At 35.4% G+C, this 144179-nt stretch overlaps 11 protein-coding genes and 4 pseudogenes across 16 annotated transcripts; 2 read left to right on the forward strand and 13 right to left on the reverse strand.

Annotated features, from left to right (window-relative positions):
• The first annotated feature begins 704 nt into the window (after window positions 1–704).
• TGA9 (bZIP transcription factor family protein) lies at window positions 705–7430 on the forward strand. 3 transcript variants are annotated; one of them, XM_059573871.2, is made up of 13 exons: window positions 705–781; window positions 871–1023; window positions 1196–1287; window positions 1656–1735; window positions 1999–2235; window positions 3144–3188; window positions 3298–3357; window positions 3512–3589; window positions 3732–3780; window positions 4500–4771; window positions 4894–5115; window positions 6809–6951; window positions 7068–7430. In XM_059573871.2, exons 2-13 carry the CDS (start codon window positions 914–916, stop codon window positions 7156–7158), a joined length of 1479 nt encoding a protein of 492 aa, XP_059429854.2. In that variant the 5' UTR covers window positions 705–781; window positions 871–913; the 3' UTR covers window positions 7159–7430. The 3 variants fall into 3 exon arrangements, with proteins under 3 accessions (XP_059429854.2, XP_059429856.2, XP_059429857.2); XM_059573873.2 differs by having other exon boundaries at window positions 1656–1732; XM_059573874.2 differs by lacking the exons at window positions 705–781; window positions 871–1023; window positions 1196–1287 and adding an exon at window positions 1490–1569.
• Window positions 7431–12490: 5060 nt separating this feature from the next.
• On the forward strand, window positions 12491–12609 carry LOC132164818 (5S ribosomal RNA; annotated as a pseudogene).
• Window positions 12610–13171: 562 nt separating this feature from the next.
• Window positions 13172–24189, reverse strand: LOC132163501 (spectrin beta chain, brain). Its single transcript, XM_059573810.2, has 15 exons — window positions 24106–24189; window positions 22764–23125; window positions 21315–21558; window positions 20819–21096; window positions 19710–19877; window positions 18759–19523; window positions 18550–18644; window positions 17958–18020; window positions 17762–17850; window positions 16776–17405; window positions 16471–16539; window positions 16133–16203; window positions 15890–15947; window positions 14321–14585; window positions 13172–14067 (listed from the first exon to the last, which is right to left on the reverse strand). The coding sequence occupies exons 2-15, from the start codon at window positions 23036–23038 to the stop codon at window positions 13331–13333; spliced, it is 3807 nt and encodes a 1268-aa protein (XP_059429793.2). The 5' UTR covers window positions 23039–23125; window positions 24106–24189; the 3' UTR covers window positions 13172–13330.
• A 2771-nt stretch (window positions 24190–26960) lies between these two features.
• Window positions 26961–30522, reverse strand: LOC132163805 (uncharacterized). The gene is made up of 6 exons (XM_059574176.2): window positions 30426–30522; window positions 29388–29711; window positions 28700–28911; window positions 28335–28596; window positions 27782–28149; window positions 26961–27280 (listed from the first exon to the last, which is right to left on the reverse strand). Exons 2-5 carry the CDS (start codon window positions 29637–29639, stop codon window positions 27814–27816), a joined length of 1062 nt encoding a protein of 353 aa, XP_059430159.1. The 5' UTR covers window positions 29640–29711; window positions 30426–30522; the 3' UTR covers window positions 26961–27280; window positions 27782–27813.
• Window positions 30523–33615: 3093 nt separating this feature from the next.
• LOC132164687 (uncharacterized) lies at window positions 33616–36161 on the reverse strand. The gene is made up of 5 exons (XM_059575235.2): window positions 35930–36161; window positions 35577–35830; window positions 34669–34880; window positions 34309–34570; window positions 33616–34131 (listed from the first exon to the last, which is right to left on the reverse strand). The coding sequence occupies exons 1-5, from the start codon at window positions 36159–36161 to the stop codon at window positions 33796–33798; spliced, it is 1296 nt and encodes a 431-aa protein (XP_059431218.2). The 3' UTR covers window positions 33616–33795.
• A 4221-nt stretch (window positions 36162–40382) lies between these two features.
• Window positions 40383–46043, reverse strand: LOC132163437 (TMV resistance protein N). Its single transcript, XM_088519217.1, has 5 exons — window positions 45410–46043; window positions 42845–43934; window positions 42436–42732; window positions 41248–42348; window positions 40383–41135 (listed from the first exon to the last, which is right to left on the reverse strand). The coding sequence occupies exons 1-5, from the start codon at window positions 45916–45918 to the stop codon at window positions 40383–40385; spliced, it is 3750 nt and encodes a 1249-aa protein (XP_088375343.1). The 5' UTR covers window positions 45919–46043.
• A 1573-nt stretch (window positions 46044–47616) lies between these two features.
• LOC148583999 (histidine-containing phosphotransfer protein 3-like) lies at window positions 47617–48785 on the reverse strand. The gene is made up of 3 exons (XM_088519104.1): window positions 48463–48785; window positions 47966–48098; window positions 47617–47844 (listed from the first exon to the last, which is right to left on the reverse strand). Exons 1-3 carry the CDS (start codon window positions 48536–48538, stop codon window positions 47742–47744), a joined length of 312 nt encoding a protein of 103 aa, XP_088375230.1. The 5' UTR covers window positions 48539–48785; the 3' UTR covers window positions 47617–47741.
• Window positions 48786–52471: 3686 nt separating this feature from the next.
• Window positions 52472–57101, reverse strand: LOC132162778 (TMV resistance protein N-like; annotated as a pseudogene).
• Window positions 57102–58229: 1128 nt separating this feature from the next.
• Window positions 58230–60076, reverse strand: LOC132163566 (disease resistance-like protein DSC1). Its single transcript, XM_059573893.2, is given in 4 exon segments — window positions 58230–58556; window positions 58559–58756; window positions 58855–59748; window positions 59822–60076. Coding segments are annotated over 4 exon segments (1674 nt in total).
• A 9378-nt stretch (window positions 60077–69454) lies between these two features.
• Window positions 69455–76546, reverse strand: LOC132162782 (uncharacterized). The gene is made up of 7 exons (XM_088519218.1): window positions 75554–76546; window positions 75109–75438; window positions 73906–75019; window positions 72988–73796; window positions 72149–72547; window positions 71599–71906; window positions 69455–71164 (listed from the first exon to the last, which is right to left on the reverse strand). The coding sequence occupies exons 1-4, from the start codon at window positions 76529–76531 to the stop codon at window positions 73165–73167; spliced, it is 3054 nt and encodes a 1017-aa protein (XP_088375344.1). The 5' UTR covers window positions 76532–76546; the 3' UTR covers window positions 69455–71164; window positions 71599–71906; window positions 72149–72547; window positions 72988–73164.
• Window positions 76547–87226: 10680 nt separating this feature from the next.
• On the reverse strand, window positions 87227–87748 carry LOC148584000 (disease resistance protein RPV1 pseudogene; annotated as a pseudogene).
• Window positions 87749–107440: 19692 nt separating this feature from the next.
• LOC132162781 (uncharacterized) lies at window positions 107441–109268 on the reverse strand. Its single transcript, XM_088519105.1, has 3 exons — window positions 109198–109268; window positions 107803–108070; window positions 107441–107578 (listed from the first exon to the last, which is right to left on the reverse strand). Exons 1-3 carry the CDS (start codon window positions 109266–109268, stop codon window positions 107441–107443), a joined length of 477 nt encoding a protein of 158 aa, XP_088375231.1.
• Window positions 109269–110163: 895 nt separating this feature from the next.
• On the reverse strand, window positions 110164–113745 carry LOC148584001 (uncharacterized). Of its 4 annotated transcripts, none has more exons than XM_088519220.1 (4): window positions 113481–113745; window positions 112304–112398; window positions 112158–112217; window positions 110164–111004 (listed from the first exon to the last, which is right to left on the reverse strand). In XM_088519220.1, the coding sequence occupies exons 1-4, from the start codon at window positions 113548–113550 to the stop codon at window positions 110534–110536; spliced, it is 696 nt and encodes a 231-aa protein (XP_088375346.1). In that variant the 5' UTR covers window positions 113551–113745; the 3' UTR covers window positions 110164–110533. The 4 variants fall into 4 exon arrangements, with proteins under 4 accessions (XP_088375346.1, XP_088375345.1, XP_088375348.1 ...); XM_088519219.1 differs by having other exon boundaries at window positions 110164–111052; XM_088519222.1 differs by lacking the exon at window positions 112158–112217.
• A 295-nt stretch (window positions 113746–114040) lies between these two features.
• Window positions 114041–117095, reverse strand: LOC132162777 (TMV resistance protein N-like). Its single transcript, XM_088519106.1, has 4 exons — window positions 116106–117095; window positions 115675–115995; window positions 114478–115575; window positions 114041–114361 (listed from the first exon to the last, which is right to left on the reverse strand). Exons 1-4 carry the CDS (start codon window positions 117078–117080, stop codon window positions 114041–114043), a joined length of 2715 nt encoding a protein of 904 aa, XP_088375232.1. The 5' UTR covers window positions 117081–117095.
• A 1274-nt stretch (window positions 117096–118369) lies between these two features.
• Window positions 118370–118885, reverse strand: LOC132162774 (disease resistance protein RPV1 pseudogene; annotated as a pseudogene).
• Window positions 118886–144179: the final 25294 nt, after the last annotated feature.

The raw sequence follows: 144179 nt of genomic DNA on the forward strand, positions 1-144179 counted from the left end.
ATAAAAAAAACTCTCCTTATCTCTCTGAAAAAGGCCCTTAATTGTCAAAAGTAAACTCAGCCCCTCTTTGGGGTGTAAAAAGTTAAAGCTTTTACCATCTTTTTGTGAAAGAGAAACTTGTCTTCTCTCCTATTCAATGTTGAATTTATTGGTATTTATTTAGGAATAAGTTTATCTTTTCTCCTGCAAGTACTTGCAGCTCTGAAGAGCCCCATAAAGGAACCAATCACAAAGCACAGGCGGTTAGAAGAGAGAGAGAGTGGAGTAAGAGTCAGTGATTCTAGTGGGTTCCTGCCAAAGACCCCACCCTAACATTTTTTCAGTTAATTTTTTTTTTTTTTTTTTTTTTAATTTTTCTTTTTAATAATTCTGTTTTGTTTTTTGTTTTTTAATTTTGTTTTTAAAAGCCCCACACGCCCAAGAGGGTGTGAGACAGGTCTGCAAGGACAAGATTTTGTGTACCATGGGATGAGTTTCAAAAATCTGATAAATATATACAACTACAGAGGGTTGATAAAGCAGCCTAAACAGACTAATCAGCCAGGTTTCTTCATGGAGAAGGAGAAAAGAAATAGATAGAGACGGCTGGAAAGATCAAAAGGTGCAAAGAGATAAAAATGTATCTGAGAAAAAGACTGGACCCTCTTGAGGCTTACTTAAATATACTTTGACAAGATATCTTTGATCCTTTGCTGCTCTATTCGTCTCTCTCTCTCTGACTCTCACCCTTTTGCTGCCAATAAGAATTACACATAGAAGTACTCCAAAGACAACAACTGAGGTAACAGAAGTGAATTCTTGGAAAATTGTTTTCCAATTCCTCTGCTTTTGTTTTTATGGTTTTTATTTCTTCAACATGTTCCCTTTCAGTTCCTTGTCGGAGAAACAAGAGAATGGTCTGAGGTGGTCTTGCATGGCGAGCCATAGAGTTGGGGAGACTGGTTTATCCGACTCAGGACCTTCGAATCACCATGTCCCTTATTCACTTTTTCATGGAATTAATGCTCCTTCTACAAGTTTCATGTATGTTAGACAATCTTCTTCATTGTTCCATCAAAATCTAAACTATTTGCCAAACGGGTTTCCTTCATTTTCTTTTTTGTTTTGTTTTGTTTTTTTTTTTTTTGAATTTGATTGGGTTTGTTTGCTTCTCTGCTCATGCCTGACACGGGTCATTTAATTGTTTCTATCTTAGCAATCAAGAGGGATCTGCTTTCGATTTTGGAGAGCTAGAAGAGGCAATTGTGCTGCAAGGGGTTAAGATAAGAAATGATGAAGCTAAAGCACGTATGCTTCTCTTTCTCTCTCTATCTATCATGATTTCTCTTTTTGTGACGTATGATAGGCATAACCAACTCCTAAAAGCAGAGAGAGAGAGAGAAAGAGAGGGGGGGGAGGTTTGAATATGTCTACACAAGGCAAATTAAAGTAAGGGGAGTTACCATTTCCAATACTGTAATGATTCTGAGGCAAAGGACTCGAGTGGCGTGAGACTACAAACATAGAAACCTGACCTCCCCAGCATGATTTACTGACTCCATAACTGCAGAAAAGGGAGATTATAATTAGGTTCCTCCACCTTTTGAGACTTTGAAAATCTTGGGAGTCTTTATTGTGGTGATCGTCTGAAGATTTGGCTTTTGTGATTCTTGCAGCTTTATTCACAGGCAGGCCTGCAGCAACTCTGGAAATGTTCCCTTCATGGCCAACGAGATTCCAGACCACCCCAAGAGTAGTAGGATCTAACTTTCTCCATCTTGACCATCTCTTTTCATTTTGGTTCCTGATAAACATGCTTAAAGGTTGAAACACAAAAGGACATCCCAACCATTATTTTCAAATTCTCATTTGCCTAAAGGGTGATTTTGATATTGTTTAGGATATTCTTGGATACCCTTTTGCAAAATGAGTCTTTTGTGGGGACTATGATCATTTTTGGGATGATTCCATGGATACCCATTTGAACATTTTTTGGTGGGTTTTTCCTTCTTACTGCAGGGAAGTTCAAAATCAGGAGGGGAGAGCACTGACTCAGGATCAGCAGTGAACACGCTTTCAAACAAAGCTGATCAGGCCCAGTTGGAACCAGAATCTCCCATCAGTAAAAAGGCATCTTCCTCAGATCATCAGGCTTTTGATCAGAAGCATCTGAAGCTTCAACAGCAACAAATACACCAAGAGATGGCAACGGGACCATCACATAATCAATCATCTGTCAAAGCACCTCAAGAAAAGGTACTAAACTACTGTGTTTAACTGTTAATCTCCCAACTCTCCTTTTCTATATCCCCAAAACTCAGGAAAAAGTTGGTATCTTTATTGTTATCATTACTGTTTTGATCTCTCTCTCTCTCTCTCGGCATATCTTCGTATACAACAGCACAGATCCCAACAACTCTCAGAAAATCAAAGAAGTGCAGAGTTTCCCTGATTCCTGAACGATTTTCTGATGAATGTCTGACATGAAGAGAGAGAGAGAGTACTGTACGCATAAAAAAAGAAAAGAGAGAATCTTCACAGTAGTTACCACTGTTTCTCATTATAATAGTGACCCACTTCACTCAACTCCTATAGCTATAAGCCTATAACTAAAACAAAAGCCTTCTTGTTTTTAGCCTCATACCAGTTTTGGTCTTAGAAACCAAATCCACAAAAAAATACCAAAAACAAATGGCAGATAACGATGTCTTTTGCTACCCTTATTACCTTGATGATTACCTGCCTCAAGGGCAGTGCTCAAATCAGTATCCGAAATCAGAAATGCTTCCAAGAAATCCTGTGAGCTCTCTAATAATTATTTCTTCTTGTTTGAGAATGATCTCTCCTTAGATACAGCTATCTAGTCAATGCTTCAAAATTAGACAAGGAATAAAATAATAGGGGAACCATTTTCTTTCTTTCTTTTTTCCTTTTTTTCTGCTTCCTAGTTTAGTTGCTATATAAACTTAAGAAAAGAAAAGAAAAAAAAAAGAAGAAGAAGCTTTTCTTCTGTTTTAACTCCTAAATTTTAAGCTTAGCTACTACCTTGCATTCATTTCTAGTCTTGCTCCTCCTTTTTAAAATCATATAAAGTAGATTGGCTATTCTCATATTTAGTCAAACTTATTTTTAATTTTCCTTTGATTTTTTCTTGAATATTGCAGAGGAAGGGAGCTGGTTCAACCTCAGAGAAACAACTTGATGCCAAGGTCCTGAAACACACCTTTTTTTCCCCTTTTTAATATTGTTTTTCTTTCCAAAATCTGTACACTTCATGGTGTTGATATTTTGAGCTGAAATACTGAGCATTGCTTTCAGACATTGAGACGTCTAGCTCAAAACAGAGAAGCTGCAAGGAAAAGTCGTCTCAGGAAAAAGGTATGTATGACATTTACTTTGCAGGAATATTATGATTTCCTACTTTCCTTCAACTTTGAGTTTTAAATGTTAGAATCTGATAAAACTTTAAAATTTGTTTTCTCACTTTTGCACTTATCTCTCTCTCTCTCACTCTCTCTCTCTCTCTAAACAGGCTTATGTGCAACAGCTAGAGTCAAGTAGAATAAAGCTTACGCAGCTTGAACAAGACCTTCAAAGAGCTCGTGCACAGGTTAGCTTTTTGACAATTTAGATAAAACTTGTCAATTACTTTTTCTGAAAATACCATATTTAAATTATTGACATATTAATTAATTAATTAATTTTCCTGGGCAATTAAGTAACTTATCTAATTATTTTGGGTTGTCTCTTAGGGGCTATTCTTGGGTGGTTGTGTTGGTGCTGGTTCAAATCTCAGCCCTGGTGAGTTTTTTTTTTTTTTGTTTTTTTTTTTTTGTCTTTTTGGCTTTTTCTCTTTGGTCCTAACGAAATCTGGTGATTTTTTTTTATTTTAATGAAACATCCTTATTCTCATATATATATATATATATATACCAAACGACCAGCATACTTAGAAAAGACGAAAAAAAAAACCTGTAAAATGCAAAAGGAAAATGCCATTTATGTCATGTATATTTTCTGTAAGACACACCACGTGGCGACTAGGGGTTAGGTAAAGGGGTTTGTGGGTAAATGAATTAATACAAAATAAAATCTGACAATAGCAACATAATTAAAAATTTGTTCATTTTAAAATTTGTTGTTTAGTGATTAACGTGGTAAATTAACACGTGAATTGTCATGTCAGTGGTATAAAAGTACTTTTCTAAATTTGACCAAAGTTTCTTTTTCCTAGTTCTTTATTTTGAACAATTTTTGTTGGAAGCTAGGCTAAGGAAATGCTAAAAGGACCAGCTGATATTCAAACATAATCAGTACTTAAATCTCATTAGATTGTTTGGCCTTTTTCAAATATTAAAGTGTTTAACTTTCTGTGAATTATTGATCCATGGTGACAACTTTTCTACTTTTAGCAGCATGCAAGCTCATTAATTATTAAGGCACATTATTCTTAGCCAATTTGTAGGTCCAACTATTCCATATCATATCATATAACAAAATGATAATTATTAATCTTGTAGGAGCTGCAATATTTGACATGGAATACGCAAGATGGCTAGAAGATGACCACCGGCTCATGTCGGAGCTTCGGACGGGGTTGCATGCGCATTTATCGGACGGCGATCTTAGGTTAATCATAGATGGATATGTTTCTCACTACGACGAGATTTTCCAGCTCAAGGTAGTGGCTGCCAAATCTGATGTATTCCACCTCTATACTGGGATGTGGATTACTCCGGCTGAGCGATGCTTCATGTGGATCGGCGGTTTCAGGCCTTCTGAACTCATCAAGGTTTTGATTAATTTTCTTTTGCATTCGATTTTAAAATTTTCTCCGTATTAGACTTTTATTTCAATTAAATATTTAACGTGTCGGGTCTTATACGTTTCTTTCTTGCTTGGGGTGTTAATCAGATGTTAATAGGTCAATTAGACCCACTAACAGAACAGCAAGTGATAGGGATTTACAACCTCCAACACACCTCAACACAGGCTGAGGAGGCTCTCTCGCAGGGCCTGGAACAGCTCCAACAGGCTCTGGTCGACACCATTGCCGGTGTCCCTATCGTCGACGGCATGCAACAGATGGCTGTTGCCTTAAGCAAGCTTGCCAATCTTGAAGGCTTCGTCCGGCAGGTAATCAATAACCCCTTGATTACCTTAATTACATAATTACATAGTTTAAAAACAAAAACCATGGCATTTTCATATTATAAGGGACATTTGCATGCGTCATGCACATCAAATTAACACCTGCACATTATGTTGCATTATCTCAATAATAAGGCATTACAAGAAAACTTTGTATGATCTATATGATATATTGTTTGGCTAAAAGTTTTATAATATATATGCTTATCTATTACAAAGTAATATTTTTTATATCTAAATGACTAACACAAACTACCTATATATGGTTTGACTCAAAATTAAAAAGATTATTCGGTTTCAAAACGTGTCGAAGATATATAGTACCTATAGTAATCTGATAAACACAGATGGTACTTTCTTCCAATATTTTAACGCGTACCGTGTCAAATCATGTGGGCGGCGTGATTTTTGCCCCCTTGCGATCTGAAAAAGGAATCGAAAATCAAGATCGTTTTCACAAGCGAAACCTTCTAATTAGAGACTCATACGTGTCAAGTAGAAAAGGATTACTTGAAAATGATATTTCAATATTGTGAGCATCAAAGTTGGAAATAATTAAAGCTAGTTTAGGTAATTTCTCAAAACTTCAAAGCTTGTTGGTCTGCCAAAATTAAACCTAAACCAGGGAAGTATTCAAATTCTAGGTGGTTTCCAGAGTAATATCCACTTGTCAACACTAAAAAAGTAATAGAATATCTCACCTAACATCCTCTTGCCGACTATGGGACCTAGGGTTACTATTTTTCTTCGACCATTATTAATCCTGTGGTTATCTGTGTGGCACCACAGTGAGGTTAAGATGAGGCCTCGGTAGGTTAGCAAAATGAAGTAGTTAAAATGTTTCCTTCCTAACCTCCTATACTCCATTAATCAAGCTCATTGTACACCTTGTTTTGCGCCGCAATTCAAACTTGACAAGTTTAAGGGCAGGAGTGATCCCCTGCAGGTAACTCTATCATGACCTCACCTTTTATTTGACTATTATATATAGTTAACCTTTTAGCAGCTGTTCTGATATATTTGATGGCTGATCATCCAACCGTCCAACACTATTTATGATCGTGATGATCATGAATATATCAGTTGACTTTGAGTCATGACACGTATTATGTAAGTTTGTGAATCAATCAGGATCAATCGCCACCACTACATGCCTGCCAAGTGTACGGTGGATTGTCTATTTCTATGGGGAATATATATATTGCTTTGCTGCTAAGAAGTCCATCAGGACATTGACTGCTAGGGTTTTTGATGTGGGTTTTTCATCTTCTAAGGTATCTATCAAAAGTTGGTTTGAAAGTGATGCCTGTTGAAATAAAAACCCTAGCTACACCTGTCAACAAAGCTTTAAAAATAATTTTGGGAGTATGTACTAATTAAAATAATTAATTAATTAAAAAAAATTATAGCATTAATCTTCCTTCTTTCAATTCTCTTTGAATAGTCCAAATTCATAGAATAGACAAATTCAAGTTTCAACCTCTTTGAAATGTTTAGTTTATGTCCATATGCTCTTGTCCTAGCTAGGGACATATTTCAACTCTACGTGGTTGTTGTGCTTTGATATATATATATATATATATATATGTCAATGTGTGTGTGATTATCTTTAATTATTTAATTATGCACTTACTAATTGGTTGATTAATTTATTTAATTATGATTTGAAATTAATTAGGCTGATAACTTGAGACAACAAACCCTTCATCAGTTGCGTCGAATATTGACAGTCCGACAGGCAGCACGGTGTTTTCTTGTAATTGGCGAGTATTACGGCCGGCTTCGAGCACTTAGCTCCCTCTGGGCATCAAGACCACGAGAGTAAGATCAAAAACAATTATATTTACTTTATTTTTTCTGGGTGTTTTATTTTATTTTTTTCTTTTTAAGGTCTAATTAATCATATAGCTATATATAATACATATGATGATGTGCAGGAGCATGATGAGTGAAGATAACTCGTGCCAAACAACCACAGAATTGCAAATTGTTCAACAACATTCACAGAATCATTTCTCAAGCTATTGAAAGGAAATCGATTGATCCCACTAGCGAGCTCGAGCCACAAAGCTGGAGGATCCAATGATATCACAAATCCTTATCTTGTTTGCTTTGATGGAGCTAGCTAGCTGTTGGATTTCTTCAAGATACTTTAGAGGAGATAGGACATTTCTTCTTTTATCTTCTTCTTCTTTATATCTTCTGCTTTTTATTATCTTTATGTTATATTAGTATGTTATCTTGTATATATAATTAATTTTATGTGTATGAGAGGAAGCTTCTACTTGCTTAATTAATGAATGAGGAAAAAAAAAATGAAATGAAGTGTGAGTATACACATCCATCCATCCATCTAGTGGCTCTCTTTCCTTTCCTTTTTTTTTTTTTTTCTTCTTCTTCTAAACGACCATCTTTGATCTAATTGGCTCTTGAATGAAGTAAGGGCCAAAACACAAAAGGATGAGAGAGAGAGAGAGAAAGAGAGAGAGAGAGAGAGAGAGAGGGAGGCTTCATTATATGAGGTGGTTGTGAGGGAGAGTATTCTAATAGAAAGAATACAAGCTTAAAAACATTGTCGTTTCTTAATGGGTGATGAACAAAAAAATGTAGTGGGAAAAGAGATAGAAGTTAGGTGGTTGAACTTCATTTATATCAACTGGTTACAAGTGCGATTATTGTAATGCAAAACGACGAGAGAGCGAGAGAGAGAATTCCTTTGATTCTAATTGAATAAACCAACAACTAGCAGGAATGGTGGCCAGAGTTGGACAGGAATTAAAATGCATGCACCAATAATTAAGTGGCCATGTTGTTCTATATATATATATCGATAATATATTGGTTGGGTTTTGTTTTGTATGCATTTATGTATATATAAGATAGGAAAAGAAAAAGAGATTTAAATTAGTCATTGAAATTTTAAAAGCTGTAATCAAGTTTACAAATAGTCTTATAAGTCATAATTATTAAACATTTTTGTCCCTATAGAATCGATATGATAGACAGTATTAATAATCGAGTAATTTCAATTATTGATGTGAATAATTAAGCTAACATGAAACGATTTTCCATAAGCTATATTATTAGAGTATATGAAAGAAATGAATCGCAATGTTTCAAATTATTTAAGAATTTGATTGCAACTTTTCTAAGTTTTATGGATTAAATCAAAATAATTTGTATATCTTTTGAGAAGTAATATATATATATATATATTTAATATTGTCAGTTGTCAGCTACTATACCATGGTTTTTTACACTAATTAATTAATAAAATATTAGAGATGGATATGTATATTGACGCATGATTCACGTTGCTAGCTAGCTATTAGAATGTATTAATTAGAATGCTGTTTGTGTTTGGTGATTAACTTAATTTCACTGAAAAAATCTAATAGTTTTTAGTTTTATTATTATTATTATTATTATTATTATTATTATTGTTAATAAAAATATAGAACAGGTAGCGGGCGGGTAGGAAGTTACTTAGGAAAGTTGGCATCATGTATTTATGATGAGAGAGTGCATGTGCATCAGTGCATGCATACAATGTGAGGAGGCGTTATATATGGTACTGTGTGCTTTTTCTTTCTTTGTTTGTGCATGCTGCATGCGTATGATCTGTGTGAAAGAGATAAAGCTAGTTCAATAGATATATAATTTAATCGAAACCCCCCCAACTGAAGATATATTTAGAAATGGCCCCAATAGTAATTAGGAGTTCTAGAAAGTATGGCTCATAGGTTTTTTTATTTTTTTATTTTTTTTATTTTTTTAAATTAAAAAGTTGTTACGAGTTAAAAGCAAGCATATATATTGTTCGTACAGTTGGCTACACATCAAAATTTCAACTAAAAAAACTTGTAAAAATAAGAAACAGATACGAGTAATTCGCTGAAGTACCAACAGAGAACACCATGATACTTAAATTGGTATTGATATGGTGTTTGAGAAAGAAACTAGGAGGCATAGGATGGTGTATTTTCATGAATGAATTTCCTTAGGAGGGGTGCTCTCATTAATCCTTCCCTTATTAAGCCAAGTCCAAATAGGTAAGACCGTAACTAAAGGCCATATATACTCAATAAATCTTTCTTTTTATATATGGTCTTTTCACCACGTGTCTACCAAGCAGTTGATCGCCGGTTGGGCCATCTACGAGGAAGGGATGATCTAGTCCTGCCAAGAGATAACCCGCCGGGTACGTACAAGTTACAACCCATCTGGGGGCAAATAGATCCTTCCAAAGTTCCAAAAGTAACATGTTTTATTGGGTTTGAATGGGCCTTTGCGAGGTCTTTTAGTAAAAAGTATCACCATGTATGTGGATATATATATATATATATATGTAGCTAAATGGTGAGGTTTCCCATGTCACAACATACCAAAATGATAAAGATCATGACAAAAAGACATGCATCGAGTTAGCCAGCCTTGTGCCATGAGAGCTAGGAAGCTCATACGTATACTCAACCATGGCCTACAGGCTACAGCTAAAAATCAACATCCACGAGTGCGTCATTATAATTCCATTCTATTGTTGTCAACTAGATTGTGAGATCGATCTTTACGAAAAAAAAATAAAATAAAAAAGTTAAGTTCCAACGCAGGATTTTCACCTACTTTCATATATAATATTACTGATCACTGAAAAAGCTTCTACAATTCCTTCTCCAACGGGAGTACCATACAGCAATTTAACTAGCTAGTAAATCACCAACAACTCTTGGCCACACTATATATATATATTATTAATAATAATCAATCGATATATTAGGTCACCGACACACTGCTTTTTATATTCTTCCATTAAGATTTTGTGGCATATCCTATGACTACAACAATGGTACGTCAACTAATATGCTCTCCTGTAGCTGATACCCGACCTTCAATGTCGGATTTCTAACATTTTTATTACAATTTATTTACTCTTTTTCCTTTTTGGCGTCTCTGCTTTTTGGCTCCATTACAAATAAAACTAATTTTAAACAAAGGGGTGGCAAATTCGGTCATCATCAGCATGCTTTCTTAATCCAATTCGATTATAGGGGACAAGATGACCCTATATATATATATATATAGACGTCAATTTTGGATTAGGTCTGGTTTATCAGAAAAGATAATACTTTCGTCATAACTTTCCAGTAAAAATATTATTATACATGCCTTAGATATATATAGATATATGGTGCATTACAAGTCATTCTATTGAAAATGTTTTTATCGCACGAACATGAATTAATAATTACTTATTATAGAAATCATAAAGTGACCGTGAGTTTAGGTGTTGGGTTCTATCGCATGTGTATATTGTTATTAGGGTTTTGGTTTGTGTCTTGTGCCCATGCGCACGAGTAGTGATAATCATAACACTAACGTGAGTGAACAGTTACTCATGCTGGTGTATTATAATATTATTATATTATTAAAAAAAATTTGAACAGTAATATTAAAAAAATAATATTATAAAATACACCAGCGTGAGTGACTGTTCACTCACACTGGTGTTATGATTATCACTACTCTGTGCACACAAGGGGCAAGATGGAATTCTTAGCGATTGATGCATGGTTCCGAGTCGTGCCCTTCAAAATTCCTAGTTGATTAGGGTAGGAAACTCTTAATTCATAACATTAATTATGTTCTCTGAACTAAGAAGGATCAATATCTCAGCTAGATAAATGTTTATCTCTCTGAGAAGGTGCTGTCCACTGTGTATGGACTCAACACCTGTAAATAAGTCTAACTCTCAAGTTGCTCATTTAAAAATGAAATTGCAAAATCTTCCTCAGGGCTCCAAATCATGTTATGAATATCTTCAAATTGCTAGGTATATATGGGCTGATCAATTAGCAGCTGTCGGTAAACCTCTTGAGGATATTGAGGACCTGATTTCCTCTATTATTAGTGGCCTCAATCCTTCCTTAAATACATTAATTACTTCATTTTCTTTTTTCTATTCATGAGAATCCATTGACGTTTGATGATTCTCAAGATGAGTTGTTAAGCCATGAGATGTTGTTGAATCAACACAAGCCATAGCCAACAAAATGAAAATTTCCCCACGAGCAGCTATGACCAAGCCACCAGCACTTGGTGGCTCAAACTAATGCTGCCTATATATAATGAATAACAATGGTTTGCTGATAGTGGTGCCAGCGCTCACATTACCAATGAGCTTGAAAACCTGTCCATAAAACAACCTTTCCAAAGTGATGATACAATGGCAGTTGGCAATGACACAAGATGCAAGCTCTATCCACTAAGGTTTCAAAGTAATTCTCTCCAAGAACGACACCCCAACTTGCATCATGTGCGCATCGACACAAGACGCAAGCATGATAGAAAGTAATTGGAAATCAATTTAAATTAGATTAGCCAAATTTCACATGATCTAAACTAATTCTCAGTGGTCAATTACTATTTCATCAAAGGAAATTATTTCAAAATAATTTGAGTTTTTTCCATTGGTCTGCTACTTAATCTTAGGAAATTATTGAATTAAGTTGTAAATATTCATACTCTCACCTGTATCTTTCTATATATACACTAGAAAACAAATTCATGTATCTCTTTTTGATAAATTGTTTTCAGCAATTGGTATGGGTTTTTTTTTTTTTTTTTTTTTTTTTTTTAAGTAATTTGGTATGGTTGGTTGATATCATAGTTTTATGGTCAGGATCTAGTGGTAAGGTTGACCGTAAATTTACAAATAATTTAATCCTGCTTATGGAAAGTAATATTGCTTTGAAAAGGCTTCAATAATTGATAAATGTGGTATTAAATAATAATTTTTTTGGCATTGACCAACATGATTGCTAAAGACCCACCTGATCTTCTACAAAGAGAAATAGGAAGACGCCAAATCCATTGCTTTAAACTTAATTATTAATTAATTGATCTATATTATCTTCCAAAAGTAATGTGTTCACATTGGTATTAATTAAAGAATTAATAGTCTTATTTTTTTTAGAGTTTGTTTGGCGTTGACTAACATGTTTGCCAAATTGCAAGGGGCAAATGATGAAAGACGACTAAATCCAATGCTTCAATCGATCTATTATTATCTTCCAAAATTAATATTTTCTTTAATGGCTCTTTTAGTATTATACTTTTATGTTCAAAAGAAAACATATATTTTAAAAATATATATAAACAAAATTTAGCCAATTACCTTTTTATCCCGAGGATAGTTAGGTCTATTAGTACGATAATTAGTGAATATAACTTTTAAAGAGAATGTATAGCTTTAGTGACCAAAAATAAAATAGGGCAGAAATGAAGAGTGAGACTAGGTATTAATCTGTATGAATTGTGAAAGAAAAAAAAAAAGAGTAATAATACTTATAAGATTTTAATTGGGTGTGATCATACCAGCACTAATGCACTGGATCTCATCAAAACTCTGCAGTTAAGCGTGCTTGGACGAGAGAAGTACTAGGATTGGTGACCTCCTGAAAAGTCCTTGTGTTGCACCCCTCATTAAATACTTATCAAAAAAAAAAAAAAGATTTCAATTTAAAGAGAGACAAACTTTTTGAAATTACTTTTTATAATTATATAACGTTTAGTGGGTGAATAATATTACAAAGAAAAAATAATTTATGGTCAAATTGACCAACCCTCTCTCTTTCTTTTATAAACAATTACTTCTTTAAACTATATAACAATCATTTTTAACTAATTTTTTTTTTTTATAAAAGGACCTTTATTTAGCTTACACAAAAACTTCAAATGCATTATGTATCTATGCTTTTATGCCTACTTTGTGTGAACAACTGCTATGATTTTCTTGACAAGTCATATGAGCAAATAAAATTTGTTTGGCTTACTCATAGCACATTTCATTAATACATTAGCATGTATTAATGGTTCAATAATCTCAGAAACATGTTCTTTAAACAAACAGGAGGGTATATTTCATCTTATGTTTCAAATGTTTCTGCACAATATCAACTCAAAGGTTCCACAAGGAATGACATAATTGACCCTTTTGGACAAAAGCTGCACATCAAAATCAATCTACAATGGAGAACCTTGGTACTGGAAAGGGGCAATCATATTTCTTCAATGACTTGACAATTCATACAGAAGAAATAACTATAACTATATTTATAATCTTTGATCAATTTGTTTCAGCTAGACTAGTTGGTCTTCAATTAGTCATCTAAATTCATATTTCTGGCAAGATCATCCATCATCAGAACATGTGCAACTCTGTGAGATCATCCATCGGTATTTCGAGACCAATAGAATCATGGTCTTGCAAGCCATCTTCGTCAAAGTTCAACCAAGAACTCAGATCTTGAGGTCCAACAATATCATTGGATACACCTAGTGCTTCCACTGAATCTAATTCAGGTAGTTGCAAATTTGCAAAATGATTAGGTTCCTCAGACTCTTTAGATGATTTCTTAGGAATATTACCGGGTAAGGTTGAACCCGCTTCCCTGCTTATTTTATTGCAGACGGTGGACGCTGGTTGATTAGATCCACGAACTGGTGGACAACCAGGTTCTGGAGCTTCCATAAACCTGCCATGGAAACCACTTCCTGACGTTGATAGATGAATATTCTTTTGCTTGGGCTTTGCTTTTGTTTTGCGCTCACTCCGGAAGCCGTCCAATGACGGACGACTGGCTCCAGAGACAGAATTACTTCTTACATTATCTTTGTTCAGATCTCTCTCTCTATCACTTCTCTTACCCTTTAATCCACCAAGAACAGGGCCGTCAAGAGCTGATGTTGCCCTCGAGCAAGTATTTCCAACAACATCATCAATCAGCATCTCCCTCTTCTTTCCTTTGATGAACACAGAGCTATGCTTGGAAGAAGCTTGTTCAGAAGAGTGAATGACACTTTGGAAAGCATCTGATGAACCTCTGTCAATATTATCGCTAGGAGAATCATATCTCTCAAAAGCACTAGAAACAGCACCTGTGGCAGCAAACAGAAACGCAAAAACTCCTAGTCGTTAAACTGACGCAAATAAACCACAAAATTGCAGAAGCTACAGCTGAAAGATGTTTATCTTAAAAGTGAAAAGTAGCTCAAAAAAATTTAAAAAAAAAAAAGCAAGCCACAATCCCCAAGCCAGAGATTTCTAGAATATAGCCTTACCTAGAATAGAATATGACAAATGGCAATATCGCCATCATAAAAAAGCATGTAAATATTTCACTTGACATACCTGATCCCCTGGCTTCCGCTTGGTGGGAAGCTTCATTGCATGTGTTACTGGCAGTTCCTGAGCCAACACAGTCAACCGATTTTGTGTCATTATTGCATGGAGATACAGAGAAGAGGACATCCTGCAGTGCAGGCTCACTAAAGCAACTAGTGCCAGTATCTTCGAATTTTCGACATCTAGCAAGAGTGCGCTTGACAAAAGCCAATGCAACATGTTTTGAAACCTTACGCACTGCACTTTTTGAAGCACAACTCCTACGGCAAGCCTGGAAAAAAGATCAATTTGACAGAAATTAATGATTTATGATTCATGAAATGACTCTGAATCAGATTACTCATTTGATTAAAACAATCACCTTACTTGCACGTGATTAATTACAGAGACAATTGTACCAAAGAAAGATACTCCACAAGGCTCATAAAGTTGCTCATTATACAGACATGGCGCATACACAATGAACTAACACACTGAATTTAGATACAACCATAAAGTTAAGATCAAAATCTGTAATATCAGCGAGATAGTGGTGAAGAAGTCAGAAAACAAAGCAGCAACGAAAACTAGGAAAATTTTGCTATTAAAGACAAGCAATACTACATTATATTAAACTCCAATGACAAATGTTGACACACAGAATACTCCAAATCCACCTGACATGCAATAAGCAATTAGGCCTTAGACTGAGACTACATTGCCAACCAAGTTACTAGGAATAAATATTTGCATTTATGATACCAACAAGATTGATGAAATGTCAATATATTGGTAGTATGAGTTGAAACCGTCAAGGATATGTTTGGTATAATGGCATCAGAGCATGTAAATTTGAAATTCCAAACACCAACCACATACAAAGCCATGCTCCAAAAAATAAGACAAACCAATGACCTAACGTATCATCACATATATTAAAATGCTGCATCTCTCTATGTGACACTATCGACACACAACTCCAAAAGTTAAGTTCAAAACCATTTCACCAATTTACCATATTACAAATGGTTTGTATTGTTTCTAAATGACACCGGTAAGACTTTTCCACGAACGATTAAAGCTTACTGCACGGCTAAAGAATCACACCAATATCGGGTGATCAAAATAAACTAGAGCAGCAGTGACACTATTCATGCAACCATATTATCTGCTCTACATGCTCATGGGATGAACAATTGTTGCCGCATGTCACATTCACATGAACCTACAAACTGAACATAGAGCCAGCTTTCTATATTCTGATCCTATAATTTGGATTTAGACATTGAGAATAAAAATTAAAGGTGCAAAAATAGAAAAATCAAAAAATGTTTTATGGCTCCACGCCCAATAATGGAACACAATGCCCATGAAGCACCCTTAAAAAGTGAAATTGGAACCCTCATCATTTCAAAAAGACCCTCACTCAGCCATTGCTATTACAATCCAACCATTTGTTCCAATACACACTCACAAGAGAACACATCAAATGTAAAATCGATCTCCGGATCAGGAAGCAATACTAAATTGTCTATATGATAAGGATCCACAAAAATTGAGTCATAGTTGAATGAGTAAAGGGAAAAAACCAATTACCATCCGTTTTTGGTAAGCCATCTCAATAAGTTGGTCCATTGCAACTTCCTCCATAGTCCTGTGAATAAAACAACATTAATTTGAAAGAAGATTTTAAAAGCTTATATAGTCACCAGTCTGACAGAAAAGCAGGAGTAATATCAATTGGTTGGGGAATGGTCTTGGGTTTCTCTTAGTATTGACTGAAAAAAAAATATATATATATTAATATTTGTACAACATCTAAAACATTCTGAATCTTACCGTCCCTCCACATCTCTACCCTTCTGAATAGCTTCGTCAATCTTTCCCAAGTTTTTCTTCTTTATCCCAATCTATGATTCAGTGGAAAGCATTACAAAATATGAGAAAGATGCCAGGAATTTAATAAAAATTGGGGGAAAATAATAATATAATTCAATCAAGATAGAAACAAAATGATTTAGAAAAAAAAAAAAAAAAAAAAACCAACCCTTCAAAAAGTAAAATACTGTGAAAATACACTCTAACTTATACTTAAATACTGGTAATTGTATAGCCCTCATAAGTAGGAAAATTAATGCGTATAGCCCTCAGAAGTAGGAAAATTAATGCAAGACAACCTGTTGGTACAGTCCTTCCTTAAGTTCGATAATATCCTGATTAATCACATCTCCCTCTGCTAGATTGGGCTGCAAACAAGGCAAAAGAAGCACCCACAGAGAAAGCATTAAAAATAAGCAACATCACAATATATAAAATAAAGAGATTAATTACTGCCATGAAAGTCATCAAGAAAATTCTTAATATGTATCAATATTAAGCAACATAACGATACAAAATTCTTAATTACTGCCATAACCATACATGCAGAATTCTTCCATGAAGCTTCTAAAATGGATTCAATATAAGATATGTAGAACCATACCAATGTCTCTGGATATAAGCCAATACTCTGCAGTTCCAATAGAAGCCTGTCATCCAGACACAATAGCTGATATTGGCAGTTAGAGGAAGACAGACTGCCAACATTTAATTCCCTAGGTTGCAGCTGACCAAGATCATTTGAACAAATTTCACTGGCGTGTCCCAGATCAGAATGGGAAAAGTCATCATCTCCCCGCCACTGTTCACTGCTAGTTAAAGAACTGGACATGCTTGGGTTCCTAACTGAGTTAGATGCAACACTCTTATCACAAGAGAGTCTGTCTAACAAGTAATTCTTCTGAGTCTGGTAATCCACTTCCGACTCAACTTCAGATTCCATTCTGTCCCAATCTTTAGGCTCAATATCAATATGGTTACATGAACCACAATGAGAATCATCACTACCATACTGCAGAGACAAATTTTTCCCTTCACCATGGAGGTGAAATTCTTCAATTTCATCTTCTTCTATCAAAGCAGAAAGAACTCGTTGGTACAATGGAGTAACTTTGTCCAACTTTCTCGTGTCAAATCTTCCATGAAAAGAATCGGCCTCAGCTAATTCTTGATTGGAGTGGCTTCTTTGTCTTGTGGCAGAACAATCATTTGCTTCTTTAAGCACACTAACACCCTGTGGGGATGAAAGAAGTTGACAACTCATCAATATTTCTTCAAGAAATTTGGCTCCATACCTAGATATCCATTTTTCCATTATACTTTGGTTGAAATCAGCATAAACTTAATTTTAGTCACTGAAGTGTTAAATAACTATAAGGGATCAGCATGAAATCTTTTCTATATATATATATAAAATAGTACTTTCATACCAATACATTATATACCATGCCAAAGATATGAGACAAAAAACTCTCCTCAAGATCCTCCACAAAACTTAGCTGATATGATATCAAAAGAAGAAGGAAAATTATAATTCTCAGTCCCAAAAGTAATCTATGAAGTCTTAATACCATCCCTGTATCCCAATACCTGTTGCTTCAAGTAGGACAAATCCTCTGAGCTGACAGAAGCAAAAATAGATTCCATTTTATTCCAAAATGGACCAGAACAGGCAAGACCTACAGAAACAAGCCAGTATTTAATGATAAGCACAAATAATACAAAAGTGCCGCCTTTCTGGAGAAGGTCTAAAATTAGAAAAAAGAAATGAAGTCAAGAGCCATACTTCTAGCATTACGAGCAGCATTTGCAGCTACAAATAGTTCTTCACGATCATCATCAGACTCACCTGGAAAATTATAACAATTAAAACTAAAAACTATGTCCAATTGTGATAAATTTTAATCAAGGAGACATGCAAGTAGCCAACATATTTCACACAACTAAATTACTCAAGACACGCATATATATATGCATATAAATATTAAAAATGAAAAATATAGTCAAAACATAACAAAAAAAAAAAAAATCCTATGAAAATATAGAAATACAACCAAAAATAAAAACAAAATAAAATAAAAAGAGCTTTCCTTGAAAGGCATTGAACTATGCAACAGGAATACAAGCACGGAATCTGGTCTTGAACACTCATTACACACTAAGCTTTGAAATGCAATAACTGCAGTAACATTAACATGTGAAAATATGTCAAACTGGGCCAGAAGGGCTAAAATAATGCTGATCTTGCCACCAAACTTTGATATTGTAATGTCTCAAACCAAAAGTTCCAAATATCAGAAAACATTAGCATATGACATATTGAATCAAAAACTTTAAAGCCAAGCAAGATGAAGTTTCATGGTTTAGTTCGATATTACCAGTAAAATTTGAAGAACCATTGTTTATTATCGGCCCAACACGAATCAAAGCCTTGCGGTCTTTCAGCTTTTTTGAAGGTGGACGGCCTGATTTACTGAAATGCAAGAGAATAGTAGTTGAATAAAAAAAAAGAGAGATTTCTCATAAAATCAATAGACAATTCATGGTCCCAATTCATATTGTACAAAAGCAAAAAAGTTGTGTACACCTTCTATTCTTTTCAGAATTAGCCCTCACGCTTTGCAATGGCTTTGTCGTCAATAGATGCTCCAACTTCTCCCCCACTGGAGGAATTACCGGCCTTGTTAAGGATGAACCCCTTCCATTCCTTCCTTGTCGCTGCGCACCATCTCCAATTTCAATACTTGGTATTTTATTCTTCTTCGTCGGTAACACAAAAGCCCCACCTTTATGAGTTGCAGTCAAAGCAACTTCTACACTATCTATCCCTTTCTCTTTCAATTTGTTTTCTCCAGCACCTGATTCTTCACTTTCAGATAACCCAAATGGAGATGAAACACTCTCACGTTCCCTCTTAACTTTTAGGGTATTGTTATCTACACTGCTGGCCAGTAGTGATCCACTGGTCCCCAGAGATGAAGTTTTCACACTCAAATCACTAGTTGCAAAGCCTTGGGACGAAATCTGAGTTTCAGCATGGTTTGAGACCGGAGAAACTAAATTTGATCTCCTTGTGCGTGAGTTTTTATGTGGTCTCTGACCAACCCACTGGGTCATAGGATGTATGGATGAGCCTGTGGACATCATACGCTTTTGGTTATTTGTCACACCTACAACTGGAACTTTATTTAGACCTGTAGTCTGTTCACAACCTTGAAAGGCTCCAGATGAATGGTGAACATTAGGAGATGAATCTAGTCCCATGATGGAACCAGTCCGTGGTGCCCTGGAAACTTTTCCTTTTACTACTGTATTAGGACTGCCTGATGGAATATCCTCCTGAATATTTGCCCTAATAAAATAAAGCCACAAAAAAGTTCAAAACATCATCATAACCACAACAATGAAAAACACGAAATATTAAAAACGTCAAGGCAATCAGCTGCGGAACATAATGGCCTTCAATCACATGTTTTTACTGATTCTGAAACTCCACCGGAGACCATTAGAATGAAAATGTCAAGAAGGAAATGCATACTTATTGTTTCCTTTCGCTAAAAGTCTCTGTTCCAATACAACTGCACGGTCCCTTGGAAGAGGGGCACGTTCCAGTTCATTCCTGACTGCTGTGCAAGCATCTGAAGTAGCAGGCTCAAAAGAACCATCCAACTTGTTGATTCCACTAACTCCAGGGGAAGACTTCAATCTGCGACAAATAAAAAGCCTAAGAACAGAAAAATCTTTCTTCTCACTTTTTATTTTCTTTCTCAGTTGTGGAGAATTACATAGAATAAATTTACTACCCACGTATTAATGTCTGAACCAGTATAACACAAGCAAACAATATAACATTGAGGGAAAGAATAGATTGCAGTGTTAGATTCAGTTTCTGCGCCTTCTCCCCTCCAAAACACACATTTGCAGATGCATGATACTAGGCTCACGCCCAATGATGCAAGCAACATGGTTCAAGAAAAAATTTCTGGCTGTAAGGAACACACACACACATCAAGTGGGTCTAGAATCCAAAACCTCACCCTCCACCACGTCCATACAGGAGAGGAGTAGTCATTTAAGCTAGAGCTCTTTGGTCAAGCTTCAAGAAAAATTGCTAGCTTAAACAAGACTAGTCAAGTAAAAATTGATTAGAACAATGAACTTAAGCTAGTTGGTTAATAGTTGTGCCATATAAGATACATGTCACATTGATTTTTCTTTAATCTGTCACTAGTTATACATTTCTATTAAAATCTTTTCCAAACAAAGAACAAAATGTACAGGTCTCATAAAAAGAAAAATTAGTTGTACCAAAGGTTCTGTCAGCAACAAACTCAACAAGTTTCTCTCACAAGTTACTGTAATATATTCAAATGAAATGAACTAAAACAACCCACAAATAATAACAATAAAGACAAAAGCAACAACATAAATAAAAATTTAGAAAAGAACAAGTCACTTATAAGAAGCAGCTGATGAAAATGAACAGTGAACCTCAGCACATAATTCTAAAAACAAAGACAAATTTTGTCAAAATCAATAGTACCGTCTGTACTAAGACAAGAAAATCTATAACCACTTACCAGTTACATTAGAATGAAGAGATTATTCCAAATCAGGACTTGTATTTATCGATCTACAATACAATACCTGAAACTATGGGCGTCACAAGAACGCAACTTAGAATCCGCATTCAGCTTTGGATGTGTAGCTCGTTTTGTATCCCGCTCACCAGTTACTACTCTATTACCTACAGCTCCAACAGAACGTTTCTTCTTTATCTTTTGATCCAATCCTTCACCACCAGCAAGCAGTCGACGAGTCTTTTCTTCAATCCGAACAGAAACCCCACTAAATGGCTCGAGCAGATCTCCATCCTTTTCTGTGACCATCTGCTGCCTTGAGGTCACAGCAGACCTACTATCTGCCTGGTGGCATTTAGAAAACAGAATGATTAACAAAAAAAAAATAAAAAAATTCAATGATCCCTTCAGAGAACTACCAATTACTTGCAGTGAGAGATTGGACTTAAAAACTACCCCCTCTAAATTTAATGCCACTCCCATTAAAGTAATTTGCAAACAGAGTTGACGGCTGAATATTAGAGAAATAGATGAGAGCTAAATATTAATATTCAAATACAGACCCGCACATCCGCTGCTGATGTACGAACACGCTTATTCAACCCAATACTCTTGGTTCTGTCCTCCAATCTTTGAGTCACAGTGTCATGAGAGTTTCTGTGAATCTGGCTTCCCATCTTTGCTAAGTTTACTCCACCAGATCTCTCACTTGATGAAAGATCACCACGCGGTCGCTTCTTTGAGCTTAAGGCTTCCCTATATTTGTCCAATTTGTGAATGGATTCACGTAACATTTTCGCTCTATCCCTGGCAGCAATCACCGCAGTCTCATTAGTACACCACAACATATACTATAAAATACGCATTTGTACATAAATGATACTCATACATAATTAAAGGGAAAAAAAAAAAAAAATTCCGGTTTAGCACATAAAAATCGGACTAGCGGGAAAATACATAATACATGTTCCTTTTTTTTAAAAAAAAAAGAAACACACACATCAAATATTTAATAATAATGCATTGCAGCTGACAACTATTAGCCTGGTCATCATTATATATGGGTTTCTTGCAAACTTATGGTATCATTACCAGCAATAAATCATTATTATTCAAGATATTTTAATCTCCATCTCTGAATTTCCATACTGTTTTACTTATCAAAAATAAAATAAACTAAACTTATCAAAAATCTATCTTCAATCCAATAGGATTCTGTTGTTTACAATTTGTTATATATAGGAGTTTTTAAGTCCCAAACTTTTTACACAACTCTGCAATGTACCAAGACATATTTCTACTCGCAATTTCTATGTTTCTGTTTCTATACCAATTTTCCAAAGTTTTTTAAAGCATGAACTATTATGTAACCAGGTATATTTGTTATTCCATATTTTATTAACCATGCACAACTTAAAAGGTCCTGTGGGCACTTCATTGAGAAGCATATTACATATAACCAAATTCTTAGATCCCCAACCTATGCTGAACCATACACATTTCCACAACAGGCAGCAATATTTGATTAGAAGAATGTCAAAATGTGCTCAGGGGTCTATGAAGACTTTCTAAAATCAGAACAAATGCAGGTGACCAGAGAACATGTTCACACAAAAGAAAGGACCATTCGAGGTTTTTTTTCTCTTCTTATAGAAATACATTCATATATATTTTTCTATATATTTATATGAATGCCTTAAAAGAAGATATTTCATTGTTTCATGTAATTGTATCCTATTTACAATAAGGTAGAAGACATATTTCATTTATACCATGATGTATAAGAAATTCCATGCATCATGACTCGTGCCATTACCCCCTCTTCCATTTCCAAATAGATACCGTTGATATCCCATCAATTCCTAAGTTGTTACTGCTGCTTCAATCATGAAACATGCTCATTCTGCTTCAATCATGAAGCATAGAATTGTGTTCTTTCTTAATGAAAGACACTCATGTTATTAAAACCATAACATGTGATAGGAACTTGCAATAGAATGAATAAAATATACCTGGCCTTTCTAGAGGCATCTTGTACACTTTCTTTGAAGTGCTTTAGCTCCTCTGTAGCTACTGGAGCTGGAGGTTTAGGGTGGGAAACTCCAAAGGAATGGTCCTCTGATGTACTTCCAAGAGGAACACCCAGAACCCTTCTTAGCTCTCCCGAGCGCGTATATTTCTGACTGCCCAATATAATCGGGTCCAACGGCAAACACTGAGTCAAGGGTGGCATATCTGGTGACGGTGTTGCACTCCCACGGCTAACATGATTCCCCGAATTGAACATTATGCATTTCACACCCTTAGTACGACTTCCAAACCCATACAAATAGACCCTGGACCTTGTCCAAAATCAATTTGAGTCTCTTACTTCCTGCCATAATTCAATGATGCATCTGGATAATGAGCATTGTATTGACTACCCTCCAAAGTGTGTTACTAAAAATGCACAGGTGATGCAGTAACCAACAATAAACACTAGGAGAAGTTCATAATACTAAAGAAGAGTATGGTTCAGTTCAGGCTAACACTCACAACATTCGATGAGAAAATTGTGGGTGGGGGGGAATCTCGGAGCTCGAGAAATCAAAGAAGCCAGCTCAATTGAGCTTTTATTGAACTACTTGACTCGTTTGAGTTAGTTTGAATTTTCATATTCTAGAACAAAATAGCATAAAAGCTTAAAGTCAAACTCCAACCCAATCCCCATCCTGAACTCCTTCATCACACATCTAACTTCAATGCATTAAGCCAGCTCAATTGAGCTTTTATTGAACCACTTGACTCGTTTGAGTTAGTTTGAATTTTCATATTCCAGAACACAATAACATAAAAGCTTAAAGTCAAACTCCAACCCAATCCCCATCCTGAACTCCTTCATCACACATCTAACTTCAATGCATTCCATGAAATGACATAAAACTCACTTAATTATTCGATGAAACACGAAATTTTTTTACAATCAACCAACCATAACTACCTCCAAATCAGCAACAAACAAATCCACCACCAGAACCCTCATCGTATAGCTCTCAATTGTCAAGAAAATAAAGGAAACAAGAAAAACAAAAAAAGAACCAAAAAAAAAAAAAAAAAAAACTTAAATTTTCAATATTACTACAAAATGCTCCACAGCTTGTACAGCCATTTCGATCAATTTTTCTCTTTTTTCTTCCAAAACCTAAAAAAAAAATACAGCCAGGAATTTTCTTTTCCTCAGCTTTCTCGGCAACCAAACAGATTGAAACCCTAGGTGGAGGAGGGGAACAAAATTCGAAGCGGGAAGAGTTTGAATGAAATTAACGTGAAATTAGGTAAAATGCGTGAATTGGAGAGCGAAGAGTTGAAAATTACCTGAGATTCAACGAGGTCAAGCGCAGATCAAACGCGCAAAGTTTCCGACACAAAAAGTAAAAATAAGCGGGAGGGGGACGATATATATACGTCACATGAATATTATGTATTACCGTGTGGAAGTGCTGACTGGCGTCCCAGTGAGGTGAGAGGACAAATGTCTTTGGACAGCCTCGTAAAAAGTGTTAAGCTTATAAACAAATTTTACTGAAAAATTTTACTGATAAATTTTTACAAATTGATATGACACAATATAATTAACTTCACATCAATATATATTAAAAAAAAAAAAAAATTGGAAGAATGCTAAGCTTATAAATAAATTTTATTATTTTTTTATTATTATTTTTTTTTAATGTAAGAAATCTAAAGCATTTTTTCCTTTTCATTTTTTAAATAAATATATGAAAAATATTAACAAACAATTTAAAATATAAAATACTAATAAAATATTCAACTATTTTAAATATTAACAAACTAATCTAAAAATTAAAATACAAAATACTCACAAAATATTTAACTATTTTCACTTTAAGTCACGCTAAAACACTTTTTTCAAACAAAACAAAAAACTTCAAAAAGAATTAACAATAGAAAGTTTTTTTGTTTTTTTATTTTCCTTCTTGAACAAAGTGAAAAATAAAATGTTATTGGATGTGAAGAAAATGCAACTTTATTTGTTATTTTTATTTGTTATTTATTTTTCTTAAAACAATAATATTAACAAACAATACAAATACAAAACACTTATAAATACATCAAAACACTCAAGGAAGATTCTAGGAAAACTTATAGAATTATTCTAAAATTTATATATCTTAAGCCTTATTCCATTAATACTATACCGACAAACTTGCTTATCTTATAGGAAGTAACTTCTCTTTGCCATGTCCAAAAAAAAAAAAAAAAAAAAAAAAAAAACCTTCTTTCTTTGCCATTGTCGTTAGAATAGCTGCCATTTTTTTTTTTTTTTTTAAATGCCTTAGGCTCGGTTTGTTTTCGACCTAAAATGTTTTTCATCAACTGAATATATTTTAAGAAAATCATTATTCAAATATATATATATATATATATATATATATAACTTTAAATTACAAAAATATCCCAACTAGATCCCGCTCATGTCCTAACTGAGTCATCGCGGTATCTTGACTAAGTTCTCACAATGTCCTAATTGGGTCCCGGCGCAGTCCTGGTTATGTCCCCGCCAGGTCCTACTTGAGTCCTAGTCAAGTACTGACAAGGTCTCAACGGGGTCCCATTCAGCTCTCGAAGCGGTCTCGACCCAGTCCCAATAATGTCTCGGTCAGGTCCCGGCTACATCTTAGTTGGATCTGTCGATTTGAGAATGAGATACTCAAACTCAAAAAATAGTTTACGGTTTTAAAAAATGGAAATTATTTTTCGAAAATTAAAGAGGTTTTTTTGGTTAAATCGAAAATATTTTCCATTGACTATAATTTTCGGTAACACCAAACACTAAAAAATATGAAAAATATCTTATGAAAATCTCATTTTATGCCAAAACAAATGGAGCCTTAGTTTGGTTCTTTCTCATACCATACAAACAAATTGATAATCTCTTTGGAAGATCATGAAACAAGTTGGAGCAAATAACATGAACAATTTTTTTAAAGTGTTGGTACTCCTCTGCCTAATTTCGAGCCTGTTGAAGTGGACATGAATGACTATGAGCTAAGAGACTCACAAGTGCCTGATCAAGATGACTCACAAATACCTAAGCAGGCTGCACAACAGCCTCCACAGTAGCCTCAACAACAGCCTGGTAGGGATGAGGGTAGGAGTCTGATGCTAGCATCCATTTGAATGACTTTCACAAAACAGATGAAAATGGGGACATTTATATAGAAAAAATGATGAGATTTTATGGGTTGCTACAACAAAAATGGTTTCAGCCCACAGCTGGTCAATCATCAAAGAAAGGGTGGAGAGAATGTAGAAGATGGTCCTAAAGATTACCCTATGTGGATAGTGGGGAGCTCATGAGCTTAGACAGTGAGTGTGATGATAAAGATACATCTATACCTACTAAAAAGGAGGTATTCAGAGTTTAATGGAATTCATTATATGAAAGAAACCATTAGTTTAAGGTGGGGTTGAAGTTCACTAAAAATATTTATGCTTAGAAATATTGGTACATTTATTATATATTAAGTAAGGTTTAAAGTCTGTTTGGGATTGCGTTGAGAAGTTTAAAAGTGCTTTTAGTACATAAAAAGTTGTGCCAAGTAAAAATAGGTCCATTTGGTAAAAAAAAAAGAAAAAAACATTTAAACACTTTTTGACTTTTTTTCCTATATAAAAAGGCTCAAAACTATATTTTGGAAAAGCTTAAAAATAAAAAAGCTATTTTCAGACTTCTTTTTATAGACAAAAGCTTTATTTTCCAACGCAATCATAAACAAACTCTTAATCATTTACGTGCACTCATGCATGTTCAATAATGCGATTAATTGAGAGATTTTTAATAGCATGTTAAAGGCTTTGTCATGGACGAAAGCATATAATACAGCTTGTTTTACTTATATAATAAATAGATTTCTATATACATTCATTGTGCTTTGTTGCTTTTATTGTTAGGCCTGTGTTTGGTATACAAGATAATTTCAAATCGTTGGCTACCAGAAAAATCTCCTTCATACAATGATCTAAATCTTCATTGTCAATTAGCATACATGCTATATAACTTATTTGGTGAAGCTTCGATTCCACACAGCCATTTTTCTGCCTTGCTGCTTGGTGCCCTCTCTTTGTGTCCAAGCCAAATCCTAGCTAGAAAAATGATGCAGTTGATGCTTGTAAATATCTCAATTGAATTATAATCATTGCTAAGCTATCAATAAAATTTGTATTATCTATTAATAATAATTTTGACAAATTCATGATTCTCTTTAATGTCAATATGTGCAACTCTGACAAATCTAAGAAATGAATACACTATCAGAATCTTTTAGTAGAATAATCGGAGCTAATATTCCTTCTGTTTGCTTTGAAATTGGATAGGTATTATGGTTATGGGAAAATTGTAGGACATGAGCTTTAACAACCAATTTGGAGCCCATCATTTTGCCTTTTTGTACCATATTGGTGCCAGTGCATCATTGTGGTCTTCAATTCCTTGCAATACCATACTGGTTGGTAGCAGCTTCTTCTCCTGCAATCACCAAAGAATTCAGACATCCATAATCTTAATTGACCTGGGTGTTGAAAGTCTGTTTCAATTCAATTGTTCCCCCTAAATGACCCCATACTTCTATTCTAATACTTGCAGAAAGCATAGAGCCTTTGGCCAATATTAAAATTCTTCAACATTTTTTAATTTACAAAGTGCACCAAGTTCTGAAACTTCCTAACTAAGTTCAAATTCAACATCAAAGAAATTCAATCAAGTATGCAAACCTATCTCTCGTTGGTAAATCTAAATTTCTAAAACTCTGGGATCACATCAGTCCTACATATCCGAGGTACTATTACAATTTAGGGACGTCACTTTGGCTCAATAGGTGAAGTAGGTCTTTATGCATAAAATGTACACAAACAAGGATTATACCTTTTAAATTTCCAGTAACAAATGTAATGTACATATTTGCCAATCTCTGAAAATTATGAATTAAAACCAAAACATTAAAAAAAAACAAAAAAACAAATCAATCACCTTTAAGTATTCTTTGTAAAGTGGAGACAACTTTAATACCAATCTCTGGCTGTTCTAGGTCTATATGAAACTGGTTCCTCTCGAAGCAAAAGCGCCCTTAAAATGGCCTCACATACACTAGAGTAATACACAAGCAAATGTCCACCATCTGGAACTTCATGGTATCGAATCCAAGGTAGCTTTCCTGAAACAAATCTTTGAAGCTCAAAGGGCACAACCTTATCCTCATAACCTTGCCATATGTGCACGGAGCTTTCATTTTGAGGGTATGGATTGCTAAGATCCATTGGATCAAAACCCCATTTTCCAAAAGCTAGCATAAAGTCACGGCGGAGAGTATCAAAAACACCTCGTTCTCGTAACTTATCCTGTAGGTTCAAACAAAAACTTTATCACAATCTCCATGAAACACAACTTCTTGGTATGGAATTTGGGCTCTCTGATATATATGTTATATACCTATGCATTGTTTAGCAGAAATTTTGAATAACTTAACTATAAGACCAAGGACCTTTTTCCTTCCAACTTTTGTGCGAATGGACATTTTAATTACCTTGGTGAGCATTGGGAATCCTGATATAGTCTTCAAAATATCTATATCTCGGTCATTGAAGAATAATGGGTTTCTTTCCAGGCCAGAAGTTGAAGGAAGCCATTTTTGAGTTGCCCACCAGTAGACTAGTCCAGGAGCATAATTTGCAAACCAGATTGACCACTGCAGAAGTTTCCTCCTATAGTCTTCCCTAATCAAACTATCAGGTAGAGAAGGCCACCAGTAATTCACAGTTGGGACTACAAAAGCCACACCTGCTAACCTGGAAAATGGTTTTGATGTAAGATGTAACAATAGGGTCTTGACATGACTGAGCATTAAAAAAAACATAAACCACGAAACTAGAAGTGAGGAGAGTGTTTTGCCTGTCTGGTATATATTTGAGACAACTCCATGTGGAGTATGATCCCATTGAGACTCCAATCACATAAAACTGGGATCCTAGCTGTAATTGATCAGCAAGTTCTTGAATATCAAGCGCTTCACCCTTTACCGTGCGCTTTGGGTCCGGATCACTTTCTCCGTATCCCGCTCGATCAAATAGTAGAAAATATATGCCCAATTCATCTATTAGTTCCTGGGAAACTAAAGCAGTGTGAAATTCACCTCATTTGAAATTTTACAGGGCTATATCTTTTAGTATATTGAACGGACATATTATTTCTTCCTTGATTATATCAGGATTCTTGTAAACCAGGCATATATATACATATGAATTATGATGATGTCTCAACAAACCGAAATAAATAAAGGATCTTTAAAAGCATAGATTGTATGAAACCTCTTGATATGCGCATGAGTGTGTGATTAAAATTGCTTTCAGGCCCTTTTACAGTGCTTTTTCCTTTAGATTATTTCGTGACACGAATAGTAACTGGGTTTGGTATATGTTTAGTGAACAATTTCCAGTAGTTTCAAGAGTTTTCTACCAGTATTCATTCAACTGCAGACAGTTAACAATCTAATTTTCTACCTATAAACAATCCAACTGAGAATATTTTCAAGCTTCAGATTCTCATAAAGGAGGTTGGAAAGAGAGATTTATGAATGTACTTGGGGTGCCAGAAAGTTCATCTCTTTGGAGCTTCCGAGGCCATGCACAAGAATGATCTTGTATTTAGCTTTTTCTTTGGGGATACCTCTCTCTCTGTAAGCCAAGTACCTTCCATCTTTGAGCCTGATTCTTAATGAGGTTACAGGAGAATGCTCTGCTGCCCTAGTAGTTTGTGGAGGGGGGAGTTGTGTTGCCTGAAAAACCATTCCCAAGAGACCCATCAGCAAGACCACAGCCGTTTTGGAAACCATTCCTGAAGGAATAAAAGGTAGATCCGGCTGACAGACCCCAGACCCTCTTCCCAAATCAACTTGAATCTCTTCCTGCCATAACAAAATGATGCAACCAGATAATGAGCATTGTATTGACTACCCTCCAAAGTTTGTTACTAAAAATGCACAGGTAATGAAGTAACCAACAATAAACACTAGGACAAATTCAGAATACTAGAGAAGACTACTGTTTAATTCAGGCTACCACTAACAATAGTCAAGAAAGCCAGCACAGTTGACCCATATACAACAACTTGGCTAGGTTGGTTTAGTTGAAATCTCATATTCCAGAAGAAAAATAACATAAAAGCTTAAAAGTCAAACTCCACCCAATCCCCACCTTGAACTCCTTTTCCCTAGGACCCAAACATCAAATTTTAATGCTTTCCATGAATTGACATAAAACCAACTTAATTACTCGAACAAACAGGAAAGTATTTTAAAACCAAACAACCATAACCACTCCAAAAACGGCAACAAGCAAAGCCAACACCCCCACCACCCTCATCATATAATATATCCCTCGATTGTCAAGAAAATAAGACAAACCCAAAAAGAAGAAGTGAATTCTCAGTATCACAACAAACTTTTCCACACCTTATACAGCCATTTTGGCTCAAATTTTCCCGTTTTTCAAAATTTTATTTCAAAATTTGCAACCCTAGGTGGAGGGAAATAAAATTCAAAGCGGGAGGAGTTTCAATGAAATTAAAGAGAAAGTAGATAGAATGCGCTAAGTGGAGAGCGAAGAGTGGAAAAAAGTACCTGGGATTCAAGGGGGTGAAGCGCAGATCAATCGCGCAAAGCTTCGGAGACAAAAGAGTAAAAATGTAAACAAAGCGGGAGGGAGACGATATTTATACGTCACAGGAACATTTATGTTTTACCGTGCGCACGTGCTGCCAGATGTGCACTGACCATTGAGAGAACAAAAACATGTATGTACGTCACAGGTGGTCATGAGAAGACCATGGTATATTCCTTTGGCGGCGATCTCTAGCGACTTCCGACGGTAACTGGGAATGAACTTCGAGAGGGTGCGAGAAGAATAAACTTAAAACTCTGAAAATAATTTACGCTTTTAAAGGTTTGGATTGAAATCAAAATCTCGGTTTTAAAAAGTGTAACATGTAGTACTTGTTGTAAATCTAAATATCAAGTTGGTCCTTACGTCCAAATTCCGTCAATTCTTTTAACGAAGATTCACGTCAACACGCTTAAAAATATTTAGATGAGTTTTTAATATTCCTTAAAAATTAAAAATATAAATTTTATTTTGTAAAAAGCACGTTGGACAAAATGAGAGTGGCCGACCATATCATTTTGGACAAGGTTTGGCTAGCCAAACTACCTTATCAATCACAAAAGAGTGACAATGCCAGAGTGACAATGCCAAATTTCTTTTAATCTTTTTTTTTTTTTTTTCACCTTTTGTAATATATATATATATAGAAGAGAGGAAAAAAGAGAGTCAAAAATTGGTCAGAAAAAAATCCAAATATGTAGTAATATGTGTAGTAAGATGATGAGCCTATGACCCACACTCCACACTGTAAAGATGCTGCTACCCAATATCAAACCACAAATAATTGAGGTTGGACTTTGATATATATAGTAGATTTATTTTCACAGACCCATACTCTTCAAGGACAACTCTTTAAGAATTTAAATTTATCATTCCTCTGAAGCACTTAATTTGGAAACACCTAGGAATCGTAGAATTGACTTGAATTGAATGGACAGAAGATGAGACATGTGCAATGTCCATTTGTTCGAATTTGGCAGCTAGAAATAGAAAAGGAAAGGAAAAAAAAAAATATATATATATATATATATATAGTGAAAAGAAAGTTAAAACTGTAGGAATTTTAACAAAAGATGCAACTGTTGCACGTTTCATTGTATACCTTAAAGAAGAAAGTAACAAAAACCAACAAAAAAAAAAAAAAATCCAATCTCAGATATGGGCATCAATCACCCACATAAAACAGACGGTTTATAAAGATAGTCATAAGTGTTAAGCACTATATTATCTAATTTGTAACGACTGAGAAAAAAACACTAGTTACATTTGTGCTATCACCCTAAAATAACTAATCAATTTGAAGCTTCATTAAAATTCCTTATAAAGCCTCGTTTCACCTAGTAATTAGGCAGTGTGAGACTTAAGGGTTTGTTCGGGATTGCGGTTTCAATACGTGCGATTTTAAAAATTACATTTTTAAAAATTGTGTTTTTGAATTCGCTATTTTTTAAAATCGTAAAGCCATTTGGTAAAACATGTTAAAAATATTTTTTTATCAAATATTTGTTATGTGAAATCATGATTTTGGTTTAAATTCGCGACTTTTTAAATAAACACCCACTAACCTGCTTATAGAATCGCAGATTTTTTTTTTTTTCTATTTTATATTAAGTGCTTTTTAAATCGCAATGCCAAGCGCCTTACGTTTTGTGATATCTTTTAGAAACGCAAATTATTCTTGCAAAATTGCAATTCCAAACACACCCTAACACTCATTACTATCTTTACAAACCTCCCACTATATGTGGGCTGTTTCTCATCTTTCAATATGAGACTGGTGCGTTACATAGTTAGTAAGTGAAACTAGGTTCTATAAGAAATTCTAAGAAAGCTCTAAATTGACAAGTTTTTTTAGGATGATAAAGCAGATATAGCTAGTGCTTTTTCTTTGGATTGTTACATCATCTTAATTTTTTTTTAAAAAAAATTATGTTTATAGATTTTGGTATACTAATGTTATATCAATTACTTGTGACTATTATCATGTGAGATTCAATCAATCACACTTATATGACGGAATTAGGGGGGACTGGATAGCCATGGTCGATGGTCCCTGCCATTTTGAAATTTGAGCTTAAAATATATATGGCTTATTTTTTTGGCCTAAAAATTACCCATATCAAAATTAGTCTTAATCCTTCGTTCATGCTTTCCCTCCTCCCGAGAAATCCTAGTTCCGTTCTGGTTATACGTGTATATATAATTAAATAATAAGATTACATGAGAGATTTTTTAAGACATTTTTAGAGGCTTTGTGTGAAGGATTTATCAAAGGTGACGACGCACAACAAATGATTCAATACATGGCAGAGGAGTTGGAGAGGTTATGGGGCAAACTTTCCCTAAGAGAAGAGGAGAAAATAAGCATCACTGTGGAAGATCAAAGATATTGCAGGCCTAGAAATGAGAGGAGAACAATGTCATCGCAGAAAAAGCAGTAAACAAGGAGGATTTTAGAACCCTAATTGCCAAAAGTCAATACGGAATTCTTGGCTCCTAGCCTATACGATATCCACAAAAACATTTTTTTCCCCTCTTTTTGACTTATGCTAAGCATTGATTTTGAACACTTTTCATTTGTATACTTGGTGGTCTTATATATAGTTAGATGCTTTATCAGTTTGATTTAAGTTCTTAATTAGTGACGTTTACTCCTTTTTCTTTCAATGATTTCAATATCAACTTCAAACGGTGAGAACGTTCTATAAATTTATTATATAGCACTCTGCCTACATTGTATCTCACCAGGTACCTACCAATCAAAGCATTCTGGATGTTAAATCAATCCCAAGAATATGGTCAGACACTTTCACTTGGTTTATATTATAACTAAAATCTCCTTCATACTATGAGTTAAATCTTCTTTGTCAATTGTCATATATGCTATGTAACAGCCGTTCAACTCTTAAATCTTTGAATGACTTCTTTCCACTCACGCATTTTTCTTTATTGCTGCTGGTTTTCCATGATCCATCTGTTTGTGTCCAAGCCAGATCCTAGCTAGAAAAATGATGCAGTTGATGCTTATGTCTCAATTAGGTTGTTGTCAGTGCTATGCTTTCAATAAAATCTGTACGATCTTATAATATAATTTGACCAGATCATGATTCTCTTTAATGTCAATATATATATGCTACTGTGAGTCTCTGACAAATCTAAGAAATGGATATTGACAAATCAAAGAAATGGATACCATGTACAGAAACAGGGACTATACCTTTCAAATTTCCAGTAACAAATGTAATGTACATATGTGTCAATTTCTGAAAAAACAAATTCAATTACCTACACAATCAACAATTTGGATGATCAGAAGAAGCTGTGACAACTTTAAGGTAAAACTTTGGCTGTACTCGGTCTATATGAAACTTGCTCCTCTCCAAGCAAAAGCGCCCTTAAAATGGCCTCGCATACACCATTGTAATACACAATCAAATGTCCACCATCTGGAACTTCATGGTACCGAATCCAGGGTAGTTTTCCTGAAACAAATCTTTGAAGCTGAAAAGGCACAACCTTATCTTCATAACCTTGCCATATGTGCACAGAGCTTTCATTTTGAGGGTATGGATTGCTTAGATCCATTGGATCAAATTCCCATTTTCCAAAAGCCAGCATAAAGTCACGACGGAGAGTATCAAAAACACCTCGTTCTCGTAACTTATCCTGTAGGTTGAAACAGAGCCTTTATTACAATCTCCATGAAACACAATACTTCTTTGTATGGATTTTGAACTCTCTGATATATATGTTATATGCTTAAACATTGTTTAGCAGAAATTTTGAATAGCACCAAAAACCTTTTTCCTTCATGTTTTTTTGCAGATGGAACATTTTAATTACCTGGGTGAGCATTGCAAACCCTGATATAGTCTTCAAAATATCTATATCTCTGTCATTAAAGAATATTGGGTTTCTTTCTAGGGTAGAAGTTGAAGGGAGCCATTTTTGAGTCACCCACCAATATAGCAATCCAGGAGCATAATTTGCAAACCTGATAGACCACTGCACAAGTTTCCACCGATGGTCCTCCCTAATCAAACTATCAGGGAGAGAAGGCCACCGGTAATTCACAACAGGGACTACAAAAGCCACACCTGCTAGCCTGGAAAATGGTTTTGAGGTAAAATGTAAAAATTGGGTCTTGACATGACTGAGCAGGAAAAAAAACAAATGAAACTAGAATTGAAGAGAGTGTTTTGCCTGTCTGGTATGTATTTAAGACAACTCCATGTGGAGTATGATCCCATTGAGACTCCAACAACATAAAACTTGGATCCCAACTGTAATTGATCAGCAAGTTCTTGAATATCATGTGCTTCACTCTTTACTGTGCGCTTTGGGTCCGGATCACTTTCTCCGTATCCAGCTCGATCAAATAGAAGAAAATATATGCCCAACTCATCTATTAGTTCCTGGAAACTAAAGCATTGTGAAATTCACCTCATTTGAAATTTTACAAGACTATATCTTTTGATAGAATAAACTGACACAGTATTGCTTCCTTGACAGGTAAGAGTATATTAGGATTCTTGAAAACCATGCATATATGTATGAATTGTGGTGATGGTTAAACAAACAAAAATAAATAAAGGATCTCTAAAAGCATAGATTGTATGGCACCTCTTGATATGCACACGAGTGTGTGACTGAAATTGCATTCAGGCCCTTTTACAGTGCTTTTCCTTTAGATTCATTCGTGTGAAGAATGGTAACTGGGTATAAGAGATAACCAAACTGATAAAGATAAGATGAAGTTGTAATTTGTATTTACATTTATCTTGTAACTACTAACTATCATCGAATTCGAAGTGTTACAGAAATCTACTATTAATACTTACCGAAAGTTTCCACTATCAATCAAGTGAGGAAATTTCAATAACAGTAAATCTTGGTTTATATATGGCATTAGAGCGATCGAAGGTCCTGAGTTCGAACCTTGTTTTCCATTAATCCACCTTCCATTTCAATTAAATAATTCATTTGACCAATATCAACCATATTTGTATCTAATTTTCTACCTAGAATAACCTAGATGCAACCCAACTGAAAATGTTTTAAAGGGTCAAATTCTCATGAAGAAGGGTTATGAGAGAGATTGAAGTATGTACTTGGGGTGCCAGAAAATTCATCTCTTTGGAGCTTCCAAGGCCGTGCACAAGAATGATCTTGTATTTAGCTTTTTCCTTGGGGACGCCTCTCTCTCTGTAAGCCAGGTACCTTCCATCTTTAAGTCTGATTCTTGATGAGGTGACAGGAGAATGCTCCGCTGCCCCACTAGTTTCTGGAGGGAGGAGCTTCTTTGCCTGATAAACCATTCCCAGAAGACCCATCAGCAACACAACTGCTGCTTTGGAAACCTTCCCTGAAGGAATATAAGGCAGATTTTGCTGATTAACATCTTTCAACTCAATCATCCCAGCAAGAAGAAAATGGTTGTTTTAAATTGTAATTAGCTGCATACCTGACACCTCTTGTGTTTTGAGTTTGAGGGGCCTCCAAATGTTATGGTTAATTCGTCTGATCCCCCTTTCTCTCTCTTTTGACTTGTAGATGGTGGCTGGTTTTTCTAAGGTATCAGCGCAGGGGTTGCATGGATTTTGACTATCTTGAACTCTCAGCCTGTAATGTTTATTACATAAAATTATTTTTCTAACTTTTGTGGAAATCCTGTGAAGGCTCTGAGGAATCGGCATTTTTGTTGGCCTTCTGTTTGCTATTATTGTTGCTCCGGTTTGTAGCTTGGATCCTCCCTTTAAAACCTTCTTCAGCAGAAAAAATATAAATTTAATCCAACCCAATAAATAACCCTCGATCTTCAAGAAAAACAGAAAGCAAAATTGAATTTTCAATGTCACTACTCACTACAAACTTTTCCAGAGTCTAGCCATTTTCCGCTCAAAGTTTCAGAGAGGGAAGAGTTGAAAAGCACCTGAGATTGAAGGAGGTGAAGCGCAGATCAAAGTTTCAGAGACGAGAAATGAAAATGGAAATAAAGAAGGCGGGAGACGACATTATGTTTTAGCGTTGCACGTGCTGTCGATGTGGCGTGTCCCAGTGAGAGAAGAAAAAAAAAACAAATTGTAAATCAAAATTGGAGAGGTTTTCTCAGAGGAATCTTTTAATGGAATATTCCATTTTAATGGAATATTTTAGTTGAAAGTAGTGTGAACATCGGTGGTATCTAAGCATGAAGTAGCATATCCCAATTCTTTTATCACACACTACTCTCACTAGAATATCCAAACCTAACATTCCTTATTACGTTAAAATTTGACATGTACTATGTTTTCTTCTGGGATTAATATTGTATCATGTCATGAGGTTTAACAGTTAAAGATGGTGTGCATTTAGGACCGTAATCGAGTCGGGTATTAAATGCTTAAAGTTAATTTGTTTAATTTTGTTTGAAATACGAGTCAAACTTGAGTGATTACTTCCATTTTTTTTTTATTGTTAATGAGTTGCTTAATTAACTTAATCATTCTTTTGTTTATGTTTTCGTTTCTTTAAATCCATGTTAATCTTAGTTATTTAATTATTGTTAAGATTTTATTATTTTGAGTTAATTGCATAAATTTATTTTTATTTATAAACTTATAAAAATTAACTTCTCTAATTTTGTATATATATATATATATATATCATGAGAAGGACTATTTATTATATATCATATAACCTTACCTAAAATTCTTAAGAATTTGAGATTAATAACATTCACAAGAACACAAATGCCCCATTTTTTTACCGACAAGAACAAATGCTCAATACAAAATTTTAAATTCAAGGAAGGGGGCCCTAGATCCAACTATTACAAACTTAAGAGCACCAGCATTAGAATAGACAACAGAATGAATTTGTCTGTAAAAAAAGAGGAAAGACAAAATAACCATGAGTTAATGAGTGGATAAACCAAACTATGATTAAATAAAGGGTTAAATACTAAATTAGTCCCTAGGGTTTCACAACTTTATTTTTTCCCCCTTGGGTTTTCATTTTTATCACAGGAGGTCCCTGTGGTTTTGATAAGTGACCAAATTAGTCCATCCGTTAGTTGACCGTTAAACTGGACACGTGGACCAATCAGACGTCGACATGTGGCACATATATTAATTTTTTTTTAATTAAAAAAAATGTTTTTTTTTAAAAAAAAAATTAAAAAAAATATATTAAAAAAAAAAAAAAAAAAAAAGAAAAATCGGAAAAAACTGGCCACCCCCTTGGCAATTTGGGGGTGGCTCGGCCACCCCCTTTGGCCATGGGGGTGGCCAGGCCACCCCCATCTGGCCGGATGGGGGTGGCCGAGCCACCCCCTGGGCACCAGGGGGTGGCTCGGCCACCCCCTTGGGCCCCAAGGGGGTGGCCGAAACCACCCCCGGTTCCCACTGGGGGTGGCTCGGCCACCCCCATCCGGCCAGATGGGGGTGGCCTGGCCACCCCCATGGCCAAAGGGGGTGGCCGAGCCACCCCCAAATTGCCAAGGGGGTGGCTCGGCCACCCCCAGTTTTTTCCGATTTTTTTTTTTTTTTTTTTTTTTTAATATATTTTTTTAAAAAAAAAACATTTTTTTTAATTAAAAAAAAATTAAAAAAAAAAATTAATATATGTGCCACATGTCGACGTCTGATTGGTCCACGTGTCCAGTTTAACGGTCAACTAACGGTCAACTAACGGATGGATTAATTTGGTCACTTATCAAAACCACAGGGACCTCCTGTGATAAAAATGAAAACCCAAGGGGGAAAAAATAAAGTTGTGAAACCCTAGGGACTAATTTAGTATTTAACCCTTAAATAAAACCCCTCATAAATATGGTAATATAAAGCCCTTTTCTTCTCTAAGTAATGAATTGTGAAGACAGAAAATAAAACCAGCATCAGCCCTTCACATGTTTGGATCCAACAAAAGCTCTTTTTGACAAACAAGTGAAAGTATCCTATGGTGTCAAGGACTGTTCTCAACATCACCTTGCTAACAACAAACAAATAACCCAAACCTATATGCCTTCTCCTACACTGGCAGTAATTCAAAACTTGGCAATGATTTGATATGGAAAATTGTGTAAACAAGCAAACATGATGAAGATGAAGAATTTGACTTATATATTAAAATTATAAGAGTTACCAGTATGACATGAATGACAGAGTCACAGCAGGTGGGGATTCAAATCATATATAAGTGAATGAATCTACTTGTTGGCAGCAAGGTAGACTCTACAGCAACTCCAATACATCCTCCAGAGTCCATTAGCCCTGCATGTTATAAGCAGTAAAACTTGTACATTGGAGTCTTAAGGTAAAGCACCAATGGAAATAGGAACTCCAGACTATTGTATACCTCAGGTAAGTCTGATGCTAAATGATGTTCTAATGGCAATGTGTGGATGAATGGCATTATCAAATCAGGTTTCAAAATATCTCTTAGTCCCAAGCCTAGCCAACAAAAGCAAAGACAAAAATTAAATCCATATGTTAACAAAAAGTAAAAATACATAACAGTATGAGTACAACCTACTTCACCATGTATCCATATTAAGTTATTCACATATCCTATTTTCTGGTTTTCCAAAAAATTTAATCTAATTACACTACCAGATCAGTGAACAAGAAGCCGACCAATATAAATGATCTGGCCAACAAGGCATACCATAGAAAACCAACATCCTGCAACTACCTTTATAAATCTACTGCCAGTACCAGTTCATACTCTTTCCAATATAAATCACTACTTTAACAATCTAAAACCGTGAATCATATGGCACAAGCAAAAGCATCTGTAATATATATAATAGAGAAGAAAGAAATGCATAAGGGACTATGATGACAAAAATTGCTTCTTCTTTTTTTATCTGTAAGTTAGGCACATACACCCATTGACAATGGTAGAAGATGCAATTTGAGCTACAACACATTGGTATGAACAGACTAGCTTATTAGGTGATTTAGCTCCGATTTAGTTTTTTATTTAACATAATCCAAATTTCTCCATTATTTTTTTTGGAAGTTTTAACATCTGCATAGCAGTAGAGTGAATTGGCATTTTGGCAATCATTTTTTGAATGCAAAAGTCTTAAAGAAGCTTGACAGGGGTTTTTAGCAACAAGATTTCAGGAAGTGGCTTAAGAAACTGAGGAATGGCATCTAAAGACTCACCAAAGAGTGCTGGAATACCGCCAAAGACTTCTTTTATGCTCTATTCGCAATAAGAACACCCAAAAAGCACCATAGAGACATTTTATTAAAAACCAGGTACTAATGCTGAATGTCACACTTTGTAAAAGAAAACTAAGAAAGTAAATGACATGGAAGTTGGAACCAGGTACTAATGCTGAATGTCACACTTTGTAAAAGAAAACGAAGAAAGTAAATGACATGGAAGTTGGAACCAGGGAAGTTTATTGAGCTGGTTCGAGAAATTTGACAATAATAAATAAAATAAACAAAGAAAGAATTAACAGAGAGAAACACGAGGAAAAAAAAAAAGACATCGAAAAATCAGAATATTATCATTGTCTTAAATCTAAGAAAACTTAAAATACTTTGAATTCCTAGAAACTTTGTGAGCAACGAAACAGAAAGAAACGAATGAAGAAAGAGGAAAATAGCAACACAAACCCATATCACCATCAACACCAAAACAAGAAAAAAAATCACCAAATATAAAAAAATAAGCCTAAAATCAAATAGACGAGAGAGAGAGAGAGAGAGAGAGAGAGAGAGAGAATGGGTAAAATTAGAAACGCACCACTAGAACTCTTGTACAGTATCCAAGTTGTAGAGCTGCGGATTGAGGTGCCTCTGTGTTCGCTCGTCATTCGTGCGCTTATCTTCTCCTTTTCTTTGTCAGTTCGCCTCTAATCCTTTGGGATGGAAACGTCAACGTTTTTTGTTTTCCCTTAATGCCCATTAACCTGTTTCCTATGAGGCTAATTTTACACCATGGATTTCTTTCAAAGGAGCCTGAGCATAAACCGACCCAATTGATTCATATGCTACAACATTACATTCAATAGGGACAACATTACATTTAATAGGGCCGTTGACGATGAGAAATGGCCAAAAATGTTTGTACAAAAGAGAAAAATAATTCTCATAACTTTTGAAACCCAAAGCACGTGGAGAAATGGTGTTGAGAAGTTGGAACAACTCGGAAAAATCATGCTCATCATGGCGTACTAAACGCGCCCCACACTCCTTTACCTCAACATTCAGGTTGTCTGTTGTAATTGAAGCCTTAATGGATCCACATCTATTCTCCAAACTTCTCAGTAATAACAAGTCAGCTGGTATATACACCCAAAATCCGTTTCGTTCAACAGAAGGGACTCCAGGGGCACAAAGGACAAAGGGTTTTTTAACATCAATTCCATTGACTTGAAATTGACAAACAAAGTAGGGAAAATTACTATTACTACCATCGAATGCTGTAGAATTCGAATTCCCCTTCCGCTTATCCACCTTTCGTTTTCTGCTCTTTCTTGGACGAGTACTGTGAGGCTCATGAAATTCATAAACAATAAAAAGAGCATACCCCTTCCACTCCATATCTGAGCCCAAATCTGAATGCAATTGAATTGTTCCAAACGAATTAGTGTTTTTATCGTTGAACCACTCTGGGATTCCTGATCCCATCAACGCAGGGCCGCACACTATAGGATAAAAACCTTCCAACTGTAAAATAAAAACCCAAGAGAGAAAAATGTTAAGCTATATATTACAAAACAATATAATAACTTAAGTTAGTGCATGTGTTAAAAAAGGGATCAATATATAAGAGACTCACACGAACTTCACTCCATAAAAGACTTTGTGGATGCAAATGGAAGATCTTGAAGGGTTTTCCATCATAATCAATATAAGCTTGCACAAAAGATCCATCAATGCTCCTTAATTTTTCATTTGAACTCCCCCACATCTCCATTTGCTTATTATAAAACAACTTCAGCGCTGGACAATTTCTTACACTCAATTCTGTTAAATTTAATGGAAGCTTGGGCAATACTTGAAGCCGATGACAATCATCCAACTCAAGTGCATAAAGGCTAGAAAGTTGAGCCAGACTATCTGGTATTCTCGTAAATTTGTTCCCACTCAGACTTAAAGAAGAAAGTGAGGATAGGCAACTAAGATCATTGGAGATCGCTCCATCCAATAGGTTGCAATAACTCAAATATAGACATAGAAGATTCGAAAGTTGCCAAACACTGTATGGTATTCTCGTAAATTTGTTCCCAGACAAATTTAAATTAGAAAGTGAGGATAAGCAATTAAGATCACTAGGAATTGCTCCGTCTGATAGGTTGCAATAACTCAAATCTAGCGTTTCAAGACTGGAAAGTTGCCAAGCACTGTATGGTATTCTTGTAAATTTGTTCCCACTTAGCTTTAAAGAACAAAGTGAGGATAAGCAATTAAGATCACTAGGAATTGCTCCATCTGATAGGTTAAGATAACTCAAATCTAGTTCTCTTAAAGAGCTTAAACATGAGAATGAATTTGGGAGCAAAAGACTTATCATGGGATTTGGTCCACTACCTATCGCAAGTTTCCTTGTAGCACTTCCACCTACATAAAGGCCCTTTAGACATTCTATGCCACTCAACAGGTTCTTTGGGATTTTCTTTAGTCTTGAGCAATGAGATATATCGAGACATACAAGAGACGATAAGCTGATCATCTCGTCAGGAAGTCTCTTAAGACGTTCACAACCTCGTAGATACAAACATTTAAGCCGTTTAAGAAATCCAATGGACGGGTGGACTTTACACAAACTTGTACAAGACTCAAGCTCTAGTTGCTCAAGATTTGGGACTCCACTCAAGTCTGGTGTTTTGATTAAATTTTTAGAGTAGCTCAGGCAAATACATTTCAATTTGTCAAAATTCTGTTATAGAAGACCAATAAATAGTTAGATAAAATGAACAAGATTAAAAGGAAGAAGAAAATACATTTGTAGAAGCCAAAATCTTACCTTCCTTCCATCCCACAATTGTTTGATGCAGCTATTAGGCATTGTGAGCTCAACAAGCTTGTTTGATTGGAAACTGGCCGGCAAGGATTCTAAAGGATATCCCAACCATTCCATAATGCATAACTCATTGCTTAGCATGAAATTCGAAGGATCTCCATGCCATTCCAGCATTGTATAGTATAGAGGGTTAATTTGAAGCATTTTCAATTCTTTCATCTTTGAGAAGGCTTCAACATTTAGTCGCTCTTGTTTATGTACACAAAAATTTAGGGCAATGCCTTTAATTGCATCAGTTCCCTATTAACCAAGAAAAATTAAATTAGTGTGGTGGAAATATTTTACAAATGCTTAAAATAATCAGCATAAAAAATATATTTCTCTATGTTTGTATCTAGAATAATCCACTTACAGTATCATTTTTCAATACGTGAAGGACATCCTCATAATGCCACAATCTACTACGTTCACCAAGCTTCTTAGTAGATTTGCAAGAAACTATTTCTTGACCCATTTTTTGTAACAAATCATGCATCCTCAAACTATCCTCTTTGATGGTTATGAGAGATTTGTCCACAAGAACTTCGATATTGATGTTGGGATGGTAACCAAAACTTTCTAGTTTGTGTATGGTCCCATGTATGTATGCTCCATTGAAGAAACATGCAATATCTAAAAACAATTGTTTCTGCAATTCCTCCAATCCATTAAAACTTATTTCAAGTATATCCAAAATTTCTGCGTTAGGATATTCTTTTAGTAAATCTTTGGCACTTTTCCATGCATCCATTCTTCTACCAAATAAGAAGGAACCAAAAACTTCAAGAGCTATTGGAAGGCCTTGAGCATAATTCACAATATCCATAGACAATTGCACATAATTTTCTTCAGGATGGGATTTCTTGAAGGCTTTCCAACTAAAGAGTTGTAAAGCTTCAGCATCATTCAGCTTCTTAACCTCATAGGTTTTATCAACAAAAATGTTTAGCAAATGTCGATCTCTGCTTGTTATAATGATTCTACTCCCTGGACCAAACCAATCATGGCTCCCTGCTAATGCTTCTAGTTGTTTTACTCCATCCACATTGTCAAGAACAATAAAAACCTTTTTACTTTGTAGACTGCTCGCTATCACTCTGCTTGCCCCATAGTCATTCCGTATATTTATTTCTCTTTCCATGAGAATATCATAAATAAGTTGTTTTTGTAAATAAAGTAAACCATGAGTTCTGGTTTCTTCTCTGATATTAGCAATATAACAACTAGCTTCAAATTGATGAGAAACTCTTTCATAAATGATTTTTGACAGAGTTGTCTTCCCAACTCCACCCATTCCATAAATCCCTAAAAGGCGAACATCATCAAATCCCATACTAAGTAAGGTCATCATTTCCTCCACACGAGATTCTATTCCAACAAAACCCTTGAAAAAATTTGAGAAGTTACGAGTCAATCCATTAAGTATCCTTCTACTAATTTCTTTGACAACTATTGATTCGTGCCTGTAGAAAAGATGGGCCAATATAGCCATGGAGAGTCAACACGCTTAATAATATTGTACAATGTTGAGCTTCATTCAGCAAAGAAATGAAAAAAAAAAATCTTAATTTATGATGTAGCACCACAATTAAGGTTTGATTAGCTTGGTTCCTCGTATGGTCTAATAAAAAGCCTTGTGCTTTTCACTAGACTATAAAAAGTTCAATGGTTAAGTGTGCCTAATTTTATCTTTGATTATTGGTATGCTTCTTGTATTCCCTTTTCCACAGTTTTTATTTTTATTTTTATTTTTTTTTAATTTCAAAATTATATAAAGATATCACAAATAGATCAATTAAATATATGGAAAAACTTCAGTTACCACCCTTGATCTTTCACCACTTTTGCAATATGTGGGAAAACTTCATTCAGTTATTTGATGAGTAAAATTCCCAAAACACTCAAAGATGTTTACAAAATTTACAAAAATACCTTGAATTAAACTAGTTATTTTGGAGATTTTACTTTCTCCGTTAGAATTTAACGATGAATTTGGATAGGAATGTTAGCATTACAAACTTCTAAAAGATTGTTACCCTAAATTGACACTTTTTAAGGGTATGATTACAAATGTTATGAAATATCAAGGTGGTAAGTGAAGTTTTTCCTAAATATGTTTACTAGATAATGCTGATTTTGTTAACCAATGCAATTATGCAGGAAATGTAAATTTGTGAGACAATGATAGAGGCTAAAAAGATTATTCATTGTCCATGGTCATATATGGTTGTGTGGATGATTAATTAGAAACGCCAAATGGCATTTTAATCCAAAATTTATGGATTTTAACTCCCTCCAAATATTGTTTATTAGTAAGATGTAATTTGACCATGTCACCGTTGTTATGTGTTCTTGATTTGTTATGAGTAGTGTTCAATTTTATTTTTTGTTATAAATCTCGTTACTATGTTAATTACTTTAGCTATATATATATATATATATATTCAAATTCTTCATGAGGTCATTGTTGCTTGTGGTACTTTTTCTACGAAATCTTTTTATGATGAAGATGATGATGTCAATATATGATTTAGCTAGACCCAAAAGAAAAAGAAATATATATATATATAAAGGATAAGAAAGATCGATGCTTCTGCCACTAGAAAAATACACACACACACACACATATATATATATATATATATATATATAGGATTGTTGGTGAGGAAAAAAAAAACGAATAGAAATTTCTTTAATTGGAGAAGTTGGCAGAAATTAAATTTTCCCAAAGTGCAAACAAATAGAAATTAAGTTGCTGTCATTCTGTTTGACGAGGAAATTAAATAAAATTTGTCATGTTAATCCATGAGAGACTCCGCAAGTTTTAGTGTAGCAAAATTATGATGGTGACACTAATTTCAAACAAAATTTGATTATTTTGCAGAAATTTTCAACTTATTACTCACACTAAAAGAATTAGAAAAGACGTTAATGTTACCCATCATGTAGATGCCATCCGGAGATATTGCCCACTTCTCTCAAAGCAGCTCTCCACTTTTGCATCATCTGATTGTCAACCTTGGGATCTTTTTCATTCCTACCAAAAGCTTCTGCAAAAGTCCCCGTCTGGTTTCTTACGTCGGAAGGATCCACATGGTAAAAAATGGGCAAAATTCTCCCCGTGCCTCTCATACATTCGAGAATCTTGGAAAGTTCTATGAGACACCATCTAGAGGAAGCATAGTTTGGAGAGATAACAAGGATCGCGTACATGGATTCTTGTATTGCTTTCAAGAGCTCCTTAGAAACATATTTTCCTCGCTCGAGCTTTTCATTGTCTCTAAAAATGAGAATGCCTCTCTGAATCAAAGCAGTATATAAATGATCCGTAAAACTCTTGCGAGTGTCTTTCCCGTAAAAACTGAGGAAAACATCATATCCCCGTGGAGATGTTGAAGAAGAAGACGAAGAGACTATGTGAGTACTCGTCGACGCCATTGAAGACATACAAGCTTGTTTAATGCAATGCCTTCTCTTTTTTTGCAAGTAGTTGATGCCAAAAACGAAAAAAACACACCAACAAACTAAAGCAAAACCAACATTTTTTTAAAAGCAATGATATAATTTGCAGATTTTGAGAATAGGCTGGATCAGTTTCTGTAACAAGCTTCTGGGTATTGTTTATATTGAAAAGCCTTTCCGCGTTAATTGTGAAAAAGCGGTCAACATATCATTAATGCTCACCATTAATGCTCCCTCGCTTGTCCACGAAAGTAGTTGGATTCGGGGTCCACCAATGAAGGCAATTAATTTGGCATACATGAAGTTTCATGAAAATTCGAAGTGCTTTACGTAACTCCAAGGCTGTGTTTGGCAATGAAATGAAAAAATAGATTAGAAAGGTATCATAGTAAATTTGATTGATTAAAAAAAAAAAAAAAAAAAAAAGTAAAAATATTTTGTGTAAAGAAGTGAAAAAAATTTATTTTGTAGTAATTTTTTTATTTAAATAACAGTAAAAAGTGATTAATGTGATGTAAAAAGTAAAAATATTAGAGTTAATTTTAAGAATTTTTTTTTTTAATTTTTGGGTCCAATCCGATCCGGCCCTTTACCAAACACGGCTCAAAAGATCCTCTCAAGGAAGCTTTACCTCACTCCAAATGATGCTCTAAAGGAAACTTTGAAATGGCTGGAGAGAACCGGATAGACCAAATAAGAGGATAAAATGATTTTTAAAAAATTGAAAAGACTATTTTGTCCTCCTATGTTATACTAACTTGTTTCAACTATGATAGTTTCAACTTGGCTACCATGCTTACTCTATAATCAGTATTCATAAATATTTTCGAAGTAGGATCACAAATAGTTTTAGGTGGTTGGGATGGTCGTCAGTCTCATGTTAGGCTCATAGTAGCTACACAATTAAATCATATCATATAAGGAATAGCACAACAAGATAATAAGAAAATGGGAAATTACACTTACTCTACTCAATTTATCCCCATATTTGCAATGAATCTTGGATCTTTCATTTTTGTTAATGTACGTATCGAAAGATTGCAATGTCCCTTCCAAAAAGTATGTGATCTTGATGTTGATATAACACATTAATAAATTATGTCACTTTTCTAGTAACAGATGTGATTAACAATTTTTTACACGATTCATAAAATAACCCAATACAAAATTATCAAACATTCTTTGTGAAAGTTATTGACTTACAGTTGATATCTGCCTACGTACCAAACATTCTTGTAAAAGTATCATTGGCTTTCAGTTGTTTTCTGCCTGCCTACCCAACATTCTTATAAAAGTATTCTCAGTGTCCAACATCCAAAGTACAAACAAACGAATGGGAACGAAATCATTTTAATATTTAATTAATTGGTTCAAAATGATATATGGCTTCATTGTTCTACTTTTGCTAGTGATTTCTGGACGACTGGAGGTTAATTTTTCTTGCTTTGATGGGGTTTTTGCTTTTCAAAGTTGAGAGAACCAATGTCAGCTAAGGAAAAAAAAAAACAAAAAACACCAAGGGGGTGTTTGGCAAAAGTGTTCAGCCAGCCTAGACACTGTAGATTATCGGTATAAGTGCATTTTAATAAAATAATCCTCATAAACCTGATGTACAATTACCCTATTAGCCTTTACTTTTTTTTTCTGACAAATTCTAGCGCTTTGATTTCTCTTCGGGTTCGTTTGGCAACGGTGTTGTGCCTAGACACTGTTCACCTTTTGACTGGTTGCCAATGTTGACCAGCAAACTTTGGATTTTCAACTTCAATATTGGGGGAAATTTGACCATATTGTCCTTCTCTTTCTCTTCACACCTCGACACTCACTTCACTGCCCCCACAGAACTCACTACTGCCCTTGAACTGATGAACATGGGCATCTACCTGTTTGAAATCCACAATTTTCTGTTCTCTACACAAGTGGAAAAGAATTCAATGATAATTTTCTCCTATAAGTGAAGTACTTTCCTTCTCCCAAAACATACAAAATCAACTTTTCTTCAAAATCAACCACATCAATAAGAAACACTCACAGAGCTCTGGCCATGTTGAGGAGCTTCTCAGAATCCTCAAAGAAAATCGACACAACCTCAACCACAAAATTTGGGCTTGTTCTCATCTTGCACTGGTCGTCCAAAAATCCCTTTTCACCACCAACAAAAACCCCTCATTTAGAATTGCTCTAACGCCCAAAAAAATTGAAAGAAAGAAGAAAAGAGATCAGTTTAAATTCCGTTTGCTTCAATGGAAAAAACGGCTAATTTTCCGGGAAAACTTCAAAGCCTCCATGTGTTTTTGATCAAGTTTAAGCCTTTCAATATGGAAAATTCATAGCACGTCTTCAATTATCTTCTGGGCAGTATCTAGTAGTCACTCTATTCCTCCGGGCAAAACTAATCCAATTAAAAAAATACCAAAATCCTAGAAAAAAATAATAATAATAATAATAATCCTAAGAAACAAACAGAGGCTTCACAAAACAAACCCACCTAGAGGTCCACTTCACCCAATCATATTTTGAACAATCTCTAAAAAAAACTGCCCTCTTTACGCAGAAAAGCAGTGTGTTCAAGTAACTGCCTCCGCAACTGGCTCATAACGTCCATTGTCGCTTTCTGCTCCAACTGTGACTTTTATCAGTCGCCAAGAATGACCACAAAACGATGCGTGGCACTGAACCAGACCTCAATCTCACAAAGTCGGAGGGTTTTGGCAAAGGTTGGCTTTGGAGAAGACTCTGTGAGGGAGATAGAGACCGTGCGCTGGAAAAGGAAATAAAAGGGTAAAAATGTAATTTTAAAAATTGAGTTTGATGGATCACGTGTTGGAAGGCACCATTACCGAAATTGCACAGGGTCTAGGTGGGCACATTCCTTCTCCTTCTGTCCACTACTTGTCCAGCACTTCTTGTTGGAGACTAGCTACTACCGGCAAATGTTTGCCTTGGAATATTAGTTTGCGTCAAAAAGTGTACTTTTTTATTTTATTTTATTATAAACTTAAACTTTTAGATAATCAAAACTATTATCAGAAGAGCTGTTCTAATAGTTGACCAGAGGGATAGGGATAGGGATAGGGATAGGGATAGGGGTAAGGGTAGGGGTAGGAGTAGGAGTAAGGGTAGGAGTAGAAGTGGGTAGATTATTCGATTATCAATTACCGACCGCTTACTGAATTTGACCGAGCCGATATTAACCTCAACCGATAGTTATCGGTTGATAATCAATTAAAAATTTTATACCAATAGTCTTATTGGTCGGTAATCGGTTAGTTAAAATTTAGTTATCGAGAACCGATATACTCGATAAGAAACCAATAGTAGGGGTATAAATGTAATTCTTAATTTTTTTATTGAAACCCAAACGACGTCGTTTTAGTTTCAATATATATACCTCACTTTTCCCCTAACCCTAACTCCCTGTTGCCCCCCATCTGCTCTCTCAACTCGACGTCGCCTGTCTCACCCTCAGCTATCTCCTCTCTCACTCTCTTGCACGCCCCTCTCACTCTCTCGCAGGATGACGTGGTGCGACTCCAGTTGCGGGTGGTGCAGCTTTAGAGCTTCGTGGTCGTGGGTTGTCGTGACATCATGAGTCCGTGACGTCTTGAGGTTTACCAATTACAAGTTTGAATTGGTGTTTGGATTGAGTTCTATTTGGGTGGAAAAATATATACAAATTAGATTGAGTTTAAACAAAAATTTGTTGGTTGATTTTTGGGTATTTGAGTTCGGACCGATTGAAGCTTAAAAACCAGATTTAATCAAAATAAAAAGCCCACGAAAACTGGTTTAATCGAACCATTTTAATCGATTACCGATTTAACCAAAATTTTCGAATAAATTTTTATCGGTCGGTAATCAGAAATTGGTAAAATCGGACCGTTATGACCGATAACCATCCCTAGATAGGGGACAGAGCGAGCCAGTGGATATATATATATATATATCCCCTGGCTCAGTTTTAATACATTATTTTAAAAATTGAACCGGTTCAGTTTGACGTCGTCTCTTCCTTCTCTCTAAACGACGGAAACAACATCTCTTCCTCTAAGGCATGCTCTGTCTCTCTCTCTCTCTCTCTTTTCGTTTTTGATCTCTACGGTTTTTATCTCTCTTTTTCCTCTTCTTCCAACGTTTTCCTCGTTTTCTCTCTCTTTTTCTATCTCTCTGTTTTTAGGGTTTTCTATTTCTCTGTTTCAAAATTTAACCAGTTCCAATCCCAGCCTCTTTAGGATTTTCTCCACCGATTTCAATTTCTAATTAATCCCAACTCTCTAGGATTCTCTCCACCGACTTCAATCTCTATATAACTCAACCTGCAAATAGGGTTTTCACCACTCTCCACTGTCTCTTGATATCGGTATCAGGTTTGTTTCTTTGTATCTTTACATTATGTCAACCTTTTGTATCTTCACATTTTCTTTACGTTATTGTGTTCAAAATGGGTTTATATATTAAATTTGTGTTCTATTACTGAGAGTTTATTATTCTTATGCTTGCTTATAACTCCCTCGAGCTCAGCAGAGCACAATTTCTTCTTTTTAGTTCACACCTAAACAACCTCATAACAGTCGTAATAACTGAACCTCTAAGCACTTTGTCAGTACAAAATTGCCCAAATCAGAGTTAGTACTGGTAGCCTTGCTGTACACTGATGTTGTGGTAGGTTCCTCCCGCTCTGCAGCCACTATACTCCTAATTCCCTCACCTAAGTATTCTGATTCTATATTTTCCCAATTCTGTATTCTGTATTAATTAATATATATGATTAAGTATTCTGTATTTTCCTAATTCTGTTTGATTAATACTTATCTGGTTGTCTAAATTCACAACACGTACATATTCTTAAATCACATGTTCATACTTACGGCCAAAAATAATTATTCAACAAAAGAGAAAACTCATCTTAGGACAAGATCAATGAATAGTCCGGGCATATGAGAATGATGTAGGACAAAGGACTTTGTATAACCTAGGATATACCTATTACTCTGTTTTTCTAATGGTTAATGGGAATTGGGATGAGTATTAAATATTCTTGATTCTATATATGGGTTATATAATTTTAGTTTATTTGGAAGCAACCATATATTCCTGATAGTGCTCAGTAGGATCATACTCATCGAGATATGTCGTCAAAAAAAAGTTTCTATAGGTGTTTGATTCCTAGAGGTTTTGAAGGTGGGTTTTTTTTTTTTTTTTTTTTTTTTTTTAACTGAAAGTTGACAGCTTTTGTTGATTGCAATCCTTCTCCGGGTACAATTCTTCTTACTCTTGCTCTGTTTCTCAAGAGGGAACCAAAGGGAAATCGCATGTGATATTTTACTATAAACAATTTTATTAGCTTCGCATGTATGTATTTGACATGTAGGCATTTTGGGCATATTTTATATATTTATACCATTTCTTCAAATCCTTCTAATGGGTTTTTGCCTTTTGATATGTATCGGCCGTCCTAAGCGAACCCATAGTTTTTTGGGTTTAAAGCAAATTTACATTGATCGAGAATGTTCAAGATTTTTTTTAATACACTCCTTTTTTTTTTTTTAATTTTTTTTCTTTTCCATTAATTGGAATTTAAACAGTTGCTATATATATATATATATATTACAAATGTGCTTCTACGTGGATATCAAATATAAAATAATACAATGAAAAAACACCCGCTCATTGCATGGGTTATATGCTAGTAACTTCAATGTTTAAATCAATATGACCGAGAAAAATAGTTAAAAGAGAATAAGTTAGAGTAAAAGAGTGTTATAATATATTACGATATATGACTTTTATAACAAAGGCTCCACCAAATTGCCTTCACTTGAAAGACTAAATTCATGAAGGAAACACGGAAGAAAGCGAAGATAAATGAAGATTGAAATCATTAATAATTAAAAATTCATATTTAAATTTTGTAACAATATCAAAGTTGCCATCTCCAGGGATTTGCGTACAGTTCCTCTTTATTCACTCTTCACTTGAAAGACCGAATTCCTAGTACAAGATTGAGATGTGAAATCTTTGTTATTTATCAAACACCACATACTAATACTGAATTTCACTTTATGTAAAAGAAAACCAAGAAACTTATAAATAACATGCAACCAGCTGGGAAGTTTATTGAGCTGGTTCGAGAAATTTGACAACAATAAATAAAATAAACAAAGCAAGAATTAACAAGAATTTTTTTTTAAAAAAAAATCAACAAAAACAAAAAGACTTTGAATAATCAGAATATTATCATTGTCTTAAATCTAAGAAAAAATACTTTCAATTACTCGAAACTTTGTCAAAGGTGTAGAGTTGCCGAGAGAGGTGCTCCCGTGTTCGCCTCTATCGTTTGGGGGTGAAAAAGAGGAATCCGATAACGTCAACGATCCAATTGAACATAGATTTAACAGAAATACTAGGATCTAATAAAATTCTCACATTTTGCTTATCAAAATCTTAAGTGACAAAGTGTCATTTGTTAAGTTGATGTAAAAGGGCACATGGTCAAAATTGATGGCAAATGACAATTTGCCACCTAAAATTTTGATGTTCAACATGTGAGAGTTTTATTAGATTCTATCCAATCTCTAGATTTGATAGGGCCATCCACGTTGAGAAATAGATAACCAGTGACCAAATCAAAAGAAGATTTCCGATTACTTTTAAAATCCAAACCACGTGGAGAAATGGTGTTCACAACTTGGTAGAACTCTGAATAATCACTCTGATCACGTACTACACGCGCCCCAAACTCCTTTACCTCGACATTCAAGCAGGCTGTTGTAATTGAAGCCTTAAGATTGCTCCATCCACGCACAAAGCTATTTCCCACCTTTCTTCCTAAGAACCAGTTAACTGGTATATACACCCAAAATCCACTTGACCCAATAGAAGGGAATCCAGGGGCACAAAGGGCCAAGGGCTCTGTAACATCAACTTCATTCACTTGAAATTGACAAACAAAGTTGGGTAAATTACTATTACTGCCATCAAATATTGTTGTAGAATTCGAATTCTCCTTCCACTCATCGACCTTGAGTTTTCTTCTCTTTCTTGGATGAGTACTGCGAGGCTCATGAATTTCATAAACAATAAAAAGAGCATACCCCTTCCAAGTCCACCACTTCACTGAGCTAAAATCTGTATGCAATTGAATTCTTCCAAACCAATTACTGCTTTTATCTTTGAACCACTTTGGGATTCCTGATCCCACCAGCGCAGGGCCGCATGCTTCCAAGTCATAAAAAGTTTGGAACTGTAAAATAAAAAAAAAAAAAAAAAAAAAAAATAGTAAGATGTTAAGCTATTCCGAACAATATTATAACTTAATTTAGTGTACGTGTTAAAAAAGAGACTCACACTTTCTTTACTCCATAAAGGACTTCGTGGATGCAGGCGTAGGATCTTGCAGCTGGGTGTTCCATCATAATCAATATAAGCGGCCACAAAAGATCCATCAATGCTCCTTAATTTTTCATTTGAACTCCACATCTCCATTTGCTTATAAAACAACTCCAGCGATGGACAATTTCTTACACTCAAGCTTATTAATCCCAATGGAAGCTTCGGCAATACTTGAAGCCAACTACAATCATCCAACTCAAGTCTAAAAAGGCGAGAAAGTTGAGCCACACAATCTGGTATTCTCGTAAATTTGTTCCCACTTAGCTTTAAAAAACGAAGTAAGGATAAGCAACTAAGGTCACTCGGCATCGCTCCGTCCAATAGGTTGCAATAACTCAAATCTAGCCACTCAAGATTTGAAAGTTGCCAGGCACTGTCTATTATCCTCGTAAATTTGCTCCAAGACAAATTTAAAGAACAAAGTGAGGATAAGCAACTAAAATTAATGGCGATCACCCCATTCCCATTTGATAGATTGCGATAACTCAAATCTAGTGCTCTTAAAGAGCTTAAACCTGAGAAAGAAGCAGGGAGCAAAAGACTTATAATGGGATCTGGTCCACTATCTATTGGAAGTTTCCTTGTAGCACTTCCACCTACCCAAAGGTACTCTAGACATTTCATACTACTAATCATGTTCTTTGGGATTTTCTCTAGTCTTGAGCAATTAGATATATTGAGATTTTTAAGAGACGACAACCTCTTAAATGATAGTGGTAACTTGTTGAGTCTTGAACAGCCAAAAAGATTAAAAACTTCAAGAGATTCCAAGCAGATCTCGTCTGGAAGTCTCTTAAGACGTTTGCAACCTTATAGATGCAACTCTTTAAGTCGTCTTAGAAATCCAATGGATGGGTGAACTTTAGACAAACTTGTACAATATGCAAGCTCTAGTTTCTCAAGATTTGGGAATCCGCTCAAGTCTAGTGTCTCGATTAAGTTTTGAGAGTGACTCAGGCAAATGTGTTTTAATTTGTCAAAAATCTGTTATAGAAGACTAATAAATAGTTAGATAAAATGAACAAGAGTAAAAGGACTCAGAAGAATAAGAATAAATTAAATCTGCATAAGCCAAAATCTTACCTTCCTTTTATCCCACAATTGTTTGATGCAGCTGTAAGGCATTTGGAGCTTAACAAGATTCTTCGGCTGGAAACTGGCTGGCAAGGATTCGAAAGGATATCCCCACCATTTTATAATGCATAACTCGTTGCTTAGGATGAAATTCGAAGGATCTCCATGCCATTCTAGATTAGTGCGTAAATGACCAGCCCCGCTAATCTCAAGCATTTTCAATTTTTTCATCTTTGAGAAGGCTTCAAAATTTAGTTGTTCTAGTTTCTGTAAAGGTAATTTTAGGACAATGCCTTTAACTGCATCAGTTCCCTAGTAACCAAGAAAACTGAAATTAGTGTGGTGAAAGTATTTGACAAATACATAGAAAAATCAGTATCAATCAAAACATACTTCTCTATGTTTGTGTCTAGAATAATCCACTTACAGTATTACTTTTCAATACGTGAAGAACATCCTCAATATGCCACAATCTACTGCGTTCGCCAGGCTCCTCAGTAGACTCACAATGAACAATTTGCTGACCCATTTTTTGTAACAAATTGTGCATCTGCAATCTTTCATTCGAGATGGTTATAAGAGATTTGTCCACAAGAACTTTGATATTGATGTTCGGATAGTAACCAAAACTTTCTAGTTTGTGTATGCTGCTATACATATTTGCTCCATTGAAGAAACATGCAATATCTAAAAACAATTTTTTCTCCAAATCCTCCAATCCATCAAAACTTATTTGAAGTTTATTCAAAATTTCTTCTTTAGGATTTTCTTTTAGTAGATTCCTCGCACTTTTCCATTCATCCATTGTTCTACCAAATAAGAAAGAACCAAAAACTTCAAGCGCTAAAGGGAGGCCTTGAGCGTAACTCACAACATTCATAGACAATTGAACATAATTTTCTTCAGGATGAGGTTTCTTGAAGGCTTTCCAACTAAAGAGCTGTAAAGCTTCAGGATAATTCAAGTTCATAACCTCGTAGGTATTATCCACAAATCTATTAAGCAAATGTTGATCTCTACTTGTTATATTGATTCTACTCCCTTGACCAAACCAATCATGGCTCCCTGCTAATGCTTCTAGTTGTTTTACTCCATCCACATCGTCAAGAATAATAAAAACCTTTTTATTACGTAGTCTATTTATTAGCACTCTACTTGCCTCATACTCATTCCATATATTTATTTCTCTTTCCATCAAGATCTCAGCATTAAGTTGTTTTTGTAAGTAAACTAGACTATGAGTTCTAGTTTCTTCTCTAATATCAGTGATGAAGCAACTAACATCAAATTAATGAGAAACTCTTTCATAAATGGCTTTTGACAGAGTTGTCTTCCCAATTCCACCCATCCCATAAATCCCTAAAAAGCGAACATCATCCAATCCTATACTAAGCAGGTTCATAATTTCCTCCACACGGGATTCTATGCCTACAAAATCCTTGGAAACGATTGAGAAGTTACGACTCAATCCACTAAGTACCCTTCCACTAATTTCTTCTACAACGATTGATTCGAGCCTGTAAGAAAGATAGATCAGCTATAGTCATACAGAGAAAAAATGCTTTATAATATTATATAATGTTTATCTTCATTCAGCAAAGAAATGGAAATTCTTAATTTATGATGTAGCACCATAATTAAAGTTTTATTGGCTTGGATCATCATGGGCTCTAATAAAAAACCATCTTTTTGTCACCTAACTATAAAACTTCAATGGTTTGAGAGTGTGCCTAATTTTACTAGGTTCTTTAATTATTTGTATGCTTCTTGCATTCCCTTTTTCGTAGTCATTTTTTATCTTTTATCCTGACAATTATAAGATAAATATATCACAAATAGACAAATTAAATATATTTACTACATAATGTTGCTTTTTTTAATTGAAGCAATTCTGCATGAAATGTGAATTTGTGAGACAATGATATATAGAGGCTACAAAGATTATTCAATGTCAACCAGTCAGAAATTAAAATTTTCCTAAAGTCCAAACACACTGAAAGTTCTCTCAATATGTTTGAGTATGAAAGTAAATAAAATTTGTCTAGTTAATCCATGGCAGAGCCGGTCAACTTTTAGTGCTATAGCAAATTATGATCGATGTTGATACTAATTTAGCACAAAATTTGATTATTTTGCAGAAATTTTCAACTAATTGTCAATCTTCACATTTAAAGAATTAGAAAAGACTTTAATGTTACGTACCTATCATGTACATGCCATCCGGAGATCTTGCTCACTTCTCTCAAAGCAGCTCTCCACTTTGACATCATCTGAATGTCAACCTTGGGATCTTTTTCATGCCTACCAAAAGCTTCGGCAAAAGCTCCCCTCTGGTTTCCTACGTCAGATGGATCCACATGGTAGAAAATGGGCAAAACTCTCCCAGTGTTTCTCATGCATTTGACCATCTTGGCAAGTTCAATGAGGCACCATCTAGAGGATGCATAGTTTGGAGAGATAATGGCAATTCCGTACTTGGATTCTTGTATTGCTTTTAAGAGCTCTTTAGAAACATATTTTCCTCGCTCGAGCTTTTCATCGTCTCTAAATACGAGAATGCCTCTCTGTTTCAAAGCGGCATGTAGATGGTGGGTAAAACTCTTGCGGGTGTCTTCACCGTAGAAACTGAGGAAAACATCGTATCTCCATGAAGGTGTCGAAGAAGAAGAGGAAGAGGATCTCTGAGTAGTGGTGGACGCCATGGATCGGAGACTTACAAGACTGTTTAATAATGCAATGCTAATTAATTTGCAGAGTTTGAGAATAGGCTTTGGGTATTGATTGTTATATGCAAGGCGTGGAAAAAAAACTGTCAACACGAGGGAACTTGCAATAAAAGTAAGTCGCGTTCACATTGCCGGTCGGCATTGTGGCTTCTTTTCTTTGGTGGGAGCTGCTTTTGCTTCAAGTGGTATTAGTCCACAAATCAAAGTAAAGGTCGTTTTCTTTTTCTGTGTCTTTTTTAATCCCACAAAAGAAGGACTTAAATTAAATGTCGTTTTCTTTGAACTTTCAAAGGTACTTCTTTCCCATGGTGGAAACGCCCAAAGACTGGCTGCGAAAATGGCAGAAGACTTGAAGTCAACGCTTTAAGGTGATGCACATGCACCACCAATTAATTAAGGTAATTTGGCGGATGCGAAGTTTCATGGAAATTAAGAAGGGCTTTTTACTAATTTTATGTGATTGGGATGATCTTCAGTCTCAAGTTTAATGCAAATAATTGGCGGAAAGTAGAAGGAAAGTCAAACGTTCCCTCTCTCTCTCTCTCATGTCCACGAAAGTAGAAGGAAAGGTCGTGGAAAGAAAGTTAGATTCCGCAGTCGGATGATAAACCTTTTTCTTTTTGAGTGAATTTGGGTTCATTGTTTTGTTGGGATCGAGATTATAATTAATTAATTGTCTAGTTTCCTGGAAATTACAAGTGCTTTTAGTGCATTTCTGTTGTTTCTTTCATGGATCTAGGTGTGTGTACATTGTATGTCTCTGCTCTGTTTCTTCGTGTCTGTCAATGTGTGGCCGGGTGGGTTTCAAAATTTTGATTTTCTAGCAAATATTTATGCCACGATTTTTCCAATTTGAGGCCATGTACGTAGTAGGTCCAATCAGTTCGCCCAATCTTATGTGTTTAGCAAATAGTGTGTGGCAGTGTGTCTTTCATGTTCAGTTATGTTCTGAACAGTTATGTTTTGAACAGTTATGTTTTGAACAGTTATGGAAAGGGAATGACAATGATATCAATATATGTTGACAAATATTGTGACAATGAGCCATTCAACCTAAACATTGAGGATTCACTTAATGTTGCCATTGATAATGCAAAATTGTCTTCATATTTTGTTAGTATGTTTAGAGGATTCACTTAATGTTGCAAAATTGAGGCTGCCTGTTGTAATTGAAGCCTCAAGGGATCTCCATCCACCCAAAAGTCTATTCCCCACACTTCTCCGGAAGAACCACCAAGCTGGTATGTACACCCAAAATCCGTTTGGCCCAACGGAAGGGACTTCAGGGGCACGAAGGACTAACGGTTTTCTAATTTCAACTCCATTGACTTGAAAATGACAAACAAAGTTGGGAAAATTAGGATGAGTGCCATCAAATATTGTTGTAGAATTCGAATTCCCATGCTCATCCACCTTTACTTTTCTTCTCTTTCCTGGATGAGTGTGACTGTGTGAGGCTCATGAAATTCATAAACAATAAAAACAGCATACCCCTTCCACTCATCTGACCCCAAATATGTACGCATTTGAATTCTTCCAAACGAATTAGTGCTTTTATCGTTGAACCACTCTGGGATTCCTAATCCCACCAACACAGGGCCGCATGCTACCTCATGATAAAAAACTTCCAACTGTAAAATAAAAACCCAAGAGAGAAATATGTTAAGCTATATATTACAAAACAATATTATAACTTAATTAATTTTTAGTGTGTTAAGAAATGACTCACATTATGTTTTCTCTCACTCCATATAGGATTCCGTGGATGCAGATGGAGGATGGTGAAGGGTTTTCCATCATAACCAATATAAGCTTGTAGAAAAGAGCAATCAATGCTCCTTAACTCTTCATTTGAAGTCCACATGTCCATTTGCTTAAAAAACAACTCCAGCGATGGACAATTTCTTACACTCAACTCTTTTAATCCCAATGGAAGCTTCGGCAATACTTGAAGCCAAAGACAATCATTTAAGTTAAGTTTTCGAAGATGAGGAAGTTGACCGACACTATCTGGTATTCTTGTAAATTTGTTCCCTCTTAGATATAAAAGATAAAGTGAGGATAAGCAACTAAGATCAATGGGGATCGCTCCATCTAATAGGTTGCAATAACTCAAATCTAGATCTCTTAAAGAACTTGAACATGAGAACGAACTAGGTATCAAAAGACTTATAAGGTCCTTTAGACACTTCGTACCACTGAACAAGTTCTTTGGGATTTTCTCTAATCTTGAGCAATTAGATATACCGAGACTTACAAGAGACAACAACCTCTTAAATGATAGTGGTAACTCTGTTATGGCAGTCCCGCCCAAATCAAGATATCGCAAAGATGCCATATTACCCACACTATCTGGAATTTTGTTGAGTCTTGAACAACCAAAAAGATTAAAATAATAAAGTGATTTCAAGCTCATCTTGTTTGGAAGTTTCTTAAGATTTTTGCAACCATGTAGATCCAACCATTTAAGCCGTCTTAGAAATCCAATGGATGGGTGGACCTTGGACATACTTGTACAACCTTCAAGCTCTAGTTTCTCAAGATTTGGGACTCCGCTCAAATCTGGTGTCTCAATCAAGTTTTGAGAATCATGTAGGTCAATGTGTTTCAATTTGTCAAAACTCTGTAAAATGAAGAATAGTAAAAGGAGTAAGAAGAACAAGAATAAATTAAATATGCATAAGCCAAAATCTTACATTCCTTCCAACCCACAGTTGTTTGATGCAGCTATTACGCATTATGAGCTCAACAAGGTTGTCTGATTGGAAATTGGTCGGCAAGGATTCAAAAGGATATCCCAACCATTCCATAACGCATAACTCATTGCTTAGCATGAAATTCAAAGCATCTCCATGCCATTCCAGATTAGTGCATAAATTATCACGAGCATTAGAAAGCCATCGTAAAAAATCATCGTCATTGCTAATCTGAAGCATTTTCAATTTTTTCATCTTTAAGAAGGCTTCAACATATAGTCGCTTTTGTTTCTGTAAAGGCAATTTTTGGACAATGCCGCTAAGCATTAGTTCCCTAGTAACCAAGACAAATGAAATTAGTGTGATGAAAATATTTGACAAATACTTAGAAGAATCAGTATCCAAATATAATTCTCTATGTTAGTTTTAAGACCAATCCACTTACGGTACTATTTTTCAATACATGAATGACATCCTTGTTACACCACAATCTACTGTGTTCACCAGGTTCCTCAGCAGACTCACAACGAACTATTTGTTGACCCATTTTTTGTAACAAATCGTGCATTTGCAATCTTTCATTTGAGATAGTTATAAGAGATTTGTCCACAAGAACTCTGACATTGATGTTCAGATAGTAACCAAAACTTTCTAGTTTGTATATGATGTCATGTATGTATGCTCCATTGAAGAAACATGCAATATCTAAAAACAATTTTTGCTTTTTGGGCCCCATTCAACTATAAATAAATAGACCACTCTAGTTGATTCTAATACCAATTGATAGGTCCCAGTTAGAGTAAATAAGATAAATTGATTCTGATTGGGACCTATCAAAAAAAAAAAAAAAAAATAGAACAAAACAAAAAGGTTGATGACGATCCTTGCAATACTGGACGCACCTTTCACTATAACAGTTACCGCGCCAGTTTTTGCACATCAACCTTGCGGACAAGGTTTCTCTTCAAGGGAGGGTGAATGATAGGGCTCATAGGACTCAACATGCACCTCATCATCATGGTTTAAGACTATTAAGACACTAGAAGATATTGTGCCACAATCCTCTCCTACACTCAAGATCACATCTGTCAAGGAGGACTCAACAAGGAAACATACAGCTGGAAGGAAATATCCAGCTCAAGTTATTGCACCAAAAGCTTCTAAACATCAGACAAGGAAACACACAACTGGAGATTCATGCCAAGAGTCACATACACCTTCATAAGGAAAACATCAAAAGACAAAACGCTCCTGCAATTAACGTGACGCTCCTGTAATAAATTAGATTTTCAATCAGTAGGAATTTCCTTGTAAAAGTCACTCTCGTGGCTTGTATATAATGTACCACATACATTGGTTTCAAATCAACAAAGTGAGAAGATTATCTCCAAGAGAATTGTTTGTCATTATATGGTATCAAAGCCCTTCTAGGACTGACTTCATTTTTTTTTTTCGATCCTCAAAATGTCTTCCTCCACCAATTCCACCAGCGTCACCCTTTCCCTTGCCTCTTTGTTTAACAACCTTCATCATCGTGTCACTGCCCAACTTACTCGTGAAAATTATATCACGTGGCAATGGCAAATGGTCACTTACCTCAAAGCCCAAAATGTCTATGGTTTTGTCGAAGGCACCATCCTTCCACCCACACAAACAATTCCTAACCCCACCCTATCTACGGATTCCCCTGATACAATTGCCAACCCAGAGTTTCTCACTTGGCTCCAACAAGATCAAATGGTCCTAAGTACCATCTTATCCACCCTCACAGAGAGTATTATCTCTCAAGTCATTGATTATTCCACTTCAAGTGAAGTCTGGCATGCTCTTGAATGCATGTACTCTTCCCATTCACGAGCTCGGATCATGCAAGTTCATTATCAACTTGCTACACTCAAGAAAGGAGGCACCTCCATTTCTGAATTTTTTTTCAGAAATTCAAGACTCTTGCTGATACTCTATCTTCTGCTGGCCAGCCACTCAATGATTTTGAGATGGTTTCATTTTTACTTGCTAGTTTGGGCAGTGAGTTTGATTCATTTGTAACCTCTGTTACCACCCATGTGGACCCATGTCCATTGAAGACGTATATGCGCACCTTTTGACTCATGAAATGCGCCTAGAGCATAACTCCAATGCTATTGAATTTGTATTTCCCTCTACAAACATGGCTACAGCACGTCCTTTGACCCATAAAAATAAGGGTGCAAACCGTGTGCCATCCCCACCCTTTCGCCAGCATTCCACTCACAGATCCCATGGCTTCCGTGGGAGAGGCCGTGGTAGAGGGCCATCACACACATCAACTGGTCCCAATTCTCGACCAGTCTGCCAAGTTTGCAATAAACCTGGCCATACTGCCCTCAGTTGTTACCACAGGTTTGATTATTCTTTTAAAAAGGATAACTCACCCAACATGCAGGCTTTTTCTGCAGCATCTTCTCAGAACAACAATGATATCAACTGGTATCCAGACACCGGGGCTACCAACCATGTCACATCGGAGCATGAAAATCTCAACCTTTATTCTGATAGCTACACCGGCATAGATCAACTACATGTAGGCAATGGACAAGGTCTGACTATAAGCAACACTGGTTCTTCCAAATTAATCTATCCTAATGCTTCATTTTTATTGACCAATCTTCTTCATGTCCCATAGATTAAAAAGAACCTTTTGTCAGTTTCTCAGTTCACTCGTGATAATAATGTTTATTTTGAATTTCACCCCTCTTTCTTTTGTGTTAAGGATTCACTCACGAGCAACACTCTGCTTCGCGGACAGAGTAAAGATGGACTCTACACGTTCCCCCCATGGCCTCCTCCACCTCGGTTAGCCTTCTTGGGTGAACGTGCTTCCATGGACCGCTGGCATTGTCGTCTAGGTCATCCTTCCCTCCGTATTGTTAGTCAAGTTGTTCGTGCTCATCACCTTGCAATTCTCAAGAATAAAGTCCCTGGTCTATGTTCTGCATGTCGAATGGGCAAAAGCCACGAGCTACCATTTCATCTTTCTCCATCTGTTTCAAATTATCCCTTGGATTTAATCTTTACCGATGTATGGGGACCTTCCCCTTATTATTTTAATAATGGCAATCGGTATTATGTGTGTTTTATTGATGATTACAGTAAATTTGTGTGGTTATTTCCTATTGCCACTAAATCTGCTATTACTTCTATATTCTTACAGTTCCAAACACATGTGGAAAAATTTTTTGAACGTAAAATCAAAGCCATTCAATCAGACTGGGGTGGTGAATTTCGAGCTCTCAATCCCATTTTATCGTGCCAAAGAATCTCTCATAGGATCTCTTGTCCTCACACTCATCAACAGCAAGGTTCCGTGGAAAGAATCACCGACAACTTGTCGAAACGGGTCTATCCTTACTCACAGCCGCTTCCATGCCACTCAAATTTTGGGATGACGCCTTCCTCACTGCAGCCTTTTTAATTAATCGTCTCCCTTCCTCGGTTACCCACAATAAATCGCCATTTGAATTACTATTCCGCAAGGCTCCTGACTATAATTTCTTAAAGGTTTTTGGGTGTGCATGTTGGCCTCATTTGCGCCCTTACAACCAACACAAACTTGCCTTCCGATCTCAACTTTGTGTTTTTCTCGGGTATAGTTTTCAACGTAAGGGTTACAGGTGTCTCCATGTTCCTTCAGGTCGCATTTATGTGTCCCGTAATGTTATTTTTGATGAAAATTCTTTTCCTTTTCATACTAACTCCGTGATTGCAGCTTCTCCTAAGTCTCATTTTGTGCCTTTACCTAGCAACCTCACAGTACTACCAACTCCACTTGTCACAGATATTCCCTCTCCACAACCCTCTACTCATGCACCTCAAGTTACACTTGGCCCACTACACTCTCCCTGCTCATCAAATTCAGAACCTGTTGTGTCACCTACTGCCCATGTGCCTCCCTACTCATCAAATTCAGAACCTGCTGTGTCACCTACTACCCATGTGTTGCCGGTTCCCCATGTACCTACTATTGTACCTAGTTCCACTACTATACCAGGTGCTACTCACTCCATGCAAACAAGGTCCAAGAATCAAATCCATAAGCCACGTGCATTCACAGATGGTACCATTCCCTATCCCCCACCAAAGGCACTTCTCACCAAAATTGATGTTTCCTATGAGGAACCAACCTCATTCACAATTGCACACAAATCACTACACTTGAGGGAAGCCATGACATCTGAATTTCATGCTCTCCTTCAAAATAGGACATGGACACTTGTTCCCCGAGAGCCCCACATGAACATTGTTGGGTGTAAAAGGATCTATAAAATCAAGTGAAAATCTGATGGCACCATCGATCGCTACAAAGCTCGACTAGTCGCCAAAGGATTTCACCAACAACCTGGGATTGATTATGATGATACTTTCAGTCCAGTAGTTAAACCCACAACCATCCGGACTATCCTTTCTATTGTTGTCTCATCCAATTGGTATATTAAACAATTGGATGTAACAAATGCTTTTCTCCGTGGATTTTTGCAGAAAGATGTATACATGGTTCAACCACAAGGCTTTGTTCATCCCACTCTTCCCGATCACGTTTGTCACCTCAAAAAATCTCTCTATGGTCTTAAACAGGCTCCACGAGCAAGGTTCTCACGCCTTAGCTCTCGCCTACAGGAACTTGGTTTTGTGGGTTCACAGGCAGACACTTTGTTATTTCTTTTTGGTACCGGCGCTACCACTATTTTCATCCTCATCTATGTGGATGATATAATCGTTACCGGTCCAAATGCAGAACTAATAGCCCGTCTTATTGCTAAGCTCCAAGGTGATTTCCCAATCAAGGATCTGGGCACTCTTAATCACTTCTTAGGTGCGGAAGTAACCCCTAATGCACGTGGACTTTTTCTCTCTCATCGAAGGTACATTTTGGACCTCCTCAAGAAATCTAATATGCTATTTGCTAAGACAGTGACATCCCCTATGTCTTCTTCCAAGACCTTGTCTCGCTTTGATGGCGAAGCATTTGACGATCCCTCATTATATCGGAGTATTGTTGGTTCCTTACAATATCCCTCACTCACTCACCCAGACATCTCTTTTGCCGTCAATAAAGTTTGTCAATTTCTCCAACGGCCAACAATCCCAGACTGGACTGCTGTAAAGCGAATATTGAGGTATTTGAAACATACTTTGTTCTATGGGTTACTCATTCGCAAAAACTCAGTCTCGCAATTACATGCTTACTCAGATGCCGATTGGGCTGGCTACCCCGATGATCACCGTTCTACTGGTGGCTATTGCATTTTTCTTGGGAGTAATCTTATATCTTGGAGCTCTCGTAAACAAGCCACTGTCTCACGCTCAAGCACCGAAGCCGAATACCGCTCACTTGCCAATACAACGGCTAAAATCCAGTGGCTCCAGTCCCTTCTCAAAGAACTTGGTATATTCCTATCCGCACCTCCCATCCTATGGTGTGACAATCTTGGCGCAACCTACTTAACAGCCAATCCCATGCTTCACACCCGTACCAAACATATCGAAATAGGTTTTCATTTCGTTCGTGATAAGCCTTGATGGTCTGATTCATTTCTACCAAAGATCAAAAAGCTGATATCTTTACCAAATCTTTGGTCTCTACACGCTTTGATGTTCTCCGTAGCAATCTCAGCATCACTGAAATTCCGCTTCAATTGAGGGGGCATATTAAGACACTAGAAGATATTGTGCCACAATCCTCTCCTACACTCAAGATCACATCTGTCAAGGAGGACTCAACAAGGAAACATACAGCTGGAAGGAAATATCCAGCTCAAGTTATTGAGCCAGAAGCTTCTAAACATCAGACAAGGAAACACACAGCTGGAGATTCATGCCAAGAGTCAAATACACCTTCATAATGAAAACATTAAAAGACAAAACGCTCTAGCAATTAACATGACGCTCCTGTAATAAATTAGATTTTCAATCAGTAGGAATTTCCTTGTAAAAGTCACTTTCGTGGCTTGTATATAATGTACCACATACATTGGTTTCAAATCAACAAAGTGAGAAGATTATCTCCAAGAGAATTGTTTGTCATTATAAAGACATGGGTGGTGGTTCTTAGTTTCAATTGTTAACTTTATCCTTTAATGTCAATATTTTTTAACATGGGGTAGTGGGTAGTTTACTTAGATTGTGGGTAGTTATCTTTAGTTAAGTGGGTAGTTTACTTAGGTTGTGGGTAGTTATCTTTAGTAAAAGTAGTAATCGTTATTGTATTAAGTTTATATATATTTGTGTCATTAAAATATAAAGAGTAGAGAAGAAAGTGTTTGTATTGTTGTATTCCTCTAGCCATAAGTGCAGATTTGTATTGTGGTTACTCCGGCCCTAAGTGGAGATTATCAATTTATCTTATTGACTCTGACTAGGACCTATCAATTGGTATCAGAGCCATCTCATCCAAACCTTCATCCATTCAAACAATCTAACATCTCAACCATGACCCTGTAGGAAGAAATTGATGCGATCTTTGATAGGATAGATCAAAGGCACATTGAATTCCAGCTTCGATTTTCCAAGCCATTCTATTCACTTACTGAAAAATTGCCCAAAATCAGCTGCAGTTCCATAAACCATTGCACTTGCCGCCAGGCAGCCACACACCGCCGCTCCACCCATTCCGCTACACCGTTGGATTTTGCACCGCAACACAATTGTCTTCCCATCCCAGTTCCACATCTTCCCTTGTGGCTCAACAATTGCAAAACGAAGACGATGTGCTCTCTTCATTTGGCTCAGAACAAAAAAAACAAAAACAAAAAACAAAAAACAAAACGAAACAAAAAATAATATAAAAAGGTTGATGACGATCTTTGCGATTCTGGACGCACCTTTCACTATAGCAGTTACCGCGCTAGTTTCTGCACATCAACCTTGCGGACAAGGTTTCTCTTCAAGGGAGGGTGAATGATAGGTCTCATAGGACTCAACATCCACCGCATCATCATGGTTTAAGACATGGGTGGTGGTTCTTAGCTTCAATTGTTAACTTTATCCTTTAATGTCAATATTTGTTAACATGGGGTAGTGGGTAGTTTACTTAGATTGTAGGTAGTTATCTTTAGTTAAATGGGTAGTTTACTTAGGTTGTGAGTAGTTATCTTTAGTAAAAGTAGTAATCGAAGTTTATATATATTTGTATCATTAAAATATGAAGAGTAGAGAAGAAAGTGTTTGTATTGTGGTATTCCTCTAGCCATAAGTGCAGATTTGTATTGTGGTTACTCCGGCCCTAAGTGGAGATTATCAATTTATCCTATTGACTCTGACTGGGACCTATCAATTGGTATCAGAGCCATTCCATCCAAACCTCCATCCATCCAAACAATCTAACATCTCAACCATGACCCTGTGGGAAGAAATTGATGCGATCTTTGATAGGATAGATCAAAGGCACATTGAATTTCAGCTTCGAATTTCCAAGCCATTCTATTCACTCACTAAAAAATTGCCCAAAATCAGCCAGAGTTCCAGAAACCAATGCACTTTCCGCCAGACAGCCACACGCCACCGCTCCACCCATTCCGCATTATTCTTGCTTGAATATGAGGAGATGAATTTAAGTTGCTTGTTAATTTATTTTCTTTTTCTTTGACAAGAAAAAGAAATTCATGTCATTTGGTTCCAAAGAGTGGCAAAAGTTTCTGTGCAGTTCTTTTTTTTTTTCTTCTTTTTTTGTTAATTTTAATCCCAGGCATTATAGTATGAAGGAAGACTTATAAATTAAATGTCGTTTTTTTAAAAAAACTTTGAAAGCTACTTCTTTCTTACCTGTGATGGAAACGCCCAAAAACTAAATTAGGATTCTCTCCAGCTCATTTGAACTGGAGAATATCCAGTTAGTAATAGTGGAGGAGTATTTTTGTCTTCTCAAAAAGTGAAAAGATAAAAATACCTCTCTAGTTAGTTATAATGAAGGTGTATTTTTGTCCACTAAAAAAGAATCGGAGAGGATCCTGTTCCCCAAAGACCGGCCGAGAAAATAAAAGTAATGGTAGAAGACCTGAAGTTAATGCGGTACAATGCAGAAAATCAATCTCTTGTCAACAAATTTAGGTAATTTGGGGTACGCGAAGTTTCATGAAAATTAAGTACTTTACATAGGGTAGCACTCTGATTGAGTAATGTTGTTTTTAATATTTTTATTCTTTTTATTCTCTAGATGTGATATTATTTTTAAAATTATTATTGAATTTGCATATAACAATACTCAATCAATAGAAAGAATGAATGAATTGATTGAAGTGATATAAAGTAGAAAGAAATTTTAATTTTTTTGCAAAAGAAAAGTGAAAAAGTTATTTGTTGATATAAAGAAATGAGATTGAATTTTTAAGGAGAAAGAAAGAAAGAAATCTTTGCCAATCACTTACAACTCTCACGGTAATACACACGTAAGAACAGGGGATGACAATTGATAATAGATATTGCCTTTGGCACTTGTGCTCCTTACATCTAAGTCATCTAACAATGATCTGAGCAGTTCTTTTTTTGTTTTTTTCCTGAGCAAATACAAACAAAAGGGAAGGGTATATAGGGGGATTCTTCCCCGACATTCTTTCATGGTGAGTTGGAGAAAGACATTTATATGCGTCAACTACAATGATTTATAGTGCATGGAAAAGAAAGTTTAGTGTGAAAAGTGATAAGAAGCTTGTATAACATTAAACAAGGTACAATGTAGATCATTTGTGACGTCTCACATTGCCTATGATAGAGATGTGCTTATATGATTAGATATAGGTCTTGTTTTGCAAACCATTTCCCTTCTTCCCTCAAAGTAAATTTCAAAATATAACTTTTTTATTTTTTATATCATATCAATAACTTTTTATTACTATTCAAACAAAAAAAATTCACTACAAAACAAAATACTTTTACTTTTCATATATTTTTTTCTACTTTATATCTCATAAATAGAAAAAACTCACTTCAAAAGCTTTACCAAACATATAGGCAGCGCGTCTGCATATATGGTTCAGTCTTAACTATTCACGAACACAACAAAAGCCAAGGAATACCAATATATATATCAAGAAGCAGCCAGAAAGGAAAGGCTCAAAATTAAACGAGGAAACTTGCAGATTATAACTCCACCAATAAAGTAACTTCTCTTGTCCACGAAAGTAGAGAAGGAAATGTCGTGCAAATTTCGTTGGATTCGGGGTAATTTGTTGGGATCGAAATTACAAAAATTGTTGGGGTGGGGTGGCCTACGTGACGATGAAGTTTTATGGAAATCAAAAGTGATTTCCTATTTGTCTGAATAATTTATATTTCTTTGTATAGGCTGATTTTATTTTGTAATTTTTTTTTTTTTATTAATTCTTTGATTGAACTTTTTATTTTAACTGTTTTATTCAACTATATATATATATATATCACCGGCCGGTCTTTATATATGCTAAATACAATAGATTGTTAGGAAGTTTTTGTTGCGAGTGTTGTGTCTCATAAAAGGAAAATAGTTTGTATATTTAAGTGGACCCAAACCTATTAATTTAGGTTTTTAGGCTAGAGCAATATTTAAAAATTAATATACTCTCCTACAATTTCAAAAAAAAAATGTAAATTCTCAGAATACAAAAATAGGTAATTCATCAAATGACCGACCATTGATATAGTATTCTTCCTCAAGTGTTTTCCCTGATTAAATTTGGAAGCAAGATCCAGTGGAAGAGATGTATATAATCGTAAAATTGTATACAATTATTTACGATTCCAGAATCACCGGTACTACTACACATCTTCTTGCAAGACTTTCCAATCATCAGAGCATCACTAGCATCATAGCTTACTTTATTGTTCAGACCAGATTTCCTAAATCCTGAATTAGCTGGATCCAATCCATTAACTTTTGCAAAATCTTCATCCAATTCTACTTCGGTGGGCTTGATCTTGATCATCTTCATTCCATTATGATTATCCTTCTCCATATGTGAGAAACAGGGATGGGGCTAAAGGAACCAACATTTTTGTTGCTGCCAATAATATCCAAGCTTGTATGTATTGGACCATTTTTTTTTTTTTGGAATAAATCTCGTCTCATTATAATACCAATAAACATCTAGAGATAAACACTCTAAAGAGAAAGAGCAGAATGCTCTAAAATGACAATATTTGAAATACAGCTGGAAATTTCCTCTATCCAAATACAATTCATTGATTCCTAACTACTTGCTTGGCTAGTCCATGTGCCGCTTGATTCGCATCCCTTTTAGTATGCATGACCATCCAACTCCTTCTAGAGTTTAGAACCACCCTAATATCTGCCACAATTTGTCCATGAGCGCACCAATTCCAAGCTGAGGCAAGAATATCTTGGACCACAATCAAAGAATCACCTTCTAGCACCACGTCATGCAAGCCCAAATCACAACAAAATTCAGCAGCTCGTAATGCTCCAACTGCTTCCGCTATTGCTGAGGGATGTAAACAGTTTAAAGTTTTGCTCAGTGCAGCATGTATTAATCCTTTATGATCCCTCACAATAACACCCAAACCCATACAATTGTTTTTAGTATCAAGAGCCACATCCCAATTCACTTTAAATCTTCCAAAAACCGGTGGTTTCCATGACCCAGGAGCCTCCACCCCACCATTCACATTGCTTCCCTGCACACACGGATTCCCTTGAAATTGTAAGAGTAATGCTTTTGCCTCCTGTATCAAACTATTTGGATGAGAAAATACCCCTCCATGCACTAAGACGTTACGTCTCATCCAAATTTTCTTCGCTAAAACCGCAAAAATGCAGACTTCCTCCTTACAACACCAAATCGCAAGTAAAAGCAAAATAAAACAAAACAAGAGACAATTTTATGAATAAAGCTTCCTTTTACTTATTTCCAGAATCATAGCAATTAACTTATGAAGGTGAAACTGAATCTAGACAAAATGAGAAGATACAAAAAGGTAATTGAGAATGACTACACAAATTAAGGGCCCAAGAGGCCACATTAAAACAGATGGTTTGGAGGGTTGCAATGCAATTCTCCTTGTTACGTCTACAAATGCTCTTTCTAATGATGCTAAGCAAGCAAGGAACAACTCTGTGTTCTCCCATTTGTTCAATGGCCTTCTAAAGGCTTGAGAGTATTGAAAGGATAGTCAACAACTCTTCAGAATCAAGGAGAAAAGAAATGAACAAAGATTCGTGAAAGTGTATCTGCTATTGGGAGTCCTCCATAGAGTCATTCCGATTACAAGATTGAGATCTTAAATCCTTGTCATCTTCCTTTGACTCAGACTTTGATGATCCAGAAACAAAAACAGAATCCTCAAGTGCCTCAAGAAAAGACAAACCAGTAAATTTGACTGTAAGAAAAGAGGAACGACAAAATAACCATGAGTTAATGAGTGGATAAACCAAACAAAAATTACACAATACACTCCTAAATAAGGTAATATAAGACCTTTTTTCTTCTCTCTTATTATTATTGTTTTTTTTTTTTTTTATAAGTAATGAATTGTGCAGACAAAAAATAAAATCAGCATCAGCCACTCACACGTTTGAATCCAACAAAAGCTTTTTTTGACAAACATGCAAGTATCCTATAGTGTCAAGGACCGTTCTCAACATCACCTTGCTAAACACAAATAAATAACTCAAACCTACAAGCTTTCTTCTACCCTGGAAATAGTTCAAAACTTTGCTGAGCTCCCTATGATTTGATATGGAAAACAGCATAAACAAGCAAACATAATGAAGATGAAGAATTTGACTTATATATTAAGAACATAAAAGTTACCAGTACAACATGCATGATAGAGTTCCAAGAAGTGGAGCTTCAAATTATTTAGTAAGTGGAGAATCTACTCGTTAGCAAAAAGTTGAACTCTGCAGCAATTCCAATATATCGTCCGGAGTAAATTGACCTTGCATGTTATAAGCAATAGAACTCGTAAATTGGAGTATGAAGGTAAAGTACTAATGGAAATAGGAACTCCAGACTATTGTATACCTCAGGTAAGTATAATGCTAAATGGTGTGCTAATGGCACTGTGCGGATGAATGGCATTATCAAATCAGGTTTCAAAATATCACTTAGTCCCAAGCCTAGCCGACAAAAGAAAAGAAAAAATTAAATCCATATGTTAAGAAAAAATAAAAATACATAAAAGTATGACTACGACCTACTTCACCATGTACCCACATTAAGTTATTCACTTATCCTATTTTCTGGTTTTCCAAAAATTAATTAACCTAATTACACTACCATATCAGTAAACAAGAAGCCGGCCAATATAAATGATCTGGCCAACAAGGCCTACCATAGAAAACCAACATCCTTCAATTACCTTTATAAATCTACTGCCACCATGTCATACTCTTTCAATATAAATCACTAATTTTAACTATCTTGAATCATATGGCACAAGGGACTATGATGACAAGAGTTGCTTCTTTTTTTGATTCGTAAGTTAGGCACACACACCAAATGAGTTTTGACAATCTTTTTGTCAATGCACTACCGGTCACACTAGCAACAAAAAATATCATATAGAACCATGGCTATTGACAGGGGATTTTTGCAACAAGCTTTTAGAAAGCGGCCCAAGCAACTGAGGAATGGCATCTAAGACTCACAAAATGACGGGTTTTTGGCAACAAGCTTTGAGGAAGCAGCTTAAGCAACAGAGGAATGGCATCTAAAGGCTCACCAAGAGTGCCAGAACACCGCCAAACCCCCCTCATATCTGCTTCACAATAAGAACACCAAAAAACCACCATAGAGACATTTTATCAAACACCACGTACTAATGCTGAATTTCACTCTATATATGTAAAAGAAAACTAAGAAAGTACATATCATGAAACCAAGGAAGTTTATTGAGCTGGTTCGAGAAATTTGACAATAATAAATAAAATAAACAAAGCAAGAATTAACATAGAGAAATATGACTTTGAAAAATCAGAATATTATCATTGTCTTAAATCTAAGAAAACTTAAAATACTTTGAATTCCTAGAAACTTTGTGAGCAACCAAATAGAAAGAAACGAATGAAGAAAGAGGAAAAATAGCAACACAAACCCATATCACCATCAACACCAAAACAAGAACAAAATTACCAAATATCAAAATTAAGCCTAAACTCAAATAGACGAGAGAGAGAATGGGTAAAATCAGAAACGCACCACTAAAACTCTTGTACAGTGTCGAAGTTGTAAAGCTACGGAGTGAGGTGGCTCTGTGTTCGCTCGTCATTCGTGCGCTATTCTTCTCCTTTTCTTTGTCGGTTCGTGTCTAATCCTCTGGGATGGAAACGTCAACGTTTTTCTCTTTTTTGTTTTCTGACAATTAACTGACTCAATTTATCCAGATGCTACAACATTAGATTTAATTGGGCCTATGACGTCGAGATGTAGCAAAAGTCTGTTGTACAAACAAGAAAAAAGATTCTCAAAACTTTCGAAACCCAAAGCACGTGGAGAAATGGTGTTGAGAAGTTGGTACAACTCGGAAGCATCATTCTTATCACGTACAAAACGCGCCCCACACTCCTTTACCTCAACATTCAGGCTGCCTGTTGTAATTGAAGCCCCAATGAGGAATCCACCCCGAGTCATCCTGAACCACTCAAATGGTATATACACCCAAAATCCGTTTGGCCCAACAGAAGGGACTCCAGGGGCACAAAGGACTAACGGTTTTGTAACATCAACTCCATTGACTTGATATTGAAATTGACAAACAAAGTTGGGAAAATTACTATTACTGCCATCAAATGTTGTAGAATTCGAATTCCCCTTCCACTCATCGACCTTTCTTGGATGAGTGTGAGGCTCATGAAATTCATAAACAATAAAAACAGCATACCCCTTCCACCACTCATCTGGGCCCAAATCTGTATGGATTTGAATTGTTCCAAACGAATTAGTGCTTTTATCGTTGAACCACTCTGGGATTCCTGATCCCACCAACGTAGGGCCGCATGCTATAGGAGCAACATATTCGAACTGTAAAATAAAAACCGAAGAGAAAAAGATGTTAAGCTATATATTACAAAACAATATTATAACTTAATTTAGTGCATGTGTTAAAAAAGAGATCACTATATAAGAGTCTCACAATTTTTTTACTCCATAAAGGACTTTGTGGATGCAGATGTATGATCTTGAAGGGTTTTCCATCATAATCAAAATACGCTTGTACAACAGAGCAATCAATGCTCCTTAATTTTTCATTTGAAGTCCTCCACATCTCCATTTCCTTATAAAACAACTCCAGCGATGTACAATTTTTCACACTAAAATATCCTAATTTCAATGGAAGCTTCGGCAGTACTTCAAGACAACTACAATCATCCAACTCAAGTTCACAAAGGCTAGAAAGTTGAGCCAAACTATCTGGTATCCTTGTAAATTTGTTCCCACGTAGGTATAAAGAAAAAAGTTGGGATAAGCAACTAAGATCATCAGGGATCGCTCCATCCAATAGGTTGCAATAACTCAAATCTAGCGTATCAAGATTCGATAGTTGCGAGGTGCTGTCTATTATCCTCGTAAATTTGTTCCCAGACAAATTTAAATCCTTCAGTGAGGATAAGCAACTAAGATCACTAGGAATTGCTCCATCTGATAGATTAAGATAACTCAAATCTAGTTCTTCTAAAGAGCTTAAACTTGAGAACGAATTTGGGAGCAAAAGACTTATCATGGCATCTGGTCCACTACCTATCGGAAATTTCCTTGTAGCACCACTTCCACCTACAACAAGGCGCTTAAGACATTTCATACCACTCAACAGGTTCTTTGGGATTTTCTCTAGTCTTGAGCAATTAAATATACATAGAATTTCAAGAGACAACAACCTCTTAAATGATACTGGTAACTTTTTTATGGCAGTCCCGTCCAAATAAAGATCTCGCAAAGATGTCATATTACCCACACTATCTGGAATTTTGTTGAGTCTTGAACAGCCAGAAAGATTAAGAACATTAAGAGATTCCAAGCTGATCATCTCGTTTGGAAGTCTCTTAAGACGTTTGCAATCTTTTAGATACAAACATTTAAGCCGTTTAAGAAATCCAATGGACGGGTGGACTTTACACAAACTTGTGCAATATGAAAGCTCTAGTTGCTCAAGATTTGGGACTCCGCTCAAGTCTGGTGTCTCGATTAAATTTTTAGAGTGACTCAGACGAATGCGTTTCAATTTGTCAAAACTCTGTTATATAGAAGACCAATAAATAATTAGATAAAATGAACATGATTAAAAGGAAGAAGAAAATACATTTGTAGAAGCCAAAATATTACCTTCCTTCCATCCCACAATTGTTTGATGCAGCTATTAGGCATTATGAGCTCAACAAGCTTGTTTGATTGGAAACTGGCCGGCAAGGATTCTAAAGGATATCCCCACCATTCCATAACGCATAATCCATTGCTTAGCATGAAATTCGAAGGATCTCCATGCCATTTCAAAGTGCGTAAATCATCAAATACTTTAGAAAAACTTGATTCAATATAAGGCTTGCCAATCTCAAGCATTTGTAATTGCTTCATCTTTGAGAAGGCTTCAACATTTAGTCTCTCTTGTTTCTGTAAAGGTAATTTTAGGACAATGCCTCTAACCGCATCAGTTCCCTAATAACCAACAAAAATTAAATTAGTAAGTATGGTGGAAATATTTGGCAAATACTTACAAGAATCAATATCAAAAATTTACTTCTCTATGTTTGTGTCTAGACTAACCACTTACACTATCATTTGTCAATACACGAATGACATCCTCGTTACACCACAGTCTACTGCATTCACCAGGCTCCTCCTTAGTAGACTCACAACGTACTATTTTTTGACCCATTTTTTGTAACAAATCGTGCATCTGCAATCTTCCCCATGACATAGTTATAAGAGATTTGTCCACAAGAACTCTAATATTGAGGTCCGGATAGTAACCAAAACTTTCTAGTTTGTATCTGATGTCATCTATGCATGCTCCATTGAAGAAACATGCAATATCTAAAAACAATTTTTGCTGGAAATCCTCCAATCCATCATAACTTATTTTAAGTTTATCCAAAATTTCTGAATTGGGATTTTCTTTTAGTAGATCCTTGGCACACTTCCATTCATCCATTGTTTTACCAAATAAGAGGGAACCAAAAACTGTAAGAGCTAAAGGAAGGCCTTGAGTGTAATTCACAATATCCATAGACAATTGCACAAAATTTTCCTCAAGATGGGGTTTCTTGAAGGCTTTCAAACTAAATAATTGTAAAGCTTCAGCATTATTCAGCAACTTAACATTATAGGTATCATCCACATAACTGCTCAACAAATGCAGATCTCTGCTTGTTATAATGATTCTACTTCCTTGACCAAACCAATCATGACTCTTTGATAATGCTTCTAGTTGGTCTTCTCCATCCACGTCGTCAAGAACAATAAGAACCTTTTTATTACGTAGTCTACTCGCCATCACTCTGCTTGCCGCATGTTCATTCCATATATTTATTTCTCTTTCCATTAGGATCTCATAAATAAGTTGTTTTTGTAGATTAACTAGACTATGAGTTCTTGTTTCTTCTCTAATATTAGCAATAAAGCAACTAGCTTCGAATTGATGAGAAATTCTTTCATAAACGGCGTTTGACAGAGTTGTTTTGCCAATTCCACCCATCCCATAAATCCCTAAATAGCGAACATCATCCAATCCCATACTAAGTAAGATCATAATTTCCTCCACACGGGATTCTATTCCAACAAAATCCCTGGAAACAATTGAGAAGTTATGACTCAATCCACTAAGTATCCTTCTACTAATTTCTTCGACAACGGTTGATTCGTGCCTATAAGAAAGATAGATCAGCTATAGCCATAGAGAGAAAAAACGCTTAATAATATTGTACAATGTTAATCTTCATTCAGCAAAGAAATGGAAAATCTCAAACCATGTGTTTTTCACCTGGTTTGAGAGTGTGCCTAATATTATATTTAATTATTTGTATGCTTCTGGCATTCCCTTATTCACAGTTAGTTTTTTGCTTTTATCTTCACAATTATAAGATAAAGATATCACAAATAGACAAATTAAATATATTTACTACATAATGTTGCTTTTTTTAATGGAAGAAATTCTGCACGAAATGTGAATTTGTGTGACAATGATATATAGAGGCTAAACCCTAAACCCAAATATTGTTTATTTGTAAGATATAATTTGACCATGTCACGATTTTTATGTGATTCTTGAATTGTTATGAGTACTTTTTTGTTATAAATTTCTTTATTATGTTAACTAGCACATAACCCGCGCTATGCTTGGGATTTTTCATTATAATTTAATTTCAAAAACTTAAATGCATTTCATCTTACTTTTCATTATAAGTTAAAATAGGTGTGTGGAAAAATCTATCACGCTTCTTTTAATGAAAATACATACTAAATGTTACACACCAGTGCATTACTGAACATCTGCTTTTTCTTTTTTGAAGTGTACTAAACATGTATTTAATGAAAAATATATATATTAAAAAAAATAGCAAGAAGAAATCTTGAATTCTGATTATCAAAATATAAATAGAAAATTAATAGGAAACTCTGATATTGTTGCCATAAAGTTCTAATCATTTCAAAAAAATACAAAGTAAAATAAACAAAATCTTCTATCTTCTTTTTAATACAAAATAATATACATATTTCACTCAATATTTAATGCAATCAAATAAATATCTTCAACACTTTCAAAAAATGCTAGAAAATCTGAGTAAATCACAAAAAAGAAAAAAATATCCAATAAAATATTCAAATGAATTAAAACATAAAATCTTATTGGTGTGATACCTATTATATTTCAATACAAAGAAACTTTCTAGAGAAACAAACATAAAAATAATCAATTTACTGTCTTGAAAAATTTATACATTGATACACAAAGATAAATCCAAGCAACAAATTTTCAATTAAATAGAAACCATAGACGGAATCAAATCCAGTGCAAAAATAAACAAAATCTTTTTATTTTATAAGTACCTAATAAAACAAAATATTGCACTCAGCATTTAACGCGACCAGATAAATTCTCTCAGGTTCAATGTTTAATTATCTTTTTAGTGTTTTGAAAGAGTTTCTATTCTTTTATTTCTTTGCACAAAAATCAAATAAACACACTATAATCTTCCATTAGCCCACTAAAAACAGAAAAAAATAAATAAATAAATAAACAACCTACAAATACAGTTAGTACTCAATTACAATTGTTTGAAGAGGGTTGTGTTATTCTTATTAAGGGTTTGTTTGAGATTGTAGTTTTAATAAGTACGATTTTAAAAATTGATTTTTTATTTTTTTTAAATTGCGTTTTTTAAAGGTTAAAAATAAGAATTACTTTGGGATTGAATTTTTAGGTTATTATTGTTGAAGAGTGGAGAGAGAAAAAAAGAAAAAAAAAAAGTTAATTCTTGAAGTTGTAGTTTTTCTCAAATAAAAAACATACACGTACATAGAAGATTAAGAAGAAGAATTATTTTAACTTGATTTTTTAGGTTGTTGTATTTGAAGAGTTGAGAGAGAGACGTGGGAAGAGAGGGAGAGAGAGAGAGAAAAGAAGTTAAATAGCTGAGAGAGAAAAAAAATTTCGAAATAATTGAGAGATTTTATTTTGTAGGCCTTATTATTATTATTTTTTCTCAAATTTTCAGAATCTGAAAATCCTCTCTATCAATTTTTTTTATTTAAATGACATGTAGGAGAGAAGTTGGCCATAAGTTGGATTTATGTTGTGACCTTAACATTTTCCTTTTGTAGATAATCTATTATTAATCAAATAGTTTTCCAATGGCTTGTTGTTTAGAAAAAAAAAAACAATTCTTATTTTAATCCATAAAAAAATTAAACATGTCAAAATATTTGTTCACATATGTATAATTTATAATGAAAATAAGTATATAGAGAAAAAAAAAAATAGGGTTGAGGAAAATCTGAATTCTGATTATTAAAGCATTAATAAAAAATTAGAAGAAATTTGTGATGATATTTGTGTGATATTTATTATATTTTAATACAAATAAAACTCATATGATTCTGAACATTTACAAATAAATACAGAGCAAAATAACAAATCCTTTTTTTTTTTTTTATAACTACAAAATAAAACAAAATCTTTCACTCAATAACAAATCCTCCATTAAATATTCATATGAAAAAAAAAAATTATAAGACTCTTAATTTCAATTTATTCCATATAAATTAAAATATGTTAAAATATTCTCATATGAGTAGTTTAAAATTAAAATAATAGCAAAAAGAACACCTGTGGACTTTGATTATCAACACATAAGTTTCTAATATTATTGGTGTGATGCCTATTATATTTCAATATAAATAAAAAGTCATATAATTCAAAATATTCTAAAAAAAATACAAAGCGAACTAAACAAATATTTTTTGTGAATACAAAATAAAATAAAATCTTTCACCAAACATTTAACGCAATCAAATAAATCTTCGCATGAGTTTTAATGCTTAATGTTTCTTTAGGTCCCGTTTGGTTTGCAAAATAGACTCATTGGATTGGACTAGCTAACACTAGGTATAGCTAGTCCTTTGTTTGGTAACACTTTATTCCTGGGAATAGTTTATTCCCATGAGACTACTAATCCCATACACATAGGGTTAGCTAAGCCACTAAAAAATGAGTGGCTTAGCTAATCCTTTCCTGTGAGATTAAATTAATTGTATAAATTGCCACAAAAAACTCCACTAGTGGGATTTTTTTTTTTTTTTTGGAAAGAAATACATTCCAATTTCATTGATAATAATCATGAGCATAAAACTCTTATATCACAGGAGTACAAAGTCCTGAAAATGCAAATTATAGCCGAAGCTATAAGAATACAACATCACCTAAAATCTCCGCTAACCTATGACTAGTTTTCAGTTGAAATAAAAGATCTGCATAAGACAGATGCAATCCAATGCATAGGTAGCGCAAATTCCTCCTCGACCCAAAAGCCAGGATGAAGTTCACGTCCACAACTCGAAGGTCTGAACTAAAATTCACATCCACGATCTAAAAGATCTGGACCAAAGTTTAGTTCACATCCAAGCAGGCAGATTGAAGGGCCAAGCCATATTACAAAATAGAAGCAAGAAAACTGAAATAAAATGTGGGCGAACCAAGGAGACAGAGCCTTATTAGTTATTACAAGCAAATAATAGGAATAAAATGCATACAAGGAAAAAACATGAACAAAGACAATACAAGGAAAATAAAACAAACGGGAACAGGCACAGGCAGCGTGGATGCTGATTGTGCACTCGCCGGAAGCCGACACCTGAAGGGAACGATGGAAGCTCGACGCGGTGGGGACGCGGAAAAAGGCCCAAAACAGTGGACGGAGGGTGGTGAAACCAATCGCCAACTGGCTGGAAAACCATCGCAGCAGGGGACGTTGAAGCTCATCGCTGAAGGGGCACGAAGAAAGACCCAGCAACGTACGGTAGGCGGCAGAGCGGGTGGAGGAGATCGGCGGCGAACACAAAACAAAACTGGAGGGAGTTTGAAAGAAACCCCCAAAATCAACACCCACATCGAGTGGCACACAGGCAAGGCTACAAAAACATCACACCAAAAACACAACAAAAAAAAAAAAGAAAGGAAATGAGCAGAAAATAACCCGAGAGCCCCGCCAAGGACAAAAGTGGAACAAAGAGGAAGGGGCGGCAGAGAAAGGGTAAGGAGGAGGCAACTCGGGCCAAGGACATCAATTAAACTACTGGCACTTGGTGCAAGGGTAGGCGAGGGGGAGGAGGGAGGCAGCAAAAGGCCATCCCTCCTCCCCTCACCATGGGAGAGGGGGCTTACCTGAGGCTGCGGCACTAGAGAGAAAGTGAGAAAACCCTAATCCCACTTGTGGGATTAAATTTTGTTCTCTCTCTAATTCTTCTATATTTCTCTCTCTCTCTCTCTCTCTCTCTCTCTCTCTATATATATATATATATATATTTCCGTTTCTTTTTTCTCTGTCTCTATATTTCGTTATCTCTTTTTCTATTTTTTCTCTGATTCTTCGGGTACAGTTTTTCTACAAGTGCAAACGATTTTATTTTATTTTATTTTTCTCTATGTTGTCTCTCTTCTCTGTACCTTTTTTTTTTTTTTTTTTAATTCTATTTTTTTATTTCTTTTGATTCTTTGTATCGTTTCTCTCTGATTTCTTCTCTCCGTTTCTCTATCTTTTTTATTTATGTACCTTTTTTTTTTATTCTGTTTCTCCGTATCTCTTCTTTCTCAGTTTTTTTTTTCTTTGACGAAGAAACAGAATCTGCAAGGTTTTTATAAAATACAAATATATAATCTGTTTTTTGATTTCTTTTGATTATCTGTACATTCTCCAACTATATATTTTTTTATATATAAATAATTTTGTAGCATAATTGCAAAAAAAAAAAAAAATGCCACATACCTGACATAATTAAAAACAAAAAAGAAAAAGACGTTATAGTAAAGTTGTTTATGTTTTAAAAAATAAAATAAAAAAATGAAAGTCCTTAACAATATAAATTGTATTTGTATTATAAGGGTATTTTAGGAAATTTGATCACAATATGATTCCATTCACCAACATATTGCATTGTACCAAACGAAAGAATATGATTAGTTAGTCTATTTCAGCGTTACAACCAAACAAAGGAATATGAATAGCTAATCTATTCCACACTTTTCTATTCCCAGTAATAGCTAATCATTTTTCCAATAGACTAGTCATTCCGCGAACCAAACGAGGCCTTAGTGTTTCAAAAGTAATTATATTCCTTCTATGCTTCGCAATCAAATAAATATGTACCTTTTTTTGCTTTCAAAACCAGAAAAACACTTTAATAAAGGGCAGAAATTGATCGTGTAGATCAAATAAAAAAAAAAAAAAAAAAATCTAGTAAGACATAAGAGCCTTTATTTTAGTTTAATCCATATACTAATCACGTTTAATCTTTGTTCCCATAAGTATATATGATTTAAAATGGAAAGTATAAAGAAAAAAAAATAGCAAGAAGAATACATGGATTATAATATAGAAAATTAGCACAACCTTTAATATTGTTAGTGTGATAACTATAATATTTCAATACTAACTTTTGAATATTCAAATTTTTTTTTTTTTTTTTTTTTTTTTTTAAAAAAAGCATTACTAATATGGTTAATTTGTTTAGAACTAATGAATACAATTAAACCTATATGGCCGAATTTGTCTGGGTTAATTTTTTATGATATGTTTTAATTTATATGGGTTAAACTAAAATTAAAGGAGAGAGAGAAAGAGAGAGAGACATGTTATATATATTATGATTTTTGACTAAACATATTAATACATAATAATTTCATTTATATTATTTGTTTCCTTATTTGATTGGGACATTAATAATACTTAATTTATTGAATATTATTAATGTCCCAATAATACATAATTAAAAACAAAAAAGAAAAAGACGTTATAGTAAAGTTGTTTATGTTTTAAAAAAATAAAGAATGAAAGCCCTTAACAATATAAATTGTATTTATATTATAAGGGTATTTTAGGAAATTTGATCACAATATGATTGCATTCACCAACATATTGCATTGTACCAAATGAAGGAATATGATTAGTTAGTCTATTTCAGCGCTACAACCAAACAAAGGAATATGAATAACTAATCTATTCCACACTCTTCTATTCCCAATAATAGCTAATCCTTTTTTCCAATGGACTAGTCATTCCGCGAACCAAACGAGGCCTTAGTGTTTCAAAAGTAATTATATTCCTTCTATGCTTAGCAATCAAATAAATATGTACCTTGTTTTGCTTTCAAAACCAGAAAAACACTTTAATAAAGGGCAGAAATTGATCGAGTAGATCACATAAAAAAAAAAAAAAAAAATCTCGTAAAAAATAAGAGCCTTTATTTTAGTTTAATCCATATAAATTAAATCATGTTTAATCTTTGTTCCCATAAGTATATATGATTTAAAATGGAAAGTATAAAGAAAAAAAAAATAGCAAGAAGAATACATGGATTATAATATAGAAAATTAGCACAACCTTTAATATTGTTAGTGTGATAACTATAATATTTCAATACTAACTTTTGAATATTCAAATTTTTTTTTTTTTTTTTTTTTTTTAAAAAAAAGCATTACTAATATGGTTAATTTGTTTAGAACTAATGAATACAATTAAACCTATATGGCCGAATTTGTCTGGGTTAATTTTTTATGATATGTTTTAATTTATATGGGTTAAACTAAAATTAAAGGAGAGAGAGAAAGAGAGAGAGACATGTTATATATATTATGATTTTTGACTAAACATATTAATACATAATAATTTCATTTATATTATTTGTTTCCTTATTTGATTGGGACATTAATAATACTTAATTTATTGAATATTATTAATGTCCCAATAATACATAATTAAAAACAAAAAAGAAAAAGACGTTATAGTAAAGTTGTTTATGTTTTAAAAAAATAAAGAATGAAAGCCCTTAACAATATAAATTGTATTTATATTATAAGGGTATTTTAGGAAATTTGATCACAATATGATTGCATTCACCAACATATTGCATTGTACCAAATGAAGGAATATGATTAGTTAGTCTATTTCAGCGCTACAACCAAACAAAGGAATATGAATAACTAATCTATTCCACACTCTTCTATTCCCAATAATAGCTAATCCTTTTTTCCAATGGACTAGTCATTCCGCGAACCAAACGAGGCCTTAGTGTTTCAAAAGTAATTATATTCCTTCTATGCTTAGCAATCAAATAAATATGTACCTTGTTTTGCTTTCAAAACCAGAAAAACACTTTAATAAAGGGCAGAAATTGATCGAGTAGATCACATAAAAAAAAAAAAAAAAAATCTCGTAAAAAATAAGAGCCTTTATTTTAGTTTAATCCATATAAATTAAATCATGTTTAATCTTTGTTCCCATAAGTATATATGATTTAAAATGGAAAGTATAAAGAAAAAAAAAATAGCAAGAAGAATACATGGATTATAATATAGAAAATTAGCACAACCTTTAATATTGTTAGTGTGATAACTATAATATTTCAATACTAACTTTTGAATATTCAAATTTTTTTTTTTTTTTTTTTTTTTTTAAAAAAAAGCATTACTAATATGGTTAATTTGTTTAGAACTAATGAATACAATTAAACCTATATGGCCGAATTTGTCTGGGTTAATTTTTTATGATATGTTTTAATTTATATGGGTTAAACTAAAATTAAAGGAGAGAGAGAAAGAGAGAGAGACATGTTATATATATTATGATTTTTGACTAAACATATTAATACATAATAATTTCATTTATATTATTTGTTTCCTTATTTGATTGGGACATTAATAATACTTAATTTATTGAATATTATTAATGTCCCAATAATACATAATTAAAAACAAAAAAGAAAAAGACGTTATAGTAAAGTTGTTTATGTTTTAAAAAAATAAAGAATGAAAGCCCTTAACAATATAAATTGTATTTATATTATAAGGGTATTTTAGGAAATTTGATCACAATATGATTGCATTCACCAACATATTGCATTGTACCAAATGAAGGAATATGATTAGTTAGTCTATTTCAGCGCTACAACCAAACAAAGGAATATGAATAACTAATCTATTCCACACTCTTCTATTCCCAATAATAGCTAATCCTTTTTTCCAATGGACTAGTCATTCCGCGAACCAAACGAGGCCTTAGTGTTTCAAAAGTAATTATATTCCTTCTATGCTTAGCAATCAAATAAATATGTACCTTGTTTTGCTTTCAAAACCAGAAAAACACTTTAATAAAGGGCAGAAATTGATCGAGTAGATCACATAAAAAAAAAAAAAAAAAATCTCGTAAAAAATAAGAGCCTTTATTTTAGTTTAATCCATATAAATTAAATCATGTTTAATCTTTGTTCCCATAAGTATATATGATTTAAAATGGAAAGTATAAAGAAAAAAAAAATAGCAAGAAGAATACATGGATTATAATATAGAAAATTAGCACATCCTTTAATATTGTTAGTGTGATAACTATAATATTTCAATACTAACTTTTGAATATTCAATTTTTTTTTTTTTTTTTTTTAAAAAAAAGCATTACTAATATGGTTAATTTGTTTAGAACTAATGAATACAATTAAACCTATATGGCCGAATTTGTCTGGGTTAATTTTTTTATGATATGTTTTAATTTATATGGGTTAAACTAAAATTAAAGGAGAGAGAGAAAGAGAGAGAGACATGTTATATATATTATGATTTTTGACTAAACATATTAATACATAATAATTTCATTTATATTATTTGTTTCCTTATTTGATTGGGACATTAATAATACTTAATTTATTGAACAATTTATATGGAAAACTCTTGAAATATAATTAACGCAATTAATTACGTTCATTAATAACCTATTTTTTAAGTGAAAAACTAGTTAAAAAATTATGCTTTAAAAAACCAGTTTAACCTTTTAAAAAAAAATAGGTTCACACTACATGTCACAATTCTAGACTATCTCTAAAGAGTAATTCAGGTATTATATAACGTCACATGTCGCAATTCTAGACTATCTCTAAAGAGTAATTCGGGTATTATATAACGTCACATGTCGTAATTCTCTCTAACTAATGATTCGGCTATTATATATGGAAGATAACTTCTATAAGGAGGTGGTTTACACCACCTCCTTTGTGCCCACCAATGAACATTTGACAACTAGGATTATTACACAAACTAAAATAAGATACAAAACACCCGACTAAAAAACTCTTTCTCCCAAAAGACCCTCATTTTTTCCTCTCCCTCCCTCTCTTTCTTCCTCTCAATCTCTCTCCAGCGGCGAGCTCTCCACCCTCACTCCCTTTCTCTCTCTCTATTCTCTCCCTCTCCTCCATCTCTCTCTCCGGCGGCAGCAAAGGTCTTGCCATTGAAGATGCCAAAGTCCAATACGTCGGAGTCTAGCCTAGATTTTGCCGAAGACCAGACGCCGGAGCCCACCCAACGATGGAGACCAGACGCCGGAGCCCACCCGACGCTGGAGCCTAGATTATTTGACACTAAAACCATATCCAAAAAGAACGAATTTATGCACTGAAACTTATAAATTCAACTTATAATTTCCTACATGATCTTAATACAGATTGTAGTGGTTTTCTTTTTTTTTTTTTTTTTTGCCTTTTACAAAAACAAAAATTTTGTCTCGACCAAACCAACTTTTTTTCTTCGACGATGAGGAGAGAGAGAGATGGAGCACCGGAGAGAGAGAACTGGAGAGAGAGAGAGAGAAAGTGAGAGCACTAGAGAGGTTTGGTCTCTAGCAACTCTGGGCTGGGATCTGGTGTCTTCTCTGGTAGCTTTGAGCTACACTCCGGCACCTTCAACAGTAGCTCTGGGCTAGGCTTGGCAGTGGTCACTGCTGCCGCCGAAGAGAGAGAGAGAGAGAAAGAGAGAGCACGAAGAGGTGTGGAGAGAGAGAGAGAAAGCGAGAAAATTATGGGTTTGAGGAGAATTCTTTTTTTTTTTTTTTATGATGGGAGAAAGGATTTTAATCTGGTGCTTCACATCTCATTTGAAAGTGTGTGATTTTCCTAGTTGTCAAATGCTTATTGGTGGGCACAAAGGAGGTGGTTTGGTGGTGTAAACCACCTCCTTATAGAAGTTATCCTCTAATTTATATATAGAAACTCTTGAAATAAAATTAAAGAAATAACCGGTTTTTAAAGTTAAAAAATCTGTTCAAAAATTATATTTTAAAAAATCGGTTTAGAATTTTTTATTTTTTATTTTTAAATGGGTTTATGTCCCATGTCACAATTTTAGACTACCACCTTTAAAGAGTGAGATTTAGCTTTTATATATATATATATGATATGATTTTATTATGTTAATAAAAAATCAAGAATCTAAATCATTTTTATGTTTTTAACTTCTTCAGATCATCGTTGCTTGTGGTACTTTTTCTACAAAATCTGAGTTTTCATGATGATGATGATGCCAATATATGATTTTAGCTAGATCCAAAAGAGAAGGAAAATGAAGCAAAAAAAAAGAAGGAAAAGATAGATGCTTCTGTCACTACAAATACACAGATAATTGTTAATGAGGAAAAAAAAAAAAAATAGAGACTAGAACTTTCTTTGGAGAGGTTGGCAGAAATTAAAATTTCCCAATGTCCAAACAAACTGAAAGTTGTTCTCAATATGTTTGACTATGAAAGTAAATAAAATTTGCCACGTTAATCCATGAAAGAGTCGGTCAAGTTTTAGTGTAGCAAATTATGATCAATGATGATACTAATTTAGAACAAAATTTGATTATTTTGCAGAAATTTTCAGCTTATTATCTATGCTCACACTAAAAGCATTAGAGAAGACTTTAATGTTACCTATTATGTACATGCCATCCAGAGATATTGCTCACTTCTCTCAAAGCAGCTCTCCACTTTCCCATCATCTGAGTGTCAACCTTGGGATCTTTTTCATGCCTACCAAAAGCTTCTGCAAAAGTTTCTCTTTGGTTTCGTACGTCAGATGGATCCACATTGTAGAAAATGGGCAAAACTCTCCCAGAATCTCTCATGCATTCAACTATCTTGGCAAGTTCATCGAGGCACCATCTAGAGTAAGCATAGTTTGGTGAGATAACAAGGATCGCGTACATGGATTCTTGTATTGCTTTTAAGAGCTCCTTAGAAATATATTTTCCTTGCTCAAGCCTTTCATCGTCTCTAAACACGATAATGCATTTCCGTTTCAAAGCAGCATAGAGATGGTCCGTAAAATTCATGCGAGTGTCTTCCCCGTAGAAACTGAGGAAAACATCGTATTTCCATGGAGGTGTTGAAGAAGAAGACGAAGAGTCGGAAGAGACTATGTGAGTACTCGTGGACGCCATCGAAGACATACAAGCTGGTGTTCTCTTTTTTTGCAAGTAGATCCCGATGCCAATAACGAAAAAACACAGCAAACAAATTATAAAGCAAACCGTCATTGTTAAAAGCAATGCCATAATTTGCAGATTTTGAGAATAGGCTGGATCAGTTTCTGTAACAAGGTTCTGGACTTCTGGGTATTGTTTATATTGAAAAGGCTTTCCGCGTTGTGAAAAAGCGGTCAACATATATAAGGAAACTTGCAGGTTACTCACCATTAATGCTCCCTCTCTTGTTCACGAAAGTAGAAGGAAATGTCGTGTAAATTTAGTTGAATTCGGGGTCCACCAATTAAGGTAATTAATTTTTTCCGTACGTGAAGTTTCATGGAAATTACAAGTACCTTAGCTTGGCTACCATGCTTTTCTTATATATTTTAGTTACTATATATAATTATTATAAATAATTTTTTTTTCAAAGTAGGATGTCACAATATTGTTTTATGTGATTGTGACGATCTTCAGTCTCATGTTAGGCTCATGGTAGATTTTAGGACATTAACTTCAAGTCTTCTGCCGTTACGACTTTTCTTTCTACTTTCTTTCTATTTGTGGAGCATCTCTAGTAGAAGTAGACAAAATAATTACTGAAAATGTATAATTTTTTACTTTAACTATTCATTTTTTCATACACACTCTAACAGATTCTCTATTCTACTATCTATTTTCTTTAAATATTATTTTGTGTGTGAACGAGTATGAAAGAAAGAGGAGGAGAGAGAGTAAAAGGAAGAAAGGAAGAGAAAAATAATAATAAATAAAGTTTATAGTGTGAATAGTGAATAGGTTAATCAGCGTATTTAATATTCATACTAGAAGAAAAAACTGCAAAATAGTTATTCTGCTAGAAAGGAAAAAAGGTTAATCATAGTCAAATCTGACTATTATGAAGGATTTGCATATTATTTTAGAGATGCTCTTAGAAGGAAAGTCAGTCTCATGTTAGGCTCATAGTAGATCTTATGTAATTACTCAGATAAACTTTTTATGTTTATTTTTTTCTATTCAACAAAGGGACCAGAGTTACATGGACAATTACAAACAAAATGGGGTGACTTTCCAACAACAAAACCTAAACGAAAAAGTTAATATAGAAATGGTAATAGAAACAAACGGTAGACAATGGAACCAAAAAGGATCCAAGCCTCGCACAAAGCGACATAGAAAGGCAAAAAAAAATTATTATTAATAATTTTTTTTTTTTTTTTTTAAGTAGGATAACAAATTGTTTTATGTGATCGAAGGGAAAATTACTTGGAAGTTGCAATGTCCCTTAGCTTCAAGCAATTCCCCAGCTTTCGGGGTTGTGAAAAAGCGGTCAACATGAGGAAAGTTGGAGGTTGCAATTAAATTAAGCAATAAAAGAAAGTTGCCTTCACATTGCTTTTGTGTAGCTTTTCTGTTTTTTATTCTTTAAATATGGAATGAAAATGAAATTTTACGAGCATGCTCTTACAACACAAAGCATAAAACTCTGAAAATATGCTTCAAGTTTCCGCTAACCCATGTATAATTACATTAAAGGAACAAATATGCTTCGTGCTGACTAGATCTAAGACATGAGATTGCTTTTGTGTAGTTGGTATACTTCTTTTCTTTGCAGAGATGTTCATCATTGCCAACGGGTGAGGTTTTTTATTGAAAAATATTAGGCTTACCAATATAGTTTTAAAAAAACAATTTACAAAATGATGTGTCACAGTATGATTGGGTTTTTCAAAAGTTGAATTTATCTCATTTCCAATTATATTATGCCACATCATGTTTTTATTAGAGGAGAGAGAATCATAGGTATTTTTTTTTATTAGTATTTGTTATGAATTTGTTAAATTCCAGTAATAAAAAACCCAATTCTAGCTTGGTCTCCACTTCTACCTTGATTACCTGTCTTACAATATTTTCAAAATATATTTTTTGTATTTGCTCAACTGATTTATATTTTCTGATTTTATTCTGCACGTAATATTATTCATTAATTACTTAATTGTATTTTCTATTTTAACAGGCATTATTTAACTATAAATATACATTTTTTTACACAGTTTGACACACAAAAGTACAAAATTCTATTCAAATTTTGATCTATTCATTTCGCTTTTAAAATTACCATTAAATTTTTTATGAATCATACGTGAATTTTGATCTAATGATAATTTTGAAAGCTACGCCAGCTTTAAGAGAATAAAAAGATAATCCCTAATATTACTCTAAACCTATTGTCTACATCATGTATGCTTAAGGTATCCCTGCTCTTTTATAATCAAATTTCATTAATTACTACTTATCAAAAAAGAATAAAGAAAAACATTATTACTGATTTGTTGCCCCCTTTAATATAAGGTCAAGTGTCTTGAATTTAAAGGTCAAGTGTCTTGAAGCAATTGAGCAGTATGTCCTAAAGCATGAGTTTTTAAAAGCACTATCGATAAGGGCAAGGAAAGGGCAAAAGGGTATATCAGAACAATGCAGATGGAAGAATCAAAATTCCAAATTAATGACCCACGCACCAACAACAGAAATGGATTCAAATTCTACACAATTATCAGACCCAAAAAAAAAAAAACAAACAGACAAGAGCACAAAGAGCCCACAACACGCCATGTTCTCTGGCTTTCCCATTCAACGCGGTTTTAAGTCTCTCTTTTGGAGTCAAAAAGCAGAGTAATTAAAAATAGTGCAAGAATCAAAGAAGAAACAGTAGCTTTGCATCATTAATGCTTTTCACAGCAATTAAAAGCTTATTATTATTAAAAACTTTAACTTGTGGGTTACGAAATTGAATGGGTCCCATTAGAAATTGGTCTAATCTGGTTATCAAAGCTCATTCCCAGACATTGTTGATATTCTAGGCTGCTGTGACTCCAGTTTCTCCATTTGTGCCCGGAACAAATCAGGTGTGCAAAGAAAATAGTAGCAAGTCATTAAAGCAAAACGCAAACAATTAAAATCAAACAATAAGTTCTTACAAAAAATAATAATAATAATCAAACAATAAGTTAAAATAATAAACTGACCTACAATTTTCGCGCAATATCGCTATCTAGAGTAATATTAAAAGCTTCTCGTGAGTTTTTTTAAGAATGATGCGCCTCTTAAAATTACTATTGGACTTGTGATTGATCATTATTAAATTTTGATCAATGATTTTAAAAGTCACATCATTTTTTTAGGAATACAAGAGTGACACAAAAGAGACTTATGAAATTACTCTTCCATCTAGGGGTGCAACTAGGCTCATAGTAGATGTTAGGACAATTTTCCTGCTGGCATGGACCTTTTACACACACACACACAACACACACACACATATAGATATATATATATGTATATGATCCTCTATTGGTGTTCACGCATTTATGTAAAATTAAATTTGCCCAAAAAAAAAAATCTAATAATCAAAGTAAATATTCAAGATTTTAATATAATAGCGTCATAAATACATAATAATATAAACTAATGGAAAAATAAAATAAGCACAATTAATAAGGTCTAAGAAAAATGAGCAAAATGCTTCCAAAAAAAAAAAAAAAAAAATTGAATTAGAAGAAGAAATGAAAGAACACAATAAAAAAGAAGTTATCTAATTTTTTTTTTTTTCAAAAAAAAAAAAAATTAAAGGTGTTACATTTTAATTAGTACATCAGCTGAAAAAGGCACATATAGTTTTAACGCTGCCAAATAAATTTCGGCACTGCTACACTAATAAATTCTACGCCTACCTCTTAAACACACTAATTAATTTCAGTATTATTATATTTTATTTGTCATTTTTTTATTTTTTTATTTTTTTGTAAAGTCTTAGTGTTGCTAGTTTCTATAAAAAGTTTCTTATAGGTTTATTTTCTTGTTATCTACGATTATAAAAAGTTTTTAAATGCCTTTTTTTTTTTTTTTTTTTTTTAATTTGTTTTTGTTTTTCCTCTAGTTGCCTAGTTGACTAGGTGTGTATGAGATGATTTTTTTTTTTTTTTTTTTAGGTATAGCATGTGGCGGGTGTTAAAACTTTTCTTGGGGGTAAAAACCTTGTCGGGGCCCTTATAAGGGCATAACATGTATAAACTTTTGTTTACAAAGGCTTTAGAAATCCTTGGGGTGCCATGGACCCCCCAAGGCATGGTGTAGGCCTGCCCCTGCTTACTGGTGACATGTCAACACCTCCAAGACAATGAACAATGAGATAGAGAGCTTGTCGGAATGGCCTTACAAGAGAGCTTGTCGGAATGGCCTTACAAGAGATAACTCTAATGCTTAAGCCAATATCTGCTTTCATGAGGTTGTAAGAAGGTGATAAAGTATTTGAGAATAAGAGAGTGTTCGAATCCTCACAAATCTTATTGTTCGAATCCCCTTGGCTATTTATTATACCTAAGTCTTATTGAAATTGATCCTCTAACTTCACAAATCTCGAGATTAGGTTGTATGAGGTGGCCACAGATGTGACATTGGGTAGTGACATGTCAATAGGGGGACATTCCCCATACCCCTTATGTAAGACTATGGGTGAAACTTGAGGATGACTCAATGCAGTGTGATACATTATTTTCCTCAAATTTAAGGGCTTTAGAAGTAATGAATTTATTGCATCGGGCCCCACTTTGCTAACATTTAGATGATAGGGACAAGTACTTGGCAATCGACATGAGAAATGAATAAGGATTCAATTCTTAGTCTGTTGTCATCTGTGATTGGCAACCTGCTAGCGATGAGAATCTCCAATTACAAAATTATCAATTTAATTAACCAAGGCGTAACATTGAATCGGGATCGCTCAACGGGCCTTGGGCATGAAAGCCGGCATGTTGAAAATGGGACAATTAAAGAATTAAAAAAAATCAAATGGTTATTCATTATTGTTACGTATTGAAAAAATTGGTTTTTCATTTTGGGCCAAATTGAAACAAATTAGGGTAAAATCCACATATCCCTCTCAAATTACCACCCAATTGATAATGTCTCCCCAAACACGGTTTAGTGTGCTGGCGGTAATTAATTTAACACTATTAGATTGTTTGCGGTCAAACTGTAATTTTATTGGACACTTATTTATAATTTTTTTAAAAAAATATAGACTAATAAAGTAGATTGTAACAATCCTGATGATGTAAAATTCCATAGTTAAAGGTGACCAATTCAAAATTAAAAATAAAAAATAAAAAAAAAATGGAGGAAAAAAAAATTAAAAAATAAAAATAAGAGAGTAATATTTTATTCAAAAAGAGGGGAGGTGTTGCTTGGGATAGCAGTGATGATTTGGAGTGAGTAGGGAGAAATATATATATATATATATATATATATAAAAGATAGGGAAAAGTTGGAAGGGGGAAGGACATTTCTGCCAGTTCCAGGGGACGCCACGTGGCAAAGAGGCAGCAATCACCTGGAAGGCACCGAAGGAAGGAAACATAATTAAAATGCGCGCGTGAAAGAATGGTCGCGGTTACACACAAATTCGATTCCCCTTAAAAGCATCTCACCCACCCCATAAAAAGCTAAAACCCTATGCATTAAACAAATACCATTAAATTCATTAGCTTTAAAGATTTGAATCTCTTGTTGCGTTGGGGGAACCCAGGCTAAGCTAAATCTACCAATCGCAGTTTACACTCTCCCTGCCATTTCTTGGGCTCTGTAGCACCACAACCGACAACACGCCATGTTTTCTGGCTTTCCCATTCAACACGGTTTTAAGTCTCTTTTCGAGACAAAAAGCAGAGTAATTAATAAAAAATAGTGGAAGAATCAAAGAAGAAACAATAGCTTTGCATGACTAATGCTTTTCACAGTTATTTAAAAATTAAGGTGACCCGAATTTTTTTTGTTATTCCTTACTTTATTCCTTTTTTGTCTTCGTGGATTCAAATCATTCAATCCATCCAAAAACCAAAATTAATCTAAAAGAGAAACAGTAATTTCGGATTTTTGAATTGTAACATGCACACCAACACACTATACTGTTTATTTTAATCAACGATGGCGTCTAGGAAAATTAAAAACTTATGGTGAACCTTTCAGTGCCACCATGAGCTGAGAATTTTTAAAAATAATGTTTAGTGTTACAATCAATCGTTTTACCGTGAGCCAGTGACAATTTAATATTGTAAATTACAAATTCTAATCTATTTTTATTTTCAAGTGTTCGGGAGAGAGTATATATGGTTGAGTAGTAATTTTTAGTACACCGGCGTGCTTAAACAATAAGCATGCCGGTGTTAAAATAATTAAAAAGCAGAGTAATTAAAAGTAGTGTTAAGAATCAAAGATGAAATGGTAGCTTTGCATGATTGCTTTTCACAGTAATTCAAAGATTATTTTTAAGTTTAAAAGCTTAACTTGTGGATTACGAAATTGAGTGGGTCCCATTAGAAATGGGTCTAATCTGATTATCAAAGCTCATTCCCAAACATTGTTTATCTTCTAGCTAGGCTAATGTTATTGCAGTTTCTCCATTCGTGCCCGGAACAAATAAGGTGTACATAGAAAATAGTAGTCACTCATTAAAGCAAAACGCAAACAATTAAAATCAAACAACAGGTTAAAATATTAAATTGACCTACAATTTTCGCGCAATATCGCTATTTAGAGTAATGTTAAAAGCGCTTCTTGAGGTTTTTTTAAGAATGATGTAACTCTTAAAATAACTATGGACTTGTGATTAATTATTATTGAATTTTGATCAAATAATAATTTTAAAAGCTACAAAAGTACTTTCCCTTAACAAGTTTTTTGGAGGCCAAAATCGGTAGTAGACCATCCTATGCATAGCGGAGCCTACATGCAGCACGTGACCTTCTTCAAGAAGGCGTGCTGTGGCGGGTTGGAGATGGTAAATTGATTACGGTTTGGGGAGCCAAATGGATTCTTAGGCCAACTACGTACGAAGTGCAATCTCCTCCTTCTAATCAGCTCGCACGTGCAACCAAGGTGTCTGATCTCATCAACCATAGTATGGGTGAATGGAAGACCTCATTGATCCAAACTGTGTTCCAGGCGAAGGAAGCTGAACTAATATGTAATATCCCAATTAGTAAATATGGGCAACCTGATAAGCTGATTTGGAGACCATCTGCCACAGGTAACTTCACAGTCCAGAAGTGCATATCACATGGAGAAGGAGAGGCAAGCAAGGAAAAATGGGGAAGGCTATGCTAGATCAGGGTTCACTCCTTTGTGGAAGGATCTGTGGGGGCTAGACGTTCCAAATGCAGCAAAAGTATTCTTATGGAGGGCATGTCAGAATATACTTCCTACCAAGGCAAATCTTCAGAAGAGGGGTATTCTAACGGATGATTGGTGTATTCTCTGTAACAGGGATGCTGAAACTGTGTTACATGCGTTATGGGAGTGCCCGGCTGCAGTTGATGTCTGGAGTGCATGTAACCGAAGTATCCAGAAGAGCCATGGAACCTTCCACTCGTTTTTGGAGGTCGTGGTAAATTTGATGGACCGATGCAAGAGGCAGGAATTACAGCAGACAGTCTTGGTTGCTAAGAAAATATGGGCGCGCCGAAATATTGTGGTGCATGGAGGTACTTTCAGCTCCCCGAATAGTATTGTCAAAGAGGTAGATGTTCTCATGCAAAGCCTCACGACAGGAACTGAGGAGAGGGTAAATGGGAGTGCCCTGAACTCGGCCAATAGTCTGGTGAAATGGGAACGCCCTCCTTTTGGGCGCGTCAAGGTGAACTAGGACGTAGCCATAGACAAGAACCTGAAATGCATGGGAATCGAGATTATTATATGGGATCACTAGGGCCACGTCAATGCAGCTACGTGTAAAAGGATTACAGGTATCCAAGAGCCAGCAGAATTTTCAAGATATCATTCTTGAAGGTGATTCCTTGCTGGTGGTCCAAACTTTGAAGGATCCCAACCACAGCTTGAGATCTTTTGAGCATATTATTGACGATGCACGGGCTATTCTTGGTGTTAGGGGTGAACACCAATTTCAGATGCTCAGCGGAATTAATCTACCCCTCTTTGTGCAAATTAAATAGTAACACAATAGCAAAATAATAATCAAGCAAACCCACAAGCAAAACACCAAGATTTTTACGTGGAAAACCCTCCAATGCGAAGGTAAAAACCACGGGACCTAGTCCAGTTAAATCTTCCACTATCAACAATAATGAGTTTACAATTTGTCTTCCCTAGAGAAATATGTAGAGGTTATCACCACATCAAGAATACATGCATTCTTGGATTAAACATAAATTCATCACCCTAAAGTGGATTCCAACAAGAATAAAGAAAGATCTCACCAAGTAGGTATTAGCAACCAAGCGATTGGAGAGGAATTCCAACGATCGACACCAGTCAATACGTAGCACTCGTCGTCAGGAGCAACACTCTAAAATTGCATCAAGATCGGACCACAAACGAACCTCCAATCTCTGACGGATGTGAATAGGCGAAACCCTTTTTTCTCCTTTTTCTTTTTCTTTCTCTCCTTGCGCCGCACTCTCCCTGTACGCAGCACTCCTTCTTTTTCCTTTTTATTATTTTTGTCTTACGTGTCTCACTTAAACACTCACCATGTATTAGAATCTTACTACAAACAAAACTCCTTGTTTTGTTGTAGCCTATGTGGTCCCCACATAAGAGGGACCACCCAACAAATCTCCCCCTCCCGACTATGTGGGGGGCTCCACCAAGCCCGCCGCGCTTCTGCAAATTTCAAGCTTTTGCATAGGCAACGATTTAGTCATCATATCTGACCCATTATCATCAGTATGGATTTTCTCAATCTGTAACAGCTTATCCTCCAGTGCATCACGAATCCAATGACACTTAACATCAATATGTTTCGATCTTGAATGGAAAGTTGAATTCTTACTGAGATGGATGGCACTCTGACTGTCACAGTAAAGCACATACCTCTCTTGCTGTAAACCCAGTTCTTGTAAGAACTTTTTCATCCATAACAATTCTTTAGCCGCTTCAGTAATAGCAATGTACTCTGCCTCTGTGGTAGACAAAGCAACACATTTCTGCAATCTGGACTGCCATGGCACTACTCCCCCTGAATAAGTAATCAGGTACCCTGAAGTAGATTTTCTAGAATCAATATCCCCAGCCATATCTGCATCTGTAAACCCATCAAGCACCTGTTGACCACTGCCAAAGCACAAACATACTCTCGAAGTACCTCTGAGATACCTGAGAATCCATTTCACAGCTGCCCAATGTTCTTTACCAGGATTAGAAAGGAACCGACTAACAACTCCAACTGCATGAGCGATATCAGGCCTCGTACACACCATGGCGTACATCAAGCTACCCACGGCTGATGCGTAAGGCACTTTCTTCATTTCATCTTTTTCTTTCTCACTTGTAGGACTTTGCTTTGAACTCAACTTCAAATGCCCTGCAAGTGTAGAGCTCACCGGTTTTGCCTTGCTCATGTTGAACCTGTCCAATACCTTCTCGATATAACTCTCTTGTGATAGCCACAATTTTCCTTTCTTCCTATCACGAGAGATCTTCATACCAAGGATATGCTTTGCGGGTCCCAAGTCCTTCATAGCAAAGGACTTACTCAATTCTTTCTTCAATCTGTCAATTTTACTAGTGTCACGACAAACAATCAACATGTCGTCCACATACAGCAAGAGAATAATAAATTCTCCATCAGAGAATTTCTTCACAAACACACAATGATCTGCTGTAGTTCTCTCATACCCATGATCAACCATAAAAGAATCAAACTTCTTATACCACTGTCTTGGTGCCTGCTTGAGTCCGTACAAGCTCTTTTTCAACCGACACACTAAGTGTTCTTTGCCTTTAGCTGTGAACCCCTCTGGTTGCTCCATATAAATTTCCTCATCCAAGTCACCATGAAGGAAAGCAGTCTTCACATCAAGTTGTTCGATCTCCAAATTCATTTTGGCAGCCAAACTCAAAACAACTCTGATCGAAGACATCTTTACCACGGGTGAGAAAATTTCATCAAAATCAATGCCCTTCTTTTGACCGAACCCCTTTGCAACTAGTCGCGCCTTGTACCTTGGCTGTGATCTGTTTGGTTCAATCTTGCATCTGAACACCCATTTGTTCTTGAGTGCTCTCTTGCCCTTAGGCAGTTCCACCAAATCATATGTGTGATTCTCATGCAAGGATTTCATCTCGTCTTGCATGGCTTCTAACCATTGATTTTTCTGGTCATGTAGCATAACCTCTTGATAACTTTCTGGCTCTCCCCCATTAGAAAGTAGCACATACTCATTGACTGAATACGTTCTGGAAGGCTGTCGGTTTCTGGTAGATCTTCTCAACTGAATCTCAGCGGCTGGTTCTAAAGAAGCTTGCTCTAGATGCTCTTCTGACTCCATATTATCAATTGTAGTCTCACCATTTTCACCAACTGTATCAACTTGTTCTTCTTGTACATCTCCCATGTGTTCATCATGCATCACACAAGGAGGAATAACTGGATCCAAATCAACACGGTATTCACTCAGAGACTCTGCCCTTTTCTGATCCAAGTCTTCAATGGTTTGATCTTCAAAGAATACGACATCTCTGATTCGTATGATTTTCTTATTAACTGGATCCCACAATCTGTAACCAAACTCCTCATGCCCATAACCCATGAAGATACATTGCTTGACTTTGCTATCAAGCTTTAACCTCTCATCTCTAGGAATATGGACGAATGCCCTGCAGCCAAACACTCTCAAGTGCTCAAAAAAAACATCTTTTCCTGTCCAAACCCTTTGAGGAATGTTACCATCCAAAGGGACTGAAGGAGAAAGATTTATCAAGTCAACTGCTGTCCTCATTGCCTCACCCCAAAAATGTTTAGGCAATTTTGCATGAGAGAGCATACACCTGATTCTCTCACAGATGGTTCTATTCATTCTCTCTGCTACGCCATTATGCTGCGGAGTCTTGGGCACAGTTTTCTCAAGCCTGATCCCATGGCTTTTGCAATACTCTTCAAACGGTCCTCTGTATTCACCACCATTGTCTGCACGGACGCATTTTAACTGCCTTCAGTTTCTCTTTCAACCTTCATATGAAAGGCTTTGAACATACCCAATACCTGATCTTTGGTTTTCAAAGCAAACACCCATACCTTTCTAAAGTGGTCATCAATAAAAGTCACATAATAAAGTGAACCACCTAGAGTTTTAGTGTTCATAGTGCAGACATCAGTGTAAACTAAATCAAGAATATTAGACTTTCTTGATGAAGATGATTTTTGAAATGAAACTCTTCTTTGTTTTCCAACAAGACAATGAGTACAGGGCGTTAGTGGCGTACCTTTACTATTAGGCAGGAACTGTTCCTTGGCGAGAATCTGAAGTCCCTTCTCACTCATGTGACCAAGCCTCTTGTGCCATAGCTCAGTGGAGTTTTCATTCTCAACAACAATCGCATCTCCCTTGACTAGTCTTCCAGCTGTCTTGTAGAGAGTGTTAGTCTTCTTTCCCCTGGCTAAGATAAGACAACCCTTACTCAATTTCCACTGTCCACCTCCAAGGTAATTGTGGTAGCCTTCATCATCAAGTTTTCCAATAGAAATCAAGTTGAAGCGCATTTCAGGAACATGCCTAACATCCTTGAGAATCAATTTGCACCCAATGCTGGTTTCTAGCTGTATATCTCCCATGCCCACAACTTTACACTTTGCTTCATTTCCCATCCTAACCCAACCAAAATCGCCACTGGTGTAGGAAGAGAAGAAATCTCTATGTGGAATAATATGAAAAGATGCTGCTGTATCAACTACCCACGTAGATTCATCACATGCGAGATTAGCATAAGCTTCATCAAAAGCAAATACCACATCACCATCAGATGCAACTGCTGCAATGTCTTTTTCTTCTTGACGTTCTTCGTCTTTTCCTTTCAACTGTTCCCTCTTAAACTTTCTGCAATCTCTTCTTATATGCCCAGGCTTGCCACAGTGAAAACATTTTATGTTCATTTTTGAATAGGACTTTCCTCTTGACTTGTCACGACTGTCATACCTGTGAGGTTTTCTGCTTTTACTTCTCCCCCGCCTTTCTATAACAAGTGCATCTGAATGAGAAGAAATACCTTGCTCTTTCCTTCTTGCCTCTTCATTGAACATGCTGTCTTTTACCATACCCATAGTTATCACACCATTGGGAGCCAAATTACTGAGTGACACCACCAACGTTTCCCAACTGTCTGGCAAAGAACTCAACACAAGTAATGTTTGCACCTCATCATCTAGTGCAAGTTTCATGGTAGACAACTCGTTCAACATTCCCTGAAAATTACTCAGATGCTCCGTAACACTATGCCCATCTTTGTACTTCAAATTCACAAGCCTTCTTATCACAAAGGCTTTGTTTTGAGCAGTCTTTCGTTCATAAAGACTCTCTAACTTCTGCCAAAGACCATAGGCATCAACTTCTTTGGCTACGTGATGAAAGACACTTTGATCAACCCACTGCCTAATATATCCAATGGCTTTCCTATTCAATTTCTTCCAATCATCGTTGGTTACAGCAACTGGTTTAACACCTTTCAATTCAATGGGGTCAAACAATTCCTTGCAATACAAAATATCTTCCATCCTAGTCTTCCAAATTGAATAATTGGAAGCTGTGAGTTTAATCATGCTATTAGATGACTCTTCCATTTAATTCACACAAGAACTCCACACAAACAATGAACCAAAGGCTCTGATACCACTTTGTTAGGGGTGAACACCAATTTCAGATGCTCAGCGGAATTAATCTACCCCTCTTTGTGCAAATTAAATAGTAACACAATAGCAAAATAATAATCAAGCAAACCCACAAGCAAGACACCAAGATTTTTACGTGGAAAACCCTCCAATGCGAAGGTAAAAACCACGGGACCTAGTCCAGTTAAATCTTCCACTATCAACAATAATGAGTTTACAATTTGTCTTCCCTAGAGAAATATGTAGAGGTTATCACCACATCAAGAATACATGCATTCTTGGATTAAACATAAATTCATCACCCTAAAGTGGATTCCAACAAGAATAAAGAAAGATCTCACCAAGTAGGTATTAGCAACCAAGCGATTGGAGAGGAATTCCAACGATCGACACCAGTCAATACGTAGCACTCGTCGTCAGGAGCAACACTCTAAAATTGCATCAAGATCGGACCACAAACGAACCTCCAATCTCTGACGGATGTGAATAGGCGAAACCCTTTTTTCTCCTTTTTCTTTTTCTTTCTCTCCTTGCGCCGCACTCTCCCTGTACGCAGCACTCCTTCTTTTTCCTTTTTATTATTTTTGTCTTACGTGTCTCACTTAAACACTCACCATGTATTAGAATCTTACTACAAACAAAACTCCTTGTTTTGTTGTAGCCTATGTGGTCCCCACATAAGAGGGACCACCCAACACTTGGAACGCGAAGGAGCTGGATGGTGCGACATGTTCAAAGGCTGGGCAATCAAGCTGCACATGGGTTGGCGAAGGTGGGCCTCCAATGTCCCACTGAGCGATTATGGGTGGATGAGAACCCAAGCTGTATTACATCTATTGTGAACTTAGAGCTCTGTGCTCTTCAAATTTAGAACCTGGTGGGTTCTAGATGTTTATTTCAACTCAGTGAAAGTAAATGAAAGTCATGTTTTCACCCCAAAAAAAAAAAAAAAAGGGCCACAAAAGGAATTTATGAAATAACTCTATCATCTAGGGGTGCAACTAGGCTCATAGTAGATGTTAGGACAATTTTCCTGTTGGCATGGACAGAACTATAATTTTTTTTTTTTATTTTATTTATTTATTTTTTTTTTTGGGGTCTGAACTTTCACACACACACACAATATATATATAATCCTCTATTAGTGTTCATGTAAAATTAAATTTGCCAAAAAAAAAAATCAAAGTAAATATTCAAGATTTTAATATATAATCCTCTATTAGTGTTCATGTAAAATTAAATTTGCCAAAAAAAAAAAAAAATCAAAGTAAATATTCAAGATTTTAATATAACGGCATCATAAATACATAATAATATAAACAAATGAAAAAAATAAAATACGCACAATTTATAAGGTATAAGAAAAATGAGCAACTTTTTAGGAATCCGCATTATCTTAAGCGATTTCTTAGAAACAAACCAAACACAATCGGGTGTTAGTTGAATGCTTCAACAAAAAAAAAAAAAAAAAAAAGAATTAGAAGAAGAAATGAAAGAACACAATAAAAAGAAGTTATCTAATTTTTTTTTAAAAAAAATTAAAGGTGTTGCATTTTAATTAGTACATCGGCTGAAAAAGGCACGCCTAGTTTTCATGCTGCCAAATAAATTTCAATACTACTACACTAATAAATTTCACGCATACCTCTTAAACACACTAATTAATTTCAGTATTATTATATTTTATTTGTCATTATTTATTTATTTATTTATTTAAGTCTTAGTGTTGCAAGTTTCTATAAAAAGTTTCTTATAGGTTTATTTTCTGTTATCTACAATTATAAAAAGTTTTTAAATGCTTTTTTCGTTTATTTTTGTTTTCCTCTAGTTGCCTAGTTGACTAGGCGTCTAGGAGATGACTTTTTTTTTTTTTTTTTTTTTTTGAGGTATAGCATGTGGCGGGTGTTAAAACTTTTCTTGGTAGTAAAAACCTTGTCGGGGCCCTTATAAGGGCATAATATATATAAATTTTTGTTTACGAAGGCTTTAGAAATCCTTGGGGGTGCCATGGACCCCCCCCCCCCCCCCCCCCACCCAAGGCATGGTGTAGGCCCACCCCTGCCTGTTGGTGACGTGCCAACACCTGCAAGACAATGAACAATGAGGTAGAGAGCTTGCCGGAAATGGCCTGACGGGAGATAACTCCAACGCTTAAGTCAATATTTGCTTTCATGAGGTTGTAAGAAGGTGACAAAGTGTTTGACTGTTTGAGAATAAGAGAGTGTTCGAATCCTCATACCAGAGGTCCCCTTGGCTATTTAAACTGCCAAAGTCTTATTGAAATTGATCTCCTAACTTCACAAATCCTGAGATTAGGGTGTGTGAGTGTAGTGACCTAAATAATTAATTAAGCTTAGGTGACTTAGTTAAAAGAGAGGTTCATTTGGGCTTTGGGTGACTAGGGTCAGCTGTAGAGTCTTTTTGAAATTTTTGGACTTTTTGACTAGACATACGCTAGGGTTACCGGACGTACACGGGGGGGACCACCGTACGTATGCTGACAATAGTACAATGGGGACCACACGGACGTACACCTGTGGACCACCCAGACATACGTTGCTTTTTGGAGAACCTCTGGATAATACCTGGACGCACTATACAGCCTTTGGACCGCTGTGTAAACAGTACAGGACATACGCCCCAATAGTACCTGACGTCCGTTGCTTTTTAGGGGAGTTGGTAAACGCTTCAGATTTCCTTTCCCTATAAATACTCCTACCCCCTTCAGTTTCACACGCCCTGCTCACTGCTTAACTTGCCCCTAGGCTACTAGAACTCTTGTGAGTGTGTTTTGTGAGATTTGTGCTATCAGAGAGGAAGTTCTTGAAGTTTCGCTTCAAGAAGGTAACACTCTTTAACCTAGCTCGTTACTTAGTTGTTACCCTGTTCTAATGCTAGCTTAATTGTTAGTTTTTAGTTTCTAGCTAGATTGTGCTTTAATCTTGTTAAAGTTAGCGTTTGTCTTTATTAGATGTATTATCTTTTGCATGGTGACCTCATTTGGAGATAAGAGGTCTTAGAAATCCATTTAGATGTGTTTAGAAACGATTTGGAAGGATAGATGGATGTTTGGAACAAATGAGGTTCTACTTAAAACTTTCAGGACGGACGTACGGTCTTGATACCGGACATACGGTCAGTGAGTTTTCAGAGAAAACACCATTTTAACCAAGTTGTCGAATAGTTTCGGTTTTCATGTTTCTAAGGTTGTTTTTAGATAGGATTATGACTAATAGAAGGTTTTCCACAGATTTGGAGGACCCGGAACGTTTGGAGGTTTACTCGGAGGACTTAGGACACCCAGGTGAGTTTTAACTCACATAATACTCTGCACTATTTTTTCCATAACTGCACGCCTATTTTGTGTACAAAAAACATACATATTTACAACTCTCACAATGTATACTTGTTGCCCATGAACTCTAGCATTTTTTGCAAAACATTGTGCTAAATATGTTAATAAAAGTAAGACTTGTAAAGAAACATGCATGTAAAATACAGACAAAATAATTTGCATCGTATAACATAGTATAGCGGTACGTGTGGTATAATAGCCATGGGTTTACTATATATGTTAGCTTACTATATATGTTAGCTTTATGGTCAAATGTGTGAGTATTATGTAGGCTTTGGATCCAATGGTTTCGTGACCAAGCCCAGTCATCCCAAATGACTTGGTTACTATAGGACGGACATCATTAGCGGTGTGGGCCACCCGAGGTCATACTCGGTCATGCCGCTAATATTATGTACGATAGCGTACAATGGCTGGGGCACTAGCATTGTATTATAGGTCCCTCGGGACAGCGCCAACCCTACTGAGAATGAGTAATATTTCGAATAGACTATAGTGTTGAACTATGACTATTACTTTATATCATATGCATATATCATATATCTATATCACGCTTATAATAAATTGTCATGATGGAAGTGTTGCATACTTATAAAAACCAGAGTTCATTACTAAACTGGCATGGGTATTATCTGTGTTAATATTCATTAAGTCTTAGACTTACCCTTTTTTTTTTTTTTTTTTTTGTCTTCCCCTTTCATTATGAATAATTGCGCGGTTTAGCTAGCATAGAAGGAAATACCTATGGACCAAACTTGAGTGATTGCATAGGACCTAATCCGAGTCATTTTTGAGGATATGGACCTAGTATGGTTGAAGTCCATGTGGGATGATGGAGGAACTACTCGAGTAGAGATGATCGAGATTCTTATCTCATTAGCATTACTTAAGCTTAGGATTTGATCCGTTGATCTTTTGTAAGATAATTATGTTTTGAGGAATGTAACCTTATTGTTTTGATGATAGTCTGATGACCGGTACATTTGGTGACTTCTTTCATTCTATAAGGATTTATGTTTACTCTGGTGAATGTTGTGTGAGTGTTTTATTATTACTCTCTATTCCTAAAGTCTAGAAAAGTTTTCCGCTAAGGTCACTCGCTTATAAGAGGTTATGATCCTTGAGTTTTGTCCCGCGAGTGGATAGGGCAGGAAGGCGAACCATGAAGATAGTTACCAGTTAACTAATTTTCATCGGGGACGTTATAGTGAGGTGGCCACGAATGTTACACTAGGTAGTGACATGTCAACAGGGGGATGTTCCCCATACCCTTTATGTAAGACTATGGGTGAAACTTGAGGATGACCAAATACAGTGTGATACATTATTTTCCTCAAGTTTAAGGGCTTCAGAAGTAATGAATTGATTGCATCAGGCCCCACTTTGCTAACATTTAGATGATAGGGACAAGTACTTGGCAATTGACATGAGAAATGAATAAAGATTCAATTCTTAGTCTGTTGTCATATGTGATAAGCAACCTGTTAGCGGTGAAAACCTCCGATTACAAAATTATCAATTTAATTAACCAAGGCATGACATTGAATCAAGATCGCTCAACGGGCCTTGGGCTTGAAAGCCGCCATGTTGAAAATGGGACAATTAAAGAATTTAAAAAACCAAAAGGTATTCATTACTGTTACCTATTGAAAAAAATAGGTTTTTCATTTTGGGCCAGATTGAAAAGAATTAGGATAAAGTCCACATGCCGCCCTCAAATTATCACCCAATTAACAATGTCCTCTTAAACTTTTAATTGTGATAATGTCCCCCTAAGGTTAGCAAAAAGATAAAAAAAAAAAAAAAAAAACCCATATGTATTTCTCAATAAGACAAAAATATCCCTATAAATTCAAAAAATTAATAAAAAATAATTTTTTTAATTTTGTTAAAAGAAAATTTAATTTAAAAATAACGATTTTTTTTAAATGGAAATTTTTATTTAAAAGGAATTTTTTTTTTTTAAAAAAAAATTGATTTAGAAAACAAAAATTTTTATTTTCTTAAACGAAAATTTAAAAAACAGGAATTTTTATTTTAAAAATTTATAAAAAAAAAAAACAAAAAAAAAGTTTATTTCTTATATAAAAGAATCGATTTTTTTTTTTTTTAATTTTTTTCTTATACATAGGATTTTTTTTAATTTTAAATTCGCCATTTTAGAAGTTTTAGTATATTTTTTTAAAAAATTTACTAAGGGTAGTTTCCTCATCGGAGGTGAACATTGACAATTTTTGATAGTTTGAGAATGACATTATCAATTGGGTGGTAGTTTTAGGGAGTATGTGAACTCTCCCCAAAAAATTATTAAAAAGGCTCTTTTTTTCTTCTTCTTTTTTCCCCTAGATATTGAAAAACTCATTAATTATAATAGCACTCTAATTCTCCCACAAACCTATGCTTGTTATTCCACCCAGTTCTAAATAGGGGTGGACAGATTAACCAGTTACCGATTACCAGCCGTCTACTGGTTTTGACCGAATCGATATTAAGCGTAACCGTTTAACTGATATTCTTATCAGTTAAAAATTTGTACCGAAATTATTATCGGTCCGGTCCAGTTGACCATTTGTTATTGGTTAATCGTTTTAACCAATAAGAACCGGTATGGGGGAAGGCTATTAACAAAGTTAGTCTACATAAGGCTCTTAACCTTGTGGTCATGGGTTCGAGCTGCTATGGTGGCCATTTTTTTTTGTTTCTTTTTTATTTTTTCTTTTCTCTTTTCTTTCCCACTTGGCCGACAGTCCCACTCGCACGCTCTCCACTTAGTCATTTCTTTTCTTTTCCCAATTCCCACGCCTGAGGCAACATATTTCTTTTCTTTTCTTTTCTTTTTTCTCCTCCCACACTGGCACGCAGCTGTCTTTCAATTTCAGATCTTTCTAGTTTTTTCCTCATTTTTTTTCTTTCTTTTCCAGTCAGTCAATAACCTGCTAGCGGTGGTAATCTCCGATTACAAAATTATTAGTTTAATTAACCAAGACCAGACATTGAATCAAGATCGCTCAACGGGCCTTAGGCTTGAAAGCCAGGATGTTGAAATTGGGACAATGGAAGAATTTAAAAAACCAAAAGGTCTTCATTAATTACTGTTACCTATTGAAAAAAAAAAAAAGGTTTTTTTTTGTTTTTTTTTTTTTTTTGGGGCAGATTGAAAAAAATTATTAAAAAAGCTCTTTTTCTTCCAAGATATTGAAAAACTCATTAATTCTGAGAGCACTCTAGTCCTCCCACAAGCCTCATCTTTGTGAGTCAAGTTACTGTGCTTGTTATTCCACCCTGTTCTGAACGGTGTATCCAATGCAAACCGGAAAATAGCCTTAGGATTAAAGGAACTACCTTTTTTTTTTTTTTTTTAAAGAACAAACCCATGTTTATAGGTCTCCTAATGATTTGCTAAATACGGAGAAAGGCCTTTTTTTTTTTTTTTTTTTTACTAACCCTTTCCTTGGAGTTGTGTTTCCTAAAGTCGATGAAACTAACTTTTTCTTACAAAAGGTTGAATATATGACGTACATAAAATTATTAAGCTAAAATAAATAAACAAACAAATCATTATACTAGAATTTTATTGGCCATATCATATGGGCATATATACCAATACAAGCATATTTCTTGACACACGGCTTTGGATGAAGCAGGCCTATAAGATAGAGGGTTCTTCTCCAAGCAAGAGTTCCCTGAACAGAGCCTCACACAAACCATTCTCGTGAATCATTAGATGCCCTCCATCAGGAACGTCATGATACCTGATCCAGGGGAGCTTCTTCACCAAATATCGCTGCATTTCATAATGCACAAGTTTATCTTCATGACTATGCCAGAGATGAACATAGGCCTCATTGTTAGGGAATGGATTTTTAATCTCCATTGGGTCGAATTCCCAGTTCCCAAAATGCACTATTATGTCTCTATGCAGTGATTCGTAGACCCCTTGTACAAAAACACACGATTTTGTCATAACTGGCCATAAACCATCACTAAACAAGTAATGGGAAGCTTTACCTCATCAGGCATTGGCACTTGTGACATTTTCTGGATGGTTTCTACATCGCGTTTGTTAAAAAGAATAGGGTGTCTTTGCAAGATAGAACAATAAGTGAACCACTTCTGGGTCATCCACCAGTAGACTAGTCCAGGGGCATAGTGCCCAATCCAGAGTTTCCATTGATCTCTCTTTAGTTGCTTCTTGTACACCTCATTCATCAGTTTCGGAGGAAAAGACGGCCACCAAAAATTGATCACTGGAACCACTAGAGTCACACCAGCTAGCCTGCAACATTTAACACAACAATTTCATAAAATTCTGGTCACTTATTGATGCAATATCCCTTTTCTTCAAAGTGTTTTGTACAGGAGAGAACCAAATTGGCTCCAAAACAAAAACAAATGGACGAGAGATTAAACCAAAAATGGCATGAAAATAGAAGTGGGAAAGAGTAGCCTGCCTGTGTGGTATGTATAATGTATTTGAGGCAAGCCCAAACTGGGTAAGTTCCAAGTGACATTCCAATTGTATAAAACCTGGTTCCTAGCTTCAGTTGGACAGCCAGTTCTTGAGATCACTTTCACCGTACCCATCTTTTATACACACCCATCTCATCCATCAATTCCTGCACCCTCAAAAATAATCTGCAAGTTATATTGACGTGATCAAGATGTTTCATTTATAAGCAAAAAGGTTGGTTTGGAGCAGAGTTGCTTACTGTAAAAAAATCCTCACTGTACAATATTTAAACAAACGAGGAATGGGAAGGAAATCTTGTGCATAATAGGATGCGAGAGGATTTTCTACAGCCGACTGCCTGAAAGCAGAGTCAGGTGCATTTTAGTTAGTTCAAAATGATATAGGGTTTCTTCATTATTCTACTTTTGCTAGTGCTTTCTGGAGGTTATAATAGCAACCAAATCACCTGGAAATTGACAAACAAAGTAGATAAAATTAGGATTACTACCACCAAATATTCTAAAATTCAAATTCCCATGCTCATGGACCTCTTGTTTTCTTCTCTTTCTTGGGTAAGTGTGACTGTGAGTGAGGCTCATGAAATTGATAAACAATAAAAAGAGCATAACCCTTTCCACTCAAATGAATCATGAGCCCAATCAAAATCTGTATGCATTTGAATTGTTCCATTTGATTTTCGATCAAATGGTACTTTTTATAGAAAAAGGACTTGGAAAAATCAAAATATTATCTTTGTCTTGGATCTAGGAAAACTTCAAACACTTTCAATTCCTCGGAACTTTCTCAGCAACCGAACAGAAAGACACGAATCAACACCAAAACATGAAAAAAAAACTACCGAATATCAAAATTAAGCCTAAAATCAAATACACAACGAGACAGAGAGAGAGTGGGGGGGTAAAATTGGAAATGCACCACCAGAACTCTTCTACAGTGTCAAAGGTATAGAGTTGTGGAGAGACATGCGTATGTGTTCGCCGCCATCTCTATGCTCGCTCGCCATTCCTGCGCTGTGCTTCTCCTTTTCTTTATCGCTTTGTCTCTATCCTCTGGGATGGAAAATGGCACTCGGTAACTTTTTAGACCTTTGATTTTTTTTTCAAAAGATACTAACCATTAACTGGCTCCTGTAAGTAATATTATATAATCACATAAAAAGCGGGGGACAAAAACCCATTACAAAAAGTAAATAAAATAAAATTAAGCACAATAATTGTGATAATAGCAACCAAATCACCTGGTAAATGTCCTGAAACCAAGTATTGCCACCAAATTTTCAGTTACGTACCAAGAAGAGGGGGGCAGGAGGTTGCTGCTTTTGGTTCGCTTCGACAATTGATGAATGGGCGCAGCGTCTTATTGTCTGATTAAATTCTATCTCGCAATGCGATTGCATTGATTCAACCAATCTGGAAGCTACCCAATTGACAGAGATGCTACAACATTACATATATTTCCTTTAAGGACTTGGCTTAAAGGAAATATCCTTACTTTTAAGATATTTTAGTTACTATATATAATTAATATTCATAAATTTTTTTCACACATGGTTTTAGGTGATTGTGATGATATATCTTCAGTCTCAACTATCAAGTTAGGCTCATAGAAGATACCGATTAAAACGATATCATAAAATAAATATATAAAACAACAACATAATAAGAAAACAGGAAATTACACTTGGGCTCCTCAATTTACTTACCACCTTATTATTTGCGATGTCTCTTCAATTTTTCAATTTTGTTAATAATGTACCTTACCAACAAATTGCAATTTTGTATAGTAACGACTACAGCAAATACTAAGAAGCAGACCCAGGCCGAAATTTAAATGCAATGGTCCAATGAATGAACCGACCTGGCATGTTGAAATTGGGTGAAATCCCAACAACGGACATGGTTCAATGTGCTCATCATCCAAGGCACATGGGCTATTTCTTGAATATGAGGAGATTAATTTAAGCTGGATCCAATCCATTAACTTTTGCAAAATCTTCATCCAATTCTACTTCGGTGGGCTTGATCTTGATCATCTTCATTCCATAATGATTATCCTTCTCCATATGTGAGAAACAGGGATGTGGCTAAAGAAACCAACATTTTTGTTGGTACCAATAATATCCAAGCTTGTATGTATTGGACCATTTTTTTTTTTTGAATAAATCTCGTCCCATTATAATACCAATAAACATCTAGAGCTAAACACTCTAAATAGAAAGAGTAGAATGCTCTAAAACGACAATATTTGAAATACAGCTGGAAATTTCCTCTATCCAAACACAACCATTTGATTCCTAACTACTTGCTTGGCTAGTCCATGTGCAACTTGATTCGCATCCCTTTTAGTATGCATGACCATCCAACTCCTTCTAGAGTTTAGAACCACCCTAATATCTGCCACAATTTGTCCATGAGCGCACCAATTCCAAGCTGAGGCAAGAATATCTTGGACCACGATCAAAGAATCACCTTCTAACACCACGTAATGCAAGCCCAAATCACAACAAAATTCAGCAGCTCGTACTGCTCCAACTGCTTCCGCTATTGCTGAGGGATGTAAACAGTTTAAAGTTTTTCTCAGTGCAGCATGTATTAATCCTTTATGATCCCTTACAATAACACACAAACCCATACAATTGTTTTTAGTATCAAGAGCCACATCCCAATTCACTTTAAATCTTCCAAAAACCGGTGGTTTCCATGACACAGGAGGCTCCACCCCACCATTCACATTACTTCCCTGCACACACGGATTCCCCTGAAATTGTAAGAGTAATGCTTCTGCCACCTGTATCAAACTATTTGGATGAGAAAATACCCCTCCATGCACTACTACATTACGTCTCATCCAAATTTTCTTCGCTAAAACAGCAAAAATGCAGACTTCCTCCTTACAACACCAAATCACAAGTAAAAGCAAAATAAAACAAAACAAGAGACAATTTTATGAATAAAGCTTCCTTTTACTTATTTCCAGAATGATAGAAATTAACTGATGAAGCTGAAACTGAATCTAGACAAAATGAGAAGATACAAAAAGGTAATTGAGAATGACTACACAAATTAATGGCCCGAGAGGCCACATTAAAACAGATGGTTTGGAGGGTTGCAATGCAATTCTCCTTGTTACGGCTCTCTCTAATGATGCTAAGCAAGCAAGGAACAACTCTGAGTTCTCCCATTTGTTCAATGGCCTTCTAAAGGCTTGAGAGTATTGAAAGGATAGCCAACAACTCTTCAGAATCAAGGAGAAAAGAAATGAACAAAGATACGTGAAAGTGTATCTGCTAATGGGAGTCCTCCATAGTGTCATTCCGATTACAAGATTGAGATCTTAAATCCTTGTCATCTTCCTTTGACTCAGACTTTGACGATCCAGAAACAAAAACAGAATCCTCAAGTGCCTCAAGAAAAGACAAAGTAGTAAATTTGACTGTAAGAAAAGAGGAAAGACAAAATAACCATGAGTTAATGAGTGGGTAAACCAAACAAAAATTACATCTCTCTCTTACTATTATTGTTTTTTTTTTTTTAAGTAATGTATTGCGCAGACAAAAAATAAAATCAGCACCAGCCCCTCACACGTTTGGATCCAACAAAAGCTTTTTTTGACAAACATGCAAGTATCCTATAGTGTCAAGGACCGTTCTCAACATCACCTTGCTAAACACAAATAAATAACTCAAACCTACAAGCTTTCTTCTACCCTGGAAATAATTCAAAACTTTGCTGAGCTCCCTATGATTTGATATGGAAAATAGCATAAACAAGCAAATATAACGAAGATGAAGAATTTGACTTATATATTAAGAATATAAAAGTTACCAATACGACATGCATGATATAGTCCCAAGAAGTGGGGCTTCAAATTATTTAATAAGTGGAGAACCTACTCGTTGGCAAAAAGTTGGAACTCTGTAGCAATTCCAATATATCCTCCGAAGTAAATTGACCTTGCATGTTATAAGCAATAGAACTCGTAAATTGGAGTATGAAGGTAAAGTACTAATGGAAATAGAAACTCCAGACTATTGTATACCTCAGGTAAGTATAATGCTAAATGGTGTGCTAATGGCACTGTGCGGATGAATGGCATTATCAAATCAGGTTTCAAAATATCACTTAGTCCCAAGCCTAGCCGACAAAAGAAAAGACAAAATTAAATCCATATGTTAACAAAAAGTAAAAATACATAAAGTATGACTATAGCCTACTTCACCATGTACCCACATTAAGTTATCCACATATCCTATTTTCTGGTTTTCCAAAAATTTAACCTAATTACACTACCATATCAGTTAACAAGAAGTCGGCCCATATAAATGATCTGGCCAACAAGGCAAACCATAGAAAACCAACATCCTTCAATTACCTTTATAAATCTACTGCCACCATGTCATACTCTTTCAGTATAAATCACTAATTTTAACTATCTTGACTCATATGGCATAAGGGATTATGATGACAAGAGTTGCTTCTTTTTTTGATCCGTAAGTTAGGCACACACACCAAATGAGTTTTGACAATCTTTTTGTCAATGCACTACCTGTCACACTAGGCAACAAAAAAATCTTATAGAACCATGGCTATTGACAGGGGATTTTTGCAACAAGCTTTCAGAAAGTGGCCCAAGCAACTGAGGAATGGCATCTAAGACTCACAAAATGACGGGTTTTTGGCAACAAGCTTTGAGGAAGCGGCTTAAGCAACAGAGGAATGGCATCTAAAGGCTCACCAAAGAGTGCCAGAACACCGCCAAACCCCCCTCATATCTGCTTTATTCACAATAAGAACACCCAAAAACCACCATAGAGACATTTTATCAAACACCATGTACTAATGCTAAATTTCACTCTATGTAAAAGAAAACTAAGAAAGTACATAACATGGAACCAGGGAAGTTTATCGAGCTGGTTCGAAAAATTTGACAATTATAAATAAAACAAACAAAGCAAGAATTAACAGAGAGAAATATGACTTTGAAAAATCAGAATATTATCATTGTCTTAAACCTAAAAAAACTTAAAATACTCTGAATTCCTAGAGACTTTGTCAGAAAAGAAACAGAAAGAAACGAATGAAGAAAGAGGAAAAATAGCAACACAAACCCATATCACCATCAACACCAAAACAAGAACAAAATTACCAAATATCAAAATTAAGCCCAGAGTCAAATAGACGAGAGAGAGAGAGATTGGGTAAAATTAGAAACGCACCTCTAAAACTCTTGTACAGTGTCGAAGTTGTAGAGCTGCGGAGTGAGGTGGCTCTGTGTTCGCTCGTCATTCGTGCGCTATTCTTCTCCTTTTCTTTGTCGGTTCGCGTCTAATCCTCTGGGATGGAAACGTCAACATTTTTTGTTTTATCTTAATGCCCATTGACCTGTTTCTTATGAGGCGAATTTTTATCCTCTGACAATTAACCGACTCAATTGATCCAGATGCTACAACATTAGATTTAATTGGGCCTTTGACCTTGAGATGTGGCAGACTTGGGTAGTACAAACGAGAGAAAAGATTCTCATAACTTTCGAAACCCAAAGCACGTGGAGAAATGGTGTTGAGAACTTGGTACAACGCAGAAGCATCATGCTCATCACGTACTAAACGCGCCCCACACTCCTTTACCTCAACATTCAGTCTGCCTGTTGTAATTGAAGCCTCAATGCACCCCCCAATTGTACGCTCAAACCACCAATATTCATTAAACCACTCAGCTGTTATATACACCCAAAATCCGTTTGGCCCAACAGAAGGGACTCCAGGGGCACAAAAGACTAACGGTTTTGTAACATCAAAACCATTGACTTGATATTGAAATTGACAAACAAAGTTGGGAAAATTACTATTACTGCCATCAAATATTGTTGTAGAATTCGAATTCCCCTTCCGCTCATCGACCTTGAGTTTTCTTCTCTTTCTTGGATGAGTAGTGTGAGGCTCATGAAATTCATAAACAATAAAAACAGCATACCCCTTCCACGTCCGGTACTTATCTGAGCCAAAATCTGAATGCAATTGAATTGTTCCAAACGAATTAGTGCTTTTATCGTTGAACCACTCTGGGATTCCTGATCCCACCAACGCAGGGCCGCATGCTATAGCAGAAAAATCTTCGTACTGTAAAATAAAAACCAAAGAGAAAAAGATGTTAAAGCTATTACAAAACAATATTATAACTTAATTAATTTAGTGTGTTAAAAAAGAGACTCACACTTTCTTTACTCCATACAAGACTTCGTGGATGCAGACGGAGGATCTTGAAGGGATTTCCATCATAATCAAAATAAGCTTCTACGACAGAATAATCAATGCTCCTTAATTTTTCATTTGAACTCCTCCATATCTCCATTTGCTTATTATAAAACAACTCCAGCAATGGACAATTTTTTACGCTCAACCATTTCAATCCCAGTGGAAGCTTCGGCAATACTTGAAGACAACTACAGTCATCCAAGGAAAGGGTATGAAGATTTAAAAGTTGAGACAGCCTATCTGGTATTCTTGTAAATTTGTTCCCACTCAAATTTAAATTACGAAGTAAGTATAAGCAACTAAGATCATTGGTGATCGCTCCGTCCAATAGGTTGCAATAACTCAAATCTAGCACTTCAAGATTGGAAAGTTGCCAGGCGCCATCTATTATCCTCGTAAATTTGTTCCCAGACAAATTTAAATAATTAAGTGAGGATAAGCAACTAAGATCATTGGGGATCGCTCCATCTGATAGATTGCGATAACTCAAATCTAGTTGTCTTAAATAGCATAAACACGAGAATGAATTTGGGAACAAAAGACTTATCATGGGATCTGGTCCACTACCTATTGGAAATTTCCTTGTAGCACTTCCACCTACATAAAGGCGCTCTAGACATTTCATACCACTCAACAGGTTCTTTGGGATTTTCTCTAGTCTTGAGCAATCAGATATATCGAGATTTACAAGAGACGACAACCTCTTTAATGATAGTGGTAACTTTTTTATGGCAGTCTCCTTCAAATAAAGATATTGCAAAGATGTCATATTACCCACATTATCTGGAATTTTGTTGAGTCTTGAACAGCCAGAAAGATAAAGATGTTCAAGAGATTCCAAGCTGATCATCTCGTCTGGAAGTCTCTTAAGATGTTTGCAACCTTTTAGATTCAACCATGTAAGCCGTCTTAGAAATCCAATGGATAGGTGGACCTTGGACAAACTTGTACAACCTTCAAGATTTAATTTCTCAAGATTTGGGACTCCGCTCAAATCTGGTGTCTCCATCAAGTTTTGAGAATGACTTAGGTCAATGTGTTTCAATTTGTCAAAACTCTGTTATAGACGACCAATGAATAGTTAGATAAAATGAAGAAGAGTAAAAGGACTAAGAAGAATAAGAATAAATTAAATTTGCATAAGCCAAAATCTTACATTCCCTCCAACCCATAGTTGCTTGATGCAGCTCTCATGCATTATGAGCTCAACAAGATTGTCTGATTGGAAATTGGTCGGCAAGGATTCTAAAGGATATTGCCACCATTCCATAACGCATAACTCATTGCTTAGCATGAAATTCGAAGTATCTCCATGCCATTCCAGATTAGTGTATAAATTATCATGATATGCATAGAAGTAACGACAGCGAATCTGAAGCATTTTCAATTTTTTCATCTTTGAGAAGGCTTCAAACTTTAGTTGCTCCGGTTTCTTTAAAGGTAAGTTTAGGACGATACCTTTAACCGCATCAGTTCCCTAATAACAAACAAAAATGAAATTAGTATGATGGAAATATTTGGAAATTAATACTTGGGAGAATTACTATAAAAAATGTACTTCTCTATGTTTATGTCTAATCCACTTACAGTATCATTTTTCAATACGTCAATGACATCCTTATCATGATATAATCTACTACGTTTGCCAGGCTCCGCAGACTCATCATGAACTATTTTTTGACCCATTTTTTGTAACAAATCATGCATCTTCAATGTTTCGAACTTTGAGATGGTTATAAGAGATTTGTCCACAAGAACTTTGATATTGATGTTCGGATGGTAACCCAAACCTTTTAGTTTGTGTATGATGCTACCCATATGTGCTCCATTGAAGAAGAATGCAATATCTAAAAACATCTGTTTCTCCAGAGGCTCCAATCCATCAAAACTTATTTTAAGTTTATCCAAAATTTTTGCGTTAGGATTTTCTTTTAGGAAATCCCTCGCACTTTCCCATTCATCAATGTTTCTGCCAAATAAGAAGGAACCAAAAACTTCAAGAGCTAAAGGAAGGCCTTGAGCGTAATTCACAACTTCCTTAGACAATTCCACATAATTTTCTTCGGGATGGGATTTCTTGAAGGCTTTCCTACTAAAGAGCTGTAAAGCTTCATTATTATTCATCTTCTTTACCTTATAGGTGTCATTCACAACTCTATTTAGCAAATGATGATCTCTACTTGTTATAAGGATCCTACTTCCTCGACCAAACCAATCATGGCTCCCTACTAATGCGTTTAGTTGTTCTTCTCCATCCACATTGTCAAGAACAATAAAAACCTTTTTACTTTGTAGTCTGCTCATTATCACTCTGCTTGCCCCATAGTCATTCCATATATTTATTTCTCTTTCCATGAGGATCTCAAAAATAAGTTGTTTTTGTAAATAAAGTAAACCATGAGTTATGGTTTCTTCTCTAACATTAGCAATATAGCAACTAGCTTCAAATTGATGAGACACCCTTTCATAAATGAATTTTGACAGGGTTGTCTTCCCAATTCCACCCATCCCATGAATCCCCAAAAAGAGAACATCATCCAACCCTATACAAAGTTTGCTCATAATTTCCTCCGCATGGGATTCTATTCCAACAAGACCCTTGGAAACATTTGAGAAGTTAACCAATCCTCTAAATATCGTTCTACTAATTTCTTCAACAACTTTTGATTCGTGAGTACTGTAGAAAAGATAGGACATCAGTATAACCATAGATCGAGAGACATATGTTTAATCATGTACAATGGTTAGCTTCATTTAACAAATAAATGAGAATTCTTAATTTATAATGTATCACCATAATTAAGATTTAATTTGCTTGGACGGTCTAATAAAGAATCGTGTTTTTTTTTTTCACTTGACTATAAAAAGTTTACAATGTCACATTTCCATTGGGTTTTTTTGTTAATTCCTAATGAAGAATGCCAAAATACCCAAAATACACATTTTTATAGTAAAATAAAAAAAAATAAGTTGATGCCAGCTAGGCTAACCAATGGCCAAGCTGTGGGTTCTATTTTTTTTTTTAAGAAATATTAAATACAGGATTATAAGGGACATTTCACATATATTCCGTCTAATTTAACCCTAAATTTAGAGAATTTCACATATACTAAATTGAGAATTTTCAAAATTTAGAGAAATGATTGCAAATGCATTGAAAGTTTAGGAGGTTAAATGAAGTCTCCCCTTAAATTATTTGTATGCTTCTTGTATTCCCTTTTTCGAAGTCTTTCTTTTCTTTTATCTTCACAATAAGAAAAAGATATCACAAATAGACCAATTAAATACATTTACTAGATATAATCTGCTTTTTTTAATCAAAGCAATTCTGCACCAACTGTAAATTTGTGAGACAATGATATATAGAGGATAAAAAGACTATTCATTGTAAACAAATCGTAAGGATTGGTGTAAATGATCATCATGGTTGTATGTATGGTTAATTGGAAATGGCAATAGCATTTTAATCCAAAATTTATGGTTTTCAACTCCCCCAAATATTGTTTATTAGTAAGATGTAATTTGATCATGTCACAATTTTGAAGTGATTCTTGATTTGTTATGAGTATTGTTTAAATTTTTTATTCTAAATTTCTTTATTATGATAATTTGTTTTAGCGACATCATCATATATCTAAATTATTTTTATTTTTTATTCTTTAGGTCTTGATTGCTTGTGGTACTTTTTCTACAAAATCTGTGAGTTTTTATGATGATATGATGATGCCAATAATATATGATTTAGCTAGACCCAAAAGAAAAAGAAAATGCAACAAAAAAGGGAAATAAAGATGCTTCTATCACTACAAAAATACAAACAGAAAGAATTAGAAAAGACTAATTATTTAATGTTACCTATCATGTGCATGCCATCCGGAGATATTGCCCACTTCTCTCAAAGCAGCTCTCCACATTTGCATCTCATTGATGTCAATCTTGGGATCTTTTTCTTTTTTATGCCTACCAAAAGCTTTTGCAAAAGTCCCCTTCTGTTTTCGTACATGGGAAGGATCCACGTGGTAGAAAATAGGCAAAACTTCCAGCCCCGAGTATTTCATGCATTCGACGATCTTGGTAAGTTCAATGAGGCACCATCTAGAGGAAGCGTAGTTTGGAGAGATAACAACAATCGCATACATGGATTCTTGTATTGCTTTTATGAGCTCCTTAGAAATCGTTTTTCCTCGCTCAAGCTTTTCATCGTCTCTAAACACGATAATGCCTTTTTGAATCAAAGCCGTATATAAATGGTCGGTAAAACTCTTGCGAGTGTCTTTACCGTAGAAACTGAGAAAAACATCGTATCTCCGAGGAGGTGTTGAAGAAGAAGAAGACGAAGAGACTATCTGAGTGCTCGTGGACGCCATCGATCGGAGACTTAGAAGATTGTTTAATAATGGAATATTAGTACGTAGTTTGCAGATTTCAAGAATTAGGCTTCATCAGTTTATCTTAACAAGAAGGCTCTGCCCTCTGGGTATTGTTATATATATGCAAGGCTTTAATTCCGCGTTGTGAAAAAGCGGTCAACATGAGGAAACTTCCACGAAAGTAGAAGGAAATGTCGTTGAAAGTTGGATTGGGGGTCCACCAATGAAGGTAATTTGGCGTACGTGAAGTTTCATGGAAATTCGAAGTTCGCACTTTACCTAACTTGGCTACCTACCATGCTTTGCTTATATTTTAGTTATATACTACACATAATTAATATTAATACTTTTTTAAAAAAAACAAAAAAATTAAAGTAGGATGACACAATATTGTTTTATGTGATTGTGATGATCTTCAGTCTCAAGTTAGGCTCATAGTAGATGTTAGGACATTAACTTCAAGTCTTCTGCCGTTACGACATTTTTTTCTACTTTCCTTCTATTTTTGGAGCATTTTCAGCAGAAATATGCAAAATAGCTACTAAAAAGGTATAATTTTTTACTCTAACTACTTATTTTTTCATGCATACTCCAATAAATTCTCTATTCTACTATCTATTTTCTTTAAATATTATTTTGTGCGTGAACAAGTGAAAGAAAGAGGAGGAGAGAGTAAAAGGAAGAAAGGAAGAGAAAAATAATAATAAATAAAGTTTATAGTGTGAATAGTGAATAGGTTAATCAGCCTATTTACTATTCATATTAGAAGGAAAAACTGCAAAATAGTTATTTTGCTAGAAAGGAAAAAAGGTTAATCATAGTCAAATCTAACTATTATAAAGAATTTGCATATTCTTTTGTAGATACTCTTAGAAGAAAGTCAGTCTCATGTTAGGCTATTAGTAGATCTTGTGTAATTACTTAGATAAACTTTTTTTTTATTATTTTTTTATTTTTTATTTAACAATGAGACCTGAGTTACACGGACAATTACAAATAAAATTGGGTGACTTTCCAATAACAAAACCTAAACGAAAAAGTTAATATAGAAATGGTAATAGAAACAAATAGTAGACAATGGATCCGCAAAGGATCCAAGCCTCGCACAAAGCGACATAGAAAGGCAAAAAATTATTATTATTAATATAAATATTTTTTTTAAAGTAGGATAACAAATTGTTTTATGTGATCGAAGGGAAAATTACTTGGAAGTTGCAATGTCCCTTAGCTTCAAGCAATTCCCCAGCTTTCGGGGTTGTGAAAAAGCGGTCAACATGAGGTAAGTTGGAGGTTACAATTAAATTAAGCAATAAAAGAAAGTTGTCTTCACATTGCTTTTGTGTTGCTTTTTTTTTTTATTATTATTTTTATTTTATTTTTTTAAATATGGAATGAAAATGAAATTTTACGAGCATAAAGCTCTTACAACACAGAGCATAAAACTCTGAAAATATGCTTTAAGTCTCTCCTAACCCATGTACAATTACATTTAAGGAACAAATATACTTTGTGCAGACTAGATCTAGGACATGAGATTGCTTTTGTGTAGTTGGTCTGCTTCTTTTCTTTGCAGAGATGTTCATCATTGCCAACGGGTGAGGTTTTTTATTGAAAAATGTTAGGCTTACCAATAAAGTTTTAAAAAAACAATTTACAATATGATGTGTCACAATATGATTGAGTTTTTCAAAAGTTGAATTTATCTCATTTTTAATTGTATTGTGCCACGTCATGTTTTTATTAGATGAGAGAGAATCATATGTATTTTTTTTATTAGTATTTGTTATGAATTTGTTAAATTCCAGTAACCCAATTCTAGCTTGATCTCCACTTCTACCTTGATTACCTGTCTTACAATATTTTCAAAATATATTTTTTGTATTTGCTCAACTAATTTATATTTTCTGATTTTATTATGTACCTAATATTATTCATTAATTACTTAATTGTATTTTCTATTTTAACAGGCATTATTCAACTATAAATATACATTTTTTGTACATAGATTGACACACAAAAATATAAAATTCTATTCAAATTTTGATCTATTCCTTTCGCTTTTAAAATTAGTATTAAATTTTAGATAAATCATACGTGAATTTTGATCTAATAGTAATTTTAAAAGTCACGTCAACTTTAGGAGGATAAAAAGATGGTCCAAACATTACTCTAAACCTATTGTCTACATCCTGTATGCTTAAGGTATCTCCTCTTTTATAATCAAATTTCATTAATTACTACATATCAAAAAAGAATATAAGAAAAACATTATTACTGATTTGTTGCCCCTGTAATATAAGGTCAAGTGTCTTGAAGCAATTGACCAGTATGTCTAAAGCATGAGTTTTTAAAAGCACTATTGATAAGGGCAAGCAAAGGGCAAAAGGGTATATCAGAGCCATGCAGATGGAAGAATCAAAATTCCAAATTAATGACCCACGCACCAACTACAGGAAATGGATGCAAATTCTACACAATTATATATCAGACCCACAAAAGAGCCCACAACACGCCATGTTTTCTTGCTTTCCCATTCAACACGGTGTTAAGTCTCTTTTCGAGTCTTGTCGTACGTGAAAGGAGAGATAATTATATTTATTTATTTTTTTGTTAGTATTTGTTATGAATTGTTAAATTAGAGTACTAAAAAACCCAATTCCTTACTATTTAAAGTAACTTTTCACTATTTCATCCAATTTTTTTATGAAAAAATTACAGTTTATCCTCTCAAAGTTGACAGTGTTTTTTAATTCGAACATCAAAGTTTTAATTTTTGCAATCCACCCCCACAAAGTTTCAATTTTTTTTTCAATTCGACTAATATCATCCAAAAATTCTCATATTGCCCCTGATTGTTTTTTTTTTTTTAAAAAAAAAAAATTTATTTTTTATGAAAACGAAAACAAATTTGGGGGGTGCAAAAATGACCAGATAACCAAAGGGGTGGCTACGGCCACTCTGAATTTTTTTTAAATTTTTTTTATAAAAAATAAAAAAATAAAAATTAGGGGCAATATGGGAAGTTTTGGATAAAATTGGTCAAATTGCAAAAAATTGAAACTTTAGGGGGATGGATTTCAAAAATTGAAACTTTGGTGTTCGAATTGAAAAACACTGTCAACTTTGAGGGGATAAACTGTAATTTTCCCATTTTTTATCTATCTCACTTGTAAATTTACTATTGTATTTATGTGGAACCGATACGAGTTTACAAATTCAATGGTAAATTTATTGGATTTGTGAAAAGAGATTGAGAGAATAATTTGTAACACTCCTCCTAAAAAAATAAGAGCAAATTAAAAGACAATTTTTTGACCTGAATTTAATAACATACTTTATTTCCATGGTTGTTTCTTTATAGTTTAGAAGAATTTTCTCAAACCTAATTTAAAAGTTAACATCTATCCCTTAAAACATGTGAGGAGTACATAACTTTTTAAATACACTGACAGAGAGACTATGTTAACTCGGTACTTTAATGTCTAAAATTTGCTCGCCATTCATGAAACAAGGGAAGATAGAGAAGTAATACAAGACAGAAAATCTCTTAATCGCCATTGACACTGAGGAAAGGATTTGTAACGAAAGGATTTTATTTTAGTGTAGTCGTTGTCGCTTTACATAGCTAGAGCAAAAGGACCAACTGGCAGAAACTGCATTTGGTTACAATCTTGAATCTACGTACTCTTGATTAATTAAGACAATAATATTAGTGATTTACGTATTAACGACCCCAGGAAGTCCATGAAAAGCATCAGCAATGTATTGTGTTTGGCAGAGTATTAAGTATAATAGTGCGGAGACAAAGTCAAGACTTCCATCCAAGGAAGAACTTCAACCGACTATATATGAATTAAGACTGAAGAAACAAAAGAGGCATAAACTTCTCTGGTCAACAAAAGTAGAATGAAATGTCGTGGAAAGTGGAAAGTTGGATTCGGTGTAATTTGGAAGAATTGTTGGGATCAAAATTGGAAAAATTGTCGGGTGGCCTACTCTAGCATTTTATTTTAGATACTATAGAGTATATACATAGTCAATTGACTCTCCACTTCCAGCTTGATTATCTGCCGTCTTAGAATATATACAAAATATATTTTAACATTCTTTTTGTATTTGCTTGACTGATTTATATTTTTTTGTATAGGTTGAATTTTATTATGTAATATTGTCCATTAATTACCTAATTGTATTTTCTATTTTAATTGGCATTATTTAACTATAAATATCAAGGGTGGTGGTTGAATGGCCCAATGAAGTTTCTAAGTGGTCAGGGCATATATTAAGGCGTAGGTTTGAATCTCCGCAATGAAGAATCCTCACATAAGCCTAATTAGTATTAAACCCCTTGGATTCTCGTTGATGCCTTGGTGGGGCTGAGTCAAACTATGGTTCAGTCGGATTTGAGGGAGCGCTTGCAGTTTCCACCGTTTAGGCCCCTCCTATGCGGCTCCTAGTGAGTAGGTGCTACTATGGTCACACCCAGGTAAGATAGCCATAATTGGTCTCTCCGGCCTACCGAAACCATATATATATACCTTTTTTGTATACAGTTTGACACACAAAAACACAAAATTCTATTCAAATTTTCTAATCCTTTCTGCACAATTTCTAAATTACAGAAACTAAATCTAACTGACGACTACATTTTGGTAAACAAAATTAACTTGCACATGTGTCTACAAGCCCTACTACACAAAATTAACTTGTACATTTGTCTACAAGCCCTACTACGCTAATTCTATATTGATGCAAGATAATGAGATATGAACGAATGCTTCTTTTTGGGTGCAACCAGTTTTCTCCTTTTTTATTATTATTTTTTTTTCTAGATTTCAAGGAAAATATGAACTTTGAATTAATTACTGAGATAAACCTTTTGTCTACTTCCTGTATAGGCTGTATGCTTAAGGTATATCCTCTGACTTCCCCCCCCCATTTGAATAGAAAATAATAAAAAAATAAATAAATTGAGCTTCCGACTTTTGCTTTTGGCATTGCCTTTCTAACACTGCCAAACTTTGACCATCTCGATTCTTGATCTATTCTGATATGAGATTGAACTGCATCAGATCTTTTTAGTGTTTGGGAAAGTAAGTTTAATCTGGTTTATCGAGACCCACGACCATTTTAAACCCCTCCCCCCAAGGAAAAAAAAAAACAAAGAAAAAGCATTATTACTGATTTGTTTGCCCCTATAATATATTAAAGCAATTGACCAGTATGTCCTAAAGCATGAGTTTTTAAAAGCAGTATATTGATAAGGTAAGAGGAAGCAAAGGGTAAAAGGGTATCCAAGCAATGCAGATAGAAGAATCAAAATTCCAAATTAATGACCAACGCACCAACCACAGGATGTACACAATCATATCAGACCCACAAAAACAAAAAAGAGCACAAAGAGGCCACAACTTACAACACGCCATGCTTGTGTCAACTTTTCTGGTAACAGGTGGGATTGATAATTTTTTATAGGACATACAAAATTAACATAACATTCTTGTAAAAGTATTATTGCCTGCTTTCAGTTGTTATATGCCTACCTAACATTCTTGTAAAACTATCCTCACCGTGCAACATACAAACAAACGAATGGGAAGGAAATCCCCCCATTACATTTTCTCTCAATTTCCTAACATCGGTCCACGGATTTACCTCTCTTGTCCACCAAAGTAGAAGGAAATGTCGTGGAAATTAAGTTGGATTCGGGGTAATATGTCTGAATTGTTGGGATCGAAATTAGAAAAATTGTCGGGTGGCCTACGTGAAGACCAAGTTTCATGGAAATTAGGAGTGATTCCCTATTTGTCTACTGATTTATATTTTCTTGTATAGGTTGGTTTTATTATGTAATATTCTTCATTAATTCCTTAATTTTATTTGCTATTTTAACTGGCGAAAAATGTAAAATTAGTCTTTATAATTTACCTGATTTACATTTAGCTCTATGTGGTATAAAAACGAACTCAAAGGTCCCTAAAATACACCAAAAAAATAATTTCATCCACTAATAAACAGATTATATTAGTGATTTAGTGTGACACTGATTTAAATATGACAAATATTATAATTTTATTGGCTTTAACGTTTCACGCTATCATAATCTGCTAAGTTAGTAATTGAAATTTGGTTGTAGGGATTAAATTTTTTTTTTTTTTGGCATACTTCAAGGACTTTTGAGCGTAGTTTGATATCACAGAGAGCTAATTACAAATCAGCTAAACCATAGAGATTGATTTTGCATTTTTTTTCCTTCTAACTACAACCATAAATAGACTCTTTCTGTAAACATGTTTTTAGAAGTGTTTTTTCAATATTTCTATTGTATTATTCTAAAACTAATATGAATTTTAAAATTATTGTTGAATCAAAATCCAAAAAAATAAATAAATCACTATAAAATCATCGTTGAATCAAAATTCAATAAACAAATAAATCACTATAAAGGGAAGTTTGAATGAAGGTAATATTTTAAAATTGCTGGGAATTCTAAAAAATTTGCACTTACGTGGAGGGAATCCTTTTTGCTTGGAATGCGAAAGATGTGAGACTCCACGTTCCCTTGGCTTGAAAATGTGGTATTTTTATAAAATAACAAAAAACCTGAATTGCTAGTGACTTGAAGTGTAGTTCACCACTCGAGTAATGTTAGAAATTTTTCTTGTGTTACTTTAAGATCGAATGATGTGACTTATAAAATCATTATTGAGCTTGTGATCAGTCATTTTAAAGTGACAAAGAAATACAAGAATAACTTATAGAATTATTATGTACCAATCAGGTAGAGTCCACTGCGTGTGTCGAGGGGTCTTAAGACCACAAGTAATTATAACAAGTCTAATTATAAGATGCTGTTACTCTTTGTCCTCACTGTCCGATACTTTGAGATTTGTTACGCATGAATGATGATCAGATATGGTGCCTCCAATCCAAATCAAGTGTTGGAGGGATGAAAGAGATCATAAGTCATTTATGTGGTGTTTCACACTCAAATACAACTCTTGGTTGTTGAAGTCAAGCTGTCACTCTGTCCACTCTGCCAATATCATGCGATAATTAAGGTACTATGAAGACTTCTCTTTGGTAAACTACAAAGATTAGATATATTGATAGTCATGGACTCATGGTTCTCCTCAAAAGCAAATATTTATGAAGATTGATTTTTGATTTGATGTGGGATGGTTAATGAGAAATGACAATAAGATTTTAATCCAAAATTTATGGATTTGGACTCCCCCAAATATTGTTTATTAGTAGTAAGATGTTATAATTTGACAATGTCTTGGTTTTTATGTGATTCTTGAGTTGTTATGAGTACTGTTTACATTTATTGTTATAAATTTCTTTATTATGTTAATTTTAACTCCATCATATATTTAAACCATTTTTTTATAAAGCTTCTTTTTGTGGTACTTTATCTACAAAATTTGAGTTTTTACGATGATGATGCCCGTTAAATTACTATTTATTCTAAAAGTTTAATTAACTAATAGGAATACGTAAATTTAATCATTTAATAATTACTTTAACACTCTTTCGTCCCTCATGTGTGGACTCAAACTCTCTTCTAATATGTGAGACTTAACACATGAAATATTTATTTTAAATGAGGGGCATGTGTGGATTCAAAATCTCTTTTAATATAGGGGCAATCTGTCAAACTCTCCTAAAAGTTATTTTTTACTTTTTCATCTAATTTTTTTATCTATCTCTATCTCTGTATAATGAATTAGTAGATTTACAATTAAATTTATATGAGACTCGTATGAGTTCACAAATTCACTTTCAGCTTGATTACCCGTATTAGAATATATTCCAAATATATTTATATATTTTTAGTATTTGCTTGACTGATTTATATTTTCTTGTATACGTTGATTTTATTATGTAATATTATTCATTAATTACTTAATTGTATTTTCTATTTTAACTATAAATATAACTTTTTTGTACACAGTTTGACACACAAAAATACAAAATTCTAGTCAAAATTTCTAATCCTTTCTGCACAATTTATAAATTACAGAAACTAAATCTAACTGACGACAAAATGAACTTGTACATGTGTCTACAAGAGCCCTACTACTCTAATTTGGACATTCATCATCTCCTTTTTTCTAGATTTCCCTCTAATGTCCACGAAAGATGAAGGAAATTTCATGGAAAGAGGAAAGTTACACCTCACAACACGCCATGTTTTCTGTCTTTCCCACTCAACATGTTTTTAAGTCTCTTTTCGAGTCAAAAAGCAGTGTAAAAAAGCAGAGGCTCTGGTTATTGATTTTTATATGCAAGTCGTTGTAAAAAAGCAGTCAACACGAGAAAACTTGCAATAGAAGTAATAGCGTCGGCATTGTCGCTTCTTTTCTTTGGTGGGGCTGCTTTTGCTTCAGGTGGCATTAGCTTTAAAGGTCGATTTCTTTTTCTTTTTCGTTTTTTAATGCATAAATTATAAAAGAAGGAATTAAATTAAATGTGGTTTAATGTCTTTTCAAACTTTCAGTTTTATGAATGTATGGAAATTAAGAAGTGATTTTTCTTGAAGCAAAGCTGCTTTTTCTTCAAGTTGCCTAATTAGTCAGTCTACTCTTTGAAGTTAGTCTTCCTGTTCAACCCAATTATGCACACGTACGTCTCAGTGTTTTGCACGTCTTTTTTTTTTTTTTTTCGAACTTTTAATTTCTTATTTTGCAGACGTCTCTCGTGTTTCTAATACAATTTATAATGCGAAAATATTAATGCGGAATGATAATAAAAAATATAAAAGAGACAGAAACACAAAGATTAAGGGTTCAACAATATGTCTGCATTCACAAAAAATAATTTAGGCATATTATCACTTCCGACCAGCTCCTAAAAAATACAAAGAAAATAAAGGAAAAACGGGTACAAGGGAAGGGGGAGATTGGGAAGGGGGGAGTCCTCTCCCGGTTCATAAAATCTCTTTTAATATGATCAGGGCAATATGTCAAACTCTCCTAAAAGTTATTTTTTTACTTTTTCATCTATCTCAGTATAATGAATTGGTAAATTTACAATTAAATTTATATGAGACCCATATAAGTCCATAAATCTACTTCTAGCTTGATTATTTATCTTACAATATATTCAAAATATATTTTTATATTTTTTGTATTTGCTTGACTGATTTTTATTTTCTCGTATACCTTGATTTTATTTTGGACAGAAATTTTCTACAAATCGATTTGGAAGAAATATCCTTTAATCCATGTAAAATAGTGTCAAGCGTCTATAAACATTTAAAATGCACATTAAATTTTTAACATCATTAATAACAGTTTACTAACTTAAACTAAATTTAATGTTCTTTTTAAATGTTTATAGACACTTTGTACTATTTTACATGGGTTGAAAGATATTTCTTCCAGACTGGTTTGTATAAAGTTTCTGTCCTTTTATTTTTGTAATATTGTTCATTAATTACTTAATTGTATTTTTTATTTTAATATAAATATACCTCTTTTGTACACAGTTTGACACTCAAAAACACAACATTCTATTCAAAATTTCTAATCCTTTCTGCACAATTTATAAATTACAGAAACTAAATCTAACTGACGACAAAATGAACTTGTACACGTGTCTGCAACCCCTACTACTCTAATTTCGACATTGATACCAGATATGAACCAATGCGTCTTTTTGGGTTCATCATCTCCTTTTTTCTAGATTTCCCTTTAGTGTCCACGAAAGTTGAAGGAAATGTCGTGGAAAGTTACAACTTAAAACACGCCAAGTTTTCTGGTTTTCCCATTCAACACGGTTTTAAGTCTCTTTTGGAGTCAAAAAGCAGAGTAATTAAAAATAGTGGAAGAATCAAAGAAGAAACACTAGCTTTGCATCATTAATGCTTTTTACAGCAATTCAAAGCTTATATTTTTAAAAACTTAACTTGTGGGTTACGAAATTGAATGGGTCCCATTACAAATTGGTCTAATCTGATTTATTGTTGATATTCTAGGCTGCTGTGACTGTAGTTTCTCCATTCTTGCCTGGAACAAGTCAGGTGTACATAGAAAATAGTAGTCAGTCATTAAAGCAAAATGCAAACAACTAAAACCAGTCAATAAGTTAAAATATTAAACTGACCTACAATTTTCGCGCATTATTACTATCTAGAGTAATGCTAAAAGTTTCATTAATTACTTAATTGTATTTTTTATTTTAACTGGCATTATTTAGCTATAAATATACATTTTTTGTACACAGTTTGACACAAAAAATACAAAATTCTATTCAAATTTTCTAATCCTCAGAAGTTAGTGTGATAGAAATATTTGACAAATACTCAGAAGAATCAGTATCAAAATCAAGAAGGCTCTGAGGAAGCGGCATTTTTGTTGGCCTTCAAAGTTTCAGAGACGAGAAATGAAAATGGAAATAAAGAAGGCGGGAGACGATATTATGTTTTAGCGTTGCACGTGCTGTCAATATGGCGTGTCCCAGTGAGAGAAGAAAAAAAAAAACAAATTGTAAATCAAAATTGGAGACGTTTTCTCAGAGGAATCTTTTAATGGAATATTCCATTTTAATGGAATATTTTAGTTGAAAGTAGTGTGAACATCGGTGGCATCTAAGTATGAATTGAAGTAGCATATCCCAATTCTTTTATCACACACTACTCTCACTAGAATATCCAAACCCAATATTCCTGATTACGTTAAAATTTGACATGTACGATGTTTTCTTCTGGGATTAATATTGTATTATTTATTGAGGTTTAACAGTTAAAGATGGTCTGCGTTTAGGACCGTAATTGAGTCGGGTATTAAATGTTTAAAGTTAATTTGTTTAATTTTGTTTGACATACGAATCACTTGATTACTTCTTCTTCTTCTTTTTTTTTTTTTAATGAGTTTTTTTTGTTTTTTTCTTTTTTTGAATCAAAAGTTCTTGTATTTCTTAATCAGAATAGGAGAGGGTATCTCCCCCATAACAATCGCATGGATACATTCAGGACACTCAGCCCTCCAAATCCTTATAATATTCTCCCTAATAACCATCTGGGCGACCACATGTGCTGCATTATTCGCAGATCGTCGCACGGCTTGGATCGTCCATTGTGGAAAATCCTTCAGCAAAATTCTGATGTCTTCCACCAAGTGTTCGATATTACTCCAGCTGGTAGCTTCTGAATTGACAGCATCGACGACAAGCTTGGAATCCCCTTCCAGGGCAATACACTTGAGACCCAGTTCTTTCCCAAAAAGTAAAGCTTGACCTCCAGCCCAAGCCTCTGCTGCTACGGGTGTCAGCTGGCCATTTATAACTTTACTGCGTGCCCCTATCACCACCCCACCATGGTTCTGAATCACTACTCCCATACCAATCACCCCCCGTTTGCAGCAAATTGCCGTGTCCCAGTTCAGTTTCACATGCCCCTCCGGCAGAACAGTCCATCTTATATCATCCAATTCTCGACGAGAAGGCTAGGTCGATGAGTTCGCCTCCATATATTCAGCTTGAGCCACGATAGCCTACTGAACCAGAGTAGTTGGATGGAGGAATTTATTATCGTGCATGAACTCATTTCGTCGAAGCCAAACCCGTCGAGCAATCCCAGCAAAGAGACCCAACTCCTCATTGTCGCATATCTTACACATCTGATCCACCACATGTCCAAAAGAAGGACCACAAGCTGCGCTTTTTTGGAATTTCTTCAGGCTTCCTCCCCAAACATCTCTGGCTGACGAATAGTCCCATAATATGTGGAAGCCAGTTTCTTCATATAGCCCACATATAGGACGCATGGCTTCATTGAGGATATGACGTTTTCGTAAATTAACCTTGGTAGGAAGGATCTCGTTGCATGCTCGCCAAAGGAAATTTTTCTCGACATTTGGAATTCTCAACTTCCAAAGAAAAGTCCACAGCTCCCTGGATGCACCTCCCCGAGAACTCTGTGCCTGCATCTGAAGCTCCCTTTCCTTGCCCATATGATATGCTGACTTCACAGTGAATATCCCATTTGCACTACCACGCCAAATCACAGCATCACTTCTGTTGGTACTACTCAAAGGGATCGACATTATAGCCTCCACTTCCTCCGGGGTAAATACGGCCTCCAACAACCTCATATTCCAACCTTTTGTGTCCTGATCTATGAGTTCGCTGACTGTCGCAGTAGCGTGCAACAGTCTGGGGGGAGAGTGGATAGAATAACTAGACGGGATAGGAATCCAATTTGGCGTCCAAGATGGAACCATTAGCATAATATTTTGCCCTCATGATGGTAGCCACCAAACTGTCCGACGTGTACCAGAGCCTCCAAATGTTAATGAGTTGCTTAATTAACTTAATCATTCTTTTGTTTATGTTTTTGTTTCTTTAAATCCATGTTAATCTTAGTTATTTAATTATTGTTAAGATTTTATTATTTGAGTTAATTACATAAATTTATTTTTATTTATAAACTTATAAAAATTAACTTCTCTAATTTTGTATCTGTAATAAATTATATACATATATATATATTTTTATCATGAGAAGGACTATTTATTTTATATCATACAACCTTATCTAAAATTCTTAAGAACTTGAGATTAATAACATTCACAACAACACAAATGCCCCATTTTTTACCGACAAGAACAAATGCTCAATACAAAATTTTAAATTCAAGGAAGGGGCCCTAGATCCAACTATTATAAACTTAAGAGCACCAGCATTAGAATAGCCAAATGCCCTTTTTAGCCAAAATTTGGCTAGAACCTATAAATTAAACTACTTTTTTTTTTTTTTTTTTGATTTGCTACAGTTCCTCTCTAAAAATAGAGAGAAACTATTACAATAAAAAAGATTGAGATCTTAAATCCTTGTCATCTTGTCTTGACTCCTTCAACTTCGATGTTCCAGAAACGAAATCCTCAAATGCCTCAAGAAAAGACAAGAGAATGAACTTGTTTATAAAAAAAGAGGAAAGACAAAATAACCATGAGTTAATAAGTGGATAAACCAAACTATGATTAAATAAAACCCCTCGTAAATAAGGTAATGTAAAGCCCTTTTCTTCTGTAAGTAATGAATTGTGAAGACAGAAAATAAAACCAGCATCAGCCCTTCACATGTTTGGATCCAACAAAAGCTCTTTTTGACAAACAAGTGAAAGTATCCTATGGTGTCAAGGATTGTTCTCAACATCACCTTGCTAACAGCAAACAAATAACCCAAACCTATATGCCTTCTCCTACACTGGCAGTAATTCAAAACTTCGCTATGATTTGATATGGAAAATTGTGTAAACAAGCAAACATGATGAAGATGAAGAATTTGACTTATATATTAAAATTATAAGAGTTACCAGTATGACATGAATGACAGAGTCACAGCAGGTGGGGATTCAAATCATATATAAGTGAAAGAATCTACTTGTTGGCAGCAAGGTGAACTTTACAACAACTCCAATATATCCTCCAGAGTCCATTAACCCTGCATGTTATAAGCAATATGTTAGATGAGCATATTAGGGTTAATATATTATATGGGGTATTTTGGTCTTTGTACTCAATGTTACATTAGATATATATATATATATATGAAGTATGAGAGGAGAAGGCTACGTGAAAATAACACAGCCTCTTCTTTCTTCTCTTTACATGCAAACCCTAAATTCCTCTAACATGGTATCAGAGCCATAACTATTGACTGCATCTCTCACCCCGCTTCTTCCTCCCTTCTTTATTAATATATTTTTTTTTTACCCGAATCCTAGTTTTATCCTACTGAGCGTGGAATTGTGAGACGTGGGCTTCATGCCCGCGAATAGTGATTGGGGATAGATGGTCGCCGGTGTGGTTTGTGGTGTATTTACGGTCTAGTCTGTGGTTGTTGGTGAAGTATATGGCTGCCGGCAGGTTACAGTGATGATCGGCAGAAACTGGGTTGTCGTTGAAGTGTGGTCGTCGACTGAGTCTGTGGTGGTTTGCCGACGTGTTCTGTGGTAGTCGCTTGGGTCTGTCGCTGTGGGTTTTGGTATCACCGGTGAGGTCTGTCAGACACCGGCGTGTTTCAGTGTATTTCCGGCGAGTTTCCGGCAAGTTTCCGGCGAGCCTACGGTAAGTCTCCGGCGAGCCTCCGGTAAGTCTCCGGCGCAGGTCCCTGTTTGGCTTAGCTTCTAGTTTTGGTCCTTCCAGTGGGATTTCCGGCGTGGTCTGCCTGTCCCCGACGAGTTTCGACGGTCTCCGGCGAACCTCCGGCGAGTTTCTGGTTTTGGATTTTTTTTCTCCCATTCCTTTTAAGTGGTTGTTACAGTTCCTATTATCTTTTTTGTATTTCTGTGGAGTCTGGCTTCTTTGTTGTTGAGATTATGGCCTCTAAACTTGAAACTTCCTTCGTTAATGCTCCTATGACTCTTGTGAAGCTCAATGGCAAGAATTATATTTATTGGGCAAGGTCTGTTGAAGTTTTTCTCAAAGGCAAGGGTTTGTTTATTCACTTAACCTCGGGTATGCCTACAGAGTATCCTCCTAGCCTTTGGGAACAAGAAGATAATCAAATTATCTCTCTTATGTTGAATAGTATTGAGTCTCACATTGGATCTTCATGCATCTACTTGCCTAGTGCCAAGGACATTTGGGATCATCTTAGTCACATGTACTCTGGAACTGGGAATATTACTCGAATTTATGAAGTGTGTAAACAGTATTTTGGACTTGAACAAGGTGATCAAACTGTGGATGAGTACTACAACCAAGTTGTGGCTATTTGCAAGGAGCGAAACTTGTACCAACCGCTCTCTAAGGACCTGAAGAAAATGGAACAGCAACGTCAAGATGTGGATGTGGTTCGGTTTCTTCTTGGCTTGAAACCTGAGTTTGAGTCGGTTCGTGCGCAGATTTTGGGGGGTTCTACACTTCCCTCACTTCCTGAAGTCTTTTCTCGGATTCAGCGTGCTAATCTTACTGATCGTAGCTCTCAGATAAGTTCTGAGCGTACTAGTGAGCGTGCTGCCTTTATTGCTGCCCGTGGAAGTTATGGTAGTTCTCGTGGGGGACGGGGTGGTCATGGTGGTCGTGGTTTTCGTGGTGGACGTGATTCTCGAGGCGGAGGTCGCATTGGAGGTCGTGGGCCTCGCAAATGCACTCATTGTGGTCGTACTAATCATTCTGTGGATTTTTGTTGGGATTTACATGGCACCCCATCTGGGTTGGCCAATCAGGTTGCTTCTCATGCTGATTTCCCAGCTCCATCTGGACCACCTGTTAGCTCGAGCTCACACTTCGAGAATGATTTGATCTCCATTCCGAAAGATGAGTATGCTCAGTTCTTAACCCATAAGCGGGCTTCTACCTCTTCCACTGCTACTCTTGCTCAGTCAGGTACTGCATCTCACTGTCTTTTATCCTCCACTCGCGACTCTTGGATTATTGATTCTGGCGCCAATGAGCATATGACTGGTTCGTCCACTTCTCTCTCTGATTATCGTCCTGTTGATACACCCCACAGTGTCACCCTAGCTAATGGTTCCCTCTCCACCGTAGCCGGCTCTGGCCATACCCATTTGAGTCCAGATATTGAGTTGCTTTCTGTTCTACACGTTCCTGGTTTTCCTTTTAATTTGTTATCCATTAGTAAAATTACCAAAGCTCTTAATTGTTCTGTCAGTTTTTACCCTTCTTTGTGCATTTTTCAGGATCTCAAGACGAGGAGGATGATTGGTATGGGGCATGAAGTTGGTGGCTTATATTATCTGGATCTTGCACCTTCATTTTCCTCATGTGCTTTACAGTCGTCAACCTCAGCTCTTCAGTGGCATTGTCGTCTTGGTCATCCTTCCCTTCCTACATTGAAGCATCAAGTCCCAAGTCTTCGAAACGAGTTGTCCGTGTCTTGCGAAGCTTGTCAGCTTAGTAAGCACCGTCGTGTTTCTTTTCCGTCAAGAGTTGTTAGTCGTGTTTCACATCCTTTTGAGTTAGTTCATTCTGATGTATGGGGTCCAATGAATATTGCATCCAATAAATTTCATTATTTTGTGACCTTTGTGGATGATTTTTCCCGTATGACTTGGCTATTTTTAATGAAAAATCGTTCAGAGTTATTTTCTGTTTTCCGGATTTTTCGTAATATGATTAAGACTCAATTTACTAAGAAAATTCGTATTTTGCGTTCTGATAATGCCAAAGAATATACATCTAGTTCTTTTGCCTCTTATTTGTCTGATAAAGGCATTATCCATCAAACATCATGTGCTCACACTCCACAACAAAATGGAGTGGCTGAACGCAAGAATCGTCATTTATTGGATGTTGCACGTTGTCTCTTATTTCATATGCATGTCCCCAAACATTTTTGGAGTGACGCTGTTCTTACTGCTTGTTACCTCATTAATCGAATGCCCTCCTCGGTCTTAGATGGCGCTTCTCCTCATTCTCTGTTATACTGTTCTTCACCCCCATTTGCCTTACCACTTAGGGTTTTTGGGTGTGTTTGTTATGTTCATAATTTAGGTCCTGGTTATGATAAACTTGATCCTCGTTCTACCAAATGTGTCTTTCTTGGTTATTCCCCAACTCAGAAAGGATATCGTTGTTATAGTCCTGTTCTTCGCCGCTACTTTACTAGCGCCGATGTCACCTTTGTTGAGTCTCTTTCCTATTTTCCTGTTGATGCGTCTTTTGGAGCGTCTACTCTTGAGCCTGATGTCGCGTCTGTTCCGCTGCCTGTTCCATATCTCTCTAAGTCTGTCATGTTGCCTCCACCTTCACCTGCTCCTCTCCAGGTTTATACACGTCGGCCACGACCATCAGCTCCTGCACCTCCACCATCATCCTCCCCGTCTTCGGATCCACTGGCACCTGCATCTGATTCCTTGCCCATTGCCCTACGGAAAGGTACACGTTCTTGCACTACTAAACATCCTATCAGTCAGTTTGTATCCACTAGTTCTTTATCTCCTTCCCATTTTTGCTTTATTTCCCATCTTTCCACTGTTTCCACCCCAAAGACAGTGCAGGATGCCTTATCTGACTCTGGTTGGAGGCAAGCTATGGAATTGGAAATGAAGGCCTTACATCAAAGTGGTACGTGGGAACTTGTTCCATTACCCTCTGCTAAGAAGACTGTTGGTTGCAAATGGGTATACACGGTTAAGTTTAATCCTGATGGTTCTGTTGAACGGTTGAAAGCTCGTTTGGTTGCTAAGGGTTATACACAGACATATGGTATTGATTATGATGAGACGTTTTCTCCAGTTGCCAAAATCTCTTCCGTTCGTATTCTTATTTCTTTGGCTGCTAATCTTAATTGGCCCTTATTTCAGTTGGACGTCAAAAATGCCTTTTTACATGGGGATTTACATGAGGAAGTTTATATGGAGCAACCACCTGGGTTTGTTGCTCAGGGGGAGTATCGGAGTTGTGTTTGTAAGTTAAAGAAGGCTTTGTATGGTCTCAAGCAATCTCCACGGGCATGGTTTGGGAAGTTCTCTGAGGCCGTTATGGAGTTTGGTTTTCAGCGTTGTCAGACAGATCATTCAGTATTTCACTTGCATACAAATGCAGGCTACATTCTTCTTGTGGTATATGTGGATGACATTGTGATTACAGGGGATGATTCAGGAGGTATCGCTCGATTGAAACTGTTTTTACAGCAGAAGTTTCATACTAAAGATTTGGGAAAACTCAGATATTTCTTGGGGATTGAAGTTGCTAGATCCCGAAAGGGTATCAATTTATCTCAAAGAAAATATGCACTTGATTTGTTAGAAGAGACAGGTCTCCTGGGTGCTCGTCCTGTTGACACTCCAATGGATCCTAATCAGAAATTAGTAAAAGATGAAGGAGAATTATTTGAAGATCCTAGTAGGTATCGTCGTTTGGTTGGAAAGTTGAATTATCTCACTATTACTAGGCCAGACATTTCATATGCAGTTGGTGTTGTTAGTCAATTCTTGGAGGCTCCTAGAGTTTTACATTGGGAAGCTGTTACTCGTATTATTCGATATTTGAAAGGAGCTCCTGGCCTTGGGATATTGTATAGACCGAATGGACACCTCCGGGTAGAAGGGTTTACTGATGCAGATTGGGCAGGTTCCCTCCCAGATAGGCGATCTACTACAGGGTATTGCACATTCTTGGGTGGTAATCTGGTGACTTGGAAAAGTAAGAAACAAACGGTGGTGGCACGGTCGAGTGCTGAGGCAGAATACAGGGCAATGTCTAATACTGCTAGTGAATTGACGTGGTTACAACATTTCCTACAGGAGATTGGATTCACTGCTCCTACTCCTATCCCATTATTTTGTGACAATCAAGCCGCTATACATATTGCATCTAACTCTGTTTTTCATGAAAGAACTAAGCATATTGAGGTCGATTGTCACTTTGTTCGAGATAAGATACTCAGCAGAGATATATCTACACCATTTGTGAAGTCTGGAGATCAACTAGCTGATATGTTTACAAAGTCTTTGTGTCGAAAGAAGTTAGAGTTTATTTGTTCCAAGCTGGGCTTATATGATATATATGCTCCAGCTTGAGGGGGAGTGTTAGATGAGCATATTAGGGTTAATATATTATATGGGGTATTTTGGTCTTTGTACTCAATGTTACATTAGATATATATATATATATGAAGTATGAGAGGAGAAGGCTACGTGAAAATAACACAGCCTCTTCTTTCTTCTCTTTACATGCAAACCCTAAATTCCTCTAACACAATAAAACTTGTACGTTGGAGTCTTGGGGTAAAGTACTAATGGAAATAGGAACTCCAGACTATTGTATATATACCTCAGGTAAGTCTGATGCTAAATGATGTTCTAATGGCAATGTGTGGATGAATGGCATTATCAAATCAGGTTTCAAAATATCTCTTAGTCCCAAGCCTAGCCAACAAAAGCAAAGACAAAAATTAAATCCGTATGTTAACAAAAAGTAAAAATACATAACAGTATGAGTACAACCTACTTCACCATGTACCCATATTAAGTTATTCACATATCCTATTTCTTGGTTTTCCAAAAAATTTAATCTAATTACACCACCGGATCAGTGAACAAGAAGCCGACCAATATAACTGATCTAGCCAACAAGGCATACCATAGAAAACCAACATCCTGCAACTACCTTTATAAATCTACTGCTAGTACCAGGTCATACTCTTTCCAATATAAGTCACTACTTTAACAATCTAAAACCGTGAATCATATGGCACAAGCAAAAGCATCAGTAATATATAATAGAGAAGAAAGAAATGCATAAGGGACTATGATGACAAAAATTGCTTCTTCTTTTTTTATCCGTAAGTTAGACACATACACCCAGTGACAATGGTAGAAGATGCAATTTGAGCTACAACACATTGGCATGGGCAGACTAGCTTATTAGGTGATTTAGCTCCGATTTAGTATTTTATTTAACATAATCCAAATTTCTCCATTATTTATTTTTGGAATTTCTAACATATAGCAGGAGAGTGAATTGGCATTTTGGCAATCATTTTTTGAATACAAAAGTCTTAAAGAAGCTTGACAGGGGTTTTTGGCAACAAGATTTCAGGAAGCAGCTTAAGCAACTGAGGAATGGCATCTAAAGACTCACCAAAGAGTGCTGGAATACCGCTTATGCTCTATTCGCAATAAGAACACCCAAAAAGCACTATAGAGACATTTTATCAAAAACCAGGTACTAATGCTGAATTTCACTCTATGTAAAAGAAACTAAGAAAGTAAATGACATGGAAGTTGGAACCAGGGAAGTTTATTGAGCTGGTTCGAGAAATTTGACAATAATAAATAAAATAAACAAAGCAAGAAATAACAGAGAGAAACGTGAGGAAAAAATAAAAGACATCGAAAAATCAGAATATTATCATTGTCTTAAATCTAAGAAAACTTAAAATACTTTGAATTCCTAGAAACTTTGTGAGCAACGAAACAGAAAGAAACGAATGAAGAAAGAGGAAAAATAGCAACACAAACCCATATCACCATTGACACCAAAACAAGAAAAAAAAATCACCAAATATAAAAAATAAGCCTAAAATCAAATAGAAGAGAGAGAGAGAGAGAATGGGTAAAATTAGAAACGCACCACTAGAACTCTTGTATAGTATCCAAGTTGTAGAGCTGCGGATTGAGGTGCCTCTGTGTTTGCTCGTCATTTGTGAGCTTTTCTTCTCCTTTTCTTTGTCAGTTCGCCCATATGCCTCTGGGATGGAAACGTCAACATTTTTTGTTTTCCCTTAATGCCCATTAACCTGTTTCCTATTGAGGCGAATTTTATACCTTTCGCTTTTTTTCAAAAGATCCTGACCATTAACCGACCCAATTGATCCAGATGCTACAACATTAGATTTAATAATAATAGGGCCCTTGACGGAGACAAACGAGTATTTGAAATGAGAAAAAAGATTCTCATCACTTTTGAAACCCAAAGCAGGTGGAGAAATGGTGTTGAGAAATTGGTGCAACGCGAAAGCAGCATGCTCATCACGTACTAAACGCGCCCCACACTCCTTTACCTCTACATTCAGGGTGCCTGTTGTAATTGAGGCTGTTAGAATATTATGAATCTTTGCTTAGTACCTACTCTTGGCTTGGTTGCCAAGTTAATTTCCTTATAGAGATTGTTTTCTTGCAAGTTAATTTATTCTGTAATTAATGTATTATTTTGTAATTATTGTATTTCCTTTCTTTTAGGGCCTCATTCAACTATAAATAGGTAATTTCATTGTACAATTCAAATCACATCAGAAATACAAATTTCATCTCCACAATTATCTTTCTGTTGTCTTTTTCTACATGGTATCAGAGCCACCGTTTTTTTTTGTGCCTCTTTTAAGCCTCCGTTCCCCGTCCGTACAATTTTTTTGTTTTTCCGTTTGAGCGTTCTTTTTGGTGGTTCTTTCTATTTCAACAATACACCAAACGCTTGTTGCGGTTATTTTTTTTGTATGTGACGGAAGTTGTAGAGGTCTTGTTGTTCAAAATAGGAATATTTGTGCGAAACGAAGTCTACCACGCGCCGCTACGCGCCGGACACTCTGTTTGAGCGCGAAAATCACGCGCTACACGCGCCCACTCACTCCACGCACCACATGCGCCAGGTCTACAGTGCTACGCCACAAAGGATCCGTGCCCGCTAGTCTATCTTAGCTGCTGTGTACCGCGTCGCACTGGATCCCTGCTCGCGGGTGCACCGTAGTTGTTGTGCGCGCGCCACACCAGATCGCTCCCTAAGGCTACACCTGCACCTTCGCCACACCGGATTACTACCCACAAGTTTATTTATTTATTTTTTTAATTTTATTTTCCGTAAAAAAAAAAAGAACCAAAAAAAAAAAAAAAAAGTCTACCAATCTTGATAATATTGTCCGTTCCATTGACAATATTTTAGATGGTTCCAATTATATGTTGTGGGCTCAAAATATGGAAGTTTTTTTTAGAGGGAGGAGATTATGGCGTTATATTTGTGGAGAAACTATTGCACCCACACAAAAAGAAGGTGAGTCAGCCGACAAATTTGCCAATCGATTTGAAGATTGGGATAGTGCAAATTATCGTATTATTTCTTGGTTTATCAATACTTTAGTTCCTTCCATCCATAGTTTGCTCCCCAAGCTTGGGAATGCAAAGGCTGCCTGGGAGTTTTTAGCAAAACGATACAATTGTACTTATGATGCCTCACTTGAGTTTCAGATTGAAACTAAACTTTACCAGACACGTCAGGAGCCAGGTCAGTCTATTGCTGATTTTTATTCTCAAACTAATAGTCTTTGGGAGCAATTATCCCCTGCAGATCCTCAACTGAAGCATCTTGAAGATGTAGAATATTTGCAAAGTATCGGGATCGTCGGAAGTTTATGCATTTTATGATGGCTCTTCGTGTGGATTTTAAACCCACTCGGGCTTCTCTTTTACACCACAATCCTCTTCCCACATTGGAAGGTGCTGTAGCAAAACTTATTTCTGAAGAGACTCGACGGTCCACTATTCACTTGCAATCTCTAGATATGGTTGTCGCTGCTACACCTCAGAGTGTTCCTAAATTTCCTCCTCGACGATCCACACCACTGTCTTCCTCCATGAAGTTAATTTGCAACTATTGCAAACAGCATGGTCACTCTATTGCTAATTGCTATAAGCTCCAAAACAGACGTCAGTCACGAGCTCCTTTCCAACAAACAGCCGCAGTTGTTTCATATGGTTCCTCTGCACCTGCATCTTACACTGAGAACCAATCTCAATCCTCTGCTCTCACTGCATTTGACGTTGAGGCACTAATCCATCAGGTTCTATCTCGTTCCTTTACTGCCTTGTCCATCACATCAGGTAAAAATTCATGGTTCATTGACTCTGCTTGTTGTAATCATATGACCCATGACCCCACGTTATTTTCCCAAAAATCTGCCCTTTCTCCTAACCCTGTCATTTATACTGCTGATGGTTCTAGGTTACCTGTTAGTCATAGTAGGTCTATTTCTTCACCTAATTTGTCTATTGATAACACATATCTTGTTCCCCAATTGTCATTAAATCTTCTTTCAGTTGGCCAACTTTGTGAACTAGGTTTAGAGTTGACATTTTCTAACAAGGGTGTTGATGTGCAGGATCCACAGACGGGTCAACTAATTGGGACCGGCCGTAAGATTGGACGTCTTTTTGAGCTTTCATTCTTGCAAACTCCTACTCACTTAGCAGCTGCTGTCAAAACACTCACTGCTTCTTCCAACTTATGGCATTCACGTTTGGGTCATGCCTCTCTACCACGTGTCCAACTTCTTGCATCTCAAGGTCATATAGGATCAATAGATGTAAAATCTTTTGATTGTGTTTCTTATCATCTTGGCAAATAAACATATTTATCTTTTAATAAAAGTGAGTCTTCATCTTCTGCACCATTTGATTTGGTTCATTCTGATATTTGGGGCCCTGCCCCTGTTCCCACTGAAGGGAGATCTCGCTATTTTGTTATTTTTCTTGATGATTATTCTCGTTATACTTGGATATATTTATTACAGCATCACTCTGAACTCATTCAAGTTTATCAAAATTTTCATCAAATGGTACAAACCCAATTTTCTCGTACCATCAAAATTTTTTGTTCAGATAGTGCTATGGAGTATAATAAGAAATCTTTTCAAATTTTTTTAAAACAAAATGGGACCATCTCTCATTGTTCTTGTCCTTACACTTCTCAGCAAAAATGGGCGTGCAGAACGCAAACATCGTCACATCTTAGACACTATAAGAGCTCTTCTCATCTCTACCTCACTTCCTGAACGCTTTTGGGGTGAGGCTGCTCTCACTGCTATTTACACGATTAATCGTGTGCCTTCCTCGACTATTCACAACCGAACTCCTTATGAGCGCTTGTATGGTAGCACACCTAACTATTCTTTGCTTCGCGTCTTTGGTTGTATCTGTTTTGTCACTCTTCCTCCACTTGAGCGTACTAAACTTGAACCCCGCTCTCGCTTGTGTTGCTTCCTTGGTTATGGCATCACTCAAAAAGGTTATCGCTGCTATGACCCCATTGCCCGCCGACTTAGGATCTCTCGCCATGTGGAGTTCTGGGAACATAAAATGTTCACCAGTCAAATGCCTTTTTGGCATCCTTCCTCCGCATATTCTCCTGTCTTCACTGACCCCTATATTGTTTTATTTCCTGGATCATCTGCAGATAACTCAAGCTCATTGGACGAACCTTCTACGGCTACTTCTAATTTGCCTGATTCGACTACGGATCCTCCTGCTACATCACACACTTCTGAGCCTTCTCCTGAACTTCGTCGCTCCAATAGGGTAAGAGCACCACCTGCCCATCTCCATGATTATCATTGTTTTTCTGTTCTTGCTGCTCTTCACGAACCTCACTCTTATCGTGAGGCTAGTGCTGACCTTCTTTGGCATAAAGCTATGTCTGATGAACTAGATGCCATTTCTAAAATCCATACATGGGACTTGGTGGATTTGCCTCCTGGGAAGTTTGCAGTAGGATGTAAATGAGTTTATAAAATTAAAACTCGTGCAAATGGATCTGTGGAATGCTATAAGGCTCGTCTTGTTGCGAAAGGATTTGCTCAGGAGTATGGTATTGACTATGAGGAGACTTTTGCTCCTGTTGCTAGACTGACCTCTGTTAGATCCTTACTTGCAGTTGCTGTTGTTCGGTATTGGCAGTTATTTTAGATGGATGTTAAAAATGCATTCCTCAATGGTGATCTTACAGAAGAAGTCTATATGCACCCTCCACCTGGCTATCACCATTCGCCATACAAAGTTTGTAGACTCCGTCGGGCACTTTACGATCTCAAGCAGGCTCCTCGTGCTTGGTTTCCTAAGTTCAGTTTTGTGGTTGCTCAACAAGGCTTTGTTTCTAGTTCTTATGACTCGGCTCTCTTTCTTCGGACTACTGATAATGGTACTATCCTTATCCTTCTTTATGTAGATGATATAATTATTACTGGTGATGACATTTCAGGCATCCGTGCTCTTCAATCCTTCCTTAGCCAAAATTTTGAAATGAAGGACTTGGGAACACTCAGCTACTTTCTTGGTCTTGAGGTTACCTCGAGTAATGATGGTTATTATCTCTCTCAAGCCAAATATGCATCTGATCTACTTTCCCGAGCAGGTTTGACAGACAGTAAAACAGCGAGCAGCCCCCTTGAGACCAATGTCAAACTTCTAGCCACGGATGGTGAGCCTTTATCCGATGTTACTCTCTATAGGCAGCTAGTAGGTAGTCTTATTTATCTTACTGTTACACGACCTGATATTGCCTATGTTGTTCATTTGGTGAGTCAATTTATGAGTGCACCTCGATCTACTCATTATGCTGCTGTTCTTCGCATTTTGCGCTATGTCAAGGGCACTATGTTTCATGGTATTCATTTCTCTTCTCATTCATCTCTTGAGCTCTGAGCCTACTTTGATGCTGATTGGGCTAGTGATCCTACTAATCGTCGCTCTACCACTAGATATTGTTTCATACTTGGAACTTCTCTAATTTCGTGGCGCAGTAAGAAACAATCTGTTGTTGCTCGATCTAGTACTGAAGCTGAGTATCGTGCTCTTGCTGACACTACATCTGAACTTCTCTGGTTACGATGGCTTTTCTCCGACATGGGTGTTTCTCAGTCCACTAGTTCCCCTATTTATTGTGACAATCAGAGTGCTACACAGATTGCTCATAATGATGTTTTCCATGAACACACAAAACATATCGAGATTGATTGTCATTTCATCCGCCATCATCTTCAGCAAGGTATTTTGCATCTTCATTCCGTCACCTCTGCAGATCAATTGGCTGACATCTTTACCAAATCT

The sequence above is a fragment of the Corylus avellana genome, chromosome 8, assembly GCF_965113065.1.
Source record: "Corylus avellana chromosome 8, dhCorAvel1.hap1.2, whole genome shotgun sequence".
In the NCBI taxonomy this organism is placed as follows: Eukaryota; Viridiplantae; Streptophyta; class Magnoliopsida; order Fagales; family Betulaceae; genus Corylus; species Corylus avellana.

Excerpts from the sequence above, each read along its gene's own strand:
- TGA9 (XM_059573871.2), top strand. The coding sequence starts at position 914 with ATGGCGAGCCATAGAGTTGGGGAGACTGGTTTATCCGACTCAGGACCT. Across the intron at positions 3,590-3,731 it reads TTCAAAGAGCTCGTGCACAG|GGGCTATTCTTGGGTGGTTG; the intron begins GTTAGCTTTTTG and ends GTTGTCTCTTAG. Across the intron at positions 5,116-6,808 it reads TTGAAGGCTTCGTCCGGCAG|GCTGATAACTTGAGACAACA; the intron begins GTAATCAATAAC and ends GAAATTAATTAG.
- LOC132163805 (XM_059574176.2), bottom strand. The coding sequence starts at position 29,639 with ATGGTTTCCAAAACGGCTGTGGTCTTGCTGATGGGTCTCTTGGGAATG. Across the intron at positions 28,912-29,387 it reads TGAACTTTCTGGCACCCCAA|GAACTAATAGATGAATTGGG; the intron begins GTACATTCATAA and ends TTAGTTTCCCAG. Across the intron at positions 28,597-28,699 it reads CTCAAATATATACCAGACAG|GTTAGCAGGTGTGGCTTTTG; the intron begins GCAAAACACTCT and ends ACCATTTTCCAG.
- LOC132162777 (XM_088519106.1), bottom strand. The coding sequence starts at position 117,080 with ATGAGCAAACTTTGTATAGGGTTGGATGATGTTCTCTTTTTGGGGATT. Across the intron at positions 115,996-116,105 it reads ACGTATTGAAAAATGATACT|GGAACTGATGCGGTTAAAGG; the intron begins GTAAGTGGATTA and ends GTTTGTTATTAG. Across the intron at positions 114,362-114,477 it reads TTGTATGGAGTAAAGAAAGT|CATGCGGCCCTGCGTTGGTG; the intron begins GTGAGTCTCTTT and ends TTTCTGCTATAG.
- LOC132163437 (XM_088519217.1), bottom strand. The coding sequence starts at position 45,918 with ATGTCTTCAATGGCGTCGACGAGTACTCACATAGTCTCTTCGTCTTCT. Across the intron at positions 43,935-45,409 it reads GGATGGCATCTACATGATGG|GCACGAATCAATAGTTGTCA; the intron begins GTAACATTAACG and ends TCTTTTCTACAG. Across the intron at positions 42,733-42,844 it reads ACGTATTGAAAAATGATACT|GGAACTGATGCAATTAAAGG; the intron begins GTAAGTGGATTA and ends CTTGGTTAATAG.
- LOC132163501 (XM_059573810.2), bottom strand. The coding sequence starts at position 23,038 with ATGTTCAATTCGGGGAATCATGTTAGCCGTGGGAGTGCAACACCGTCA. Across the intron at positions 17,406-17,761 it reads TGTCCTACTTGAAGCAACAG|GGTGTTAGTGTGCTTAAAGA; the intron begins GTATTGGGATAC and ends TCATCCCCACAG. Across the intron at positions 15,948-16,132 it reads GGTAGAGATGTGGAGGGACG|GACTATGGAGGAAGTTGCAA; the intron begins GTAAGATTCAGA and ends TTTTATTCACAG.
- LOC132164687 (XM_059575235.2), bottom strand. The coding sequence starts at position 36,161 with ATGCCGATTCCTCAGAGCCTTCACAGGATTTCCACAAAAGTTAGAAAA. Across the intron at positions 34,571-34,668 it reads CTTAAATACATACCAGACAG|GCTAGCAGGTGTGGCTTTTG; the intron begins GCAAAACACTCT and ends ACCATTTTCCAG. Across the intron at positions 34,132-34,308 it reads GGTTTGCAATGCTCACCCAG|GATAAGTTACGAGAACGAGG; the intron begins GTAATTAAAATG and ends TTCAACCTACAG.
- LOC132162781 (XM_088519105.1), bottom strand. The coding sequence starts at position 109,268 with ATGGCGAGCGAGCATAGAGATGGCGGCGAACACATACGCATGTCTCTC. Across the intron at positions 108,071-109,197 it reads AACTCTATACCTTTGACACT|GCTAGCTGGTGTGACTCTAG; the intron begins GTAGAAGAGTTC and ends TAAATGTTGCAG. Across the intron at positions 107,579-107,802 it reads AAGTGCCAATGCCTGATGAG|CGATATTTGGTGAAGAAGCT; the intron begins GTAAAGCTTCCC and ends TATGAAATGCAG.
- LOC132162782 (XM_088519218.1), bottom strand. The coding sequence starts at position 76,531 with ATGATCTTACTTAGTATGGGATTGGATGATGTTCGCTATTTAGGGATT. Across the intron at positions 75,439-75,553 it reads GTGTATTGACAAATGATAGT|GGAACTGATGCGGTTAGAGG; the intron begins GTAAGTGGTTAG and ends GTTGGTTATTAG. Across the intron at positions 73,797-73,905 it reads AATTGTGAGACTCTTATATA|CTCCTATAGCATGCGGCCCT; the intron begins GTGATCTCTTTT and ends TCGAATATGTTG.
- LOC148583999 (XM_088519104.1), bottom strand. The coding sequence starts at position 48,538 with ATGGACGTTATGAGCCAGTTGCGGAGGCAGTTACTTGAACACACTGCT. Across the intron at positions 48,099-48,462 it reads TAAAGAGGGCAGTTTTTTTT|GGGTTTTTGTTGGTGGTGAA; the intron begins AGAGATTGTTCA and ends ATTCTAAATGAG. Across the intron at positions 47,845-47,965 it reads CTCAACATGGCCAGAGCTCT|AGAACAGAAAATTGTGGATT; the intron begins GTGAGTGTTTCT and ends CCACTTGTGTAG.
- LOC148584001 (XM_088519219.1), bottom strand. The coding sequence starts at position 113,550 with ATGACGAGCGAACACAGAGCCACCTCACTCCGCAGCTCTACAACTTCG. Across the intron at positions 112,399-113,480 it reads ACTGTACAAGAGTTTTAGAG|GCTTGGGACTAAGTGATATT; the intron begins GTGCGTTTCTAA and ends TTTGTCGGCTAG. Across the intron at positions 111,053-112,157 it reads TTCCAACTTTTTGCCAACGA|GTGGCAGAAGCATTACTCTT; the intron begins GTAGGTTCTCCA and ends AGTTTGATACAG.